This window comes from Erigeron canadensis, chromosome 1, assembly GCF_010389155.1.
Source record: "Erigeron canadensis isolate Cc75 chromosome 1, C_canadensis_v1, whole genome shotgun sequence".
NCBI lineage: Eukaryota > Viridiplantae > Streptophyta > Magnoliopsida > Asterales > Asteraceae > Erigeron > Erigeron canadensis.
Window position 1 is genome coordinate 22,842,815 of NC_057761.1, and position 122,327 is coordinate 22,965,141.

A 122,327-nucleotide genomic window follows, 5' to 3' on the forward strand; every position below is an offset into this window, starting at 1 on the left:
TATAATAGGGATATTAAAAGTGCCAAATTCTGGTCCCGTCTGCGTACCGTCCTGGTCTCCGTATCGAGAACAATCCCATTCGGGATCGGTATCGGTACTCATTTTTTTAAGTTCGTGGGACCGGTACTAATTGGTATTGGGACCGCAAAATACCAAGAATTCCCTTTTGGTCCCGACACATAAGAAATGTTCATTTTATATCTCTATATTTATGTATATAAGAACATCTATAGCAATGTGTATCCATGGTAAGAGTACTAAACGATATACCATAGCCATGTAAAAATTAGTATATAGTTGCATGTAGTAACCCGGCTTTTTATAGCCATGTATAAATTTTATATAGTTGCATGTAGTAACCTATAATATTCTAAGCATGGTGCTGAAAACAGAAGCACACGAACTATGAACAATCAAATCTTAATTGTCTAAATCAAAAAGTTGACATGTAAATTAAATTGATTTTGGACTGATCAAATTCACATTAATTTGTATGTGAAATCTGATATATGAGTGGTTCAGTTCTAATTTTGAATTCAAGGATATCATTTCCAACCAAAAAGATGGAGATATTTGGTTAACCAGAGGCAAATCCAAAACAAAGTTGCAAAAATTCAGTACTAGTTTGAGAGTTGGTAGTCTCCTTACTCGGTACCACTCCCGTATAGATTCTTATCAGATCGGTATCGGTATCCATTTTTGATCAAATTCAGGATCGGTATAAGACGGTACCACTCTCATACCCATCCCTGATACATAACTATATTATGAAAGAAGTAAGAATAAGAACGAGGATTAAGAGATATATGAGTTTTAATAATCATTGATCCAAACACATCAACCTTAAATTTTAAAATACTTGAATTTTTAAATCTAGAATACGACAAAAAACTTGATAATAATATCACATCTTTAGATAATCATAAAGTTAATTGCACATTTAATAGCAAGTTTAAACACATTTTACAAAGAGATTTTATAATATACACTTAAAGGGTTTGATAGATTTAATAAAAATTTTAAGATTTAATTTGAAAAAGAAGCTAATAATACTCATAATATTTTAGACACAATATTTAAAAAGACAAAAACTCAAATTAAATAGTAGAGAATTTAGCATATATTAAAAAACATATAACAAAAGACATTATAAAATATTCGTAACAAACAAGTAATATAACAACTAAGTTATTTTTTTATAAAGTAATAAACCAACAACTATAATAAGTAAAATAGAAAAACATGTTACAAATCAAGTAGAATTATTAGAAACAATAGGTTTTAGTTGAAGGATAAAATTGAAGTTAGTAGTATATAAAGAAGCTTTAGAAGAAGCTAACAAATATATACCAAAAGAATATAAAGATGAAATTACAATTTTTATAAAAATTTGGGAACATATAAAAGTGATAAAATATATCCAAGTTTGTTCACTTTCATAATTAGTTTATTGTTGTATATTATTAAAATGTTAAATAAATTACTTAACAGAGTTTATCAAGTTATTGAAAGTTAGATAATATATTAGAAAAGAAAGTATAATTTAGTATAGAAGAATTATATATGCAAAATCACATCAACATTAAAAAATTAAAAGTTAGCGATCTTAAAATAGAAAAAATTAATCACCTTATAAATACTAGTTAATCAACCCGGGTTCAACCCGAGTATGTTAATTAAAAGTTTAAAATTTTTAAATATGTTAAAAAATATATGTAATGTTTGTTATTGATATATTATAATTATTTGATATAAAACACATAATTCAATTAACACAATAAACGCAATCATAATTTTAAAACAAGAATAACTATTGAGTTAAGTAAATAGATATTTCACTTGTAAAATTATATAAGATATTTTATTTTCTTTTCAATAAATAATTAATATTTTTATTCAACGTACATATAAGGGGCTATCTTTATACTATTCATAATATAACATCATAATTCAATAAAAACTTTTTCAAGATAAAATATGGACATGCCATATCAAAAACTTTCTTAAAATATCTGTAAAAAATAATCTTGTTTTATTAATAATAGAGATTAGATAACACGAAAAAGAATGATATAAATAAACCATTTTTAAGAAGAAGTTGTACACTACAAGAAGCAAGAACATCTACTGGTAGTTTACATAACATTATTTCATTAGATTCATTTTCTTATATAGATTAACTAGTTAATCAACCCGGGTTTAGTCGGGGCATATTAATTAAAATTGTAAGACTATAAAATAAATGAAAAGAAATTATGTAATATTTGTTTTTAAAACATTATAACTTGATATAAATCTAATAATTCAACTAAAACAATAATTATATAGTTAATAAATCAACTAAATAAAAAAAACATTTTATTTGTGATATTATATAAGAGAGATTTTTTATTCTTTAAACAAATGATTGATATTTTTATGCTATTTCTATATTATTTATATATACGAGAACAAGTACCCGCGCGTTGCGGTGGTGAGATGGTGGGGTGATACCTAGGTCATAAAGTATGATAGGTTATAGGAGTTGATATGTCATAAAGTATGATAGTCAAATGCCTTAGCCGTACGGGCTCCGCCCTCGGATTTAAAAATTTGTCGAAAGTATATCGAATGACATCTTTAATCAAAGAGCATGAAATTTTAAGAACACCCATACAATTTTTATAATTTATCGATGTACGGTTTTTGAGATAAAAGATTTTGAGTGAATTGGAGGAATAAATGATTTATGGAGGAGAAAGAAAAAAGATGATTGGTTGAGATTTGAGGAGAGAGAAAGGGTATTATAGTTATTTTAGATAAATATAAAATAGATAGGAGGGGCATTTTGGGGAATTACTTAAAATCAATATTGAAAATTTCAAGTTCAATATTAAAAATCTAGGGAGATACTGCTTTATAATATAGTATAAATATATGACATCATAATCTATACTCTATATAAAAGAAAATACCCCCCATGTTGAAAGTTACATGGGGAAAATGTCTAAAATGTCCTCCTATGTAATATTTTCACCTACAAGGCTACAACATCTCCATTAACCTTTTAAATCAATTACTTTTATATGAATTATCTACGGCACTCGACGTCGCATCCACCACTAACACTCGCATCCACCACCACACTGTCGCCGTCACGACTACCGCCGTATCGCGCGGGTACAATGCTAGTTAAATAAAAAGAATTTTTAAGTGAAATATGGATTTACCACGTCAACTAATAATAACTATAAAAAACAATCTTCTTTTATTATATATAGAGATTAGAAAAAGATCTAATTCCAATAGTATACCACAGACTACACAGTTAGAAGAATATATAGATTAAAACCGGAACATCAATTTATATAATCAACACTAGTTAGATATTTTAAATCCCACAATACTTTATCAAATATGAAGACTAAATAAAAAGAAACTGCTTAGTGCTGCCTTCCGTGAGTTTTGAGCATCAATACCTCAACGGTGTACGAGGGTGGGTAAAAACGTAAGCAGACCTTACCCCTACCTAAGTAGAGAGACTACTTCGAGTTTGTTTTTTTTTTTTTACCTAAATGATGATTTAAGAAAAGATGATTTAAAGTACCTAAATTACCTTTCTTCTTTATTCACTAATTTAAACATCTCTACCTAATATACCCTTAAATTTAAACCACTCATTTTTTTTTCTCTCTCCTCAAATCGCAACCACTCATTTTTTTCTCTCTTTTTTATAAATCATTTTATTCCTCTAATCCATTCAAAATCTTTTATCTCAAAAAACGCATATTGATAAAATATAAAAATTGTATGGGTGTTCTTAAAATTTCATGGTCTTTTATTAAAGATGTAATTCGATATACTTTCGACGAATTTTTAAATTTGAGGGCGTACGGCTAAGGCATTTGGCTTCGAGTTTTCAACCTTTGCATGAGATGTGGATCTGTTTACCATTAATCCAACCATGTTGCTCAAACAAGAAGACTAAATTTTAATACAATATTGATTAGAAGTAGTAAAGAAGAAAGTCTGGAAGTAGTTGACAAATTAATATAGACTTATTTTCTCTAGATATTATATAAAGAATAAAACAGTTAAATAAAATTTTTTTTTCACAAATAGGTTTTGTAGTTATAATGATCAAAGTCTTAGGTAAAAAAAAATTTAAGAATACAATTACTAGCATCGTTAATAGAAAAAAGTTGCAAAACAGGATTAACATAACAATCATCTTAGCAATGACTTGTAACAATTTATTAAACAGACTTTAAGGGTCAGGATAAAAAGTGTTGACAGACCAACGAAAATATTTTATATCTTATATAAACAAAATAAAATTATTATAACATCATTAATTTCTAAATAATACTTACTTGTTATTATTAGACTTCTTTACATTATTCATTTATTTTTTTTATTGTCTTGATTTATGACATCATCTTATTAAAGTTTAAATCATACTCGAATTAATTTATGATTTATTTCTTTTCTAACTTAAGTTTCATGTAAAGTAAAATGTAATTATCTAATTTACCTTTTTCTTGAAATGATTATTTGCCAATTTTGGGTTAATAAGGTAATTATATTTATTCGAAATAAAAGGTATACTATTTTGAGGTTATGAAACTATACCATAATTCTTAAACATCAACATAACTTAATCTATACTATATTATAAAGCAAAAAGTCTCTGTGTAAATTTTAAGTTTCAATATTTACTTCCCCAAAATGCCCCCTTATTTATTCTATATTTACCAAACACTCTTTCTCTCTCCTCAAATTTCAACCAATCATCTTTTTTCTTTCTCCCCCGTACATCGATAAATTATAAAAATTATATGGGTGTTTCTAAAATTTCATGCTCTTTCATTAGAGATGTCATTCGATATACTTTCGATGAATTTTTCAATCCGATGACGGAACCCGTACGGTTAAGGCATTTGGCTATCACACTCTATGACATATTACACTTTATGACCTATCACCTCCACCATCTCACCGCCGCAACGCGCGGGCACTTACTCTCGTATTATAAAAATCTAATATTAAGCCCGGGGTGAATCCGGGTTTATTAGCTAGTTGTAAGTAAAAATGATTAATTTTTCTAGCCAAATATAAAAATATTATAAATAAAAATAATAAGTGGATTGTTTATGATATTAGAAGAACGTTTAGGTTATTTTTTTTAAAAAAGATTGATTATTTTCCAAATTATATTATATATATATATATAAATGGCGTCACTTGATTTTCGTGCTACACAACTTTTTAACAATATTAGTCTCTATCGTTAAATACTTTACACTCATAGTCCTTATTGTTAAAGAAGCCTCAAAGTTCTTAAGCAGTGTCGTTAAGTAGTTTAAAATAATAGTCCTTATCATTAAATAGTCCATGTCGTCAAATATTTTCCAATAATGGTCCTCATCAGCTAACGGTCGCTTATGTTTCATTAAGGTGTTTAACGAAAGTTATAAAAGATGCTCACATTTTAAACTTTAATATTTCTAACTTTTGCCACCAAAGTTTCATTATCTTAACTTTCTACCACAAAACTTTTGTGTTTTTTTTGCTTCTCCTCTTCTAAACTTTCGACACGCAAATTTCATTTTCTTTACTCTTCACCACATAACTTTTCAATTTTTGTCAACAAAGACTCACATTCATACTTTTTGTCACATAGTTCAATTTTTTTAACTTTTGACACGAAAGTTCTATTTTGTTTATTTTTTCTAACTTTTGTCACGAAACATTTTATTTACTTTTTATCACATAAATTTACTAAAGTTTTCACCCTTTTACTTTTTGCACATCACTTTTATTTCTTTTACTTTTCTCACGATAGACTTCTTTTATTTATTTTTATACTTTTATTTTTTCCACTCTTTGCATGAAAGTTTTGTTTTTGTTACTTTTTATACTTTTTTATTTCTAAATTTTGACACGAAAGTTTCATCTTTTTTACTTTTTACCACATAACTTTTGGATTTCTAACTTTTGTCAACAAAGTTTCATTTTCTTAACTTTTTAGTACATAGCTTTATGTTTTTCAAGTTCAGCCACCAAAGTTTTGTTTTCTTTACTTTTTACCATATAATCTTGAGTTTTTGCCACATAACTTTCGATTTTATATCTTTTGGCATGGAACTTTTCTTTTCGTTGGTTTTTATGATTTTCTTTTTTCAACTTTCGACACGAAAGTTTCACTTTTCTTATTTTTCACCAGGATTTTTAATTTTTGTCAACAAAGTTTTATATTTTTAACTTTTTATCACATAACTTTAACTTTTCCAACTTCAGCCACTAAAGTTTTATTTTATTTTCTTATATGTTTTACGTAGATCCCGCCCGGGTTAAAATACTGGTTGTCATTCTAATTGTAATAAACCCTGAATAAGATAAAGTATAAAAATACGAGTTATAAAGATTTGTGACAGAAATTGACGAAAGCTTGTAGTGAAGTCGAAGCAAAATCACCAACTAACCAACCGAAATTTTATATTTTGAATGGGTTTCCACTATGTAATTACAAATACCTTCTTTTTCACAAATCTCTAACCAAAATCCTACTCTCATTTGCTTCTCCACTCCATCAGGTACGTATCTAACTCTCATTTTATACTCAATTCACTTACATATATACATATAACATATACATACATATAATGTATCTATATATCGTTTTTTAACAGATTCGTCGGTAGAGATTTCCAATGGCTGTTCCGGTTGAAGAAGCAATTGCTGCTCTTTCTACTTTTTCATTAGAAGTTTGTTATTTTTTTTTCCGACTATTTCGTTTTGAATTTTTTGAGTTCCGATTGATATAGATCTTGTTGCTTATTGATCAATAATATGTATGGATTCATATGCCTGGTTTGACCTAGATAGTCAACATTCATCCCTGTTAGGTTTTTTACGCCTTTGGTTATATGTGTATTATGAGTAATAATCATTACTAGCTTGGTACCGCACAATGCATAGCTTTATCGACTAGTTTTTGGCGGTTTCTTAGGCTTTTATAAGGTTTCCGATGGTTTTTGATAAATTTCAAGTGCTGATTGGATTCCAGTGGTTTTAAGCAGTATCCAGTAGCGTCGGGTTGTGTGTTGTTGGTTGGGAAGATATGCTGATGTGAGCAGTATATTGGAGCTACTTGACATTAATATGATTTTGGAGTTAGTGCTTTATATAATAGTATCGTTAGTAATGTAAACAAATGGTTTCTATCGATAACAATATGTTTGATATGGCATCTTAGAAACTAGACAAGATGATCTAATATATCCTTTATCTAACAAATGAGCCATGCTTATTAGTTATTACAGCAAAAATGACGATACTTGTTTGTTGTTTACTGTAAGTTATAACACATACTTTTACTGTGTATGGTTTAGTGATAATTTTGCATTTGGAATGAGATTTTAAAATTAAGACTAGGATGTGCTTTTTTTGTGAGCCATGTAGCATGCAATATGTTTGTTGTCTATATTGGATATTCAGCACACATGTCCATTTCTCAAACTTCTCGACTATTGTAGGATGATCAACCAGAGGTGCAAGGCCCAGCATTGTGGGTTTCATCAGAAAGAGGTGCCACGAGTAGTCCAATTGGTATGTACTTACTAATATATTTTCATAAGTTGCTACTATTAAATATTCTAGATTACTGTATGCCACATTCATGATTATTTTAGAAAAAAAAAAAAAAACTATATCTATAAGTGTACTTCTACCTGAGGTAGGGGGTCTATTTCATTCTGTAATGTAAATGCATAGGTTTGTGGTTTATCAGTTTATGTATGTCATGGAGACGTGAAACTACTAGCCTTGTTTCGGAAGAGGAGAGCTTGACCTGCCATGATTCATTCATTTATTTATTTTTATTAAGGGGAGTAATCAGCTTTAATACGTGTATCATATCGCCTGAATCTGATCGCTATGTATCAGCATTGGAAGCAGGAGTATTCTCCACCAAAGTCAAACTATGTTAATCAGTCTTGAGATGATTTTGCATATTCCACAAAAGTTTCCAAACAAGTTGGATCAATGATTCAAAGGATTTATACCGATAGTAATTAAAGTTTAGAGGATGGATCACAGTTGAGATGAGATTTATACTTCAATTGTAAGCTTTAGGTGGGCTGTCGCCATTATGTGTCTATCAATATGCCAGTCCTTATATGTCTACCGTTTAAAGTGCCAGTCCATATGCTGGTTCTTTGCCACTTTCTTGTAGCTGCCCATTCTAACACAAGCATTAAGTAAAAGGATTGTGTGGGTTTCCAGTTCGGCTGATTTTGAGCTGTTATGGATATCTTGGTGATGAGAAATATTGCAGTAATTCAGTTTCCATTGTTTTGGTGGGTTTGTAAATTGTAAATCAGACTATTTACACTCTCTTTATGCTTAGTTAAGGAAACTTCTAGGATCCTGGGGAATCAGTTGAGCAGTATTAGTTTCAGAGGGTTGATACCGAGATCAGCATTAGATTGTATTTTTCTGGAAATTCAATAGTCAATTTCCAACTTTTTGAAAGATTTAGGATGTCTTTGTAATCCTCAAACTTTCGGAGAGAATTTATATGCCATAAGTAGATTTCAGCTTTGGTTCTTCTCTGTGTTTCATTCAATTGCTGAGATAACAACAAAAGCATCATGGTATTCCCTGTTTTTTGTAATCAATTCAGGTACTGATAATTCCTTTTTGCAGAGTATAGTGATGTCCATGCATATCGACTATCTTTATCGGAGGACACAAAAGCATTAAATCAACTTGTACGTTGCACTTTTATCATATTATTTTGTCTCTTTAGATGTGAGCATATATTCATGAAAACTTATAATGTGGCCAGCAGATTTTCCATTTTTCTGTAGTCAAATCTATTCAATTCGGATAGGGATCCTCTCAAGTTCCTCCAACTTGAGAGTCAAGTTGGGGGGATCTCAACCTTTGGATTAAAATCAAGGGTCAAGATTTGAATCTTGACCCTTAAATCAAAATCCAAGGGTTGAGATCTTGGGGGAACTTGAGAGGATCTTAATCTATTCAACTCCCTTCAGAACTTTTTACGTATTTTCTTCTCAATACCTCTAAAAGTGTTCTCTATAAATATTTTGTAGAATACACTAATACAAGAAGGCAAGGAAATGGTATCAGTACTTTATGCATACAGAAGTTGTGTCAAAGCACTTCCTCAGGTTTGATAGGAAGCTTTGGGATAGTCCTTTTTTTGAATATATATAATTACATTAGGTAATTTGTATATATAAGCTAAAGTTGAAATAATTACCAGCTTCCAGATTCTATGAAGCAAAGTCAGGCTGATTTGTATCTAGAAACTTATCAAGTGCTGGATTTGGAAATGAGTCGGCTTCGTGAGATACAAAGATGGCAAGCATCAGCTGCATCTAAAGTATGTATGATACTTTAATCATTTACCACTTTTTCTGCGATATTCAACTTTGATTCAAGTTTGCATCTAACCTCTTTCTTCGATTATCTAGCTGGCAGCGGATATGCAGCGGTTTTCTAGACCTGAGAGACGCATCAATGGTCCCACTGTAACTCATCTCTGGTCCATGTTGAAGTTACTTGATGTTTTGGTTCAACTTGATCATTTGAAAAATGCAAAAGCCAGTATACCTAATGATTTCTCTTGGTATAAGAGGTATGCTTGGGCTTTATTCTGTGGAACTACCAAATTTACATTATTACAGGGTCATAACTAAATCTTTGGGTGCATGACATGATAATTTTCTTTTATGTCATGATGGGCTAAACTTCAATTTTATGTCATGATGGGCTAAACTTTATTATGTATATGTAACATGGAAGTTGGATTGCACTGTTTTAATCAGGACATTTACTCAAGTTAGTATTCAATGGCAAGACACAGACTCAATGAGAGAAGAGCTAGATGATCTTCAGGTATTTCATGATTCTATTTATCTTCATTTAACTACAAGGAAATCATGTCAGTCAGTTCATGAAGTAATTCTTGTGTTTTGCAGATCTTTTTGAGCACAAGATGGGCCATTTTGTTGAACTTACAAGTTGAGATGTTTCGTGTAAACAAGTATCCTACAAACCTGTACCAATAAGATGTTAAATTTGGTTTAGTAAATAGTAAATTATAGCCTCTTAAAATTAGTATATGTAGTGCTACCTTTGAAAAAAATAATGATTATTTATAGAGGTAGTTGGTTTCAAATTATAGATGACTTCTATATATTTCTTTCTGAGTTCCTTCACCTATTATAGTGTGGAAGACATTCTTCAAGTTCTTATTGTGTATGCCGCTGAGTGCCTAGAATTGGATTTTGCACTTCTTTTCCCTGAGAGACATGTCCTTCTCCGTATTCTGCCTGTTCTTGTTGTTTTGGCAACATCCTCAGAAAAAGACAGCGAGTCCCTTTACAAGAGGGTGAAGATGAACAGACTCATTACTATTTTTAAGGTATCCTAGATTCATTTTTCTTTGAAACTCTAGTATATGTAATGCAGGCATACATGCACACACACACACATGTATATATGCAGATTGCAGAGTGTGCACATACATACAAAGAGCATATCCACAAATAATGCCAGAGGGCACCGACATGTCCCTTGCTAATCTTACTTTTTAGATGTGGCAGTATCTACCATGTAGGTAGAAGTTAGCCCACCCTCATCAGCTACCAGCTGAATGGGCAAAACAAATAAACTAGTAGTTTATTAGGAAGCAGTTCATACGGGTTGAAGTTTACCCTAAATGTATTTTTATTGCATAAAACCTCGGATGTTGTCTTATGAAAATAAATTCAATTATTGCTGGAATGATATAATTTTGTAATCATACTTGCAGTGCCAAGTCTCTCTATAAAAAACTTTTTGGCCTCCGTTCAGTTATGCCCCTCTTTTATTCCTAATTTAATGGCTCACTCACAGGAACAATGAATAACAATAAATATGCAGTCTTGACCTGCGCAATGATAGGAATACCGCCATACTATTGATTTCCAAAAATATGTTCTTTGTTTTTTTTGTAGTATATGTTAAATTGTTAATATCATACTAGCAAATTTGTAGAGTTAATATAAGTTATACATGCAGGGTCAATTCCATCATTTGATGTGTAGTATAATTTTGTCCCTTTGAAAGCTACTAGGCATTGATATTTTTCAGTATGTAGCTGATGCTTATTCTTGTATACTTAGTTGCAATCTGATTGATTAGTTTGTTGATCCAAGTGCCACCACATCTGTGAAAGCCGACATTAGAAATAACATTTATTTCTTGTAGAACGATCCAGTCATACCTGCATTCCCGGATCTTCATCTTTCACCAGCTGCAATTCTAAAGGAGCTGTCTATGTACTTCCCGAAATTTTCTGCACAAACCCGCTTGTTAAGCCTTCCGGCTCCTCATGAACTTCCACCTCGTGAAGTTCAAGAATATCCTTCATCACTTCTTTTTTATTTCATCTTATAGATGTATAGTCAGACCTACAATTAGGAAAAACTGTAATCTTACATTTTCTACTCGCATAACACCTAAAATTTGGCCTATCATCTTTGTCTCAATTGCCTTGACAGTACCCACTTATCAGCGGCATTATTTGGTCATTAATCACATTGGAGCTATTCGTGCTGAGCATGATGACTTTACTATCCGTTTTGCTTCTGCTATGAACCAGGTGCCATTTATTTAATTCCCTTTTGTATCTATATTCTTTAAGTTTTTATGTTTGGTCACTATTATCATACAAGTTTCTTTATTTTTAAAATCTTCTGGTCTTTTTCATGAAGTTGTCATTGATTATATTTCTCCTTTTGGCAGCTAGCTTTATTGAAATCAATAGAAAGTGCAGATATTGAATGGTCAAAGGAAGTCAAAGGATGTATGTATGATATGGTTGTTGAAGGTTTTCAGCTTTTAAGCCGATGGAGTGCTCGTATCTGGGAGCAATGTGCATGGAAATTCTCAAGGCCCTGCAAGGACTTTGCTCCTTCAGAGTCAGTTGAAATGACTACAGTTTCTGATTATGAAAAGGTTTCCATTTAGTTTTTTCTTTTTCTTTTTTTGTTTATGAAGAATTTGAAGAAACTAGAACGGAAACTGTAGACTCTGAAGGAACTAAGTTTCAGATTTTGACTCCTAAACTTAACAATTTCACTAGTCAAAACTTTGTACTTTGTGTTGTAGGTGGTGCGCTTTAATTATAGTGCTGATGAAAGGAAGGCTTTAGTTGAACTTGTTAGCTACATCAAAAGCATTGGATCAATGATGCAGAGGTGTGATACATTGGTAGCGGATGCCTTGTGGGAAACTGTGCATGCCGAGGTTCAGGATTTTGTGCAGAACACATTGGCAGCAATGCTGCGCACCACATTCCGAAAGAAAAAGGACCTTTGTAGGTTAGAATCAACTATTTATCTTCATTTTTTGTATAAATTATGGAACTTATTTCTTATATCCTGTTTTTTTTTTTAATGTTTTTGTGATACTCTACATGGTTCTTTGATGCCTTTCAGGATACTCTCTGATATGCGGACCCTTTCAGCAGATTGGATGGCTAACACTAGCAAGCCTGAATCTGATATGCAAACATCACAACATGGGAGCGAAGAAAACAAAGGAAACTTCTTTTTCCCAAGGGCAGTCGCACCTACTGCTGCACAGGTGATAACATTGGATCTTCTTTTCACCAACTTCATTTATTTGCTTCTTAGTCAGACATGCAGTTCTAATTCCCTATTTATGAACGGGTCTGTTCAGGTTATATTGTTATAATGTAGATCTAACAGGTTAAAATGGTGAAATGGAAAGCAGTTAGCTTAAGGAAACATGTAAAATGCACAAAAGTAGTCAAAACTCAAAAGTATAATTTTAATGTATAAAACTTCCTAATTTGTTTTATTCAGAAGTTAGATTATTATTGAAGTAGCCACAGTTTGTAATCATATATGCAACCTTATATTAAGATTAAAGTTGATGTATGTTTTGGGTCAAGCCAACCTGGCCTTACCCATACCATTGGTTTGGTTATCCATCCCATTTGATCCATTCATCTTTCACACTTATAATCTACTCTTTTCCTTTCTTTTAGGTGCATTGCTTGCAGTTCTTGATATATGAGGTGGTGTCTGGTGGTAACATGAGAAAGCCTGGTGGTCTCTTTGGGAATAGTAGCTCTGACATTCCTGTGAATGATTTGAAACAACTGGAAACATTTTTTTACAAGCTTAGTTTTTTCCTACACATACTAGACTATTCAGGTTCTTCCCGAACTCGTAATCTTGTTGTTGACTATATGCTACTTTGTAATAGTATGATATGATGTTTCCTACGGAAAAAAGATATCCACTTCGCGGTTGAATTCTATATTTGTTTTTTGGAAAATGGGCACACTTTTTAATTGTACTGAAAAGATTACCCAAGACTTAGTTTTCAATATGCTATGTTTCAATAATTCATGATATAGCTAAACTTATTTCGTTTTAACATTTCAGTTACTGTCGCAACATTGACGGATCTTGGTTTCTTATGGTTTAGAGAATTTTATTTAGAATCTTCTCGTGTTATTCAGGTATGCCTGAAAATTCAGTAGTATATCATTATGACTATAGAGCCGTTTATATGGTTTTCTTATTTCATACATTATGAATTTTCTAAGAGATTTTTAGAGGTGCAGCTTTGACAAAACAATCTAGAAACTACATTTTCCAAAATGGGCTTGGTAGTGGGTAATAGCGGTAGTTTTGGGTACAAGTTGAGGGCCTGACCTGAGTATTTTTTGGATTTTTTGTTTTCTACTTATTGCAGTTTCCTATTGATTGCTCTCTTCCTTGGATGTTGGTGGATCATGTGCTGGAGTCACAAAATGGTGGTCTTCTTGAAAGTGTTCTGATGCCATTTGACATATACAATGATTCTGCTCAGCATGCCCTCGTTGTTTTGAAGCAACGTTTTCTCTATGATGAAATTGAAGCTGAGGTAATTTACATCAAATGATTGTTGACCAGAATTGTCATTTGATTTTCTAAATACTTTCTAAATGGTGGTATGGTCGACTCTTTGTAGGTGGATAATTGCTTTGATATATTTGTCTCAAGGTTATGTGAGGCTATATTCACACATTATAAAAGCTGGGCTGCCAGGTATTCTTTTTTGTTTTTTTTTGTTTACTTTATCTTTTGTCCTATTGGAATTGACTGATGAAATCCCGTTAATAAGAAGTTACCATATTTTCCAGTGAGCTGCTTGATCCCTCTTTCCTTTTTACATTGGATAATGGAGAAAAGTTTACAGTCCGCCCAATGAGATTCACTGCCCTACTCAATATGAAAAGAGTGAAGGTAAGCATTTGGGCCTAAGTGATGTTAAATGTCTTTTAAATAAAAATTTAGTCTTTATTCCATATATCATGTTCATTTTCCATTTCTACTCTTTTTCATTAAAGTGTAAGTCGTAAGGCCGCTTTTATTCATTGAAAAGGTTCAGCTGCTGAACAACACAGGTGCCAAATACAAGTTAGATGTCTACATATTGTCTTTAATATGGAAGTCACAATTTTGTCGCTTTTACTTAGGACTGAGTTGATTATTTTTCTTATTAATCTCTGACGGGTCAAATGGTTAAAAAGGAAGATCTTAAAAAGAAACAGGTAACTTGGGTCAAACAGGATGGTAGTTGCCCAGTGTATGAAATCTGTTTCTATCATTATTGGATTTTGGCGGAAATACTCTAGTTTCATAAACCATATCTACATACAAAGTGTTGTGGATCAACCTGACCTGCTCATTTTACCATAACACGTATCAAAATCCACAGTTACTTGGACGAACGATCAATTTGAGGAGTTTGATTGCTGAGAGGATGAACAAGTTATTTAGAGACAACCTTGAATTTTTGTTCGATCGTTTTGAATCCCAGGACTTGTGTGCTATTGTAGTAAGTAATATATACTCTAAGCTTTCTTGCACTTGATTATTTCTACTTAGCCATGTCTTCTTCCAAATCTATGCAATTGATGTATATTCAAAACATTTTAATGCAGGAATTGGAAAAGCTACTGGAAATCTTACAAATGACTCATGAATTCTTGTCAAGAGATCTCACTATAGATTCTTTCAGTATCATGCTAAGTGAGATGATGGAAAATGTCTCTCTTGTCTCTTACTCAAGCCGACTTGCTTCTCAGGTATAAGCATTTTTTTCTTCTCCATTTCCATTCCTTTATTTAGTTATTCTGGTTTTTCTGGGAATTTACAATTAATTGGCAATGCTTCGTTTTCGTTTAGGATGTTGTATTAAAGAAAGTATTAAATCAGTGTGTCCCATTGGAATACAGTCGCTTCTTATGTGTCACTGTTGTGCTTTTTTAAGTATATATTATTCTTTTTATGCGTTGACATATTTTTATAATACACTTAATTTGCCAGCTATTTGATGCATCTTTTGTGCAGTCAGATCTTTTGGTTCATTGATACTTACACTACTGATCTAACCTTAATTTTATAATTTCAAAAGCAACACAATGCTTTATAGATGCATTAAGTAATGTACTTATATATCTAAAACTCTTATTATGGTACCCTCTAAGTCGATAGTATGCCTTACATTAATGTGACAAATTATACAAACATTGCTGGTTTTGTTCTGTGTTCCCTCCGATGCATTATGTAATGACTTAATTATGCATCCGAGTTTGTATCATACCATCCACACTCCCAACCTACATCAACCCAACCTTTAATAAAAAATTAATTTCTCTCTTCCACCAAAACAACCCAACCTAACTCAACCTTTTACCCACATTCACAACTCAACTAAAAGACAAACCAATGAGGTTTATAAATAAATCTTAACTAATCGCATAATGACAAGTGGCAAAAGTTGGGTGACTCCTTTGCTTTAAGTCAAGCCACCAACCAAGTTGTTATTTTAAGTGACTTTTTCATTTTTTTAAAAATATTTTCAGTGACCCACCTTCCAAAAAGGTTGGGGATGTGGGTAAAAGTAAGTTTTAAAAAGTTTTGGTGGTTGCTCGTATCACTATCAAACAGTAGTATGCTTTATTGTGAATTAAAGTGCTACATTTATTGTTTCATTTACTTTTGTATCAAGTAAATATAGCTAAATAATTGCATGCTTGAATCTGATTATAGTCTAGTTTCTGTGTTTCACAACAAATGAATGATATGAATGTATACAGAAGAGACACATATGAGCAGGATTATAATTGGAGTGATTAAAATGCCTCTTGCTGTTGTATATTTTTCTTATCTTTGTTCTTGTTGAACATGCAATTGTTAATAAGTTCTTGTAATCCTTTCGTAGAGCTCATTACCTTATGAAGGGTTGTTTCTTTATCACCTTCTTGCATAACATAATGCTTTTCTCTATCCTAGATATGGACCGAGATGCAAAATGATTTTTTGCCTAACTTCATTCTATGTAATACAACTCAACGCTTTGTTCGATCATCAAAAGTACCATCTGCTCCTGTCCAGAAACCATCACTACCATATGCCAAACCAAACTTCTATTGTGGAACTCAAGTAAGAAATTATTGCATATAATCAACACTATATTGATTTATTATTCAATTTACTTGTATTGATCTTGTAATGTTGTGGGATTTTAGGAGTTGAACTCTGCTCACCAAAGCTTTGCGCGATTGCATAGTGGGTTTTTTGGATTACCTCATATGTTCTCCATTGTACGTCTTCTGGTTTCTAGATCATTGCCTTGGCTTATCAGAGCACTATTGGATCATATATCAACTAAGGTATGCACGTAATAGTAATGGTTCATGTTCTTCCTTTTATCAGGGTATAAAAGATTATAATTTGGGGCTAAAAACAAAAAAATAAAAGAAAAAAAGGAACTTCTTTTGTTGTTTTGATTTACACTTGTGTGTTTCATGGTCATGACCTGATAGTTTGCTGCAATTTATTCAGATAACAACACTAGAACCAATGATAACAGGATTGCAAGAAGCATTACCTAAATCCATTGGTTTGCTCCCTTTTGATGGTGGCGTAACAGGTATGTGATTGAAACAGGAGGTTGCATTTTTTTTTTAATGGCAGGCTAGGCTGCATATTGGGCAATTTTCATGATTTAGGTGGCGGAAAACAGGTCAAAATGGGTAGTTTTTTGCGTAGGATGAATAGCTGACGGACATTTTTTTTTTCCACTTTTTAAATTTATTTAGTATAATTAAGTCCTGATTACCGAAGCTAGGTTGTGGTACCAACTGAAATTTTCTGTGTGTAGGATGTATGAGGATTGTCAAAGAACTTCTTAAGTGGCAATCGAAAACAGAACTTAAAACAGAGATTCTACATGGAATTAAGGAGGTTGGAAGTGCATTATATTGGATGGGACTGCTTGATATCGTTTTGGTGAGTTCTCAGTTTGCTGATGGTATATTCGTTTGTTGGTAATATTTGCTACCAGATATAGATTAATAATTCATGTTACTAGCAACGAAAACTCTAAAACAGCACTGTTTTTTTTTTCATTTTATATTAAGCATGGCATAATTTTAGCTGCTTCTTATGCTGATGTTGAACAGAGAGAAGTTGACACAACACAGTTCATGCAAGTTGCCTCATGGTTAGGTCTGATACCCGGGGCAGATGGCCAAATACTACAATCGCAAGAAGATGGAAATGCCCCTGTTGTCACTCTTTTCAAGTCAGCTACTGCTGCTGCTGTTTCCAGCAACCCTTTAAACCCCTCACCCTTCTACACAATGTCAAAACAGGCCGAAGCTGCTGGTATGTGTAAAATAGCTTAAAATGAGTTGGGTCAAAATTGGTATGGGTTGGAATACCTTTTAAGCAGATAGGATTACAATCAATATATTATTACATCTACACTTTAAATTTAAATTTCTATAAAATGACTTGAGACGTTTTATGGAAGTAAACTTTGTGAAATTTTTTACCCATTTGATTGTTAGAGACAAAATATAACATGAATTGGCCTAATTATATACAATGAATCCAAATTGCCATCTAGTTGGCCACATGGCATAGTGAATTGCACATAACTTATTAACATTCTTATAAGAGTTAGAAAATTGCAAAATGGATTATGGTTGAATGAGGTAATTTATACTATGGGTTTAAACATGTCGGGTCGGTTGGGTTGACCTGCAAAGACCTATCTTTTCATCTTTTATGTGCAATTTGTAGATGTATAAAGCTCTAGTTACTACTCAAATTACAAGTACAATTTTTTAATTACAATAACAATCTAAATTTTTGACGCGTTCTTTTTTTTTAACTAATTGACCCCTTTAAGATGAAGCAAACCCAAGTCCCCTCATTCATAGATAAATGAGTTAAAATTACCTTTGTAATGGATTTTTTCAATTTGTTTTGTTATTATTTTGAATTGGTTGATTTTTCCACTATGTTCCTTTCTTGACTTATTGTCAATTCACTCAATTGTCATACATTGCTCTGAACTTTTTGCCATTCTAATACCAACAGAATGATACTCTTTTGTTGGTTTGTGTATAAGACTATAAGTTGCATTCGGATTCATTAATTTTTGAATTTTTGACATTGTAATGGGTAAACCACGTCGGTTGTTGCAGATTTGTTGTACAAGGCTAACTTGAATACTGGAAGTGTGCTGGAGTATGCCCTTGCTTTCACGAGTGCTGCACTCGACAAATATTGCACCAAATGGAGTGCGGCACCAAAGACTGGATTCATAGACATTACGACATCAAAAGATTTCTATCGTATATTTAGTGGTCTCCAAATAGTAAGCAAAACCTGTTTTACTACATCCGTTTTGTCTCTATGCTAATAGATGCGGCCTGGGGGTCAGGTGGATTGGGTAATGGGTAACTTTAGTACTGGTGAATAGGTCGGGTTGGCATGACCGGCTACATTCTTTTTAGAATCTGACAAAGTTTTACTGTGTAAAATATGATTACAACAGTTGTAACAAACTAAATGCTCGAATATAATGAGATTTAGGAGCTTTGTATTTCTAAATGTGAACTTAGGGTGATTTGTGACCTGTCGACCCTTTAGGATGTTTCTTTTTAGCTATTGTTTCATACCCATTTTTTTACTCGTTAGAGATGACATTTAATCCTATCAAGCCATTCATAACTTTGTCTTTGAGAGTCAAAATTGGTACTCCTCTACTAGCTTATAATATACAATGATCCTGTGGCTTAGTTTGGTTACCATACCTTGTTGAAGTAGGTTTTATAATATAACGTTTCTCCATTATCCTGCAATCTTGGGGCTTATGCTTCTATATGTTTTATTTGCAGGAATACCTGGAAGATTGTATGCAGGTACCCCCAAACAACCACGAAATGTTGGGAGATTCAGTTGCATGGGGTGGTTGCACCATAATATACTTGCTTGGTCAGCAATTACATTTTGAGCTCTTTGACTTTTCCTATCAAGTCCTGAATATTGCAGAAGTTGATAGTGCAGCTACTGGGTCGTCAAATAAGAGTCCTCACTCTGCTCAGGTTCGATTATCTTGTGTGTTTGTTCTGTTGCAATGGGAATGGAAGAATGAGTTTCAAACTCGTTGAGATTGTTTGATTCATTATATTGGGCATCAAAGATGGGCATACTCAAAAACCACCTTGGGGTTGGGTTTAGGAATTGATTTTGATATGAATCTGCTGGAATAATATCTAATAAAAGTATAAGGGTGTTAAGTGTCTTTTTAATAGTAGTTTCTTATTTTTGGTAAATACTTGTTCACCAAGTTAGGTTATGTCTGATGTCTTTAAATAAGGCCTAGGAGCCAATTGTTTAGGGGAGTCAACTTAGGTTCTATGAACTAGGAGCTGCTGGACTAAAAGCAGTTGTGGAGCTTGCTGAGGCTCCAACTCAGTATTTATCTATCCATCTTTCTAATATAACAGCCGACTTTTGCCGGCTATTATTCTTCTATTGTTGTGTAAATCTGGTCTGTACCACATCAGATTTCCATTCGCCTGTAAACCTATAGTGATTCCCTTTTTTCCATATTTAGGCTCCTTGTTCCTTTGAATACCTTTCTTTGTATGCTATATATTCAAAAAGGGATGATGGATTACCCGGAAGGGTTTGGTCTACCCTGACAACTAGCCCATTTTGAACAATGCTATAAAAAAACTCATTTCAACCCAAAACAGTGTTACCCCGGGGCACCTAAACCGTTTTAGTCTTCAGATTACTCAACAGTAAACATAATATGCCCATTTTTATGTGCAGTTAACTTTGAAATAATAGATAAATATAAACACAATGTGGTTATTCTTTATTGTCTGTTTTTGGCATCTGGACTAAATTTATGACTCTTCAGGGATGGGAAGTGCTCTTAGAAGCTATGAAGAAAGCAAGACGTTTGAACAATCACGTGTTTTCAATGTTGAAGGCTCGGTGCCCTCTAGAAGACAAGCAAGCATGTGCCATCAAGCAAAGTGGAGCGCCTCTACACCGCATCAAATTTGAAAACACAGTATCTGCCTTTGAAACACTGCCACAGAAATGTTCTTAAAGTTACTGTGTAGTGGCAGTGCTACTTGCATAAATTGAAATGGTCCCGGATAACTTCACAGGCTCTTGGATTTGTATATAGGATTGCATCTATGTATATGTGGTTGATATTTTGCGCTGTAGTTAGTAATTGGGGAGGAGGATGCTGATCTGAAATGAGTACCACTAATGTGCTTTCAGTTGTGTTATTGTTTGAACATAAAATTCTTCTAGTGACTTAAGTGACCCAAAACTAAAGACTTTGAGTTTGCTCAAATGTGAACATTTGTATTGTGTATTGAGAATGGTTGTTTTCGGACTGATGTTTGCAATTGCGATCCATCGATTTATGGCATGGTTAGTGTGCGTTATGATCTATCTTTAATGACTTTGAGATACCTAACCAAAATAACTTAGCTAGGAGCCTTTGAGATGGGCTGAATATGTCAAATAAAATGAAAGTCATCCTCATGGCAAGTAATTTTCAGGTTTCCTTATTTTACTTCAAGTAACTCGTTAAAAAAAACTTTACTATGAAGATCCAAATGACAATGCAACATATTCAAAAAGTAGTTGTCTTCAGGGCTCCATTAAATAATTTCATTTAGGCTTATTAAAATGGAGTTTGCTAATCGGAAATAAAATCTTGTGCTGACAATTATTAATAAGGGAAATTATTATTTTTTGTGTAATATGTTTTAGAGTTAATTGCATTTTTGGTCCTTGTGGTTTGTATGTTTTGGCGGGTTCAGGATCTTTTTAGGTTCCATTGCATTTTTTGTCCCTATTTCAGAAACCTTTTTGCAAATTTGGTACAAATTAACGGTGGTTGTTAAATGAAACCGTTAAGTGTTGTTAAAATTGAAAATGGTGTTTATTTATATATTTATAAAAGTGTAAGGAGTATTTGTGTTAATAGTGATGGTCAAAAAGTTTGTCACGTTGTCATTAAGATATACAAGTGCTTGTTTTGTAAAAATTTATAAAAATTTACGAGCTCTATAAATGAAAGTTTTGTAATTTAGCTCGCTAAATGTAAGAGACAATGGTGGCCGGAATGTTGAACAGTTCGTCAGAAAATTCATAACGCGTCGGGAAAAACGAAATTCACCGCGCACAAACCCTGACCAAAATAAACTCCAGAAACCGTAGCTGGAAAATATGGCAATTTGCCAAAAAACTTAAATTTGCGATTTCAACTTTGATTATACGAAATAAAACACGCCCGGTACCAAAATGCTCAGGCTTGCATTCCGTACAAACCCTAGCCTATTATTTAGTCAAAAAACTTTGCCAGAAAATTCGTCTGGAAAGTAACTTTCAACGAATCTCGATGAATTGGAAAACTTAAAACATGAATATGACCGGAATCGGATCACAAACAAAATCTGATGTTTTTCAGATCAGTTTGACAAATTGCGAAAATGGAATCGAAGAGTGAAGTTTGCAGGGAAAAAAAATCTTTTCTTTTTAAATAAAAGAAATGGATATAAAAACAATAAAAGGAATAAACTGTGACAAAATGACAAACTTTTTGATTAACACTTTTGACACAAATACCCTTTAGATTTTTAGAAATTTACAATTAAACACCATTTTTAATTTTAACGGCACTTAACGGCTTCATTTAACAACCACCGTTATTTTGTACCAAATTTGCAAAATGTTTCCGAAATAGGGACCAAAAGTGCAATGAAACCTGAAAATGTCCTGAACCTACCAAAACATACAAACCACAGGGACCAAAAATGCAATTAGCTCTATGTTTTATTTAGAACATGTTGCGTGTAAGGCCGTTAGGGCTATAAGGCCTATATTTAGCGAACCCCGTTAAAAATTAATATTTATATCATCAAACATTGTTATATGCAGATGTTAATAACTTATCACCATCAATATTGTCTATATTACTGTTTCTGAAATCATAAGTTTGCACCAATATTAACTAGAAGAATACCCGTGCGTAGCTTGAGTTCCACTTGAATATCAGTATCTTATATTTTTATTTTTAATTTGGTCTTTTTTATTTTTTTGGTCGATCCTCTTTCATTTTTTGTTTTTTTCAAAGATGGTTTCCTTTATACCTAATGCCTTTTTTTTATTGATTTTGTTCATAATTTTATTCATATGATCGTATCTTTACCTATGACTCAAGTCACAATTTAACTTACATTTTTACATGTATATGTAGGTTTTCATAGGCCCCTTGTTAACTTGCTCCATATATTAAAAAAAGCGAACTTGCGAATTATATATGTAAAAGTAATCAAAGTTGGACTAACGACAAGAGAATGAGTTTGACACAATTCATATGTAAACAAAATACTATATTACATAAAATAACATTTGTTTGGCAAACCAATTAACCCAACACTTCCTCAAGAAAAACGAAAAAATTAATGGGACCCACTCAAACCCACTATTCTCTTCTTGATCTTGTCTACACCAGGATTGAAGTCATGACGAGGTGGTAGCACCACCATTATCACAGGCCAACCAACTTTAGGTTTCACCACACCCTCTACTGATCGGATATCGGTCAAACTCAACCCGAACAACTTGTGTGTCTATAGCCCACTTCGGTTTTCATCATACCCTTTACGGTTTACCCACCGGAAAGCTAGCTCTACACCCTACAAACACCCGAAACCGAATTGGTGACCCGATGGAAAATTTGGATCTGGATCATGGGTCATCCCTCCTCTTAGATGATGATGATGATGGTTATGGTTCGTATGTAAAGATATAAGGAAAATAATGATGATGGTGGTGGTGGTGGGGCGGTGGTGGGAAGACGATGTCGCAAAGATGACAATGGTAGTGGTTATATATACTTTTCACAATCAATATCAGAGCTAAATATTTTTCATTTCACTCTAAAGTTTTCTTGAATTATTTTGATTTCTAATTTAAACTGAAAAGATGTATAGATATAGGGAAATGGTTTTCATACGAGAGGAATGACTTTCTTCGATCTATTTATTAAAGCTTTTACCGCATAATAGGAGAGTTAGTTATTTTTTTAGAATTGCAGGGGAGTTAGTTATAAACAATTTAGTGTTAAGTAATCCCACGTTTATATTATCTAGTTAACCAACATTCCATGTTAAAAGGAGCAGTTTATACGGTTCAGATTAAATAACAACTTCATTGGATGATCAAGATTAACTTAAAAAAAACCACTCACCGGCAACAATAATTATATATAATTCTAAGAATAATATACACGAAACCACAAATAATATTAATCATAAGTTTTTAAATATTTAGGCGAGTTAGGTTTATTATCTAGATAGAGTTGGAAATGGTTTGTCATCCGAGTTGGAAATGGTTTGTCATCCGCCTATGGATAGATATGCACAAAAAAATCGGTTAACTTAACCGAACCGGCTAGAAACCGGTTAACCTAACCGGTTAGTAACCGAGAGAGTACAAACCGATCATAGATTAATAAAAACCGACGATTCTTGATCGATTACCAATTCCATGATGAGAACCGATTATTAATCGGTTAACCTATAATCGGTTATTATAGGTCAGTTAATAATAATAACCAACTATTATCAAAATACCACATGCTCTTTTGTATTCCACATGCTCTGTTCTAATACTCACATGCTCTGTTGCTGCATTTCTTCATCCGTCGTCCATCAATATAATCAAAATCAAATCTAACTTCAATTACGATTAGTATTTACATCTGAAATTATTATTTAGAAATGGGCGTGCTTCATCTGCAACAAATGGCTCTGGTTTCTTTTTTTCTTTTTTTTTTTGTGAACTGTGAAATATGTGTCTTCTGTAATCGTTTGTATATGTGGATATATATGAGTGTGTATATATAATATAGATAGATATAGATATTATCATTATCATAAGATATACATAACGTGTCATTTTATTATTTACACAAGATAAGAAGACACTAGCCTATTGTATTAACGTGTCATCATAACATCAACCGATTATATTAACGGTTAAAAAAACCCGAAATAGGTTAGCCGGTATCGGTTAACCGGTTATTATTAACCGAAATCGATTACACCGGTTAAGGTTTTTCCAAACACAAACCGGTTATTAACCGGTATAGGTTAACCGAAACCGGTTATTTTTATTAAAAAAGTAACCGGTTTCGGTTACTAAAAAAAATAAACGAAACCGGTTAACTGATATTTGCGCCTCTGCTTATGGATGTGTTCGGTGCTATATGCTTGTACATTATTTAGTCCATATGGTACTCAACCATATTTTTTGATCTAATATATATATACTCATCGGGGTAATACAACCTTCTACCAAAAAAACCCACAAATAAAAAGTTTGTACCAACACTAAGTCACTAATTTAGTAAAAGCAAGCTGAAGAGAAACTACAATTAAAAAGAGTGCATTAAAAGTTTAAAAGTACAAATAATCATTATCGCTCGACATGAAGATTTGATGCTTATGTTTTTGTTAATTTGTGGTTCCGAATTCCAGAATAATTCTTAAAGAGAGTGTATAATAAGTTTTAATTATAGTAATGACCCAATGATAGTCTAAGGACTTCATTGTTGTAGTAAAAATTAAGATTAAGATGCTCATGTAAATTCATTCATAAGTTTTAATTATAGTAATGACCCAATGATATATCAAAGTAAATTTTGTTATAAATTTTGCTAAACCGATTCTTTTTTATCGATAAGACAGGTTAATTTTATAAACAAATCCAAGAGCTAATCGTTATTAATTTGCTAAAACGATTTTTTTCCCCACTGTTGCCATTTGCTAATCGTTAAATTTTTCGCTTCTTAATCCCCAAGTTGTTGTGGGGACCTGCGTGACAACGAGATCTGGTTTTGAGAGTCTAATATTTGTTGACGATCGGTAAAATGTTATCGTCAAAACATGAGAGCTTAAATCAGAAAGAATAAATGCGAGAACTCTAATGCATATCTTACCATTTCTTTGGAATTGTCCGCTCATATTACTATGGGATTGTCCAATTCTATGTCGATGAAAGGTATCTTTCTATTCGAAAATTCTCCTTGTACAAAAATTTATGAATTTAGTTTTAAAATTACAGCATTAAATGATGGTAAAGGTGATACTATATCAAGCTTTCAATATTAGTTATGACATGGTTGGCAAGGAGCTGACTTTTGAAACCTTAATATTACATTAATTAATGATAGAAATTTTCATCTAATTGACATCAACCTTGTCTTTTGAGTCTATATATAGATAAGAAAATTTGACAATTCATGTGTAATTTCACCATATAGTAAGTAACGATACACTTCATATTACTTTTCTTTAATTTTCTCTCACTTTCTCATTTTGTTTTTCATTTCTTTTTAAACGACAGTGGTGATTTCGTATTACTTTCTCATTTTCCTCAGGAATCTTATTGTTTGGGTATCTTTTAAACAAAAATGTGTATCTTATTGTTGTATTTTGTATCGCTTTTGGCAATGGGGGTTCGTGGCGATCTAAAAGTAAATCAACCTCGGCCATTTTTCGTGTTCGGAGACTCTTTAGTTGACAACGGCAATAACAACTTCTTGATTACCATGGCACGTGCCGATGCCCCACCATATGGCATCGACACGCCTTCACATCGTCCTAATGGACGTTTCTCCAATGGCCTTAACATCCCCGACATTATCAGTTTAGTGTTATTATCCATTTTGCTTCTTATTATGTTATGTTTTGGACATTCGTGTTTTAGTTTCCTAATATAATTTCGGTTTATATGTACATTGATTTATACATATCGTAGTTTGATTCGTTGTGCGTTACGAATAGGTGAGCATATGGGAACCGAACCCGTATTACCTTATTTGAGTCCGGAATTGACACCTCAAAAACTTCCTAATGGTGCAAACTTTGCTTCTGCCGGAATAGGAATACTCAATGATACGGGATTTCAGTTTGTAAGTTACATTTGTTTCGATTTATTTATTAAAAAATGTTATATATTTACAAATAATTATGTTAGTTATATTTTTTTATCACTAAATTCAAGTGTAAGTTTTTGATATGAAAAATATAAATTTTTAATGTAGATGAACAACAACCTTTAAAAATGTACTTTATATAACTTATAAACAAAATGTCCATAAACACAAATGACACATTTTCGTATGGTAAATCAACAAGGATTGACAAAGTAGAGATAAAAACAAATCTGATTTGATTGAGTACACATGTGTCAATTTTTTTTAAAGATTACTAGCACGGTATCCGCGCTATGCGACGGTATTCGTGGCGGCGACGGTGTTAGTGGGTGCGACTATTGGTGGTAGAGGCGGCGAGTGATATAGATAATTAATGTAAAAGTTTTTAATATAAAGAGTTAATTGAGATATTTTAAAAAATTACGGACTAATAGTGTAATATATCATTAAAGGTATTTTAGACATTTTCTCCCCTGTAACTTTCAACATGGGGCTATTCTTTTTATAATATAGTATACATTTGTAAATGTAAGATTTTTTTAATAGTTATTTGCTACATATGTACATTTTGTCAATTTTAAAAGTCAACAAACAGTAAAAAAAGGCAATAATTATTAATTGCACGTTACAAAAGGCTTTTCTGAATATTAGGATAAACAATCATTTACTATATTTAGTTATTTTTATTTATATCAATCAATTACTTGTTAAACATTTAATGTAAAGAAAATGAAGTAATACTCTATGTATTATCTTAAAATTAAAACTTGTTCCCACAAGTCTCTACAAATTACACAAGGTAAAAAAGAAAATTAAAGAATACACTACATGTCAAGTTTATATAAAATCATTTTCTCACCTTTAGAAAAAAGTAAGACTGTCTACAACTTATTTTTACTATATACCTTGCTTCTACAGTTTAACTATTCTATACTCTGCTTAAAGATTGAGTCTTATTGTTGCTGTATTACATCTCAAGTTCATATAAAATTAGCTAGCTAGTAGGCAATTCTAAAATTATCTTTTTGCTAATAGTTTATTACAATTTCAATTCGTAATTTAGAGAAAATTATTTAAACCAAGTACAACACCGAGTTAAGAAATATGGATGCGATTATTCCTATAAGATATATTACTTATTTGTCCTAAAATAATTAATTACTCATCTATACTACCTAATAAAACAAATCACCTTTTTTTCCACTTAAACTTTCAGCCTTTAAAAAACAAAAAATATCCGTCTCCATTATTCACTAATTTAAACATCTTCATCTAATATACCTGTAATACCATTAATGAAATAATTAATTTACAATATAAATTTCTCAACACTTAAAATAACTACACCATCACCTTTAACATCAATTACTTTTATAATCACCACCATCGTCACCCCATCGTCGTTCTCACTATTGTCTCTACATTACACGGGCATAAGTCCAGTAATAAAAATAGATATTTACTTAGAAAAGTTATAACTCATACAACTTCCTTTTTACCGAAATATCTGTATTATCCTTTATCATCTAATTGAGTGTTCTTTTTGTTTTCTCCAATATCAATTTAAACTTGCGGTAGCCGGTGGGTAGTATGAAAATTTTATTTTAGCCAGGCATTTATATTCAAATTTGAGTATTGAATAAATATATTGGCACAATATAAAGTATTACGTTGGAGTATAAATTAAAAACAAACTGATCGAGTACTATATTTGTAATACTAACTAAATTATTTGATGTTATTCGATCGATTCATATATATTGAAAACAAAATATAGTTTTAGATATCATCCGACTTATATAAAATGTAAAATAATAAGACAACATGATCTTGCTAGCTAGCTACTTGCTAGTGTTGGTTTAGTAATAATATTTCACAATTGCTGTTAGAAAATAATAATAATAAGCTGGACAACATAATCATTGATGGCACATGTTGACTATATATTGGCACAGGCAAACGTACTTCGAATGTCTATGCAAATAGAAAACTTCATGGAGTACCAAGGGAGACTAAGTTCTTTAGTAGGTGAAAATCAAGCCAAAGAGCTCGTTAACAAAGCTCTAGTACTTGTTTCATTGGGTGGCAATGATTTCGTCAACAACTATTTCTTGCTCAGGCCTTCTGCTAGGTCTGTCGAGTTTTCTCTTCCCGATTATGTCGACTACCTCATTTCCGAGTATCGCAAGATTTTGATGGTAATAACTACTCTTTAATTTCTTCATGAATTACATTGAGTTGTGATTTAACAAAAATAATGGGTACAACATAAAATGTACATCATATATTGTGAATTTGTCAAACTAGCAAGGTTGAATAAGTGGTTAACACCCTTGACTTCTGTCAAGGGTTCTATCCTCATGTCTTGCAAGGCTGTAGGTCTTTTTTCTAATATTTAGATAGAACCTGGAAGCAGTCTCACTACACCGTCGTGATAGGGGTAAAATTGTCTACATCTCAACCTCCCCCATATACCGACGAGGTATTGAGATTTAAATCCTTAGAAGACGGCATTGGGTTACTTTAGTTTTACTTACTCTATATTGTGAGTTTGTCAACTTTTTTGGTGAGTTAATTAAAAATGCTATTGATGCTGCAGACTTTATATGGATTGGGAGTTAGAAGGGCCATATTGATGAGTCCTGGACCACTGGGTTGTGCACCTGCAGAGATAGCGCTACGCAGTTCAAATGGTGAATGTGCGGCTGAACTTCAAGCTGCAGCTGAGTTGTTTATACCGCAACTAGCCCAAATGGTTGAAGAGATTAATGGTGAACTCGGTTCTCATGTTTTCGTTGCAGCCAATACTAGACTTATGCATAAAGATATCATCACGGATCCTCAAGCCTTCGGTAAGAACCATTTCCATCTAAGCTAACTTTGATGCAGGGCGGTACCAGAAAATAATCCAAGAAAGGACAAAATTGAAAAATCCATGAATTTTTTTTCTTCAAAAAATGGGCAAAGTTGAAAATTCCATTATTTTGTGTTGTTATTCTTTCAGTTATTGCTGATTTTCAGAAAGTCTAACTAAAAATTGTTGTGCAGGCTTTGAAAACTCAAATGAGGCGTGTTGTGGACAAGGACCATACAACGGGTTGGGTTTATGTACACCATGGTCATCGTTGTGCGACAACAGAGAAAAATACGTCTTTTGGGACGCCTTCCATCCAACGGAAAGAGCCTGCAGATTTATCGTGAAACAGATGATAAGTGGCACAGAAGACTACATGAAACCCATGAACTTAAGTACCATAATGTACATGGACTCCAACATGTAATTTGTTGATTTGAAATATCATATGTATTTCTAGGAACCCTGAGAATTTTAAAAAATTCTAATATAGTATTCAACATGTCTAGCTAGTAAATTACATAAAAAGTACTCAGCTAAACGACTATGCATTTAGATTGAATTCATCTAAAGATTTCAATTTTCATCAACCCAAATCGAGGAGGGCTGTGGGATTTTCCCTTCGAAGCCTTCTTAGCGTTGGATGTAGCAGACCTGGTTAAGAAAACCGACTACCTTGGTTTGAGTAGGCGTATTCTATACTTCTAAAATAAAATTGGAAAGGTCAAAACGCTCCAACATGAGTATACTATATGGGCGAGCGAACATTGGTAAGAACAAAGAAAATTGACTAGATTCATCAAGCGTGTTTGACATATTATCTGTCACCTCCATTTTGAGAAGAGATATATTCTCTAGAAATATCATAATGTTATGAAGGTCTTATATAGATTTTGAGCTAAAATATCAAACCATAAGTTCATTTTGCTCTTACAAAAACTTTACTCTCGGCTTAATCCTGAAATATTCACTCTAATACGATGAGCTTTTGGTGTATTTCGTTAAAGAAGTCAGCATATTGGTCGGTGTATTGCATCGGTGCCGTGGCTACTACTTTGTAAATCTCAACGACTGGTTTTTAATATTATTTAATTGTGTTTGTTGTGAGTTGTAAATAAATTGAGATTTCGGAGAATGAATGATAAAATTGGTTCAAAATGACGAGTAGTATATTGCTGATGTGATACCAATAGCCAAAAATAACTTTAGCCCTTAGGTTGTTGGCCTACACAATTTTGGTGAAAGGGTAATTTCTAGCTATTTTGTTCTGAGCATTAGATAACTTACGACAAACCATGTTATCATCGTAGCGTTTCACAATGCAACCAATGGCGACTGTGGTTCTCTCTAATTATTTTTCATATAGGGGATTAAAAGTTGTTGACCATATTCCTCTATGTTAGTATGATTACGGTATTAAGTTTCATTGTTAAAGGGGTTAGTTGTCGATTATCGTTGTGCTTGTGCAAGAGTACACAAATGGTTTCAATTTAATTTGTCATTACATTATTACGAGAATATTATTTTTGTAGGGCTGTTGACCTCTAATGGCTGTACTTATATTTATTTATTTATTAATTTTGCCACTAACAGTTATAAATTTAAGAGTGTTTGAGTTTATCTCTTTATTCAATTCATTGGGATAAAAAAAAGTCTCTTCATGAGGCGAAGAGGCTCAATTTAGTGTTGCAGAAATTCACCAATTAAAAATAAATGTAAAATATAGTGTTTGTGTGGGTTTGTTGTTTTGCATAATTATAGAGATCTAGTTTTGTTTGGTGTCGTTGTTTTCAAGTAAATTATGATTTGCTAACTTGCTATGGTAAATCTTATTTTCTCATATCGCTGGACTACTAAGTTTGGGCTATTGGGTCACATGGGTTAAGATATGAATTGAATGATAGTATAAGTCTGCAATTTTTTAAGAGGATTGTAATTGGATTTACTTTTTATTGGATGCTCATCACTAGATTTTAGAAAGGGTCTTTGTAGCACAAAATTGATTCTTTTAATATTATTTTGAGGTTGGATGTTTCAAGTTTTAATTATCACTGATTGTTTAACATATATATATAGCTAATATGGTGTATATATTACCCTCTTTTAAGCAATATGTACTCGATCAACTTAGCCTATTGAAGTTGAAAAAATATATATATATATATATATATTATAAGGTTTTTTATCCGCACGATGTGCGGCTGTTTAATTGATTTGTCAAGCTTTTCAATATTAATATTAATAATCAATAAAATTCAGTTAAAGTGTTTTTTTATATTTATGAAGACAAAATTAGAAATAAAATTTATTAGTTGTTTATGTTTATGATACGGAAAAACTAATGTTCAACTAAATATGTTAAAAAGAAAAATGATATATTTATTCTTTATTTCATGAGTTCTTTGATGTTTATGTAATATAATTATTATGAAAAATCCATTCATTCTTGAATTAATTTACTAAATTTTTATGAATTATATAAAACTCAAGATATGCAATTATAATTAGTAAATAGGTTTGAATATCTTATCAAATTTTAGAATTTTTTCAAATATATTGTCAAAATAAATATAGAAATTAAACATATGATAAAATCATATGTTGTAATATGTGGGGAATTATAATAATAGATAGTTCAAAATAAACGTAAAAATGAATGATAGAACAAAACTATCTACTCTATAGAAAACAAATCATGTTATAAAAATCTTTAAAACCCAAGATTACCTCTAAAAACACATTATAACTATGATTTATATAAAAAAAAAATCATAACATTTAAGATTAATTATATAAAATATAAAAAAAATCATATCATTAAAAAAATATTATTTTGAATTCATAAATGAAAGAAACTTATCATCACGACAATCCTCTTGACTTTGCTTTTGCGGTTGGAATAACAAACCAATTTATTTGGTTTCTTTGCCTTGGTTTCGAATAGAAAAAGGCCTAAGAATTTATACATTTAGGTTTAGGTTATATCAATAAATATATTTGAATATATATTGTCTAGATTTGTAAGATACGATAATATCTGTCTATTTTTTTTTTATTTTTTTTGATATATCTATATTATATTTTTATTTATTATATATTTAATAAATATATATTGTTGAAAAAATATGAAGGTGACACGTAAGAAAAATCTTACGTGGCAAAGTCTAAAGATATTTTGAATTAATATAGATAGTTTTAAAAAGCTAAGATTCCTACTGTTTTATTAGATAGATATATATATTTTGAAAAGTGAATTTTACGTCAGACGCGTATGATGTGTGCTAATCGTACAACGAAAGGGTCCCGCACTAAGTGGATCTTAAATAGCCTTTTTCACCATACCACCTCCTTTATTGGAAAATACCGTTGAGGAGAACCTACCAAGGCTCGAACTCGAGACCTTGGAGTAAACTCCCCCGGGGCCCCGCATAGCAGGTTTAGTGAAACACCCCTGACCACTAGGATTTAACCCAATTGTTGAAATTGAAATATAAAATATAACAATTAAACATATTCATTATACTGTACATTAAAAATAGAGTATATATATCAAGTTTTATAACGATGCCAGCATAGTTACTCAAACATGTAAAAAAATTTGTTTGTGTTTTCAGCAACATGATCGAGTTACTCAAACAACCAAGCATGTGTAGATTGTTAAAAAAGAAATTCATTGTTGACATAAACACCAAATGAACACGCACTATAAAATGCCAGTTAAGATAGGGGGTTTTCGGGGCACACCCTCTTCTCATAAACCTATAGCGTTGGGACCATTCTGTATTTAAACAAAAGGGGTGTGCATAGAGTTTAAGCCGAGTTGGAAGCTACATATAAGTGACAAATAATAATAAGTCAAAAGTTACCATCACTTAAACTGACCCGGACTCAAAAACAACAAACTCATGACTTTCGATCCGAGATATGTCTAAAGAAGCTTAGATAATGATAAAAGATTGAAGACTGTGTTGCCATAAATATATGTCACCCGAGCTATGCATTTACTTGATTTTAATCTACTAGCATATGGTTTGTTGGTTTACAAAAGAAACCTCGTATTGGTTAATGAAAATTAAACTTTGATGGTGGATAGGGGTGATCAAAATGCGGGCCGACCCGTAAAACCCGTTGAACCGGCCCAGGGAAAAACTGAAACCGACGTAACCCGGTATAATGCGGTCCGGTCCACGGGCTTAATTTTCATGAAAATGCGGTCCACGGGTCGGGCCGGGCTAACCCGTGGAAAACCCAAAAACCCGTTGAACCCGAACTTCTTAATAATTAGAGATTCATTAGGACTCTTTCTTAATAACATATATACTTATTTGATTCTTGATTCTTGAATATTGTATTGTATTTAAGCTCGTTAGTTTAAGGACCACATCTACCGTCTATCAGTCTATGTATATATAATGATGCGTAAGCTTGTTATTGCATCTTGATTTTTAAATATTACTCGTATATTGTACTTTAAAACATAACGTGGCTAGTTACTACTGTAAACTGTTTGCTTGCTTTGTCGATAACTCAAGTTTAAAAAAGAGGTTCTGAAAATTAATAGTTCAAACTATATCGAGCGGTTGTTTTAGAAAATGGCATCAGATTGAATTTAAATGGATATAGGAAGATACCACCAATGAGGGTATTTGATATGTTGTAGCAAGTTACAACTATTACTGTATTACAGAACCCTGAGCATCTCCAATACATGACATGACTTGTTCATGAGGTTGAAGTGTGTTTATGCACTAATTGTACGGGCTCGGGATAGCCCGTTATAAAACCCAACCCGCACGATAACCCGGCCCGGACCAACCCAATGAAACATGGGCCGGTCCTCGGTCCACATATTTTGCAATTCTCGGGGCACGATATGGGCCGGGTTGAGTTCGGGTTGGGCCGGGTTCAGCCCATGATCACCCCTAATGATGGATACATGGGCTTCAAAATTGCAGTACATAAATTAATAACAAAATAGTAAGTAAAAGGCATATGGACTGCACATGACAAATAGTATAAATGGGAGACCATTTTATGTTTAAGGGTGCGGAGAGATTATAAATCGACTTAAAAGCTATAGAGAATAGACGAATAATAAATTTTTTTTTTAAAGTGAGTTTCAATTCAAACGTGTTAGAGGTAATTTTAAGATTGAACTAGGCCTTCTGAAGCATACCTTGCATCGTCTAACTACCATAATGAAACTGCCTTTTATTTTTTTTATTCGGATCGGATTTCTGGAACCGCGCCGACTCTTTATTCCGCCAACGACTGGCTGGAAATTATCTACCAGGGATTTTCTGGACCTCCAACCCCCTTTTTATGAAAAATTCCTTTGAGATAAGAACCCCAAGACTCAAACCTGATACCTTGGGTAAACTCACCCCCGGGGTCCACATAGTGGATTTAGAATATACCTCTGGCCACTAGGGTTTTATCCAGTGGTTAGTAGACCAATAATAATAAGTGAAAAGTTACGATCTTTAAGTTATATAGATAGAGATAGATTAATAGATTAAGATTATGATAAATAAATTAAGAAAGTAAATTGGGTGATGAAAATTAATACTTTCGATCAGTTTACATGCGGTTGATAGTGTAAACTGAAAAATTACCCTCTTTTAGTCAAATGGAAGGAAGGTACCCGTACGTTGCGGGCGTGGCGTGTGGTGGTGAAGATGGCGGCGATGGTGGCGAGGTAATATGTAACATCCTAAATTTTTTTGAAGGCAATTAAAATTAAACTTTATTATAGTTTTAACATTAAAATAGTTTTATAGTATTTTCTTTTTAGATACGGGATTAATTTAGTTGGAACTTTAGCGGATAGCGGATAAAGTACCTACTTAAAAATTAGGGAGGCGTGGCATAAGGAGAACATGCCAGCCATTTTACTCCTTTGTGAAATCATATTTCACTTCGCCAACCTTCTTCTTCTTTTTCTTTCAAATCATTATCTTCTAAATTCTTCCTTTAACAATTGATATCATTCTTCTCCACCTAACTTAAAGAAATTCATAATAATAATAATAATAATAATAATAATAATAATAATAATAATAATAATAATAATAATAATAATAATAATAATAATAATAATAATAATCTTTCTACATATCTTTTTATCAATTAAATTTGGGGTTTAATATTGAATGAATATCATAATAATAACATCCAAGGATTCTATCAAGTTAAAATTGGGAGACGGTGTCATGCATAAGTGTGTATATGTTGAAAATTACAAGAAAGGGGAAGAAGGAGATTTGTAATTCTTACATTCTAGTTGTTATTGTTCAAAGGTATAACTTTTATTCTATTATAATTAAATTAGGGTTCTTAGAAGTAATTAATTTGTGGTTTTGATGAAATGGGTCATTTAGATTAATTTCAATTTAGGGTTTTTGAATTGATAAGAATCGGGGGGTTTTTCTTAAAATGAGTTATTTACTTAAAATTAAGCTAGGGTTCATGAAAATTGTTAAATTAGGGATTTTTAAATGAGATGGTTATGTTGTAATGCTTTTCTAAATTCTTGCTTTTAATGGAGCATATTGATATGTGGTTGCATGAATATTTTGATAAAAGTGTTTTTAGTGATTTTATGGCCAAAGTAAGAAAATGAAAATTTTGAGTAATAATGTAATATGACTATATAGAAGTGATTATGAGAAGATGGAAATAATGATTTTTGAGTAAAATGTGTATGGTCATATTGATGAGATAATGAAATGGTGATTTTTGTATTAAAATGAGTTATGGCCATGGTGTTGTGAAGTAAAATGAGATTTTGAAAGAAGCAACTTTAGAGAATGTGAATTATGTAAAAATAGGGTTGGGCATTGAGATGCTAGAAAAGATTGTAATGTATGACTTGTTAGCCTTGTGTATCCATAGTTGTCGATTCGTTGTTTTCGACTCGACTCGAAATCCTAATTTTTGACGTGACTTGGATCGTAAAAGTCAGGATATTTGATAATCTATATTTTATTGTAGAAAAATAGTATTATATTTATATATTAAGTTAAAAATAAGTTTATAAAAATAAAAAATTTCAAAAAATAATAAATTATTTTGTGACTCGTAACTCGACTCGTGACTCGGAACACAACTAGGACTGACTCGCACCACAAAAAACGAGTCATGTTACGAGTCTGGAGCAAATACGAGTCATCCACCGAGTCGCCTCGTTTTTACTTCATTTTGACTCGACTCGTTCGAGTCGACTCGTGACTCGTACGAGTTTAACAACTATGTGTGTATGAGCTAATTGAGTTTGATGACCTTATATATGTAAATTGTGAATTATTGCTAGGTGGAAAACAATATGATTGTTAGATGGTCATCATGGATTTGGTTGTCGTGAAGGAGGTGAGTACTCCTGCATACGGTTATATGGACGTTGGGTTGATTACCATATGATGGTGGATTCCGTGTGTGGTAATCGATTTGGCGTTAGGGCCTAATTTGAGGCCGGGGCCTAAGAACCCCATAGTTGAATTGAGATGAGGCCTAAGAACCTCTTGTTCTATTGAAATAAAGCCTAAGAACCTTTGAGGCCTAAGAACCTCTTGAGATTATTGTTTAGCGTATATGGATCCATGTATATGTTGTTAGCGCAAAGGTGAGTATGCAAGTGATGGTATGACGATGCCATTGGCTACATGTGATAGTCCTTTGTGTGTTTTGCCCTCCTTCGTGTGTATAAGCGTATGCAATAGTATTCACTAAGCTTTGCTTACTTTTCAGTTGTTTACCCTTTTTATAGGTTGTCCCGGAAGTGGAAACAACATTTAATGCTTTGAAGATTATTGATGAATTGAATTGAATGTTGACTTTTGCGGTAAAATGGTATTGGTAATAGAACCCTTAGTGACCCCTTGTAACTTTTGGCTCTTGATATGATTTTGGTCATTTTGGATAAATTGTTGTATTGTCAAGTTGGAATCTTTGAGTCATGAAATTATAAGGATCTATAACTTGATATGGAGATTTAAGATAGTTTTGGTAATTTTGGGCAAACGCTAGGAATTGACCCGTTTGGTCATTGGTTTGTAAATTAAAATGTTTGATGAAAAGAAAGTCTCCTTATTTTGAGATATGTGTTTTCTTTCAAACTTTGGTGTTTTGGTTCCAGTGTTTGAGGTTAAATGTTTAAGATTTGGTGAAACTTTTGTGCGCAGAAAAATACGGATGCTTGCACAGCTTCTGCCAAAGCATCCGCAGGTTAAAACTCTAGCTTTCGCAGTTTAGGGCGGACATCCGCCTTAGCATCCGCCGTTCGCTGTCTTCGACACACCTTTTTCTCGAGTCATTGTTTGGTTTCTCCGAGTCCCAAAACTTGTTTACTAGTCTTATTACATCATTTAAAGAATATCTAATTTGTCATTTCTGGATTTGGAGTAATTTGGTTTTTGGCGAAAATGTTTAATATTTTTTTAAGTATAATTTAACTAAACTGTTTTCTTTTCTTTTCATTTTCATACTTTTGGGTCTAAAATGAGTTGAGTCGTTTCATAATAGCGGCGGCGGTAGTGGCGGTGACGGGTGGTGGTGGTGATGGCGGTAATTGGTGCTGATGTCGGTGGCGATAGTGGTGAGTAGTGTAGGTTATTGATGTAATGTGGATTAGATGTATTGTATATTATGCATTAACATGTGTATATTTTTGAAAGTTGAAAGTTGAAACTTAAAACCATATTTGCTTTATAATATAGTATTCGTATAAATAAAGTTAGGATTGATGGTTTAGAAATATAAGTTAGAAATTAAAAATTCGGCGTAAAGAATATGTGACATATGGACTTTCTAGCTAGATTTCATGAATATTGCTACATATATGATATACTTGTTTGTTTCGATTTACAAGGCAAATAAGAACTTATAAACCATACTAGTACGAGTCACTGCATTCCATAATTTAACATAAATAATGTATTGACTATGCTTTCATGAAATCTATAGCCATGATGGTACTTAGGTTCATGGGCTTCATATACTTGGTGCCATTGAATATTTCTTGCACGATGAGCCGGTTCGCCCTCTCAGTCGGATGGTAGCCATCCCAGTACACGTAGTTATCCCTATTCGGGCACAAATTTGATAACATTGTACAAAGCCCAAGCCCGTTATATAGTCCTTGTCCGCAACAAGCTTTACCACCCACCTCAAACCCTGCAAATGTATTCATATATAGATATTGGAATGTGAATGACATAACCAGCAAAATCAAATGGATAAATATAGAAAAATAACTCCATGTCTCCATGTATGATGAAATATTATTGCTAACATTACTCAATATTCAATAGCAAAGACTTAGCCCATCAGATATTATCCCTTATTCAGTAACAAAGACCTAGGCCCAAACCCAAAGAGTTAAACTATTTTGCCCATTACAATAAGAAAGACTTAACCCCAAATTAAAAGAGTTTTTTTGGCCAATTAATATTCATTAGAAGATAATGGGAAGCGATGTACTTAAAAATCTTTTTAATAAACCTTTGAATATCATGATTATTTGATAAATGTATTTCACTAATTTTCTCTCATAATTTCATCTTTTGATTTCTTCAAATAACACAATCTTATTGTTAGGAAATTTTTTAAAAGAATCAATCATTTTCCTAATAGAATATCATTTTATTTTAGTGGACAACAGATATTGACTGGCTTCTAGCAAAAGGACCATACCCATACCCATACTCATCTGTACTAGTTAAGTTGGACAACCCAAACCCTCATGAGAAGACCTACCACCCGAAGACTTATTACAGTAAAACTCGGTTTTGCTCGAACTATACCGGTTGACCATTGGTCAATGTCAGCCTTCATTGTACGGTAGCATTAACCATTGGTGAAGTAGGAATCGAACCTTGATGAACTTAATGACAAGGAACAATATTTACCATTTCATCAGTTAGTGGTGATATAATTTCAATCACTATTCTATAAACATGATATTATGATATTAATTGTATTATATTTTATATTTAAAATTTAAAATTGTAATCGTTTCAATGTTTCAAGAAGAAATAGAGACTAATTTAAGCATGTATAAGAAATTACCAAAGGCTTTAGGATTTTTGATGAAATCATGGTATAAATGATGTGCTTCTACGGAAATAAAGACATCACTCCCCAACTTCTTGTTCAAAAGACCAATCATCGACACAACTTGAGGGTTAAACAAGCTCGCAGCCTCCTGTAGCTCAACCGCACATTCCCCTTTCTGACTACGCAATGCCATTACGGACGGTGCACAACCTAGTGGCCCAGTAGCGGTCACTAGTACTTTACGAGCTCCCAGATCATAAAGCCTCTGCATAAAAATTATATGTATATATATTTCTTAAATTTTATTGTTTTGTTTTATTATTTTATCAATTAATTAATCAGAAGACAATGATAGAAGGGGTTATACTATACCTTTAGAATCTTTTCGTACTCGGTGACAAGTAATTTAACATAGTCGGGGAGTTGATATTGAAAGGATCGTAAAGACCTTCGCACCAAATAATAGTTGTTCACAAAATCGTTGCCTCCACAAGTGATCAAAACCAGGGCCTCGTTAACGAGTTTTTTTGTCTTCTCGGGTCCTATTAAATTAGCCACTCGTTTTTGGTATTGTTCAAAGAATGCTAGTTGGTATGGCATCCGAATGACGTTGACCTAATCACATATGAACTATTCAAAACGATGCACTCATATTATCACACAAAATTGTAAGACACTTTTCACTAGTTTATAGTATATTGTTTACATTAGTGCCAAACTAATGCTAGGAGAAAAATTATTTTGATCGAAATCGCAAATATTTTTAATGTACGTTTTATAAATTAGAAATAAGAGTAAAAAAAATAAAATCACACATTGATAGAATTAAAAGCTAAAAAATAAAGAAAGAAAGCTTACAAATTGAAATCCAGTATCATTAAGAATGCCGATACCCGCAGAAGCAAAGTTGGCACCATTTAGAAGCTTTTTACCATCTAGTTGTCGATCCAAGTACGGTAATAGTGGCTCCACCCCGATTTCCTCCGCTGAAGAATTTTAATTGGCGTTAAAAAACAATAATTACGTACAATAGTGTTTTGAACAATAAAATTTAAGAGTGTGTTTGGTTATATTTTTTACTTTTTCATTTTTAATTTTTTTAAAAATGAAAATGGTTTTCTATTTTGAATAACAAATGAAAATTTTATAAATATGTTCGAATTAGAAAATGTTATATTTATTTTCAATTTTAGAATAACTAAAAAACATGTTAGTAATATGATAAGAAAGGGAGGGAAGGATGAAAAAAGAAATATATTTAATAAAAACAAATAATTCAAAAGTTACTAATTGAGCAACCAAATCTAGTGCTTAATAAAGAAAATATATAAGTTACTAATTATATACATATGTAACCATGGTTTTTTATTTTATTGTATTTTTTTTTTTTTTTTTAAATTTTAGAGAAAACTCATTTTGAAAAAAACTCATCTACACTCTTTGAGCATTGAGATCCAAATTTACATCTAAAACATCTAAGATCTCAACTCTCAAGTTATTCGAAAAACCAATCCAAATATTTTATTATGTTTTTTTTTTTTAAAAAAGAAAATTTATGTAAAAGTTTTACCTATTTTTAGAATTTCCCCTTCATTCAAGTGAATTTATATCGTATATTTATTGTTATGTTTATACTGTTTCCTGTAGTGCACGAAGTATTAAAGTGAAAGAATGTGATAGAATAAAAATCATAATCCGTATTACACTATCTACTTATGAAATTAAATACACGAAACCTGTGCCATGAATGATCAATTTTGAATCTAGTTTGTAACTTCAAAATCATCAGTAAGACTAATACTTTATATTAATCTTTGGCCGAATTAGTATTGTTTATATCACCTAAAATTTAGGTCCTAAATTAGCTAGGAAAAAAAAATGTTGCGATGGATGAATATTCGACCTATGAGATCCGGGATATTTTTGCCATTACAAAAACGACCACTAGGACGATGCGTTGGATAATCAATCCCGTACGGAGGTAAATCAGCACGCGCAGTTGTCATCAAAAAATTGTTGTTTCCATTGTCTACCAATGAGTCGCCGAACACAAAAAATGCTCGAGGTTCATTCTTAGATACAGGACTGTTAGCGGGGATAGTGTCGACCCCAAACACGAGGTGATCATGAGATAAAATGAATAAAAGAAAGCAAGCTACTAGTATTAGGTGAGACATTGGGGTTTAAGGATATACTTGTTATGTATACGTTGATAGCTATAAGAAGAGTGGTGGAAAACAAAATGTATGAAGGGCTATTTATATAAGATTGAAAACGTGTTTACTTAATATACTTTTGATCGAGTTGACTTTTGACATGTATGTAACTCTGATAGTTACTCTTTCCAAATTAATAAAGAAAATTAGTGGATTTCATATGTCACCATCTTATAATTTTATGAGGATTTTTACCAGTCTTTAAGATGATTTATCATTTTCCTTTTGCTTATTGAACAAAAATTAATTTAACGATACTTTGTTGATCGCCAATGATCCATGGTGAACATATCCGGGTTTTACTCATAAGATGAAGGCTTAAATCTTCGATACGTCTTCGTAGAGTTTTTCTGAAATTGGTACAACTACATCTGTTCTTTGAATGGCTATATTAGATCCGCTAGCTATAATCTTCCGTAATTGGTTCACTCCGAATATAACAATGAATTTTAGTATTTAGTGGTCGTTAAAAAAAAAATTAAAATGCAGCCCTAATGGTTGTATATAATGTGCATAAAAATATTATACTTTTTATGGTAAGTAATTACGTATATAACTATTTAATACATCGTTACTATAGTTCTTAGGGCTTTATTTAGCAACGTTTAAAAAGAAGAATGCACATTATTAATTGAAACTAAAGATGTTGATAGAAGACTTTTTGTTTCGGTATCAAGATTATATGAAACACATACTCTATTTCATACATATATTTATCTTATTTTGCTTTTATCACTTCAAATTCCAATTTATGTTTGACGGTAAAAAGTCAATACTTCCTCCAAACTTGTTTTCGACCTTATGGTTGAAAAAATATATGACTTTTGGTGGTTGAAGAAAATTTTAAAAAAATTTCATCACAGAACATTAATGCTATTCTTTTATTAGCAAGAACTTTAATTGCTAGTGGTTGCAAGGTTTAAAATTTTCATCGTTCGTCACCAACATCATATGAATAGTTTTACTTTCATGGGTTGAAAGAGTATAATGTTTAAAAAGTCAAAACATATATTAATATTACTAGCATAGTAACATAGATGCCGCACAATGTGACAAGAGTAAGCTTTTTCATAAATGGCATACATTTTTTGATAGCAAATCAAATTAGTTTCATAGTGTAAAAACTAAAAAATAAGGCAAATTCTCTCTAGCTTCTTCATCTTTTTTTTTTTCTTTTCTTTTTTTTTTTCTGTCTTGGGGTGTTACATTAATCTTTTTATAGGAATGCAACTACACAAGTTCACATATACTTATATTGTATTATTGTGTCGACATGGAAATAGAACCCACTAGCAATAAAAATAGGTAATTACACATACTAAGAAGTAACAAGTCAGGGCCCAAGGTTTTTTAGTTTATTTTAAATTAAGAATTTTTTTAATTACTGTATTAAGTTAATAACATGCATAAAAAGAAAATTGTAACTTTCATATAAAAAGTTTATTGTTTGAATCGCATTAAAAAAATATATATACATTTTTATACACACTAATGACAATCTATAGAATTTTCATTAACAAAACTGTTATTATAATTATTCTATTAGGGATTTAGGGTATAATCTTTTCATGATTTAATCATCCAAGTTTCAAAACTTTGGTAGATTTAGTCATTTAGCTCGATATTGGATCTCACATGTCACATGTTAAGCCAAAAACCCATGGGCCTTGTACCCAAAACATAGCCGTATGCCCGAGCACGTATTTTGGGCTCTGCGTTGCGTAGAATTAAAAGTTGAAACCAATACCTTGTAGCTTGTCAGCTTGTGCTATAATTGCTATCTGCCTTACTGCCTATCTATATGACAAATAAATATGTCACATTACCTATATACTAAACACTTATAAGGATTTACAAGCCTTTTAAGCATGTAATGTACAAGTGCTAATAGCACATGATAATTTTTACTAATTTTCATTTGAACCCCCTATAGTTTGTATTTTTTAACTTTTTCACATGATAATTTTTACTAATCTTCATTTGAACCCCCTATAGTTTGTATTTTTTTAACTTTTATCCGACATCAAAGTTTTTGTTTTCATTTTTTTTGACACAAAACTTTTAAGTTCGCATGTTTTTATCAAACAACTTTCACATAGTTACATTTTACTTTTAAACATTTGCTTTCTGATTATTTTCATCCGTATTGTTATATATATAACGTTTTCAATATATAATAACTTTTTATCATCATTACCTCTTATATTCAATTAACATTTAAAAACTTAATATAAGTATTATTCTATGTTTTTATTTATCTTATTATTCCTTTACATTTTTTAATTGTTACATGTTTAGTTGTTTTTTTCTTGGAAAGTTTCTATCTTTTAGTCTTTATCCCACATAAAAGTTTTTGTTTTTATATTGTTAACACTAAACTTTTAGGATCTTATATTTTCATCAAACTACTTTCACACAACTATGGTTTTATTTTTAAAAATTTTGTTCTTTATTATTTTATTCCGTCTTTTTATATATTTAACGTTTTTAATATATAATAACTTTCATTATCGAAGTCTTACGTTCATGTAACATTTAAAGCATTATCATTGTTTATGTTTTTATACATCTTATTATTCTTTTTAAATTTTTCTTATTGTTATTGTTATATATTTAGTTGTCTTTTTTAAAGTTTGGATTCGAATATTTGACATAAATTTGAGCTTAAACTTTATCGTATAAAAAAAGTATTCCGCGGCAACGCGCGGGTACAATAACTAGTTTATTCATATATATATATATACATATATATATACATATATATATATATATATATTAAATCCTGTGCGTAAGTATGCGTGCTCACTCACAAGCCTCCGTTTTTATTAGTATATTTTTTTACTGACAGCCCTTTGTCTTTCTATAACTTTCTTAGTTTTACCGTCATTATTTTAATAATAAGGGAATGAGTATTCACATCGATTTTTTTCACTATAGACACCAATATTTTAATATAAATCTTAATAATAAGGTAATCATGATGTTTATTTCCTTCTTATATTATTTATCTTTTGACTTTTGCTATTAAAAATATAATAATCATGATATACTAATCATGATGTCTTGTTATTTTTTTATTTTTAGTTTATTTTTTCATTTGATTTTTTATATGATAATCATGTTGTTTTGTTACTTTTTTTTTTACATTCTATATGATTATTTACAATATCATACATTTTACTTTTTATTGCAATTAAAAGACTACAAATATAATAAAATCATTAACATGCACCTTATATAATTATACATAATAGTAGAAGATATAAATAATACTCATAAATAATAAAATATTTTAATCATTTTCTTAATTAATATTAATACAAGTTCTTACACCTACTGAATTACGTCTAGGAAATTTAATCTGGTTGTACACATTTTGTCTATGCAAAAAAGGATTTTTCCCATGCCCGATCAAATGCGTGACTAGACCATTGTGGATGCGTAGGAGGTACCGGAAAATCTCCTTGTAACACCAGTCTCACGAAATGATTACCATTGAAGCGTCCAATTACACAAATATCAAGTGGTTGTGAACTTGGTGGGCTAGTAAAAAGCGGTAAGCACGTTGTATCTCCTTCTTTGCTGAAAAAAACAACCACCACATTCTACCTTGAAGCAATGAGTAGCCCAGTGTCTGGCATAATCATCCAATATGATGGATCTGCAAATTCTCCTTCAAAGTGATTCAACATGTACTGAAGTGATTGTACGCCTTCTTTGTTAAAAATTGCAGTGTATCTTGCATTATGTAAAGATAACTCATCCAATAAATCCGTACGAATTTGACGCCAAATCATTTTGATGACGACCAATGCAAACAACAGTCGCTTTAAATCCATAGTTTCCATCTCCTAGTATGTTGAGACTGAACCAGACGATTAATACAGCCCACAAGTTCATGCAAAGTGCATTTTTTAGATTTCAAATATTTCTTTAGGACCGCATGTTGACTTTCTACTCTATTGGTGTTGTTGTTTCCAAAATTGAGATGTGGATCAGTCCACATAGACACAAACATTTCTTTGTATTTTTCGAACCAAGTTTCATTCAAATACTTAAGAACACCAAAATGGTAACGTAAAGTTGTATGAGAAATATAAAAAGAAAAAAAATATACGTTGGGAGATTAAAAAAAAAATGTTAAATGTGAATATAGAAAACATACGTGGATATTTTGTCAACAATGACTGAAGTTGATTGTAATTTTCCGTGTAAGAATCCATGGTTGTAGACTTCTCTAGTTTACTCCATAATTCATTAAAGTTGCTCCAATCACGTGTTGACTTGATAGTTTGCCTACAATGGTCGAAAATATTCTGACTGATGTGAATTCTACAAAGTAGTTGAGCTGCATCTGGGAAAATCTCTTTGCATGCATTTGCTAGAGCCAACTCCCTATCTGTAACTATAACACGTGGGTGCATGCAACACTTTAAAGTCAACTTAAGACAATTTAAGACCCATGTATAGTTAGCTGTCCTTTCATTTTGTATAAATGCAAAAGCTATCGAAAATGTCTTGTTGGTCGACGTTACACCAACAATCTCAACAAAAGGCAAATTGTAATAGTTGGTCTTGTACGTGGCATCGATGATCAACACATGTGGAAATGCACGCCAAATACTGAATGATGTTTGATGCACAAAGAATAGATTTTTTAGCAAGGTTACTTAAAAATAACAACGCAATATAGAAAACATATAAATATAAAGATAACAAATGCACTTAATAAAAAATACTCAATAATTATGTATATATATACCTCGTTAGTGAAAAATTCTGGCGTAGTCATACAAATTTTATTGTCTTCCATTGGATGATTTTCGGTCACCTATTTATATAGATAAAAAAAATATTAAAAAGTCAAAATGTTGTGTTAATTTTTAAGAAAAAACAAAAAAAATCAAAAATTTCCAAAAACATTACTCTTACAACTATTAATTGTTAAGAAAAATAAAAAATATTAGATTGTTAAAAAAAGACTTATATCCCTGAAAATTATTAATGTTTTCCATATATAAAGACTTATAACAAAAAAAAAACAAACCCATTCCCTAAAAAAAACACAAAGTGCGTCTCTTTTTATCCTCTCTCTCCCCCCAAAAATCCCTCCGGCCTTCTCCTCCAATCACCGTTGCCGCCCTTTCTCCCCCCAACAGAAAGTCTCACACTATATCTAACTACTACCGCCCCGTTTTTTCTCCCCCTTCTCAGATCTGGCGGTTTATGGTGGTTTCGGATTAGATCCGCTCCTCTTTTTCAGATATGAAACAAGGGTTGATAGTGGTGGTTGTTGCGGTTTAGATTCGTAAAGTGGCGGTTGGTGGCAGTTGCAGTTTAGATTTCTGAAAGTGGCGGCGGTTGGTGTTGGTTTTTGAAAGTGGCGGCGGTCGGTGGTGGTTTCTGAAAGTGACGACGGTTGGTGGTGGTTTCTGAAAGTGGCGGCGGTTGGTGGTACTTTTTGAAAGTGACTGCGGTTTTGATCTGAAAGAGGCGTTCTTTGGTGGTGGTTGCTGGTCGTTTGGTGGTGGTTTAGATCTACAAGGTGGCGGCGGCCGAAGGTGGTCGAGGTCGAGACCGGAGGTGGTGGATAACGGTGGCCGTTTTCAATAAGTATAGATACATATATGAAAATATGTATATATATATATATATATATATAAATCAAGTACGTCGGAGAATGAATGCTTGTCAGAATTTTCGTCTGAAGGATTTAAGTTTCTTTATCAAATCGCCGGAAAAAGATTCTTGTCGGAATTTTAGCCGTAAAATGGATGCTTGCCGGAATTGTTATAATTGTTAATTTGTTATGTGGAAATGATGGTCTTAATTCACCATTTATAATGTATTTAATTTGTTGATTAATCCATGAATTTAATTTCTTACACTAAGTGTATTGTATTGTTCCAACTAAATCAACTCTCTTTTTAAGCAAAATTATGCTTTCAATAATTTGATTGTGTTAAAACTCTCCAACTATATTTTTTATTTCTAAAATTGAAATTACTTTAATTGATAAAAAGTGATGATTGATCATAAAAAATAAAATAAGTTACAATTAAAAAGTGATGATTGATCATTAAAAAAAAATAAGTTTGATTGTGAAAAAATTATGGTTATTAGTAAGTATAAATAATAAAAAAATTAAATGTTATGGTACCTAAATAACAATCTCCAGTGATCTTTAAAGTAAAACCAATAGATAACTTTTGATATATTCAACCCAAAAAATAAACCATGATTTTTTGATATAATTTTTGATATAACTTTTGATATTTACTAATATTTGGAGAAGTGGACAAAAATTGAGATTGTTTGACTTTTGGGGAAGTGGACAAACTTTAATGTGCAGCTTTTAAAATTAAGAAATTAAAAAAAAAAAAGAAAGAAATTGGTAGCAACAATAATGTCCTTTTTTTGGAGCCTCTGAAAATCGAGGAATGATACGGTGCATAATATGATATTTTCTACAGCTCATATGATCTTTGAAGAGATTAGATCCATGACGTTTTTATGGATTCCGAATAGAGCTAAAAAAGTGGAGTTAGATTGGGATAGTTGGTGTAGTAAGCCATGTATTTCTTGATTGGTTTTACGTTTATCCTCTTGTTTGTTTATGTACCTATCTTTATGCTAGCTTCTTACTAGTTTGAGTTATTAATAATACTTCACTTTTGCCGTTAAAAAAAAAATAATGTCCTTTTAATAATTTTTTCTTCATTTTTCCCATATCTCAATTTGTGCGCTCTCTCTCACTCTCTTGAACAAAAATAATGTGCTAAAAAGTATTCTGCCCCAACTTTCTCCTGAAAGTTTAATTCCCCCATCACCGCCCATTTCTACTCCTTACATCAACAACATCCCATGGGGAAAAAAACATTTTGCTAGCTCCACTCCAACAATATCAAAAACAAAATTAAAAAAGTATCGACATAAAAAAATCATAAACAAAAAAAATTATATATATATCACAAAATTCCATTGATTTTGGGTCTCCAGGTGGTTATGCCGTCGGTAACTTTTCTTGCCAAAGAGTTTGCAATATGTAAATTGTAAAGCACTTATGCTCATTTTGTACAATTTCTTAAACAACAGGTACAATTTCCACAGCAGTAACATATACATACAAAATACATAGACCGATGGAAAATGACTGCCGAAACTGTCAACCAAAGACAACCGACCAGCAGCCACCAACAATACCTTTTTAGACACACGTTAATTAAGAAACAAACGAATGTGTTACCAGCCTGTATAATGATTATGAAAATAACTTTATGTCTTTCGGGGCAATACCCGGGATGACCCAACAATTAAGTTAAGTATCATTGGTTATCAAGAATTATAAATGGAGCGGAACTTTTCAAATTTGTAAAATTCTCGCACATTGTTCATCAAATTTAGGTGAAATAAATACAAAAAGATAGTTGTACATTTCTATAAAGTTTTTAGATAAAATGTTTGTTCATGAATAAATAAAAGTTTGTATGTTATGTCGTTCATTTTTATTTTTTGAAAGCTTACATGATCTTTAAGTGAAAATACAAACCTAGAACGCTAACATGACCTTTAAGTGGAAATACAAACCTAGACGTATATTGGGCTAGCTCTTCCTTGGTTGATCATCATATCATCATTTTCACATTAAGTTTTAAATACAATAAATTACGATAAATTATAAGGCTGATCATCGGCAGTTGGTAACAGTAAATCACACACAGAATTGGATTTTGAAAAATGTGCCAACGCAATTTTAAGTTTTTTTTATAGGCATAACTTTTGAATAGATATTGTCTTACAATTTAAAGGTAAACGTATTCTCAAACCAAAATAGTCAGTTATTTTAACCAGATTTCATTACATCCAACATTAAATAAAGAAAAAAACCATTAAAATAGTTGCCTTACCTGGTAATCAAACTTCTATCTTCGATTTTTAACGGGGTTTTGAGCCCCAATACCTCGACGATGTATGTGGAAGGTTAAGTTGTAGGCAAACCTTACCTCTACATAAGTAGAGAGGCTGCTTCCATGTTCTACCTAAATGGTAGAAAAGACCTAACAACCTTTGCATGGGATGAGGATTGAACCCATGACCTCTGTCTCTAGAAGCCAGGGTGTTCACCACTGATCCAACTATGCTGCTTTGAATAACCAAAATATGTTTTGAGGTTTAGTTTTAGAGTTAATTACTGAAATGGTATCTAATGTTTGCGTCATATTACTGGTTTCATACCTTTCCTTTCGAAATTACGCTGATCATACCCAACGTATGCAAATTTCCACTCGGACCATACTGAAGGCTATCGTCGTAACGTGTCCGTTAAAAACTCCCCCACGTGACTTGCACGTGAGGGGTAAAGATGTAATTTCACGTTTCTTAATTACTTAAATGGTACCTAATGTTTAGTTATTAAGTTTTTTTATTTTTTGTTTTTTTTTCTTTTGAAAGGTGAATTCCGTTTTAAGTCAATGTCTTAAAAACTGGTATTTTAGTCATCCTGGTGTGGAAAATTTTTTGGTATTATCGGTATTACTGAAAATACTGGCCGGTACGACTATTTTTAATTTGTTTTATTATTCTTTTATGAAAATTTTCCAAAACTTGTTACAATTTAACGAAAATAGTCAAAATACACTTATAATCCAGTAAAACATAATACCAAATAATTTTTTCATAACAAATTATAAGTTTAAAGTTCACAAATAACCAAAAATAGCATTAAAGTATCATAAAAATAATTTTATAAAAAATTCAAGTTTTCTTTTTCAAAAATATTGGGGATACCGTAATGGTAATACCAGAAATACCCAGGAATACCAGAAATATCGGCCGGTATTTACTGGTATTTAAAACATTGCTTTAAGCTTCGTGTCGCAGTAAATATCAACCGGTATTTCTGGTATTACTGGAATATTCCGGTATTACCATTGCGGAATTTCCAGTATTTTCAAAAAAGAAAATTTGAATTTTTTTAAAAATTGTTTTTATGATACTTTATTGCTATTTTTGGTTATTTGCGAGCTTTAAACTTATATTTTGTTATGAAAAATCTATTTTGTATTATTTTTTCATGGATTATAAGTGCATTTTGACTATTTTTGTTAAATATAAACAAGTTTTGGAAAATTTTCATAAAAGAAAAATAAAACTAATTAAAAATAGTCGTACCGGCCAGTATTTTCGGTAATACTGATAATACCAAAATAATTTTCACACCAGTATGACTAAAATACCAGTTTTTAAGACATTGGCTTAAAACGGAATTCACCCTTCAAAAGAAAAAAAAAATTAATAACTAAACATTAGGTACCATTTAAATAATTAAGAAAAATATTAGGTATGAAATCAACAATATCGTGCAAATGTTGGGTACCTTTTAAGTAATTAATAAATGCGATATTACATCTTTACCCCTCACGTGCAAGTCACGTGAGAGGGTTTTTAACGGCCACGTGACGGCGTTAGCCTCCAGTGTGGTCCGAGTGGAAATTTGCATACGTTGGGTATGATTAGCGTAATTTCGAAAGGAAATGTATGAAACCAGTAATATGGTGCAAACGTTAGGTACCATTCAGTAATTAACTCTTAGTTTTACGATAATCTTTCCTAATATAATTCTAATATAATAGTTTAAAATTTTACTTATATGAAATATGAGTTCTTATCGAACTATGTTTCTAATTATCATTTTTATTTAAAATACTTAATACTAATTATTATTTATGTAAAAGTAACCAACAAAAATTCTATAATAATGTAATCACATATATAAAAATACGAAAGAATTCTCTTTTCATGATTTATATCCCACGATATATACGCTCAATCCGTATATCATATGGGCATTGGTACTAGTATTAATATATTCTAAAAAAGGGTGTTATAACTAGTTATTAATCAAGTAAAATGTTCATTTGAAAACTAAAATTTGTAAAACTGATCAAACACTGTGATTTAAAATCTCAACATAATGACCACCACACTATCTCTTGGATCGTCTCCCATCAAACCAATGCCATTCTCATATGCGTCGGGTTTTCAGCCCCTTTATAAATGCCTTGGGGTCGGTGACCGAGAAGGGCGAGGCTCCCTTGAACGGCGTTATCATTCAATAAAGGGTTTCGCCATACGTACGGTATCACAAATTCTGGAAATGGTGTTGGTTGTGGTGGTGGTCAGCATTTATGAACAAATTGTGATAAGTATTCAAATTACAGTGTGTTTGGCCAATTCTTTGATTTTTCACATAAATTTTACTTTTTAAATCATCACAACACTATTAATCAATTACAATTTTATTGAAAAGATATTGTTTATGTCATAATTCTTATTTCCTTATTACCACAAACCAAATATGGAATAAGTTATTGTTCATGTTTTTGATCATGTAGATAGTCTAGATTGTACTTTGGTTTCGTTGTATCTTAGACCTCTAGTAACTTGCTAGATTGGTCTTTCTATAATAAAATTCCTTTTTTTGCCGTCCAAAAAAAATAATATCCCCATTGAGTGCTAGGTTCAACCGCAATTTCTTTTCTTTGCTGCAGGTCTTGAAAAAAAAAAGAGAATGGATTTTTAGCTAGCTTAGCAAGGTTGGATAATTGATTAACACTTTTGTCTTTGGATTACTCAAAATCAAAATATACTTCATTTATTTTTACTTTAGTGCAAAATGGGTTGAAAAATCAAGGTTCAAAAGTATATTAGTTATAAATAAATTGTAAAAATATTGAGAGAAATTATTGGCATAACACTTATGGATTCGATCGTGACAATTTATATTTCTGTTTAAAAATGAGATGTCGTTAATCCTTAACGGTTAACACTTAACAATAGACACCAAAAAGATGGTAAATTTTTTAAAAAAGTTTCAAAATCAAAACATGGGTTTCTTTTAATTTTCATTATAACATACATACAAACACATACAAATGTATACATATATACATATGTACGTAACTATAAGATGAATATGATTATGTGAATCATGGGTTGTTTCTTTTGTTCTAGGAGAGACTCAAAATCACCTAAAAATAAGAAAAGTCAATCACATCCTTCTTTTGGTATGTATACATGTATAATGCAATTGATGATTTTTTTTATTAATTTTTTTTTTCAAAGTTGTATATATATTTTTGTAAGATCAAGTATGAGATTTTTGTTTTGGAAATTTTTGTTATGAATTTTGCATGCCCTTATTGTAAATTTAAAATATTGAAGATAACTTAGATTGAAAATGTAAAATCTTCATTAACATTGTTATGCGACTTAATAATATCTCCTTTTTTTTAATCTTAATATATAGGTAATTCAGTTGTTGGTCCTATTAATAAATAAATATTTGGTTATGGTTCAAAATAAAAAAGTAAAACTGTTTTTTTTAGTAAAAATCATTGTGCGTCAAGTTTCAAATTGTCAAATTTGGTCCCTTAGACCCTGCTAGTCTGCTACCTCGGTGCTACCCCCGATCCCTTACATAGGGGCGACCATAATAAGCTCAAATATGCTTGTCCTTCGAACCTCCAAATTTCAAGTTTCGGATTGTCATATTTGGTCCCTTGTACCTGACCGGGGTACCACTTTTGGAGCCGTTACTTAGGGCGAACATAATAAACTCAAGTATACGTGCACTCCACACCTCTAAATATATGTAATGTTTTATTATGACAATATTAGTAAAACAAATAGTTCAATTACATTAATGTATCCAATAGGTGGGTAAGTAGAGATGTGTTGTAGACTGTCTTATTAATATTAGTTCATTAGTTGGAAAAAGTACAAAAATTCTTGTTTATCGTTTTATTATGTTGATAAACAAAATTTATTTATAATCATTGTTTTGTTCTCATTGATTTTGAAGTTCTGCTGTTTTCTAATAAAAAACATAGTTTTATGGTGTTTAATGTAATACTATTAGTGATTGAAGTTGGTTAAATGTATTATCAAGATAATTTCAAATTGGCTACATTTACTGAAGTGAAGGACAATGCTCGAGAATGTGATTGGGCATTGGAAGCCAATGAGTGTGACGATAAATCTACTCCCAACAAGAAAGAAAGCAAGAAAACTAAAGCACAGGCGTTTACATTTGCGCAGTTAGTTGCTGCCACAGATAATTTCAAGGCTAAGTTTTTTTTGGGTGAGAGTGGATTTGGAAAAGTATTTAAAGGAGTATTAGAGGACAGTAATCAAGTTAGGGATTATTGATCATTCTAGTATTCCAACAAGATATAATATACGGTTTTTATAAGTGCATGTATGTTTGATCGGCGAGGAACCATTATTTGTGATTTTGTTGCAGATTGTTGTGTAACACCCCAACAAGGCAGAAACTTAGAGCATTAGTAGAAAAGCTCAGCGTGACATGGAAATTAAGTAGAGGTGCTAAATGCATTCAAGGATTGAGTAATCCATACATAATTCAAGTACAAATACAAGTTACGGATCAAATAATGCACAAGGAGCACAACACCATCAATAGTTTACAAAAGAGATAGTCCAAATGATGGCTAACGATCCTAAGCATAACCCATAAACGGGTGCAATGAATCACGGATCCACAAAGTCCAAACTCAATCCTATCACATGCAATGCAATCATCCATCACGTTTTTGATTCACTTGATTACCTGAAAAGCGTACTAAAAAGCGTCAACATAAAGTTGGTGAGCTCGTAGGTTTTGACTATAAGAAACAAGTGTCGGGCTAACAACCGTTTAACCTTGATACGAACATAATTGGATCATTAAATGATCATATAACCTTGAAACCTTGATTTGGATCGATAAACGATCACACAACCTTGAAACCTTGATTGGGTCATTGAATGATCTCATAAATTGGGATCGTTAAACAATCACCAAGCCTTAAAACCTTGATTGGATCATTTAATGAACCTCATAACCTTGATTCACAATTCAAACAAACATATAACCTTGATGAACTAGCCAAACAATCATATAACCTTGATTTACAATTGAAACGAATGTATAACATTGATAAACTAGCCAAACAATCATATAACCTTGATTCACAACTCAAACGAACATATAACCTTGATAAACTAGCCAAACAATCATATAACCTTGATTCACAGTTCAAACGAACATATAACCTTGATAAACTAGCCAAACAGTCATATAGCCTTGATTACTTACATAAACGAACACATAACGATCAAACTAAACCATGAAACACGATGTACACTTTTCACCCCAAAATCATGTAAAGAAAAGGGGCTACGAACTAACCTTGAGCAGCTACAACAAGTTTAGATTAATCTACCAGCGAGCAATATTCGTCACACGATCACAACCTATAGTTACACATGCATACACATCAATATACGCCCATACATTCCAAATTTCGGGACATGATTGATCATAAGAGTCAAAATAATGTTGTTGGATTGATTAGTGTTTAGGAGGATGTTAGGAAATGATTCGATAAGGTTTAAACGAGTCAAAAACGAAAAAAAATGAAACTGATAGTGTTGCCCCACAACTAGAAGTTCTGAAACTTTTGTTGCCCCTCAACTACTTGTTGCCCCGCAATGAGTCCCAGATCAACACAAACCAGCAGCAACTCAAGAGTGAAGAACACGACCCATTTCACCTTAAATCATCATTTTTGACTCAAGAATCGACCAAGGAAGTTTCAAGACTCATTTTGAAGCTTAAACAAACATATTTCAACATGAATAAACATAACCCATATCATTGATTCGATTCAAACATCAAAATTATAACTCAAAACCCATGAAATCAACCAAAAACCTAATTTGAAACCCTAGCTAGACCCCAAATCCGGTTTTGACTCGAAATTAGACCCAAGAACACTTGAATATGACTAGAAACATGATTATAAACATGAAATGATGAATATGAAATAGTTTTAACTTACCAAATCTTCCACCGAAGCTCAAACCTGAATTTTTGACCCGATTTGAATGGATTCTTGCACTTTAAAGCCCCAAATTTTGATATGTTGATAAAATGATGATGATGATGAAAAACCCTAACCAAATCTTGCTTGAAACATTTAATTTGATGTATTAAATTTAGAGAGGGCAAAAGAGAAGTAAGAAAACTCTTGCATTTAAGAGTGAGAGAAAAAGAGTTAAGGGAAATGAGTGAATGGGAGGATGGGTAGGGTGTAAGGGGATAAGGTTGGGTTTGGGTCATGGGTTTAGGATATGGGTTGACCCATGGATAATCTTTACACCATACTAACTAATTCCACCATAAAATAAATCTTGAACCTTTCATTAAATTACTAACTAAACGACTTATCAACCTTGACTAGTCCTTGAACATAATTTACTCGTGAGATTATTAATCCACATAAACACCTTGAACACGATTATAACGCAAGCAATTCGATCATTCAACACTTAATTAATACCAATTACGTCACAAGTACATATATTTAACGGGTCAACTAAAGTCAAATTTTTACAAATGTTACATGTTGCTATTAATTAACTGGATCCTGATGGACGTCAGGGGATGATTGAGTTTTTGTTGAAGTGGTTACTTTGGGCTTAGCTGATCACCCAAATCTGGTGCGACTGATTGGTTATTGTGCTAACCCCAGCAAAGGTTATTAATGTACGAGTTCATGCCATTAGGTTCCTTGGAGGACCAATGCATGGTATGTTTTGTGTCTATGCTTAACATAATGTATGTCAAGAATTCGATTGTAAATTTATTCAGTGTTTGATCAAAGAACCGCATGGTCCTCTGATCGAAACAAGGAGGGGGTTTTAACCGATTCGTTGACGATTTCCTATTGGTGTAAAGCTTTGTGAAGCTTAACGCCACAAGATCGGGTGTGTTTGTGTTGGCGATGGACGACTCCGTAGAGAAGACGACCAACTTTGGTGTTCGGGTGAATGGCTTAGTATCTCGTAGAAAGAACTTATGCCTATTCGTGAGGGGATACCTCTATTTATAGGGAAAACTTATCTTAGGGGATAAGTTAGGGTTTTAGAGGGATACCCTAATTATTATTGGTAGACATGTTTATGGGATTTACATGCCATATAATAAATATATTATAATAATAAAAGATAAGGAAACTTACCTTTGCTTTAGGAGGAAGATAATAAGAGATTTCCTCCATATTTGGCGGAGCTCCGTTCTGACGGATGAACTCCGTTCCTGATGAAGGTGAGCTCCGTTTTCCTGAGGTGACCTCCGTTCTGACGGAGGTGAGCTCCGTGAGCTTCGTTCTAACGGAGGTGAGCTCCGTAATTCTGGCAGATTTACCTTCGGAGATAGAGCTCCGGAGGGGTATATTATCATTTAGGAATCATTTTTCTGTCATGATATGATGATCAATTTGTGTGACATTAGTCTTAGTGACAAGTTGTACATTTGTGTCAGATCTACGTCCCAATAAGTTTCCGCATGATTGGAATACGAGAATGAAGATAGAAGCCTGTGTAGCGCGGGGATTAGCCTATTCGCATGATCAGATGAACCCAGGGGTTATAGATAGGAACTTGAAATGTTCCAGCATACTTCTAGGTGTGGCCAAAAACGGGCTATCATGCTAAGCTATCAGATTTTTGGTGGCCAAAAACGGGCCCACGTGGTGATATTACACATGTATCGACCCAAGTGATGGGCACATACGACTACTGTGACTCTGATTATGCAATGACTGGACAACTTACCTTTAAGTTGGATATTTATAGCTTCGGGGTAGTACTCCTGGAACTCATTACTGGGAGAAAAGCAATCGATAATACCAAACCTGCAGCAGAGCAAATTCTTGTAAATTGGGTATGAAATCTTTCTCTTTAAGTTTGAATATTTCTCTTTAACATATCAACATATGATTACAGTCGGATGAGCGTAATGATATATTATCATGTAGCAATATACTTCAGGCCCGACCTTTGTTCAAAGACCGAAAGAAATTCTCTCAAATGGCAGACCCAGTTCTTGAGGGGGATTATCCTGTGAGGGGACTCTATCAAGCTCTAGCCATAGCAGCAATGTGTCTTCAAGAGCAACGCAACTTGAGATCACTCGCGTCTCATGTTGTCACGGCTCTTAACTATCTTGCTTCTCATGGTTCTCCTAAACCATAATTCAGATATAATGATGAGAGGAATGTTAACCAGAATGAAGTCTAGTTATGTCTCAACAGGTTATATGTTTTGTTTTTAAATGCTTAACTTGTAAGGTACACAATACATTAATACACATGGAGGAAGCTCTCCGATTTTTAATTTGCCAGTCTTCATTTAGGTGTAAATAAGAATCATAGCTGCTGCTTAGAATTCTGAAGATGAATTTTATAAAATGAGCATCCGATCTCTGCTATCAGGTATATCTCTTTATCCGGTATCTTTTCAAATTGCGAATAACTAGCAGATTTGGCATTCTAGTTATCTGTCCATAGTTTCCAATCATGCATCACTCTATAGGAAATAACTAGCATCTCATGTTATTGTGTGCATCAATCAAACACTTCTTCTTTTTGAATGTTCAAAACAACTTATCAAATACTACCTTTATTGCTCGGTTTGACCTCGGGACAAGGTTGGCATTACATCAAAAATACCACGAAGTGAAAACCGGTGCCTTGGCCTTCGCTGGTTGGGATTTATCGTGTCTTGGGTTAACGTAATTGGCAAGAGTTTATTTCACTCCTTTTGTAATTCTTGCCGTTATTGTTTCAGGATGAATCTAGATTAATTGTACTGGTTTCTTTCTAGATTTACACTGTAACTGTACTTTTGCACCTAGCACCTAGCTAGTTGCTTTCATTATATAAATACTACCTTTATTGCAAGAAAAATTAAGTATTGGTTTAACCCGGTTGAGCATGGGTCAGGGACATGGCATAAAACCGCCCCCATAACCAAATTGTTTGTTTAATCCAAAACCTTAACCATTAGACTATAAGGAGTAGCCCCTCAAGAGAATGCCCCTCCTCCATTTATATGTTGACATGTGACACTCATCAATCATGAGGGGCATTCCCTATTTTTTTAAAATTATATATAAATAATTTATTTTATTTAGATTATTTATAATAAAACTTAATACATTTTTGTAAATAAATATGATAAACAGAAGAAAAGACTTATGGATAGGGGTTTCGAAAGGCGTGCTCCCTCATCCTATGGGTGCGGAATAACTCTTATATTCTTTTAATCCCTCTCTCTCCTTTCCCTCGCTTGATTCAATCCTGCTAGACCCTAAAAGAGGGAAAACAATGAATCTAAACTTGACTTGTTATTGATCGAATGAATAAACCCATAATACATAGCCTTGTATTTATAGGCAACAAGTTACCTTATTAGACTCAAATTAGGACTAGGAAACTAATCTCAAAACCTAACCCTTGGGCCCCAAGTTTTGGTCCTTTAAAACTTAGGAAACAAGATTACCTAACATTCACCCCCCTAATCTTGTGACACCGATAAGTTCTCGCCTCTCGATGAACTTCACCCGCGCCAACGCTTTAGTTAGAATGTCAGCCCTTTGTAATTCGCCACTCACATGCTCCACTTAAACTTGTTCTCTTTCAACACACTCACGTATAAAGTGGTAGCGAGTGTGTATATGTTTGCTTCTCCCGTGAAAGACCAGATTCTTCATAAGTGCAATAGCCGACTGATTGTCCACCCGTAGGATGATTGTTTCCTCTTTTTCACCTGTTATCTCAGCAACTAGTCCCCTTAGCCATAATGCTTGACAAGCTGCTGAGGTAGTGACCATAAACTCTGCTTGACATGATGATAGAGCCACCGTATTTTGTTTTTGTGAGTTCCAAGTTATGGGGGCATTTCCAAAGTAGAAAACTACTCCGGTTGTACTCTTTCCATCATCAATGTCGACAGAATGACTACTATCACTAAACCCACATAATTTGTTCATACCTCCTTTTGGATAAAACACTCCAAAATTGCTAGTCCCTTTTATGTACCTCATTATTTTCTTCAAAACTTGATAATGAGTTTGAGTTGGTTCTTGTATAAACCGACTAACATATCCCACAGAAAAACAGATATCTGGCCTAGTATGTGTAAGATACCTTAAGCATCCGACCATCCTACGAAAAACAGTTGGGTCTATTTTCTCGTCTTTCTCTTGTTTCTAGAGTCTTAAGCTTGGATCCAATGGAACGTATGTTGGATTGCCATTCTCGAGTCTAAACTATTTTACAATCTTTTCAACATATCCAGATTGCTTGATTCCTATTCCTTTCTCGTCTTGAGTTACTTCAATCCCGAGATAGTAATAAAGTAGCCCGAGATCACTCATCTCAAATCGGGTTTCCATCTCTTTTTTGAACTTCTGGATATCTTGGGTTGTTTCTCCCATCACAATCAAATCGTCCACATAAATGGCAACAATCGTCAAACGTTCATTCATTTTCCTTCGATAAACCGTTGACTCTTGTCTACATCTTTCAAACTTGAGTTCCTTTAACGCCATGTCGAGTCTAGTGTTCCATGCTCGTGGAGCTTGCTTGAGCCCGTAAAGCGCTTTAACAAGTTTATAAACGTGGTTTTCGCATCCTTTTCTCACATACCCTTTAGGCTGGTATACGTAAACATCCTCCTTGTGTTCTCCATGTAAGAAAGCAGATTTTACGTCTAGATGATGCACTTCCCAACCCTTGCTCGCAGCTAGAGCTAATAGTAAACGAACAGTCTTTATGCGGGCAACTAGTGGACTCGCTTGAAACTCCAGTTTTCACCATTTCGTTGTTGCCACTAATTTGATCTATAGGTGCCAAGTCTTCATCCTCTTGATTTACCAAGAATTCGTTCCATCCTTTATTTGACACATTAGTCTTTGTCAAATCTTTATCGCACTTATAACTTTGTGTTTCATCAAAAATCACATCCCTAGTCGTGTAAATGGTATCAGTTTATGGTTCGTACATACGATACACCTTTGTGCCCGGTTTGCATCCTAAGTGAACCATTACTTTACTCCGATCATCCAATTTCTTTGGCCCAGTTGCTAACACCTTATACCCTACACAACCAAATACTTTTATGTGTGATATATCTGGTTTCCTTCCTTTGATTGCTTCATATGGGGTTATGTTGTCTTGTAGCGCCTTTGTTGGTGATCGGTTCAAGAGATAAACGACATGATGAACAGCTTCACCCCATAGGTTTTGTGGTAAGTTTAGCGCTTTTAACATGCTCCGGGTTGTTCCTAGGATTGTTCGATTCCTTCTCTCTACCACCCCGTTTTGTTGTGGAGTGTAGGGAGCTGTAAGTTGCCTATTTATTGCATGATCTTTGCAAAAATTGTTCAACAAACTATACGTGAACTCTCCCCCATTGTCAGTCCGTAAGCTTTTCACCTTTTTATCAAATTCGGCTTCTATCTTTTTCATGAGATCGATAAGGGTGCTCGGTGCTTGGTCCTTGGACTTGATCAACTTAACCCACATGTACCGGCTGTAGTCGTCTACCACTAACAGAAAATAACGATTTCCTCCGCTTGTCATTGGTGTTATTGGTCCACAAAGATCTGCATAAATAAGTTGTAGAGGATTTTCAGCCCTATATGTGGAGGACTTCGGGAATACATTCCTTGCTTGCTTTCCATACGAACAAATATCACAAATTTTGCTAGAGCGTGTGGTTGTAGGAAGTCCAATAACTTTCTTAGATAGGCTCTTCATAGCGTCAAACTTTAGATGTCCAAGTCGGGCATGCCAAATCCATGCTTCATCTTCCATTCTTGTATGTAAACACATAGGCGACACAACTTTTAAAGAAATTTTATAAGTACAATTTTGGGAGCGAGGTACCTTCATTAAAAGTGCGCCATCTGTCTCGTACATCCTCAACACACCATGATGGATAATTATCTTGTATCCAATCTCATCGAGTTGGCCGATACTTATCAAGTTACTTTTAAGTGCCGGTATGAAATACACGTCTCGTAATACTCGTTGTGCATTAGATTTTCCTTGTAAAGTCACTGTTCCTTTACCCTCGATTCGAACACATGAGCCATCTCCGAACTTTACTTTCCCAATAATCCTTCGGTCGAGTTTAGTAAACCATTCAAGGTTTCCGGACATGTGATTACTAGCCCCGTTATCAAGAAACCAAGTCTCTCCAGTGTTTTCGTCTCCATACTTCCTAGGGTCAACCTTTTCCTCATTCAAGAACACCACATCTTTTTCGTCATGAACTGCCATGTAGAGTGCGGCCTCCTCTTCTTGAACTAAGTTAGTCTCGTCTGTTGTGACTTTCCGTGCGGGGCAATTTGATGAGAAGTGTCCCAACGCGTCACAACGAAAACACTTCAACTTGGATCGATCTTTCTTGGGTTTGCTACCGGTCTCCTTTTCTTTTTCCCGATATTTGCTTTTCCCACGTCCTTGATCTGGCTTTGAGTGTGTATTCCGAGCTTTGTTCCTTACTGTTTGTTTTTCTTTCTTCTTCCATTCGCCATATGTCAGCAACAGTTGGTCTGACTTGGATGAGGATTCCCTGTCTTCTTGGTGATTGATTCTTTCTTCAAACGCTAGCATCCGTCCTACTACTTCGTCATACTTGACCGTGTTTAGATCTATCGATTGCTTGATGGATGCAACTATTTGTATATACTTTTTATCCATGCCGAGTAGAAACTTCTTTACCAAGCGTTGTTCATTAATTACCTCACCAAGGGTTGCAACCCGTGATGCAATACCGGATATCTTTCCTGCGAAATCTGATATTGAACTGGATTCCTTCATTCTTAGCCCTTCAAACTCTGACAATAACATTTGGAGTCTTGCCTCCTTAACCCGATCGGCTCCTTGACTTCGGGATTGAATTGTATCCCAAATCTCTTTAGCCGTCTCGCTGTTACCTACTTGTGATACGAGTTCTTTAGGTATGGCTTCAAACAGTAGGGTAATGGCAATCACGTCCTTGTGATCATCAATTTTTGTTCCGGGTTCAATGTTCTCCCATACTTTATGCATCTTGAAGATTGCCTTCATCTTCATCGACCAAACGGTATAGTTTGTTTTTGTAAGCATAGGACATTGAACGTTTGGGATGGTAGTCTTGCTAGTGTCCGGAGGTGCTGATGTTGACATGTTTGTAGCTTCTTAGTTCTTACGATACTTTTGATTCGAACAGCAACTTAGAACTTTGATGCTCTTTTTTCGCTCGACGAATGAAACAAAACAACTACAAAAACTACACCACCGTCCAACCTCCAACTTTCCAGCCGCAAGAATCAATGTCGAAAAACGAATTAATTGCAATGTGTAATCACTGTCCAATTCTAACAATTAATAGTTGAATACTATTAATTGTAATGGAACGTAAAGTCACCGACCCACGAATTCGTATGAACACAAATAGAATTAATTAATTCGACCATTTTGAATTTGAAGAAACCTTTTGTAAATCACTCTTCGATCGTCAGCTCCCAGCCTCCCACCTGCAACTCCAAAAAATAAAATTTGAAGAAACCTTTTGTAAATCACTCTCATATTCATATATGGGGAAAAGTTGCAGTAACTATCCTATGTAAAATAGGAGGATTATGTAAAATTCAGTGGGCTATATATGTTTATCAAATTCAAAGGTTTAATTTGTAACATTTTTTAAAGTAGTAGTACCTAAGCTTAGGTAAAGTCTGCAGTACGAATCATTTTCCCTTTATATATATATATATATATATATATATATATAAGATAGAGATCAAATAAGAAGGTACCTTAAGGAGATAATGGTGAGAAGGTTCGTTTTTGATTTTTTTAAACTTGTTTTTTAAACTTTTTTCCTTTTTTCCACTTTTTTCATTCTCTCTTCAATTAACTTATTCCATATAAAAATTTTAAAAAACTTTTAAAAAAATCTTTTTTTCAAAGGGCGTAGCCCGTAAGCTATAGGCGAAGCCTTTCGGCTTATGGCGGAGCCATAATAGCTAAGGGCGAAGCCCGTTAGGTAGATCACCCCATCACCGATCACGCCCTATGACCTATCACCCTCTATTACCTATCACTCCTACCAGCTACCCCTTATTAATATCCTTAAGGGCGAAGCCCGTACTGTACCCTTACTTGTATAACTCACTAACTCGGGTTAGAAATTTTTTATGTTTATTTATTTTTTAAAATTTTTTTATGGATTGAATTAATTAAAAAAAGAATTAGAAAAGTCAAAAAAAGAATAAAAGTAAAAAAAAATAAGCTAAAAAAAACGAACCTTCTCTCCCTTCTTTCCTTAAGAACCTTCTCTCTGGGTCTCTACCCTATATATATATATATATATATATATATATATATATATATATATATAATAAAATATATATATATATACCAAACCCATCACTACCAAAACAGTGAAAATCTCGCAAACAACCAAAAGGCAGACGTGTTCGAAATCGGACAGGGCACGCGAATTAAGGGAGCGGAACACCCCCGGGGCCAAGGTGGGGCGTTCCAAAGGCATTCCGTGGCGTTCCGAACGAAACCCAAGGCATAGAACGGGCTACTCCTCATAGTTTTATATTTTGGTTACTTATAACTGGGTATTTCCGGCTTCGGTTATAAGTTAACCAATTGTTACTAATTCCAAAAGTTAAATGACAAAAGACCAAAAAAGAAAAAAAAAAAACAGTTACGAAATGAAGACTTCTCTTGGTAACACGAAGGTGTGTTCGTTCCAACTATGCTACTTTCAACCTTGTTATAGTAGACATTGAACACATACTGAATCTTTCTTGGTAAAACCTCTTTCTATTTGGTTCAACCTGGTTTTTTAGGGTCAATGATATTTGTAATGTATGTATAATATTTTTGTTTGTTTTGCGAATGAGTGATGCTCGGATGTTGATAAAAATCAAGAGCTAGTCGAGTTCCAAAATATATACACCTTCACAATATGTCAATAAAGTCTAGTACTAGAAATATGCATTATTCATATTCTTGGTGGTTTACTTGTTTCTTTCGTCAATTCTACTAATGTTTTATTTTCACTCTTAAGTTTGCCTTCTTGAGTACTTAACAGACATGCAAAGCGAAGATGTTAGTCGCTGACTCATTAATCAATAGATTGTCGCTAAGAACAAACATATCAAATGAAATATTTGCCCTTGTAGAAAAATATAAACATCTGCAGTCCATCTCATACAAATGAACTCCTAAAACCATCTGTGTTTTTGATATGATAACTGAGCTGCCATCTATGTAGATATCTGGTACGTGTATAATATTGACAAAAAATTAGTAGAGTTATTCCTCAACTGCAGCCTTTGGGTGCAATTCTTTCAGGTACCGAACTATGTGTTTAGTATGCATACTCTGTTTGATCAAAATTGTTGAATAGTTTTTCTCATGATTGGCTTAAGATAAAATGCCGTCTGATAACCTCTCCAACTTAAATGAAGGAACCCTGTAAAAACATATCATAATAAACTGGGTCACATTCAAAAGACTAGCATCTCAAATATTAAAAAAACATTAAGATGGAGGTTGCATGTCAAGACCACGAATTTGCACCAGGTGTACCTTTGTTGAATTCCAATTATTCCCGTTCCTGTCTGCATTGGTATGCCCATGATAATACATTCACTAACGCCTTGTATCTCGTCCACTCGCCCATTTACAGAAGCATTAAAAAGATGATCTGATGCCCTCTCAAACGAAGCCAACTTCAGCACACTTTCTTTCATTTTCTGAATACCAAATGCGGTGATCCCCAAAACTTCCCCCTAATAATGTTTACACCATTTGAACAAGTTAGCTAATTGCGGTCTTTAGCATCTAAATGCAGCAAATGCTATTTAATATTATTATACCTATGTATTTTATATTTTATGTTTCTTTTGGGTGGCTGGGGGTTGTTAACAGGTCAAAAAGTGTTGATTTTTCAACCCATCAAAATAATACTTCGTGTCAAATATCTGACATTACTTCGATAGATAACTTGAATTTGGGTGACTTTAACTTGTTTGACCTGTTTGTCCATATCCTTTAAAGCAATTATTAATTAATTGTAAAGCCAATTATAGATACTGAGATACAATACATAACCCATATCCACCCACTTATAAGTTATAAGTAAATGTATCGAATAGAACATGTCTAATAACTGCATTACTAGCTACCTCTATATTAACAACACGGCCCACTCTCTTATTATTCTTTACCAGATCATTTTCCAGTTTTCATAAACCGTGACTTACCGCTAACAGATATAATATATACGAGGAAGGTACCTTATATGTCATGAGATCGGCTAAAAGCATCATATGTCGAATATCTATACTCATTCCATGACTTTCCATGGTATATTGAATCTCTTTAATAATGGACCTTCTTGCAGCTTCAATGCCAAGTGTGCTCTGTACTTCAAGAATATGATTACTAGTGGTTTCATGTCCATTAATTCCTTCCACGCCCATGACTGATTGAAGACCCGTTCTAAAATTTCCACAAGATTGCATTTATTAGCATATAACAAAAGGTAATTTGACAGTCCATGGACTTCAATGATCAATATAGTAATTTCAGGTTGACAAAGTAACTATAACATAAGATTATGTCACCTGCTGATATAGTATTGATCATAATTTACAACACTTGTGGTTGCACACAGGTCACGCTTATTACTATGAGTTAAATACCTAAATATCCCTAAAAAAGGTGATGATATAGAACTGTTCTGACTTCTGTGGACCAATATATCAGTAAACTGTAATAATACTAATGAGGAAAAAAATAACTCTGCTTTGTAAGTTGTAAAAATGAGTATGTTGCATTGCATCTATTCTGCAGCATCCTACAAACATATTGTTCCATTCATTTTGGCAAAAGTATGATACAGTAAACTTACCCTTCAACGAGCAAGTTAAACTTGTCCTGCTCCTTCTTTTTGTTTATTACAGCTCGTTCAGTAGTACCTATGCCCTGGAACATATGACGTGTATTTCATTTTAGCAGGTCCACATTAGCATAACATTAAAAGTTAATTTGTTTTATTCAAACAGTAATAAGGGCTGAAAACCACCTTCACAACGACTGTCGAAAGTCTATTTCTGAGCCAATGGAGATCAAAATAAAGTTTGTCTCTGTCATATAAAGGCTTAATTTGAAGTTTTCTAGCATCCAAAACAATGATATTCTGCATACAGAGCAAATATTTCAGAAATAATTTAACCTGGACGTCTCCCAAATAAATATGAAGAGATCTTACAGCTTCCTTTAGTTTGATTTTAGGAGTCTTTAGTATTGATTCTTTTACGGTATATGCATCTATAGAGAGTTGTAGGGCTTCTATTGTTTTCTTGTCAAGACTAATAACAATAGAAGCGGCTCGCAATCCCATCACTAACTTTATACTCTTTGCAACCTACATACGCAGATGAAAATTAAAGGTTAATATTCCAAGAGATACTTAATACAGCACTTGTACTATTTGAAGTGGTAATTTTTCACAACTATATTTGAGAATGGGCTGTCCGGGATACATTTTCTCTCTAACTGGGGAAAACAGGCTAAATATAACAACAGCTTAGACGTGAAGTTAAAGGAGAGAGGTCAGTGCGTCGAAAGTCACCAAAGTATATTTTAATTTATTATACATCCTAAATAACTCTACTAAAAGAACCAGATTATTATAACAATCATACAACCTTTGGCAATGATATTTAACACACTAGACATCTATCTCCAATCCATTTGCCAAGCTCTAGATGGTACACATGTCAGATTTTCAAGTTACATGAATACAAGACCAAGCACTAAAAACACTTCAATTCGTAATTTAACCTTAGATACATACGAGTAATAACTTGTAAGAAATTATCAAACCTGGCCCAGAAGAGTTCTTTCCATTTGGCTTTTTACCAACTTGACAAATGATATGTTATCATTAGATTTGAGCTTTGCGGTAATGACTGGTGTGCTGATTTTCTTGGCTGCATTTAAAATTTCCCTGATACGGGGAACCCCAAGAGTGACATCTATTACAGAGTTAAGTAGCATAGCACTCTATATGTACGGGAACTCTAGAAGCATGAGCGATATATATACTGCAATTAGATGAAATTTATAGAATAGGATACTCATGCTCGCAACACCAGCAAAATGAAAGGTTTTCAATGTCATCTGTGTTCCGGGTTCTCCAATACTATGAGCACCTATTGAACCGACGTTTGTTCCAGCATCAATCCTCTTTTGATGGTAACGAGAGATGCAAGTATTTAAGAACACCTGTACAGTTAATGCAGATTTTTACAGCACATACAATATTCATATGAATTACTCTGGAGCTAAAATGATATCAAGGTCCACCAATATAATAGATCAAAGTCCAAAATCCACGATACACTACACACCAAGATATAAAACATATCAAATACCTGCAGCTGCTGACAAGTAATGCCAGATATGCTTTGAGCTACACTTTCTATAATTCCAGATTCTTCGCCATTAGTTTGTCCACCATGCATTTGAAGTGCTCTCGTTGTGACTTCTAGTGTCATGGCATACTTTTCAAGAAATTGTTTTAGTTTCTTCCTAAAGTCCTCAGAGCAGCCCCCTTCTGGAGTCATATCATGCATTGAAAGACGCTCCTCAACCACTTCACGGATCTCTGAGGAAGACATGCCTTTATGTTGTCCAGCAGGACATGTAGCCTTTCACAAAAATGTTATTAAATATGAGCCAGATATGGCAAGATGTATGGATATTAAAGAAGTGAAGTCAGGGTCAAACCTTGGCCTTCATCAATAACCTGTCAAAATTTAGAGGAAATCCTGCCTTTCCTTCCATTTGAGACGGGTCCATTCCATCACCACCATATGTGAACTGTACAATACATGCACTCGCATCCCTTACTGTGTTATCATAGTAAACAGACAAGTCTTCTAATCCCTTCATTAGTTTTCGGGATAGATAACCCGTGTCAGCCGTCTTAACCTGCCATTATAGGATCAATCCAGCCATTAGAAAAGTGCTGCAAGAGCATACCCTTACTAAAGGTGTCAATTTGGACCATACACTAATGACATGGGTCAACTTAAGTGAAATTTTAATACTAATAGGGAAGATGTCAAAAGAATAAAATAGAAGGTTACAGGGAAACAGGTGACGTCACGCAGGTCAAACGTTTCCTAAGTATTAACTTTAATGAGTAAAGCCCATACGTTGTTTAATTTTAACGATTACATTAAATGAGATAGTATAAACTTTGTATGTTTTTAGAAAGAATAATTTGTAATAACAGAATATATGACCCGAGAGTTTCAGGTCTACCCAGCCTGGTTTGCACCAAAATATACCGATTTTTGACCTTTTAGCCAACCCACTCAGCCCATCCATTTTTTCCTCTAACTTTCAAACCCCACGATAACTTGCACTAACATTAATGAACATGTGATTAGTTTAAGGTTGAGCATTAAGAGTGGGCATGCTCTAAGGATGTCATGAATATTAGCAGTATATTATTTATATTTATTATATTGTTTTATTAGCATAGTTCAAGGTATCTAAATGTAAATTGTATCTCTATATATTGTGATCGATGAGAAGGGGAAAACCCTAACAATTAATACTCCTATATGGTATCACGAGTCCAGGCTTCTTAGTCGATCACAACTTCTTTCTTTTCCCTCCTTTTCTTTCTTTTGCAGTCAACAACATCAAACTCTAGAACCCTACCTCTAATTTTTATTTTTTATTTTTTTTTCATTAAAAAAAAAAAAAAAAGTCAGCTTTCTTGTAATCTCCTTCTCTTGATAGCAGCTTCATCATCTCCACTTATTCTTCTTCTTCAATGGCTGGCGATAATGGAAAAGAAGCCACCAAACAAACTGCCATCCCACTACACCCTGCAACAACGGTTACAAATATTCGTAACCAGATTCCACTAACCCTAAGTACCGAAGAGTGCAACTACAACTCATGGGTTGCACTATTCAAGGTTCAATGCACTGCCTGCCGAGTGCTTGATCACATCGTTCCCCCAGAAGCAGAATCATCCTCTGACTCATCCTCTTCAGCACATGATGAAGAATGGAAACGCATTGATGCCATCGTTCTCCAATGGATCTACAGCACCATTACCACTGATCTTCTTACCACCATTCTCCATGTTGATGACACTGCTGCAACCGCTTGGAAGGCTCTTGAAAGTTTGTTCATTGATAACAAACCTGCTAGGGCAATTGCACTACAACACAAGCTCTCCAACATGAAGCTCTCTGCTTATCCTAATGCTGCTGCTTACTGTCGTGAGTTAAAGCTGATTTCAGATAAATTAGCCAATGTTGAAGCCCCAGTTTCTGATCAGAATTTAGTTCTCCAGTTGATAGCCGGCTTGAACAAGGAATATGACAATCTTGCTACCAACTTGTAACAACTTGATAAACTTCCCAATTTTAAAGGTGCAAGCTCTCGTTTAATCATGAAAGAAAGTAGGAAGGCTAGACAAGAGGAAGAAACCCCTACTGGTCTCCATGCAGCTTCTATGCAGCTTCTGGTCAACAAGATCACCCGACACCTCCTACCACAGTACCGTCACCTCAGCCTTCTCTTGGTTTTGACACTCAAGGTCGCAGCTCAGATTCTAGCCGTGGTCGGGGTCGCGGTGGCCGTGGTCGGGGTCGTGGCCGATCACGGGGTCGTGGCTCCTATGGTCCTTCTCCTTCTTATGGCGTACCCGGTGCTCAGTATAGAAACTATCAGCCTTCTCCGTGGTATCCTGCACCTTGGCAACAACAAGCTTGGGCCTCTCCACCATGCCCATACCCTAGTGTGCCCTTTCAGACACCTTCTCACAGTCGAGGTATTTTGGGTCCGGCTCCTAATTCCCCATATGCGGCCCCCTCTGCTAACTATGTTGCATCGCAACAATACTACACTCCTACCAACATTGATCATGCACTCCACACCATGACTTTGAACCCCGATCAGAATTGGTACATGGACTCAGCTGCTACCAACCACATGTCGCACTCCTCAGGTACACTCTCTTCTTTTAATAAAATTGGCAGTTCAAAACCTATAGTTGTTGGCAATGGTTCCCAAATCCGGACATTGGGTATTGGTCACACCCCCCTACCACCTCCTTATCCTCCACTTTGCCTACCTGATATCCTAGTTTCACCTAGTTTAATTAAAAACCTTTGTTCTGTTAGACGTTTAACTACTGATAACAATATATCTATCGAATTTGATCGTTTCGGTTTTCTTGTGAAGGATTTCCAGACCAAGCTTCCTATTTTTAGATGTGACAGTTCCGGGGACCTGTACCCGCTCACTCCTCCTTCCAAGGTCGTTTCTCCAATTGCTCTTGTTGCGCTTACACAAGTTCGTTGGCATCAGCGTTTAGGTCACCCAGGCATAGATTTGTTACGTGTTTTAAATAAAAATAAGTGTGTTTCTGTTTCTGTTCCATTGAATAAAGAACTGTCAACCGTGTGTTTTTAGAAAGTCTGTTAAATTACCCTTTCATGATTCCTTGTCATTTACTCCAATGCCTTTTGATATAATTCATAGTGATTTATGGACATCTCCCGTTCCTTCATCCGGTGGACATCGGTATTATATGTTATTGTTGGATGATTATACTAATTTTTTGTGGACTTTCCCTTTAGTTTATAAATCGGATGTGTTCCCTATTTTCACACAATTTTCCACTTTTATTAAAACTCAGTTTGATCGTCAAATTAAACAGTTTCAATGTGATAATGGTCGAGAATATAATAACAAATCTTTTCATGACTTTTGTAAACAACACGGCATGCACTTTCGTTTTTCTTGTCCTCACACGTCTTCCCAAAATGGTAAAGCTGAACGCAAAATTCGTTCCATCAACAACATTGTTCGCACCTTTCTAACACACTCTTCTCTCCCACCCTCTTTCTGGCATCATGCATTGTCTTTGGCCACTTACCTTCTTAACATCTTACCTTCCAAAACAAAGTCACATCTCACCCCCACACAACTTCTCTATAACAAACGTCCGCTGTACTCGCATCTTCGAGTTTTCGGGTGCCTATGTTATCCCCTTCTTCCTTCTACTTCTATTCACAAACTTCAAAATCGTTCTACTCCTTGCATTTTTCTTGGTTATCCACCTAATCATCGTGGATATAAATGCTACGATCTTTCCACCAAAAAGATCATCGTATCTCGTCATGTCTTGTTTGATGAAACTATTTTTCCGTTTCGTACCTCTACTCCGTCTTCTTCCTATGATTTCCTTCACAAGAAACTTGACAATGACCTTCACCCTTCCTTCCTCACCCAACCATTTCCACCACCTGCATCCAACTCCCTACCCGATCCACCACCAGTCCCACCTCTTCTCGATATGGTACCACATATTCTCGTACTCCTCATACCAAGACCAATCCTCCAACTCAAACCGATCTGTTAACCCCACCCGATGTTTCCCCACCAACCGCTCCTAACGCTTCGTCACCTAGTTCATCTAGTCAGTCATCTCCGTCACCACTCCCTCCACCACCTCCTCCACCACCACCCCCTCCACTACCACCCTCTCAAACTACTCGTGTGACTTGCAGCATGACGGGCTCCCTAAAACCAAGAACTCTGTTCAACCTACATGCCGATACCGCTCTCACTTCCGTTCCCAAAACCATTACCGAAGCCATTAATAGTCCGGTTTGGAATCATGCCATGACTAAAGAGTTTTCTGCTCTTATTGATAATGAGACTTAGGAGCTTGTGCCTAGACACCCTGACATGAATATTATTCGGTGCATGTGGATTTTCAAACATAAATTTAAATCTGATGGCACTTTGGAACGGTATAAGGCTCGTTTGGTTGGAGATGGCCGTTCTCAACAGGTCGGGGTAGATTGTGAAGATACTTTTAGCCCGGTTGTGAAACCGGCCACATCAGGACAGTTCTTTCTATTGCTCTTTATCATCAGTGGGATATCTCTCAATTAGATGTCAGGAATGCCTTTCTTCACGGGAATTTACTTGAGACAGTTTTCATGCATCAGCCCCATGGTTTTAAGGATCCGCGGTTTCCTCATCATATTTGTCGTATTAAGAAATCTTTGTATGGTCTCAAGCAGGCTCCTCGAGCCTGGTACCAGCGCTTTACCGATTATGTTCTTCGACTAGGTTTTCGTTTAAGCTCATCAGACAACTCTTTGTTTGTTTATCGTCGGGGTATCCACATGGCTTACATTCTTTTATATGTGGATGATATCATTATGGTTTCTTCCTCACTTGCCTTAAAGAAGCATTTTCTAGGTCACTTGTCTTGTGAGTTTTCTATGAAGGATCTAGGTGCTCTTAATTACTTTATGGGGATCTCAGTTACTCGCTCAAAAGACGGTTTGTTTCTCTCTCAGTCTCAATATGCCGAGGACATTCTGGCTCGCACAAAGATGTCTGATTGCAATCCTGTTGCCACTCCGGTTGATACTGCAGGTAAGCTTAGCCGCAATGACGGCGTTCCGGTTGACGATCCCACTTTCTTTCGGAGTTTAGCAGGTGCATTACAGTACCTTACCTTCACTCGTCCGGACATCTCTTATGCCGTTCAGCAGGTTTGTATGCATATGCATGACCCGCGGGTTTCTCACTTTCTAGCCTTGAAACAGATCCTTCGCTACGTTCAAGGTACTTTACATATAGGGCTTTTCATGCGTCCTTCTATCCCTTCCACGTTGGTTGCTTATACCGATGCCGATTGGGCAGGCTGTCCGGACACCCGTCGATCCACTTCCGGGTATTGTGTGTTTATTGGGGATAACTTAATCTCTTGGTCCTCCAAACGTCAATCTGTGGTCTCTCGTTCCAGTGCAGAAGCTGAATACAGGGGAGTTGCTAATGTTGTTGCTGAGATATGTTGGCTTCGCAATTTGCTTTTAGAACTGGGTCATCATCCTCGGCATACTTCTCTGGTTTATACTGACAATATCTCTGCTATTTATCTTGCCGGGAACCCAGTTCAACATCAACGGACGAAACACATTGAGATTGACATTCATTTTGTTCGCGAGAAAGTTCACCGAGGGCAAGTTCGAGTTCTTCATATTCCTTCCCGTCATAACTTCTCAGATATATTCACCAAAGGGTTACCTCGGGCATTATTTATGGACTTCCGTTCCAGCCTAAGTCTTCGAGACCCTCCGCCTTAGACTGCGGGGGTGTATTAGCAGTATATTATTTATATTTATTATATTGTTTTATTAGTATAGTTCAAGGTATCTAAATGTAAATTGTATCTCTATATATTGTGATCAATGAGAAGGGGAAAACCCTAACAATTAATACTCCTATAATGAACAACCAACTAAATCAAACTACAAGGACAATCTTACAGCTGTATCCACAAGCCCTTCTCGCCCTCCCATCGTGTGGAAGAAAAACTCAGTAGCAGTTAAACCACTATAGAAAGAATTTGCTACAAACCCCTTTGCCTGCAATGAAGAAAAGAAAAAGGGAAAGCAGAAGTTAAACCTTAAAAACTAGCATCTAGTAGAACTGTTGCTTTTTCCAGTTAACATAAGTAAAACTTATTACAGTTAAGAACGTGACCCCTGTGGCTAATGAAAGTTTAAAAGAACCGTAAAGACTAAATGAGCGGAAAACATACAGCAGGGGTCTTTGACTTCCTGGGAAAATGGGGAAGACTTCGATCAATAAATCCATTTGGAGCACGTTGGCCTCCAACTGATTGCTGACCAACACATGCAATCATCTGACTGATATTGATAGGAGATCCTTTTGATCCACACTGAGACATAATTAAGGGGCTGTTCCTCCATTTTAGTTTCTCCATGCAAACCTATTAAGAAAATCATCATCAGCTCAAGGATGAGGTGGTAATTTTGACCCATTTACTTATGTATGGGTTGATTCAATTATTTATTATACGATTCAAAGGGGTAAAATACTGAATAGTAGCTCAAAAGGAAACGTGTAACTGGTCTTTTACAATCAAGTAATAGCTGTTCAAATATTTCAAAGACAAAAAAACTATTGAAAGGCAAATTTGCAGACTACATGGACATTAAAAACTAGAAAACTTTAATGGTACAGACATAGACATTTGAAGTTTTTTTGTTTGGTTATGAATATGTAACACTTCATTACATAAAACATTTAATATAAAAGTATAAACACATCGAAAATGAAATCTATAAATGTAAAAACTTGACTAGGGACCAAGAGTTGGATTAAATAGAAACAGATATAAATGAAGTATAAGCCCATTGCTGTTCACTAAATAACAAGATTAACAGAAACAGAAAGAGAAAAACGTGAAGAAACAAAATGTTTGTCATACTAATAATAACAAAATATAGATATAATAATAATAATAAATAATAACAATAACAATAATAATAATAATAATAACAATAATAACAACAACAATATAATAATAATTACAATACTAACAATAATGATAATAATAACAGTGATGATGATAATAATAATAATAGTGAAGTTATTACTATTAGAAACAGTAAGAATGAAATAGTTCAGCAGATATCAATAAATATTGACATAAAACTTCTGCAAGAGTATCTTGTTAATATTGTATGTTCCCCTTATCAATTGGAAAATGAAAGACTAGATGCATCTTTTTTGCAAAAATATTGCATTTAATATTCAAATGTTAATATATTTAACTTAATACTTGTGTGCATCATCTTCTTCATGTTTGTACATCACACCTGATATTGTTAAGGTTTTTATCAGAAAAGATCTCGTGCGTAATTAGTAATTTCCACTTCTACAAATATGTTTTCCATCATTTGGTAATATCCATGATTGTTGAGCCTTAACTTTAGAGATTGACTTCTCCCAAAAACATATATGACTAAGAGAACAGTAGAGGGCACAGGAAATAAAATAAAAAAAGGGTAAATCGATAGGAACCCCTTGATCCCATGCACTGCATTGGTACCTACTAAACCCCCATACTGAGTTTTTTTTGCTTTGATGGTTAACTACTATCCTCACACTTGACTTTGGCAAGAATCAAACCTGCGTCCCTTAAGACACAGGCCCCCAATGTCGTCATAATGGTTGTAAAGACTTGGAAGTTTGAAAAAGATGATGAACAGATACAATCCTTAAACATTAGCAGTTGACAGAAAAAACATAACCCATTACCTTTCCAGTTTCATCTCTGATCTTATTCAAGACACCGGTGATCTCAGCTTCAAGTGTCTGGGCAGCATTACAACCAGGCTGCAACTTGAGCTTTCCTTTATTGAAATTGAGAATGAAATTATCACATTTTTTGTTCCCTTCAGAAATGATTCTATGAGTGTAGTCATTCAAATTATCCCCAGGTTGGACATCATCAATTCCAATTGAGAATCCATGATTTCCTATCCAGCGAGCACTGCATTAAGATAATCTCAACAGGCATTCAATTAGAGAGACAGAATACACATCTTTTTATCAAAGAGGGTAAATGATAAAAGTTGTGGAGAAATTTGAGTTGAAAAATCACAATAAAAAACCAGCATACAATATGCATACACAAATTGAATGAACATTTATTCAGCCATATTAGATTCACAAAACGAAGCCAGGTGGTAATAACAGCATACCTTAATTTTGCCAAGCGGTTCATACAAGCAGCAGCAGCGTGTGAATTGTAATCCCTGAGAAGCACCGAGTAGAGTCCATCCTTGTTGCCATTCCCTGTGTAGATATAGAAGATAGATGCAGAAATACACTAAAGTCATGCTTGCAACGAAGTGATCCAAAGCATCATCAATAAAAATAACATGTAAAATCAGAAAGTAAACAATATGGTCATATCTTTTAAGCTGTTTAACTCCAACAAATAAATATGAACATTACAAAATACATGTCAAGGGAAGATCAGCGATACTGGCATATTGTTAACTCGAGCTTCAGTGTACAAAAGTACATTCGGGAAACAAACATACACATAATGCGTAAGAGGGGCATTCGGGGTAGTCCTCAACCTACTAACTAATAGAGCATCAAACAGTTTTGTGAATCCAACACTTGTTATGTGGTTGTGGTGATGGCAGACTTATCCATTTTCATGCAGTTATCAAGTAGCATATAAATTTAAGATAAATTGATACTACACATATATAACAAGCTGTAAGGTTAAAAGCTCAAACAGTATTCAGAAACTCCTTTCTTGCATAAGTAGCAGAAGCAGCATGTGTGTGCAGGTGTGATTGGCAGAGATAGAAAAAACCAACCTAAAGTAGCCTTCCCAAGTTGTCCACTAAGAAGTTCACTATTGTGGATGTGGATATAACCATCATTTGGGCACATTGTCTCGTAAGACTTGTCCCTTTTTCCACTTGACTTTGTGTAACTTTTTTCAGTAACAGTGAGATTCAGATAAACTTTCATATCTGCATGTGGGCGCAACAGTACACTAAACAACTGTTTACCTGTCCAAAGCTCTATTGGCTGCAGGCAAAAAAAGGATCGATGTCAAACAACAGAACTGAATATATGCAAATAAAGGTATACAGAATCCAAGATCATTATTCCACAACTAACAGCAATGAAAACAATATATGGTATAAATTCTCTCTTCTTGCCTTGACTATAGCAGGAGTCGGTAAATCGATAAGATCCATCCCATCACCCATATAAGAACACATAAGGGAAAATGAAGCACGGTCGTAGAATGTGTCCTTCCTTGTTATGAGGAAGGAAGACGTCAAAAAATCTTGTGTGGATGCAACTAAAATCTCCCCATTCTTTGGCGTGCATAAATTGTTTTGCACCTGCATTGCATTATTAAAATCTAGATTTAAGCTGCAATATGAATCCTTAATATAATAAATTATCTTAAAACATAATCTAGTGAAATAAACTGCATTCAATATTAGATAAGGAATCTGGTACCTTCACTCAAAGTTGAGCACGGACATCTCTAATATATGATAAAAGAGAAACCTTAATTCATAGATGGAGAAGTTTGGACCCTTCGATTACGTTTAGAATATATAGAGTTATTTTTATGCATAGTGGTAATTTAGACATGCAGATGCCAACTTTAATTTTGCAATGACATATGGTGTGTTACTTGAATGACATATGTCATCTTTAGTCTATTCAATTTAGTTTCCTAATTTGCAGTTAACTGAATTTAGTTTATCCTTATTTATAACTACCTCGTGATTATTAAATAATATACTACACCAAAAGGGTATTAACACTATATTGTTATTCTAAACCTGGATAGCAACTAGCAAGAGAAGTAGTAAGTAGAGATAATTACCCCCATTAGCATAAGAGCTTCTGTTCTAGCTTCTTCTGTTTGGGGAACATGAATATTCATCTCATCACCATCAAAATCGGCATTGTAGGGATTACAAACAGATTCATTGAATCTCAAAGTGCGCCACGGCATAATCCTTGCCTAAATATACCAAATGATAAAATACTTAGCCAATGAGACAGTTGAGTTGAAATGTATATTGCATAAAAATTTCATCACTCACCCTGTGACTCATGATCGACATGCGATGCAAACTGGGTTGCCTATTGAAGAGGACAACATCGCCATCTATTAAATGGCGATCAACTATGTCACCAAATTTCAATTCATCAGCCAAACGCTTTCTGGCTTTGATACTCAATGACCTGGCAGAAGTACACTTTATCAAATTATGTTCAATTATCATAACTCAAAAGATTTCAGCACCAATAATTCTTACATTATGGTACCATCTGGCCTTCTGATATGCTTTGCACCAGGGTATTTTAAAGTTCCATTACACACAGCATGTCTCAATCTCTCTATATTGTGATGTGAAACACGCTCAGGGTAAGTCACAATCTGTGCCATTAGGATAGGAATCGCAACCTGGACCAAGCATTTCATTCTGTTAGTAACATGGAATTCGGGTTCGGGACAGGTTTGAATGTGTTCCACTTAGAGCGGCTATTTTGAATAGTGACCCAAGTACAACTAGAATCTACATTTTGTCCCTTAATTCTTGAATACAATAATGTGAAATGTAATCTATATGATCAAAGAGAACTGTGTTTCTAAAATACTAATATTTTTAGATTGAATGATTTACGAGGTCTTTCAACGCGTTTCCATTTGCTATGTTCCATTTTTAAGCAAGTTTCCAATGAGGTAATATATTAACCGAATCAACCTACTTCCAGGTAGATGGGTTGAAATTGGCAAAACTTCAAAAGAAATCAATAATTTAATAAAAGTGTTTGAGATCAGAAACATAAGAGGCATTTATCCACACAGACGATGAAATACAGGAGAGAAATGTAGAAGCATGTGACAGAGGCCGGACCTCTGTAATATTTAGATTAGGGTCAGGAGAGATAACTGTCCTGCCAGTATACTGAACACGCTTCCCAGACAGATTCCCTCGAAAACGTCCTTGTTTCCCTTTGATGCGTTGAACAAGACCACTAATTAGTTTCTTTCGCTGCTTCTGTTGCTGCTTCAGTTTAATATATGAAATTGGTACACGAACATCACTGTTTATATATTTTGCAACCGTAAGCTGCAGAATTTCCCAGGGATCCTACAAGAAAATCATCATAAGATACAGCTTAGTTAAAAGTCTAGTTCATTTACTTTTGACTCTTCGTAACAGGGTATAAACAAGTAAAACATATGTATGTGAAGGTACAAGATTAAGAATGTGTAATCTTAGGTAAATTAGTATCTATTATCCACTTTTGCTCTAGAAATGCAGCAAGTAGTATCTTGTTCGCATTGGAGTTCCACTTCAAGCAAAATTCGGCATCAACAAATATATTTTGATTAACAAGCTTAAGAAGAATTAAAACAAAAGCATACCTGGCCTTTGTTAGCAGAAGTTGAATCTGTTAAAAACTGGCGAACAGAAGCATTATCCTCTATAATATCTTCCAATCCCACGGTAACATCATTCTCGTTGCTGCAAGATACAAGAGAGACTCATTAGTGGAGGTACAACTCCAAATGATGTAAACCCCATACACTGAATCACAGCACTTGGTAATATTTCTTCTCAATGTTCATACATATTATCTGTCATTTTAAAAACAAAATGTGAATTACCATAACATAAATACCACATCTTTAGTTTACAGGGCCGCCTTTTTAGTTTTTTAGTTCTTTAGTGCGGAACTAAACCTAGATAAGGGAGCTTATAGAGTTTCAAGCAGATACAATATACAAGGTGAGCAAACAAAAGGAAAACTGAATAATTATAACTCAACTTAAGGTGCAGTTTTGACATCAAATATCAAATGCTGAAATGTGAAATCTTAGACTTAGTTTAGAAAATTTATCAACTAATTTTATGGATTTCGATTGCTTTGTATGGAGAGACAACATGATGTTATTGTGGAGCCCCATACTTTATGCGAGGGAATACGAAAAAGAGACTAAGAATATAGGAACGAAATGAGGACAAAGATCAAATAAACTGAGCCTACACACCTGATTCACTACAAAATTGGACCAATTAACAGGTGAAACCAGGAATAAGAACATTGGAACAAAACAGATAAGAAAAGAACTACATATCAAATATACAAAGTAAAAAAATAAAGAAGTGTACACTCCCTCCAGAATTCCAATTAACCATGTCATTGCTTTAGTTGAAAGATTCCCCAACTTCTAACATATAAGACCATTTGTTGTTTTTTTTCAGGTCCATTCCAAATTTGCTTAAGAGATTGAACTTAAGAAGTGGAAGAGCTGACTTTTCATTAAAAGATTATAGTGAAAAATACCATACCACCAGAAATCCTTCATTTACACTAAATTTTTTTTCCAAATAACTCGAGCAGCGACAAGTTATACAAGCACATCTTCTCGATATAACATAAGAAAAGATGCCAAATAGCTAGACCAGATGAAACTTGGCTTTGTAAGATCACAGCCCTATAACCAGGGTAAACTTAGTTTCATTTATATGATAGGCAATTAAACCATAGGAAGCGACAGAGCTACATTCATCACCACAGGTAGAACAAAATAAAATAAAGATGTTGTAACCTTGACATAAAAACACAATATAACATAAAAAATATATATATATATATCTCAGATAGAGTAAGAAAGTATTGATTAGAGTTCACCTTATTGTCGCTCCGGCAACTTTGGTAGAAGGACGGATAGGTAGCGGAGGAACAGGTACGGTTGATATAATGAGTTTCTCGGGTCTATCAGCAAGATAAAGCAGATCACAATCCTGTAACAGAAAAATATATATGCAATGAACTAGAAGTAACCTTCCATATATATATAAACAGTGGAGTACATCAACAAATAGTTAACATATGGTAAATAACAGTGGATATACTTGCCAGTGACATTTTGGTGACTCAAACCCTACTCAACCAAGAACTGAGGGAACCAAACTCAAGCAAGTGCCGAACCGTCATATAAAACAATAATATGAACTCGGTTCAGAACTGGACTTACTGTAGTGACACCAACCAACAAATAAAAATGTGAGTACTTAACAAACTCTACCTGAAAATTGAATAGAGTTCATAGTGGATAAAATATCTTTAATATACACCCTCATGCACACGCATCTAATATTTGATAAAATATACATATCTATAATATAATGTTTTTAAAGAAAATGCAGATAATAATGTTTCTCTGTGTGCTTATGTCATGTTATGTTAAAGTATATACTATCACATAGATGTAAAAATACTCGAACACGTGTATCCTTTCAAACGGGGAAACCAACTATGAGATGAAACACTGATTCAAGTTGAGTTCAGTAGCTCAAGGCGGTAACCCAGGTGTCAAGGATGGTGTCAGTTTATAAATGAATGACGGCACTACACATGCAATTTTCTGAAACAAAGAAAATGAAGGTTTTCACATTTTCAAATATTACTTGAAAATGAAGGTTTTCACATTCAATGGCATTACTTCAACTTAGAGCGGCAAACTCTATACAGACATTCGCCACTTGTAGCCAAAAATAACAATACAACTAAGACTTAATACTTTTACTTGCAAGAAGAAAAGCCTGCATTTAATTCCTACATTTTTCAGTTTTCTTCCTACTAGTTTCCTCTGCTTTCTATGTTCATGGCTCTTTTGGTTTTCCTTTTCCTTGATTTTATATTTCTTCTATTTGATATCATTTATTTTCTACCACATACACCCTTTTTAAAGTTTATCTTTTACATGTAGACTCTATATATTAGTTTCATTTATATTTGGGAAGGACAAAGTGGAGGTCAGCTAGTGCCATTGAACATAAAGACTATACCATATCCAGCATCTTCTTGAAAAGTTTAAGAACTTTGTCGGGGTCTAACATAGAAGACACAATAACAGGTTTTTTGGTCTCCTTCATGTTAGAAATAGCATCATTGAACTTCTTTGAAGTATCATCTTGAACTTTGCTACGATCATGTATGACTCCCACTGTTCCAACAGCTCTTTTAACTATACCTGAAATGGGTTATCAATATTAATATATTGGTAAAAGAATATTTATTTAAAAAGTTTGAGCATCTGCAACCTAACCTCCATTAGGGAGTCAAGTTCATATTTTCTTACGACCTTTGTAAATCATCAACTATTAAATACGGCCACTTATGAAGACTAAACATATACACAGATGGCACTTATTTATGTCATGTATTTAGAAAGTAATTACACTAGTGTGTAGAAAGAATTGGAGACTCAGGACAAATACTAAAAACATGCCCAGCTACGTATATGCTTACCCTACAAGATATTATACCTAAACCAGATAGAACCATGTGCCTATTCTAACTTACGAGCTTATATTTAACTCAGGAAAGATTCCTGCATTAAACCAAAATGATGCCTTGAGTACAATACACATACATTATCGTGCCTAGGGAGGTCACACATTATCGTGCCTAGGGAGGTCACGGCTACCTGAAATTAGTAAGATGACTATATTTGCAATGAGCTAACTAACATCCCAAAAGAACCAAAAATGTGTAAAAGAGGTCTAAACCACCATCAAACTCATATTCTTTCTCTTAAAAGCAAAATGTGTAATTATCAAGAAAGAGATTGCCTATTAGCTTACTTAAATTACTAAATTAAAGAATTACGGTATAGTTATGTTGATGTTTGCCATGAACTTTACATTACTTGTATGGATAGAAAGAAAAAAGCAATACACTGTACTGCACTGAAAAACACTAGGGAAATAAATCAATCTTTTGTTATTATATGTGAACATAAATCAAAAACTTAGAAAAGATTAGAGATAGGGTAGGGTTGAACCATTGATATAACCACATCTGGAGCATGTCACGGCCTTCTTACTACTTGCCATAGCTGTGCACCTTTTAACAACCTTTTTAAAGATGTCATTCTTCCTCAGATGATCTTTTTGATTTCTCATCCTCTTTAAGTAGTCGAGACGTTCATCCTCCACCAATAATATACGGGAACAAAACTAAGAAAGGAAAAAATCAAATGGGAAGACGAAGGGTAAAGAGTAAAGAAAAATTACAAAATTAATGTCATATATACGAACAGTAGTGTAATCAAGCCCAGCCAACTTGAAAGGCTTCTCAAAGCTGACTTAAAAAAAATTTATAATCGAATTGATTCTAATCAAGCCCCGCAACTCGAGTAGACTTTTGAGTTAGTCTCCAGTAGTAATATACCCAAACCATAAAGCTCACATGACTTATCACTCATAGATTCCCTGAACTTTCTTTTAAAAAATGCATAGCCCACAACTAAAAGAAAATATAAAGCAAAGCCACAATACCTTGCATATGCACTTCAAAATGTCCACAATGTGAGATAAATATCCAACATTAAAAACCGGCAATGCAAGTGCTAAGTAACCAAAATGACCAGGGCAAGTTTCAATAGACCCATGACAAGTCTCACATGTGCCATGCTTGTGTGGAGGACCCTGAAATACCAGAAGACATATTTTCATAACTTCAAAGACAAGTATGAATTTAAAATACAAAATAATACACTAGATACCATAGTAACGCAAGCATGCGCCAAGCACGCAAAAAATGTAGCAAAAGCTGGGACGTAAAGATATACCAATACAACTTCAGATCCAATTAATATTTCACCAAAAAAGCACTCATATGATTCAGAAGAATAAGATATGTAGACGAGCCACTCTGTTGGCCCTTGTACAAAAAAAAAATACTTTCTCATGTGTCAGGCAAACAGATGTTACGATAGTAATGTATGTAATAGCGATCTTATGAACACGAAAGGGTAAATCATATGATAGTCAAGCACTTCTCCATGTAACTAGTTTCACCGGAAATACTATCGAATATATCTTACTTTAAAACTTGCCATAAAATTTTTCTATCTTTCAGTTACTGCTATTGTATGATTATAGTGATTTTTTCATTAATACTTTTAATAGCATAAAAGTCACATAAGTTTTCACATCATTAAAACCAACCGGTTTTAGTACAATACCATATCTCTCCTACTTTAAAACATTACTATAACGCAAACCCTCATACTAAAAAGTAGTAATACAGAATCACAATTCAATATAAACACCATAACATCTTCAAAAATAACTACTTTCCGTTTACCATGCGTGGATCCAACAAGCCATTAGGAAGAGGACTTTCATCTTCACTCACGTAACAAATTGAACGATTCACTTGAACTTCTCCCATTTTAAGTATATCCTCGCCAGATAACATCGAAAAATTAACACTCTTACTGCATTGATTTTCATATCCAAGAAACAAATACAAGTAAGTTAGCAGAACTAAACATAAATTCTTACTAAGCATAACATTAAATATGGTCACACACGCATAAACATATCGTACATCAAAAATAACTGTTTCCTAAAAGTGAGGATATGCATTACTTTTATGGTGTCTAAACATATAATAATACATTATGTTTAAAATTTTGCTAAGCATATGTATAATAAGATCAGAGACAAGTAAATATATCATACATTAAAAAATTGGTTACTCCTAAAAATAAAGATATCGCAGTGTCTAAACATATTATTCTACATCACGATTAAAGTTTTGCTAAACATATGTTCGATACGTTCAAACATGCATTATCATGCATAAAAAAAAATAACCGCTTCCTAACGATAAGGATATAAAGTACTGTTAATGCAGCGGTGTCTTAACATATTATACATTATGTTTAGGCTTTGCCAAAAATATGTTTAATACATTCAGATTTGCATAAACATATAATGTACATTTAAGAATAACCGCTCCCTAAGAATAACGATATACATTCAGTTACAATACTTTTAGGCATGCAATGTGTGTGTGTGTGTGTGTGTGTGTTTTTAGCAAAATCATTGATATGAAATAATTGATTAAATGAAAAGACTTACATTCTTCGGGGACGGACATCTTCGATATAAGGCTGTTTAGTAAATGAAAGTTTTAAAGTTGTGTCCTGGTCTGGTGCTCCTCGGTAATTTCTGTTCATTGTTAATATTGGAAAATTAGGGAGTAACTAGGTAAGTTCAGTCGAGCAATATTGCGATTGTATGCAGTAATGGTTAGGTTCTGAATGATTGTTTGCAAATCTTGGCTGTTGCTGCCTGATCCTTGTGTTTGGGACCTGTTTCAAGATGTCATATTGTTACTGGTCATAATACCAAATTGCTAATTTCACTCGTTCAGCTGTAATAAATTTACACAGAAATGACATAGTTCAGCAAATACAAAAACATATTTACATCAGACTATGTGTTTGTAGTATTTGTATACCAAACTGTCTTTAATACTAATGCACATCCACTGACCGATCTACTGTTTCAAGCATTATAGTTACGTATAAAGGTCGCCAAGTAACTTAAAACAAACTGCAGTCTCTAGTCTAGCACAATTTCTGCCCCTAAATGACAACTAAACCATTCTCGGGGTTGTGTACATCCTATTTTACCCTTCACAGTATAACCCGCTTCAGCTAAAAAGTTGAAGGTTGTGTTAGCTCGAACTGTACAAATAATCAGTAGGAGGATATAAAAAAGTAGAATAACAATGATAATAATTATTATTATTATTATAATAGTAATAAAAAAATTTAAAAATAATAATAATAATATGAATAACACGTAGTAATAATAATAAGTGTGTGTTCTTAACAAAGTATCCATCAATACCCAGATGTCCTTGCAACTAATTTTGATACTAAATCAGCTAAAAATCCAAACTTTAAGTTACATTTAGGGATTTTTTCCGTTACTTCTATTGACCTTAAGCAACCATCTTGACCTGCCTGTTTTGCCATTTCTAATCATAATTAAAGCTAACTATGGCCAATTGCTTTATGTTTTCGTTTATATACTGTTCTTTAACTTGCAGTTCTATAATTAGTACCTAGCAAAGTGTCTACAGAACGCACTGATCAAATTTAACTAATGGGTTCTTTACATTAACTGAAAGCTCACTTCATAATATTTCATGGTTGATCAGATATCAACATACATAGCAACTGGTTCTAAGCTATTATCTACAAAATTGTCGGTCATTTATTTGCTGTAAAGGCATATGTACATCATGAAAGGACAAACTGATTTGCATCAAGCATAAGACATTTCACACTAAAACTTTTTCCAAACTTTTAGCATAACTACCTAAGCAGGCCTCTGTGTCTCACGAATTTTATGTTCTATGATGAGTCTATCTAAGAGTGTCATATTTCGTATAAGTGAACCTATCAAATAATATCCATGACTTAAAGCAACAACCTTACACAACCAAAATCAAATGCACACATTTAACAGAGTTCTTACTTTCAGTGAATCTATATACTGCAGGCAATATAGAGTACCTAAGTTGCCATTCGTATAATTATTACTACAAAAGATAGGCATCTTGCTTCCTTTAATAAGTTGCAAGCAGAAATAAATCAGTCTCCAAAACTCCCCACATTTATGTAGCATTGGTGTTTCTTAAATCTTAATGACCAACAAGCAACTCACTTTCGGCCATTTGGGTTACTGCTATTAACCTATTAATGTCCGTCAAGTTGTCATTTTCTTAAATGGAAGCTTACAAATTGTGTAATTAAAAGCCATAGTTTTCTTGTATCGCCAATTGCAGAGGACGCCTAATTCCTTAATATGTTATATCCTTCGAGTAACTAAAAATGAATGGACGTCTAGTGAAAGACGATAAACCTTTTCTACACACTTATCGTTTCTTCTTTCAATCATAATTCTAAAACTTGTATCCTTTTGTAAACAGCTTTTGCTTCTTCCTTCAATCACACAGACCCATTGAAATTTCACAGATAACGATGACATTTACAATTGACAAAAATACATAAAGTAACAATCAAGTTGTAAAACTAAAATGTGTATATCTCACCTGAATTACGTTTAAAGAATTCAAAAGTTTAAATCTTTTGACAATAATAATATTAAGGGTGTCGGAATTTAATAAACAACGCACGAATGTTTATGTTATGTTAATGAACTGAATGAATTTTCAAAACCCTGTTATTGATCGTATTCGGGTATATGTGACAACTATATAAGCTGACACGTCCATCGCCACGTTATTGATATAACCAGGATTTCAAAGTTCATTAATGAACACACCCGAGTAGTTTATCCCACAAAATAAACATTCGTGTATAATATATTAAATTCTGAGACCATAAACCCTAATAATAATAATATATATTCTTTTTGTACAAAAAGAAACACTCAATTTGTATAAACAAGTTGCAAACTCTAACTACTTGATAATAATTCAAGAAACTTAATATATTGATATATTCAAACGGTTTTCAATGAATAAAACAATTTAATTTAAATTTTTAATTAGTTCCAATTAACAGAATTGAAATTAGGGTTCTTCCATATAATCAGATAAAAAACGAAAACCGCAAAAATAAAAAGATAGATGATCAGTTTTTGACCTATTGTAGCTCCAGTGAACTCTGTTTTCTTGTGAGCAAACGGAGAAGACGAAGTGACGTATGTTCCAAAGAAAAAAATATACCTAAAATAGCAAAGACAGATTCGAACCGCCGACGTCAATCTCAATACCTAATGTCTTAACCACTCTTTATAAGGTCTGTTTTGTTTATTTTGTTCATAGATATTAAATTTATTCAAGCATTGACGAAAGGTTCAATTCGCTTCTTATATTTTTTTTTTCACTTTTGTACTAACAATATAATCATGCTGATACTATAGTTATAAGGCCGGTTTTTTTTTCACATTTGTTGTATAGTTTGTTTATCAGCAATGCGTAAAATTCAAAAGATTTCTGTAGTAATAACTTGACAGAAATTAGAATAAAAAAAGAGTGTTCACAGGGTTGAACACTCGAATAATCTTTTAAATCTTGAAAATTAAAAACATTATTGGGATCCATGATAATAAAAATTTTAAAAAATATATGAATAAAAAATGGGAATTATTTTTACAAAAAGTATAAGTATTGTAATATTTACATAAAGAACGAAAAATTATTTATTTTTGTTTATTTGTATAAAGTTATGAATTTTATTTTATTACATCAAATTTAGTATATAAATTTTAAAAAGTATATAAAAGTGTCCATGCAACAAAAGAATAACTATAACTAAATTATAAATTTGTTGGACAATATGGAATGCGAGAAACAACAAATTCTTTTGTGGGGTATCTCAAATGACACATTAAATTGTTGAAGACATTTAATGTTTGGGCTTCTTATGGATCAAGAACCGGGCTTCGAAATTGAATTTGGTGTGGAATAATTGGAGAAAGTTCCCGTTTATGTAAATATACTAGTGTTCAAGCATGTCCAATAAACGGGTAGTATCAAAATATATCAATCAAAACTAAAAATTTGGAATTCAAGTATATTAAATAGATACTGGAAAAATTAAAATATCTAAAAGTAAAACATAACACGGTTCAACTAAGGCAAAACCTACATATAAAAATTGATTCCAGTTACCCTTTTTTTCCAACTTTAGTTAAATAAAAAATTTACAGTTTGTTATATTTAAACTTACTATAAACACAAACAACAATTTTAGACTAAACAATTTAAAGTTAAGCTCAACAAAAAGAGAAACAAAAAGTTCAATAAAAAGAGAAATAAAAAGTGTATAGTATATAATTTGAAAAATACATATCTATTCTCCTTTATAAAACATATTGAACATCTATTTTAGAAAATTAAGCACTTTTTTCAGCATTCCCATAATACCCCTTATACCCCTACTTAAACATAAAACCCTTATATATATCATCTTTCCCCATTCTTTTTAATTATTACACGCTCTCATCAACCTTCTTTCACTTTCCGCGACACCCTCTTTCTTTATCGTCTCCCTCGATCTCCACCACCGCTACCTTTTATAGTGTCATCGCCTTCTAGCCGCCGCAACGCGCGGGCACTGTGCTCGTTACACATCAATTCATTAACAAAGACCATCTTAAACGTTTTGATTTTCTTCTAGCTGTTCCACTCCGAAATAGTCAACACATGCACAACACATAGTCGTAGATGATGGTTAACATGTGTTGGCTTAAGATCTTCAAGATAAACTAATGTGGTATTTTAATTTGTTGTTGAAGAAAAAGTCATAATGAACATATAATTATCAACAAACTAAATTAAAAGAGATAATAATAACAATAGCATAAGAATTCAATGTTAAATAATAATAATAATAATAATAATAATAATAATAATAATAATGATTAAATGTAAACTGATAGAAGTCGTTGAGCCGATCAAAAATATAAACTAAATACCACTAATTAGCTAGGGTAAGTCGAGTATCGTTTCCACTTAAACAAGTTACAAAAGTTAACTAATCTAGACATAAACTTAAAATTTATTGATTGATTTGTTTTGATTAACAACTAAAATGGATTATAAATTTAACAAAATAATTCAATTAAATAAAGGAGACCGATCTCATGCTTCAAATTATGTTTTCAAAAGTATAACCTAACCTATGTTCGTTGGAAATCACATAGACATGATTCGTTATAACGTTTGGATTGAATGAACTTAAGAACTAAAGTAATCGGTTGTGATGATTCATAATAACGAAAACCGAGGAATTGACACAACTAGATTTTCAATTCATTAAAATAGAATTACAAGTTCATAAAAGATTCTTCCAATAATAATTGATTAACAAGAATTTGAAATCAAAAGATAGATGGATTTCATTCAAAGTTATAAACAAGTAATCATTCATTCAAATCCAAACAACATTAGATGCAAAACACAATTAAGAATTAAACATCTAATCCAACGTGAACATAAGAAAGATTGAATACAATTGTCTTACATAATTGTTCACATGAGAATGATCAAAAGAGAATTAGCCTACAATCTCCATCATTGATTCTTCAATTAGGGCTTTAATCTCCATGGAATTGTGATTTGATGATGAAATTGGGGTGTTGTGTGTGTTGAAAAACTGCCCAGGTATGTGTAAAAATCAATTGGTAACTTCCCAAGTCGTGACTTGAATGGATATAAACTAAAAAATAATAAAATCCCTAAAATTCGAAACTTTAGTGCAGATAGGGTCGTCCCACACTGTCTCCTGGGCGTCCTGCACTGTACCCCGGAAATGGCAGTTTTCCAGATTTGCTTCTTGACTTTTCTTGACTTGATTCTCAACTTTTCTTGACTTGTTTATAATCTATTTAACTTCAAATTGTCACCAAGGACCTGAAACACTTAAACAAACATAAAAACGTCCTAATCGTCTATTAACCTTCACCAAACATGTCTGTTTTTATCTCTTAAAGTATACAAATTAGGCGTTTATCATAAACAAACTATATATATATATATACATGTATATAACTATTTTGGTAATCGATCATAGGGTTTTTTTTTTGCCGTAGGTTTTTTTTTTTTTGTTGAGAATATATGAGGGTTTTTTCTAGGTTGTATATATATATAATAATAATATTTTTTGAGACTTTTAAGGATAAAAATATTTTTTTTATTAATAATAAGGTTAGCCATTTATTTAATTAATATTAAAAAATAGAAAATTAATAAGAAGCGAGGATTAAACTCAAAAAGGAGGACCTCTTTTAGTTATACTAGCTAATCAACCCGAGTTTAACCCGGACTTAGTAATAAAAGTTTTATAATATTAAGTTACGTTGATGTTTAAGAAACATGGATAGTTCCATAATCTCGGAATAATATACCTTGTATTTCGAATAAATATAATTATCTTATTGACGCAAAATTGGCAAAATAGTAGTTCAAGAAGAAAAAAAAAAGTAAATTAGATAATTACATACGAATTTACATGAGATTTAAGCTAGAAAAGAAATAAATCATAAATCAATTAAAAAATATTTAAACTTTAAATAAGATAATGTCATAATTTAAGATATTAAAAAAAATAATTAATATAAAGAAGTTTAATAGTGACTAGTAAGCATTGTATAAGAAATAATGATGTTAAAACAATTTTGTTTTATCTATAATCCTTATTAAAGAATATAATCCCATGTTGAAAATGTCCTCAATCCATCGATCACCCCCTTCTCTTCTCATATGTTCTCTCAAATTACCAAATTCACACATAAGGAATACACTCCCACCGGGGCGCACACTTCAACCCTACACCCCCACCGTCCATCGCCGGCGACGACATCAACCTTCTACACCACCACCGCGACCATCCATAACCACGATCGAAATCGGGATTTAGCATTGCATTTATATTTGTTTTCAGATTTAATTGGGGGTGTAATCAAATCGGTTTGGGTTTTTCTCGAAAGGTATATACATATATCATCACATTGTTATGTATGTATACATATATATTGTATCTATTTATGTTGATGTTTTATTCAATTAATTTTGTTTTGATTTCAGTCTCGGTGCTAAACTTCCAGCATCTGCTTACAAATCTTGATTCACAATCCGTACGTATATCTTTTATACATTTAGTGTTTGTATATAACATTCGAGATATGTAATTGATTTGGATGTATTAGGTTAAAACAGAAGTTGAAAACAGAGTAAAGTAACAGATCACATATACTGGAATTGTTTATTTATATTTCTGTTAGAGAAGGCCAATGTTTAGAATGGAGATTGTGTGGTTAACTGGGTATCAATGCTTCTCTGTTGTTGTACATAAAAGATATGCTTGAGTGCTTTGGATAGTATCATTTGATATGCTCATCGATAAGAAAAAAATGTATTAACTTATTGAAGGTGTGAATTTAGTTTTGTGTGTCCATACTGACTTAATTGATGATGGAGAAGGTGGAGTTTTGGTTCAGTTATATTGTCATTAATGATGGGATTTTGTAATGACTTGTGGATGAGTTGATGGTTCTTAAATCGTTGATGTATTTGGCTCTTGCAGAAGTCTTATGTGGTGGAACCGTGGAAGAGAGTGATGAAGTCATGAAGATGTAGAAGAACCTCAAGTAGTAGAAGAGGAGGAGATAGTGGAATCCGACATTGAATTTGAAGGGGAAACTGTTGAGCCTGATAATGATCCTCCACAAAAGGTATTTATTCCGGTCATCCATCTTTATAGTATGTGGGTAGTTGAAATTTTTTGTTTGTTCTTGTAGTGTCTTTTGGTATTTTTATTTCACTTTTCTGTAATTGTAGATGGGAGATTCATACAAGTTTCTGAAGAAAACCGTGATGCTGCTCAAGAAGGAAAGGTAATGGAAGCAATTTCTAATTGTTTGTATCCCTTATTCTTTTTTAGTAAATCGTTTGATTCAAGAGACAAGAGTGAAACTATCATACACATAAGTACAAAGGTATTTTAATTGATTCAAGAATCCATGTTTTGACTTTAAATGCTCTATAGGCTTCCCTACATAAACTTTTTGAGCAGTTGTGTGCACCCAAAGGTGTAAAACTTGCAAAGGTTAGACTTTGTGATTTTGTATAATTATAGGTTATTGTACTTAAAAGATCTCTTTTTTGTCATTATCTTTTTACTGTCAAGTTCAAACAGGTACGCATCTGGGACTATTTTAATGATCGCAAGCAAGTGGCATTGGCGGAATCGAATCAAACATTGGAGGAGTCCAACCTGTAGATGGATCAATATGTGCGTAGTATTTGATGTACCCCAACTACTCTATGGATCAAGAGTGCTGATATATGACCTAGTGCTACTGCTGGGAATGCTATTGTCTAGGTGCATTGTGCCATTGTCCGTATCTTAAGTTTGAGTTCTGCAGTCTATGGGTGGTTGTTTTGTTATTTTGTTTTACCACTATCAGACAAAGACAAATGGGTGTCAAGATTTTGTTAGAAGGCTTGTTTTGCTGAAAACTTCTTTTTTTTAGACTTGTCTTTTTGATGTTTTTAGCATCCGTTGTAGTCTTTATATCTATTTATCATTGTTGTAAAACTCACCGAGTAGAGCCGAGTACTCTTCGAATACTCACCTCATACACCCGAGTACTCCTAACTCGCCTGTCGACCGACTTGAGAGCGATTAACGACTTCCGCAACCTTGCTATTTACTCTGTCAATGGTATCCACCGCAACGCGCGGGTACCATGCTAGTTTATATAAGAGATTATATAGATAGCCTTATTTTTCTTACAATGTAATATTTGTTTCCTAATTAATGAAATTTCCCTGTTAAAAAAAAATTGAATTATAAATTGATGAAATACTAAAAAAACGATAATTATTGTGCATGTGAATATGTGATTATTTGTAATTTTCTTTCCACGATTATCAGTTGATATAGTCATTTAGGCTCCATTCTTTTTTTACTTCATATACTTAATAACTAAAATCCGTCATACACCGTCATAGCTCAAATCTTATATTACATAATTATCATTTTACTATTATATTTTTCTACGGGAAATGATTAATCCTCCTAACAAATTAGCCTTAAAATCCTCCTAACAAATTAGCCTAAAAATCCTCCTAACTATTGGATAATGACATGTCGAAAATCATGGTGTAAGATTAGGAAAGAGAATTAGTGGATACTACATATCACATTCTTAGAATATTAAGAGGATTTTTAGACTATTTTATTAGGAGAATTACCCATTTTCCTTTTTCTACCTATACCAAGATAGAAAAGCTTACATGTTATACCTAAATAATTATGTAATATAATTTTTTTTTAACACTCAGAAAAGATTATTCTCTCTATAACTAAGAGAGGATAATTTTTTGATTAGTTGATAATTATAAATAAATGTCATGGATTTTTTTCATTATGTGTTACTCATACCTACATTAATTTCCTAATTTTAAGTATTCCTTTTAAAATTATCTTTCATCCTAATCATGATTAATTAATAATAAAAAATAGAAAAGTAAAAAGAATAAACCTTAATAACAAGTCGGCTAAACAAGTTAATATTGTCGGCTAACAATTTTAAAATCTTCCTCTCAAATTTAAAAGTTTTGTCAAATATTGAAATTGGATAAGTCAATCTATTTTTTAGATCAAATTTTTATATTAAAAAAAATTCATACTAATCACGTAAATTATTAATTACATATTATGTTAAAAAATTCATTAAATATAGTCATTCTGTTTAAAATAATAATAATAGGAAAATAACTAATAATAATAACCTTCTTTTCATATAACTAAAAAAAATAATATTTTTTTTATTATATGACAATTATTTAGGGGGCATTTCTTAATTTCTTAGCAATTTGTTCTCGGCATGATTTTCAATTTTAAACTAACAAAATTTTTAGGAATATTCCCATACATCGACTGTACTATAAGATACAACATCAATTATAATCGATATGTTTTCCATATAGGTTTAACCTTTCTATATACCTAAAAAAGAATATATTTTTTTCTAGATGACATTTTTAGTTTTTTTGTCACGTTGGATTTTTAATGAGGTGTCAATTTTCCATTAAAATTGTTATATCTATATTCTCATATATGATCTTAATCATCAATTTTAATCTTAATCATCAATCGTATCCTAATTATTAATATTTATTTTTCTAATTTCTATATAAGTACAAAGATTATATACATTGTATTACGTTTTTTTATTTAATTCAATGATAATTATCTTTTATCAAATAAGATTGTTAGTTATATAATGTTAATTTTTTTGAAAATTATTTATTATATTATACTTAATAGTTATATATCATTAAATTTTGATGATTTAGAAATATTTATGTTTCATTAGTCATGCTTTACATATTTTGACGTATATCATATATTCATAAGCAATAATTTTGTTGTTTGTATGAGTCGTAATCTGACAGTTTTTTATATTATCATGAATTATGAATAATAATGTAACTATCAGTTATTATATTTTTAATTTATGTTTCAGTTATTCCGCACAACAAGCAGATTTAATCTAGTTTATTAATAAAAGGATAGACTAGCGAGAACATGGTGAGGGCTCCTTGTATGATAATGGTCCATTCTAGTCGTTGAGGAAATATTAAAATTTTTTCTCATTTATGGGTTGTTTGTGGCCCCTGGCCGAGAGACACAAAGTGCAGAAAACAGCTCACACACCCAAATATCAGTGACTACATGATATCCTCGGCCATCACACTAAATTGGGAGACAATTGAATTCTATATATATGTGTATTGTCAACTCAGTAGGATGTTATTGAGAACCTAAGGATGTGATTAAAGTTGGGTTTCAGTACTAATGTACTAGATCAGTATTGTGATTATTTGATTAATTCTAATAACAAATGTACATTTTTAGCCAACAGATATTGTAAGATAAGAATTACGAGTAGTATTTAATTAAAGGCAGAACAAAGCACAATCTATATATATATATATATATATGGGTTGGGTACTGTAAAACAAGTATTAAAGTAAAACAAATAAGACAAGATCTTGACTCTTAGATCATGGTTATATTGATGCACAAAGATTCACGAAGTAATTGATGCATGATGATTTTCATGATGCACAGTGATTTTCAATGAATAGAAACCTATTGTTTTATTTGTTTTACTTTAATACTTGTTTTATTTTACCTAAAACTTATATATATATATATATATATATATATATTATTTTTTCTGACAAATATATTGAATTCAAGGCCACTAATTGCCACTTTTCATGCCATCTTGGTCTCCTGGGTTCGTTTGAGATAACTGGGACTTAGCAGATTATTAAGTGGTTGAGATTCATCTACATACGGCTAATCAAAATTTATTTTTTTCTTGACAATCATATAATTGAAAAGCATGAACCTTTATTCATTCCAAATCATATCAAAATGGGATAAAGAATTCAATATGCATGCTACAAATATTCTAACACACAAGACCAATTACCTATCAAACTGAAACATTAAAAATCTCATACAAAACAATACTCAAATTCAATAGATGCACGTTGAAGGAGCTCGATCGGTTGAATTTGTTATGAATTCACCGGTGTCGTCGCGTCAAACATTTTCTACAGCGTCCAAAGCCATGATCGTGCTGAGGTTCATTGGTGATATATAGTTGCTTGCACCATTCATAATTTGATGCACGATAAGTCGGTTTGCCTTCTCAGATGGGTGGAAAGGATCCCAAAATGCGTAGATTTCTCTGTTTGGGCATAAATTCGACATAGGGGTACATAGTCCGATTCCATTATATGGTCCTTGCCCACAACATGCTACCTTAGCCGTAACAAATCCTGCTCAAAATACAAGTAGAATAGAGTACATATTGTTAATAATAAAAATCAAGTTTTATATATATACTTTCCAATTATTTATTTGAGTATATCTCATACTTAGGAAATAAAGTACCTATGTATTTTCGTTATTATAAGTGACGGGTTGCTAGAGTTTGGATACATACCATATCTACCAGGGTCTGAGACGAAATCGATACTTGATTGATGAATATTGACACCAATAAAGATAGTTTGCCCGATTTCCCTGTTGAGACTATCTAGCATGTCTTGGAGTTGGGGGTTAAACAATCCCGATGCTCTTTGTAACTCTGGCGAGCACTCGCCATTTCTACTACGTTGTGCAAGTTCTGCTGGCACACAACCTAACGGGCCTGTGCCCGTTACCAAAACCCTTCGTAACCCCATATCGTAAAGTCTCTGCAATTAAACAAAGATGTTACTTAACAACAAAAATAACTAGGTTCAGTTTGTACATTCTTATACATATTCACAAAAATAAAATAAAAACTTTGATGACTCGAATCGAGATGATATACTTATTTAATTAATACATAGTAAAGGTGGTACAAAATAAAATTTTGATGAAAACAAAAAGGATTATTTGCATCAAATAACAACGAATTTTGCATACATTTTCAGTTTTAGGAATCATAGAATTCAAGATAGCAAACAACTTTCGATTTTTATCAGTCATAAAAGTCAACTAACTTTTGAATTTTCATCAAATTTTAAAGTTAGGTATTAGAATTATCAAAATAGACTCGATCGAATGTTGACATGTGCATGTAATTGGTTTCTACAATTCATATGTACACCATAAAATTAAAACTTGCTTTCTATTTGAAAATTTAATTCTTATGTTTATATTTGAAAATCATGAAAAGTTTGTTACTAAATAACCAAGTAAAAATGTATTTAATCTAGTACAACTAATTTAATGACCACACATGGATCGAACTCGTGAAGATAGTAAACTAATATGTATCATGTATCATGTATCGTCTTTGTCGAGTCATAACTTCATATTAAATGCTTTTGGTCAATAAAAGTAACCTACTTCTATCTTTAGTAATAAGTACGCTGTCAAAATATGCAACCACCTTCACCTTCCCATCTTTAGAAGTTAATAAATTCTTGTACATACCTAAGCTATACATATTTCACTTTTATCTGTCACATGGTCTAACATCCCACATTAGAAATAAAAATATTCTCAAATGTGACATTCAAAATACTATGTACTAGTAAAATACTTATATCTATATATATATACTCTAAAGTCGATCTTCGTATAATGTAGTATAACACCTTAAAACACACATCTATAGTTGAAAAAAAGTTGGTGTACGGATCATCAATATGTTAGAAAAATGAACTTACCATTAAAATTTTTCTGTACTCAGATACGATATAAGGAACGTAATCGGGAAGGGCAAACTGTCGAGATCTTCCGGAGAAAGGCACCAAAAAATAGTTGTTCACAAAGTCATTGCCTCCCAATGTCATAAGGACTAAAGCTTGACGTACAAGTCGTTCTGCCTCTTCATGACCGATTATACCACTTAACCTTTGTTTATATTGTTCGAAGTAGTTCATTTGCATCGGTACCCTTATGATGTTTGCCTGTATATAATTTTATATAAATCACCATTCAGATTTTCAATAAATATGTACGTTTTGTTACTTTTGTATCGCATTTTACATCAGACTATCAGAGGGTTATATATATCAAACAAGCAAAAATTAAAAAATACTATCTCATCATCGTACCTTTTCTTTTACTTTTTCTTAATGTGTTTAAAATACTCGGAAAACATAAAACAAAAACTTGGGCATGTTGTTTTTATAACAAAAAACATAATAATCGTGTTAGATACACATTTTTGATATATTGCATATACATGTTACACATGTAAATGATACTGTTTATTTTTTTTACAATTAAGTGATCACTAAATTGATAAAATGATTGAACGGATAAATAATGTTTATATGAATTAAGTTTGTATAGCTGTTTTTTTTTGCTATTATGTCAAAAAAAAAAAAATATTTATTTTTGATCAAGTCATGACTTTTAAATAATTAAGAGATGCGTAGAAAATTCAAGGTGGACTCTAGACGGTTACATTTTTTTACAGCATCGGTCGAACAGAAGGTATTCCATCTAAAGGTAAGAATAACTAGGCATCCAAAAAAATTTCCACAAAAGCAGTTACTTTTAGATCCTTTAACTTTATAACTTTTTTAAGGCACATGAGTGATTGAGGTTGTCATGTAACCAAAGTTGACATTTGGTCAAAAGACTAGTCAATTTTTGGTATAGCTAATTTACTGAAAAGTAAAAACCATGGTTGACAAAATATATACAAATCGGAACAGAGTTTAATACTTACAAACTGGGCACCGGTATCATTAAGTATTCCAACTCCAGCAGAAGCAAAATTTGCTCCAACAAGTAACTTTTGACCTGTGAGGTTCGGGCTCAAGTATGGCAATGTTGCTTCTGAACCTATGGCCTCACCTGTTTATTATTCAAAATCTCAAATTAGTTTATTAACAACCCGAAAAAAGATAGAAGGCCGAAATACAATTATGTCACATAAACGTTACATAATACAGATTATTATTAGTCTTTTATTTTTTCCCACCGATGAGCTTTTGGTCTAGTGGTCCATGAGTGATGAAAGGCCTTGTTTTTCCAAGAGGTCCAGGTACAAGCATAGGCATTGGTGTTTATTCACCAATTTTGGGTATCACCGTGCAGTTATTGGGTTGACTTAATAAAATTTGTCGTTAAAAAAAAAAACAATTTTTTAGTTTCCATAAGAAATGGGATTATATTCAACATCACTCTTTATTTTCTTCTTTTCAACAACAAAGACGAATTGAAACGATGAAAATTTAAAGAGTAGCGAGAACTAACCACAAGTTTGTGTAGTGTGCATACAAAATGCATAATATTCATGTGCGTAAATTTTGTGTTCTTAATTGAGAAAGAATGTAAAGTATACATGGTCCAAAAAGTGTTGACATATATGGAAATTAAGATCTAATAAATTTTAGAAAACTCCGAGGTTATCTTTAGATCTGATTTTGACATTTGTTTAATTAAGTTGTTGTCCAAGTTATCAATAATATAAAATTTCACTATCACGATATAGGTACCAAAAAAATAAAGAAATATATAAATCTAAATACAATTATACTAGTATAAGTTAAGCAAAACATCTCCTTTAAAGGTTTTAATAAAGCCTAATTACAAGTATGAAAACACAAACTTAACTGATAAGGTCAGGAATATTTAGACCATTAGAGAACCGGCCGGTTGGCCTTCGAGTGGGATAATCGATCCCATATGGTGTATTATCGGCACGAGCAGTTGTAGCCAAGTAATTGTTGTTGCCATTATCGACTAACGAGTCTCCGAACACAAAGAAAGCTCGAGCATCAGCTTGAAGAGCCACATTTGTTAAAATTGCATAAACGAAAAACAAAAACATTGCCATATATGTTAATTATGCAACAAGAATTGTGTAAGTTAGTAAAGTGTAGTATATGCACAAAACATATAAAGACTTTATTGGCTGCTTTATATGTGTGTGATATATATAATGCTGCTGAAAACAAGAAGGCAATAAGGTCTTTAAATATGCAGCGGGAAGTATGGTGATATATTACAGTAAGTTTAATCAATATGTGGCCAATCCCAACTACACATGGTTGTAGTAGTTTTGATGCATTCAATTCAATTACATAATAATTTACTTACACTGTTTTTACTGTAATAAATTTTTGGGTAAATTACAAAAATCATACATGAGGTTTGTTTAAAACTACACTCATCATATCTACAATTCAAAAATTACGCTAGACATACCTATCATTGTCTAAAACCCACACTAACCATACCTAACCTTAATGGAGCATGACGGATCGTCAAAAGAGGGTCACATGCCAGTCACGTGAGGGGGTAAAACGGTCTTTTTCACCACTTCTTCTTCCTCATATGCTCCATCAAACAATCAAACTTTATGTTTATCAAAAAAAAAAAAATAGTCAGCTAGATCTTTTTATTCAAAAAGACATTCGAATGGATATTTTGATCTTCAACTAAAACATCCATACAAAAAAATCACAAAATTCTGAAATAATCAAAACCCAAAATTCTGAAATAATCAAAACCCATACCTGTTTTTTTTTTCTTTGAACAATCAAACAACCATTTTATTTGAAGACTAGCAAGTTGCTAGTGAATAAAGTACAAGCATTACGGAAACAGGAGAACAAGAAAACAACTAAAAATTAAAACCCATACCTGTTAAAAAGAAAATCTATATCTATGTTTATATCAATCTTTATGCCATCCTCTATACCATTGAAAACATAACACTAGATCAAAAAAATACCCAAATCTATACTATCAATAACAGCAGGTCAGCAACAATAACAATTCTAGATAGACTTCCAAATCCAAATCTATACTCAATCAAATCAAACCAAAAATCAAAACCCCGAAACCACCAGTGCGCCGCCGCAAACCATCACACCAGGTGTAGATGGCAGGGAAGGGGGGGGGTATAACGCCACCACCGCCGATGACCCGACCACCTTCATTGGCTGGATCTGCTATTAAACCACCACCACTGGTCGGATCTATTATTAACTCACCATAATCGGAGCTTATTTATTTAATATGTCTTTTAGTGGATTTCATTGGATTTTTCGTGGTTTCATACCATCACACACACATATACAGCCGCATATATATATATAGAAAGAAAGAAAGAGAAATATATATATACATATATATATAGATATAGATATAGATATAGAGAGCGGGAGAGTGTTAGAAGTGCATATATGTGTAACAATGGATTTGGGTGTGATATAAATTTGATATATACATATTGATGTGGTGTATGGATGGATTAATGATTTAGATTATTTGGGTTTGGAGTTGGAGTTGGAGTTGGAAGAAAAACAAAGGGATGATAAAGTAATCTGCCAATGAAGATGATGATATAGGGGCAAAAGAGTCTTTTACCCCCTCATGTGACTGGCATGTGACCCCTTTTAACGATCCATCATGCTTCGTTAAGGTTAGGTATGGTCAGTGTGGGTTTTAGACAAGTGTAGGTATGACTCGTGTAATTTTTGAATTGTAGGTATGATCAGTGTAGTTTTAAATAAACCTTAGGTATGATTTTTGTAATTTACCCTAAATTATTTTAGCATAGAAATATATACGAGTATATAGCAAGTGGATTGGTTGGGTCACTAGGTGGTAAATATTTGGGATTCACGAAAAGTAACATATCGACATTACTTCTTTTATTCCTAAAACTACTAATGAATTGAGTAACTTCTACATAATTTAAAAACAAAAATAAAAAACATTATATCAAGAGCAACTTCCTAAGGTCATCATGTTTCATTAATAATAAGATACACAATTAACGGGCAAGTCAAATTCTTAGTGAGTCTAAAACATATACATATATACATTTTGGTCATTACATCATATGCTATGGGTCCATATCTTCTTACGTTACTCTTTTATAGAATTGAAATACATCATTCATCAATCTCTAGCTTGAAGGCTTGAAATACATCATTCATTCACGAGTATGATACCCGCGCAATGCGACGGCGATGACAGATGGTGACGTCGGTGGCGACCGTTGGTGGCATCAGATGCGTCAAGTGATACAAGTATTTGATATAAATATATATGATTTAAAAATGTAGTAAATATCTTATGAAAAATAATAGAATGATTATTCAAGTTAATTCATTATATGAGTAAATTGGTAATTTCATGTCTCAAAAATCTTAGCTTTTCAACATGGGGTATAATTTTTATATACTAATATAGAAGTATAGATATATCCATCCATAAAAAATACATATACTCCGTAACATTTTTTGTTATCTACCTCGAACATATTCATCTATCTATATTTATATTGTATTAAACTTAAATACTTTTAAGTACTTTCCCAAAATGTCTCTCCTATCTATTCTATGTTTACCTAAAATAATTATAATACCCTTTCTCTCTCATCAAATCTCAACCAATCATTTTTTTTCTCTCTCCTCCATAAATCATTTATTCCTCCAATTTATTCAAAATTTTTTATCTCAAAAATCGTATATCGATAAATCATAAAAATTATATGAGTGTTCTTAAATTTTCATGCTCTTTCATTAGAGATGTCATTCGATATATTTTAAAAAAACTTTTAAATCCGAGGACGGAGCCCGTACGGCTAAGACATTTGACTATCATACTCTATGAGCTATCGCACTTTATGACATATCACACTCTATGACCTAGCTATCACCCTCACATCTCACCGACGCAACGCGCGAGTACATACTCTCGTCATTAATAACATATAACATCTTTCGCTGTTACCTAAATAAAAACATATAACATTCCGTAATCTATCACAAAAAAATTTTCATTTTAAACTATCATACTAAAAATCAAACTCCACGATAATCTATAAAACTCTACAAAACCCCTCAATAGAAACGAATCTAAATGGGAGAGACATTATTTACTGACACCAATTATAGTTTTGTGAAGACTGAAAGAGCCCAATTGGATATTTTATGGAACCACAGCCACCAGTCCACCACTAGTTATAGTTGTTTTTTGGATTGGACTGATAGAGTCAGCATAAAGAGCCCAATTAGATAATCATAGACAACATTTTTACTCCTTTTCTTCATTTCGTCTTTTCAAATTGGAAGCCTAAATGCCTATGACAAAGAAACATTGTAACTTACTCGGTCTTCAATATTATATTAAGTTGTCAACATGTTCAGTTTTATAGTTAAAACCTTCAACTTTTAATTGTAAAAGTAGAGAATTAGATTGTTTGATGATTTTGCAATTATGCTCTCCAATTAAATGTTCGATTTAGCGACTCTTTGATTGGAAAACTACTATATGGTACTCATATGCTAATTATTATTGAAGAGTTTGATGGTTTGAATCCTCACATGGAACAATTAATCATACCAAGCAATATGCATATTACTCGATTGATCGATTAACAACTTCAAATAGCCTATAGGTAAAAAGGTTGTTTCCAAATTTTATCTAAATGATAGAATAAGAACTCCTGTCTTTGAATGGGGTGATGATTTCTAAAGATAAAAGTGTTAACCACTCGATCTAATCATGCTACTTTAAAATAACCAACGGTATTTATGATATATTTGTATGACACTTGATGTTTTTTTTCTCCTTATATAAATTATAAATAAATTCCGATTAATGTGTTTCTTTTCATACACAAACTTGGGCCTCAAATCGGAGTCCTAAATTTGCCATTGCAATGCACAAACTAAAATCATCATTAAACAAAATAGTCCATCATGACCCAACTATTCTAGATCCGTCAGGCTTACCCCAATTGTTCACACTAGTCGGTCCAATGTTTTATAATGAAAAAATGCCGACTGTTGAGGACTTGAGATGCGCTAGATACAAATGGATATATTTGCATGAGATTACAAGGCATATCCTTTTTTTATATAAACAAAAATTTTTTTGACTAATTATAATTTTAAAAATTATCATTATTATATTAAATATTCTACTTTATGTATAAAATTTTGATCTTTTAAATCTTCTAACAATAAAATGTAAATTCTACAACCATCAATATAATGAATCGGCCGATGCCCAATGGTGAGCAGAGGCGGGCTAGCCGATTGATGAGGCGGAGGTGACTATTTTTGCATGTTTATATTACAGTATTTGATTGTATATAAGATGAGATATAGCTAGTTATTAGATTAAAATTGTCCGTTTGACGGTAATATTATAATTATTAAATGAAAATATTATTATTAGTAAATTATATATGTAATGTTTAATACTTGTATACCATTAAAAACTAAAATATAATAAATTAGTGTTATTAAACACTTATACCCGGCCATTGGTCGAGGATAATGATCGAACACAGACTTGAATGCGAGTCATTAATTTCAATAGGTCAATTGTTACCATTAGAAAAAAAAAACATTTTTAAACAATACGTAAATCTTAATATACAAAACTTTAATGGCGAAATAAAAAGTTGTAAACTATCTTGAAAGATAATGATTAAAAGCTTAAAAGTTTCATGGTGCAAATAAAAAAAGACTAAAGCAAAGTAGCATGAATTATTAAACATAAAACTCTAATGGTAAAAATAAAAAGTTTCAAAAGATTTAGTAGTCAAAGTGTGAGACACTAAAATGTTATCCCCCAACAAAAATATAAATCAAAATATAATATATAAAACCTAAGAAGGCAAGTTGATATCTACAAACACGCTAACTAACAAACCGGAAAAAAAAAACCTAAGCAGGCAGGCAAGTTGCTGAGCCAGCTGCCTGCCAGCCAACATGCTTCACTATTCACGCGAAAATATTTTAAATAGTATATACCCAAAACAAAAATATAAATCAAAATCCAAAAAGGCAAGTTGATATCTACACAATACGCTAACTAACAAACGGAAAAAAAAAACAAGCAGACAGGCAGGCTGCTGAGCCAGCTGTGCCAACCAACATGTTTCACTATTCACGCTAAAGTATTTTAAATAGTATATAATATTATTAGAAAATATTATAGTAAAATGATCAACACGTATTTGCCTTAATTATCTGAAAGTCTAAAATCTAATCTAATATATATGGATACTTTGAAAATTTTGAAACAGTTAATTAATATTAGTACTAGTTAATCAACTCGGGTTTAACCCGGACATGTTAATTAAAATTTTAAAATATAAAATAAATTAAAACTTTTTATGCTGTAAATCTAATAATTCAATTAAAACAATAATTATATAGTTAATAAATCAACTAAATAAAAAAAATACATTTTATTTGTAATAATATTACATAAGAGAGATTTTTTATTCTTTAAATAAATGATTGATATTTTAATTAAACATGTAAAGAACTATTTTTATTTTATTTATATATATATGACATCATAATTCAATAAAAAGAATTTTTAAATGAAATATGGATTTGGCACATCAAAATCTTTCTAATAATACCTATAAAAAACAATCTTGTTTTATTATATATAGAGATCTATCTAAGTTTTGAATATTTTATAAACGTATATACTTTAAAAGTTTTGAATTAATTAATAATTAATATCTATAAACTCTTATCTATACTTCTATATCTATATCTAAATCTATACTACTATATAAAAGCAAATTACTCTTCCCCTTAAAGTAATTAAGACTTTGAAATGACCATATTACCCATTTTATTTATTCACTAAAATCTTCACCTATATACATATAACTAGTGCTCAGGCCTGTCCATTGGACGGGTAATCTCAAGACATATAAATCTTATAATAATTATGAAACAAAAAGTGTATGACCAATATCACAGTTTAATGAATACGAAAGCTAAGGAAGAAACATATGAAAATTAAATCTATATAAATATTGATTTCAGTTTACCCGTTTTTTTTTTTTTTTTAACTTTAGTCAAATAAAAAGAGAAACAAAAAGTTTATGATCAATATCACAACTTAATCAATACGAAAACTAAAGAAGAAACATATGAAAATTAACTTAATATAAATATTGATTCCAGTTTACCTTTTTTTTTCCCTTCAGTTTTAGTTAAATAAAAAGAAAAACAAAAAGTGTAGAGTATATAATTTGCAAACTATATTAAAAGAGATATTAATAACAATAATATAAGAATTCAGTGTTAAATAATAATAATAATGATTAAATATGAACAAAGTATATAAATAAAAAAACATTTTTGATAATCGATCGTAGCTTTTTTTTGCCGTAAGTTTTTTCTTAGGGTTGAGAATATGTGAAGGTTTTTTATGTGTTATATATATAGATAACAATAATAAAGATTTTTTTATAAGATTTTTTTTTTTAAAGGTTGGTCATTTTTTATTAAATAAATTTTAAAAAAAGAGAGTAGTAATAAGAAGGAAGTATTATGCTAAAGGAGGGGGATTAAGGGTGCCAAGTGTAACCCAACCCCCTTTATTAGTTATATTATAGATACCCTTAATAAAATAACTTACACCATAAATCTTGCAACCCTTAAATAACCATATTAACCCCTTTTACATCAATTAATTAAGATTTGCCACCACCACCGCCACCGTCGTCGCTACATCGTGCGGACATCCATCCAGTAAAGCAAATGGGTCTTTTCCCCCTTTAAACTTTTAAGCCTTTGAAAAGTCAAAAGTACCGTTTTATTAAAATGCTAAAAGTCAATTACTATTGTTGTAGGCAAGGCTCGAACTATAGACATATTACTTATAAAAAATCCATCTTATCACTCCACTAACTATTGTCGGTTCGTTAAATTTCCTTTAATTAAATATATGATCTTACTTTCTTTTGGATATAAATTAAAAATTATTTATAACATACATCCTTAAACGCTTAAAATAACTGCACTACCTCATTACATCGATAACAACTTTTACATTAATAACCACACCGCTACTAGTCTACCACCATTTGTTTACGCCATCGTCGTTGCATTGTGAGGGTACCATTCTAATTAGTAGCAATAATATTATTAGAATAACTTGCCAATAAAGATGCCAACTAATCTTAAACTAAATGAGGTGTACATATACATGGGAACTTAAAATGGGAACTTATATTTACAAATAGACAAATTTTATTTGATTATGAGATTAAGAGAAAGTAAAGATGGAGAAAAAATGATACTGATGTTATAATATTCTTTTTATATATTATGATTAGACATCGTTATTTACAATATTTTATAAAACTTTTTGTTTTCCTTTTTCTAAGTTATAAAAACTTCAATGTTATGTTCTTAAAGTTTTTTAAGAGAAGGAATACAAAAGATTACAAACTAATTATTTTCTTAAGTTTATTTTACTTATGGAAAAAGAATAAATTTAATGAAAATGATTTTTTTTTTCTTCTGAAAACTCTCTATCATGAGATAATTAAAAAAAAAAATAACATCATTTACAATTATTTAGTTTGTTATATAATAGACTCAACAATATAATACATTATTTATTGTCCATCCATTCAAATATCTACATTACCTTTTCAATGATATACTACCGCCGCCACTTCATCACCACCACCACCCTCAGTCCCTCACTACCGTCATCATGAGTCGTCACTCACTTCTCAAATCTCAATGTCTCCACCATCATTATTAACCCATGTTGCAATTCACTTCTGATATTCCATCAGTGTCATTATCATCACGTCGTAAATAATAGGTGGAAATACGACAGTTAGCATCAATTAAAAACTAAATGGAAAATGATATATTTTACCTGATTAATCTTTTTAAAAATCTATCTAACTATAAAATCATAACACTGTCACAAAATTTAGTTATTGGGTAATAATTATTATAGTGTAGACCCCGTTAAAACGATACCCTTGCACCTTTAAAAATGAGAAGTGATAATCATACCACATATTTTAATGTATTTATCACTGTATATGTTTCAAAGCATACTAAGGTGGTGTTTGTTTTCGACTTAATAAATTAAGTCGTGACTTAATCAAAAATACTTAATCCATTAAGTCATCAAAAGTGTTTATTTTTTTGACTTAATAAACAAAAGATAACTGTATTGACTTAATCCATATATACATTACTTATCCATTCAATCACTTAATTAATTCAGTCAGTTAATGGTTAAAAATAAATAAGCCCTACTGATAAAACTTTATCAAGTTTTTTCACTCCCTTTCAAAAAAAAGACTTTAAGAAAAAGTTGGAAAGTAAAAATAAATAAATCATGAGTGACAATAACTAAAATTTCAACTTTACTCTAACAATCACGTTCTACATGGATTTCCACACCCACATTTTGACTCTCATTCACGTACTTCCTTTCCTCTTCTTGATATGCGCCTTTTTTCAATCAAACCATTTTCTACCCTTCTAATCAACAAACCCAATTTCAAGAATTTAAAACTCCCATCATCAATGTCAACAATTTCTCAAAACCCCATTTTAAAAAAAGAAGAAGAAATTTCAAAACAATTATGGACTAAATTCAATAAATTATCAATTAATTCACTTTATACTCCTTTTCTTGTTTCTTTGGCTTCTGGGTGTTTAAAGATTGATACTTTCCGACATTATATTGCTCAAGATGTTCACTTTCTCACATCTTTTTCTCATGCGTAAGTCATAACTTTTGTTTCTTGTTTTTTGGAATATTTTTTTGGGTTTTTTTAGGTATGAATACACAAGTTTGAATTTTTAATAAATTTTGTGTGATTTAATATAGATATGAATTAGCTGAGGAGTGTGCAGATGATGATGATGATGATGATTCTAAAGCTTGTATAGTTGAGTTGAGACAAAGTGTTCTTAATGAGCTTCAAATGCATAATTCTTTTTGCCAAGTAAGATTTTAATGTGTTTTACTTTTTTTTTTCTTTTTTTTTTTTTTAATTTTCTGTGACACATTACAATATTGATGGTAACTTGGTAAGTGGGGTGATGTGAATTTTGTATGTCTATACATTGCTATTGTATGTATTCAGTTACCTTTTCATTAAATTTTAAGTATTGTTGTTGACTTGACTGACTACCATATAACTTGCCAATAAATAGGAATTGATTGTATGATACATAGAATATAAATTTTTGAGAGCTGGATATACACAATAGCAAAACGAGACAAGGTTAAGACGTTTTTATGCACTGTCCCTGTTTTATAAAATGAAAGTTCAAACATGGGATATAATGGTTGCATTTTATCCAATGCCATAGCTAAGTGGTCACATATTCAAACATTGTTGTTTGCATAGTTAATATGTGACAATATTGGTCTATGATTTTTAAGATGAGATAAGTTATGGCCTTATGGGTACTACAGAATGGAAATCATATGCCATTGTCTTTATATTGGTCATTTAAGTTTGAACTAAGTTTGCTGATCACTTTGACTCATGATTAAGATACAAACTTGAACTACAACGGGAATGATTGGATCCATTTCACATAACATTGTAGGGATAGTCAATAAATTAACACTGCAAACATTATCGATTTATCGGTCTATGATGATTTGGTTGATATAAATCAAGTTATTGGTACTATAAAATGAGTAGTCACTTGCCATTGTGTTTTGAATTATTGCTAATGCTTGGTTATTGGTACCAAAATTTGTAAGGCTCGAATGTGCAAGTTCTCAAAACTTGTTACTTCAGTCATGAGACCATTATCAAACTTGTTTATGACTTTATGTCCTGCACTCCTGCAAATGCTCATAAATACATCTTAGTTCTTATTGTCATTGACTCATAAAATACATTAAAAAAAAAATTTAACTTTAGCATTGGATTATAGTTTTGTTATTTCGTATGACTATATGCACTTAGCATACTATGTGATGAGTTATATTTTACAAAAGAGAATGATCTAATGTTTTATGAAACTATGAATCAAAGGTCTCAATGATCCAAAGGCTCTGTGTGGACATGGTTTTCAATAAGAAATGGCTATTAGATATGTTTTAAGAATTGCCTATGCCTGTATGAATGACAGATTTATCTTATACGAACCCATTCCATACTAGTGTGCATGTGGTTACATATGCAAACATGTGACTTTCTTGTCCCAAGGTTTTTAACATTTTGGATAAACATCAAACACCTTTCCTAAACTTAACTTTAAAGCTTCTTTGCTAAGTTAAGATGCCAAAAACTTGATTTTGACTCAACATAAACGGACTAATATTTGGCTAAAAAAGTTGATCTGCGCCTGCAAGGCTGCATACACGGTCAACTGTGTGCGCAACCGTGCTCCTTCTGAGCAGCACATTTAATCTAGTAAAAAAGGCTTTTACATACCATTTTACTCACCTCTTGCATACTTATTCCTCCACATACTCGGTGGTTTTTAGCAAATATATATCATTTACATTACTTTTACCATAGCAAGAGAGGAAGTGTAGTGAGCTTGTTCTTGTAATCAATATTTCTTACAATTCATTGTGAGCTTCATACATGTGTGTGTGAAGTTCTTGTGTGGAAATCCTAGTGGTTAGGATTTCTTTTGTATTCTTGTAGTGTCAAGGGTGTATAATCTAATCTTGAAGTGGCAAGATTATTGTTATAATCGGATTCTCTACCAGATTTAGAGAAATATAGTACTAAAACTCTCGATTGTGAACCGGGGAGTGGATTAAGGTGGGTTTGTTAACACCCATCCCTCATCCCTGTGACTATACATTGTGGTATTTGCTTGGTGATAACTGATAACTTTCTTGCTCTTAGCTTTTACATCATATTGCATCTTATTAGAGTGTAGTTATCGTTGTTTGTATCTCTAGCATTGCATGAAATGTAACTCTTTGATGCATCTTCTAGGAATGGGGTTTTGACGTGTCCAAAGAAACTATACCAAACTCTGCAACACTCAAGTACACTGACTTTTTGTTGGCAACAGCTTCTGGAAAGATGGAAGGAATTAATAGTCCTGCAAATCTCACAACGCCTTTTGAGAAAACAAAAATTGCAGCATACACTATTGGAGCAATGGTTCCATGCATGAGGCTTTATGCTTTTATTGGTCAAAAACTCCAGTCGTTGATCGATATTAATGGCGATTGTCACCCATACAGGAAGTGGATCGATAATTATTCCTGTGAAGCTTTTCAGGTTTCTTAAAAATTTATGATCTTTGTTCTTTAGCAACCATGCATCCATATTCATCTAGAGGTAGAAATTTCGACCGCTTCACCTAAATTTGGGTCACTTTGGGCTGTATTTTGCTTCCAGTGGGACGAAAGTCTTCCAACGTAATTACAAATGCTTTAAAGTTTATAATGTCATATTTACTTAAGTAATTATATATAAAAGTTCAAGTAAATGTACAAAATAAGTGTAGATGGGTTATCCAAAGCTGACTGATTCGTTTTAGTCCACATGAAAAACTTCTTGTTGCCCAACCCACATGTCCGCTTATATTGGCACAAGCTAATATTCTTTAAATATTTAGGCAGCAGCTCTCCAGACTGAGGACTTGCTGGACAAGTTAAGTGTCACTTTGACGGGTGAAGAACTTGATATCATGCAAAAACTTTACCATCAAGCAATGAAACTTGAGCTGGAGTTCTTTTTAGCTCAACCTGTTGATAAGCTGACAGTTGTACCATTATCAAAGGAACACGATTCCATTACTCTTTTTTCTGATTTTGATTTGACATGCACTGTAGTTGATTCATGTGCAATTTTGGCTGATACTGCTATGGCTACATCACCAAAGTCGGGTCAAAGTCTACCCGAAAGTCAAAGTACTTGGGAAGCATTATCTAAGCAGTATTCAGAAGAATATGAAAATTTAATGGAAAATATGTTGGCATATCAGAAAGGTAAATCATCATATGCTTTTGTTTAACAATAGATGCACAAAACTGGGTTGCATTAAGGGTCAAAACATATAAGCTATGGGTTGGGATTGGGCATTTTAAACCTCTTTGACCCATTTCTTTTTTAGCTAAATTTTAATCTGACCTGTTTGAGATAAAATATAACCTTAATAGACCTCATTCACGAGTTACCGGTCGCAATTGTCAGCTCCATGAAGCATGAAGAACTGAACAATGAACCGGAAAATTCGAATCTTTTGTTTGAAAACCGTCTTTTTTGTCTTTGAAGCGGAGAAATTCGACTATGAGGGACTAAGAAAAGCACTTGAACAGCTATCAGATTTTGAGAGAATGGCAAATACAAGAGTTATTGAATCAGAGATACTCAAGGGTCTGAATCTTGAAGATATTAAATGTGCGGGGGAGCATCTCAAATTCCAAGATGGTTGCATTGATTTCTTTCAGGACATCACGAAGAATGAGAATTCAAAGGTGAATGTTCATGTTCTGTCCTTTTGCTGGTGCGGTGATCTTGTTAGATTTGCCTTTTCGTCAGGTACTACTAATATTGCTAAATCTTATTATTGCATCATACTTTTCTAAATGCAATTTGAAATTGTTTGCTAGTGACAAAAAGATGGTAGAAGGAAAGAGTGCCAAACACTCTGCTAGCTAGCAATCCCTTTACCCGTTGCCTTTGCCTAGCCTGCTTGCATGTAAGCATATAAATGGTCAGTCAACAGACTTGGTGAATAACAGAGCTGAACACTGAAGTACTAAGCCCTGAACCGATTGGCATATAGTACTCTGTAAAATAGGGATGCCTTTTAATCACATCTGACATGTCTATTCCAATAAAATCTATCAAATTAATCAGTACTCCGAACAGCTAATTGTACAGGTACCTATTATAATACATGTAGCTGCAGCGGTCTATAACCATACATGTACTCGCCACTTGTTGAACTAATATCTTACTCACACAATATTCATGTAATAATATATATACAAGTAACTAAGCTAACGCATAATCATATATTCATATGCCCTGACTTATATAACTGAAGCAAGCTGAGCCAACTGGATCAACTGAGTCGACTGTATCAACTAAATCGACTAATTCCACTGAATTAAGCGAATCTACTAAATTAGCAACATTAACTAAATCAAATATTTTAACAAACATCAATTGAATCAATTAATTCCAACATCAAATTAAGTCAATGAAGTCATCTAATTCAACTAAACACGTAATCATGTAACTAAAATAAACTTACTCAACTGAAGTGCTGAAATAAATGCGTATCTGTATACTAATTGTACGACATATTACCGCATTTTAGTTCCTTGTCTAAACGACTCATTATTCACATACCCATATTCATCTTAATATATTAATCTAATTTAAGTAATAATAATAAATAATATGGTTATAAACTTGTAATCATATCTTGACACTTTTACTTACAAACATGATGTTTAACTATAAAAACATCATTCTTGAAAAATTACTGATACCGAAAGACTAATCTCTTGATTTCCTTGAATCAAAGGAAGATTCAACATGCAAAACTAAACATATATTTTCAATTAGGCATTTTAACATACAATGTAAGTGCATAAATTATCTTTGCTATTAAATCCTTTCTTCATCGTTTTATCTCGACCAAGTTTGAGGGTTAACCATATTCAATCATGAATATGGTTACTACCTCTCAAAATCAATAACTATAACACAGATGCTTACTAGCAAACACCATTAACATGAACACTTCCTATTATCACGAGCTATACATAGTGATAATACTAACACTAACAAACTAGAAATTAAAGGTAGGAAGAGGTTTATACGTATTGTACATTGAATTAGATGACTTTCTTAGGCACCTGTTCAAGGTTTTCAAGGTTGAGACCCACTTGCTGTAATTCGGATTTAGTACTTGTGTCCTGATATTCAAGACTTGTGTTGTAATAAAGGTAAAACATTTAACAAAAACTCACTTTCTGTTCAAAAATACACTCACACTGTCTTAGTCTTGGTTTGCTATAAATAAAACACATCAATTCTTGATCCTTGTATGCTTAAGTCTAATTAGTTTGAAAATGGAATGGTCATATGGCTCAAAACTTGGTGTCTCAAAAACACGCCAGTGACTTTAAAAAGTTACAGATGTTATACAACGCTTCTGTTTAGTAGATATCAATTTTCACTGTATACTTTTTTTTTATTGAACAGCGCACACTGTATTCTTTTAATGTCAATGATACGAAATTCATATTAAGATGTGTTGCCATATTGACCAGGAGGTATAGACAACTTGCACATACATGCAAACGAGTTCGTCTATGAAGGCTCTCTATCTACTGGCGAAATTATGAAAACATTGGAGTCCCCTATTGACAAGCTTCAAGCTTTTATAGACATTCTAAAGGAACGTGACGAACATGACAAAAAGCTAACTATCTACATTGGAGACTCAATTGGTGATTTGCTTTGCCTTCTCGAAGCAGACATAGGCATTGTCATTGGCTCAAGCTCGAGTCTGAGAAAAGTTGGTACCCATTTCGGCATTTCCTTCATGCCTTTGTACACCAGTATAGTCATGAAGCAAAGAGAGTTTGTAGAAGGAAGTGATTTTAGTTGGAATAAACTATCTGGAGTTCTATATACAGTTACTAGTTGGGCCGAAATACATTCTTTCATTCTTGGTTGTTGAAAATCATGTTATGTTGATAATGTAAGAAACATCTTTACATGTAACAAAAGAAAGATACAATATCTCTTGTATATTATCACTGCTTTGTATGGATGTTTATTTTGATTTTCGTTACACATATGTTTGTGTAAGAAATGATATTAACTTAAGGTTATAGGTTAGTTAGGAGGTATATATAGATCTTGATAAAGATTTTTCTTGTTCTTTTTCAGTTTTTTGACTCTACGCAGTAAGTATAGTATTTGATTTCTAACCATTCTTTTGAACACAAACATGTTGGCTTATTGTAATCTCTTTGGCCGTGATCTCGTGACTGGTCTGCAAGTGCAAACTCATCGCGTACATCAAGAGGATTTAAATCGACTCTCCTTTGCACGGGGGACCTATCCTTTCTCGTATATGGCCGAAACTAAATAGCCGAGTTCATATATATTGCGTTTGCCATGTCCCCTGTTTGCATATTCCTGGATCCTTCACTCAATGTTGATCATTGCTTATTATGTCAACATTCTAATTAAGAACGGTAGATTGATATGTCAATATTCTACTTATTGTACATATAAATGGATACCTTATCAATCTATATGCAATTTATCAATTTCAATTGGAAATCATATAGGCATACATGCATCAATACTATACGTCCGCAAGTTTTGTATATACCATCATTTACTTAAATCTTTTGTTATCAAAGATGTTTCTATCACACTCATATAGTCATATATAGTTCAAATATTTAATAATTCAAGAGAAAATCATAGTAACTAAATACAACCACTGCTTGAAGTATTGATGTAGACACATTGCTCTTGTAGATATATTTATTTCACATGCATCTTATTAATGAGGCAGCATTTGTGTTGAGGAATAGGAAGGATGAAAAGATCTTTATCCGGATATAGATGGGCTACACAATATTCTGATGGGATACACTTGAAAAGATCTTTAGCCTTTGATTGTTTCCATGTGTTGCATGAGTCCAAAACAGCTGAGGCAGATCAAATTCAATTACTCAAAAAGACCATGAAAGCAATACATACTCTTTCTGTTAACACGTTGTTTCGTAAGGGGCAAGACTATATAGTGTCAAAGAACCAAAGTTTGGTACATTTTAGCTAATTTTTTGGCCAATGGCAAATTGTCATGTGTCATTCATCATTTCTTTCCAAAAAGTGTCAATTCTTGCCAAATATATAAGTGTAGTGTCAAAAATATCAAAGTGCCAAGTACTAGGTAAAAAAGGTGTTTCCACACCTTTTAGTCACTCACCAATGCTCATTTCTATCAGCTTTATAGTGCCGATTGTACTTGCTAAGAGGATTTGCTAATTTTTGTCAAAAGTTCGGGGGCATTGGAACCACAAAACCAAAAAGTGCCTATTCTAACTGATGTAAGGAACGGATAAATTTAGCCAATTACACAATTATCCTTAAGGGATCAACAACAATGTCAATCAAGAAATCTTGTAAAAAGTATAAACATCCACAATGATTAAGTCCTTTTTTTTTTTTTCCATTTTCATCTCACATTTTCTAGTATAAACAAAAAAAAGTTTTTGAGTTGTTTTTTTCTTAAAAGAAAAAAATTAAAAAGTGATTAAATAATGGATTGAGATCCTCTAAATTTAAAGACAATTTTAATAGTAAAGTTAAACGATTTTGACTTTTGAATTAAAATCAAGAGTCAAGATTCAAGTATGATATTTGAATCTTGACCATTAACTTTCAATTCAGGAATCAAATTCTTTTCAACTTTAATAATAAAGTTATTTTTATTTTAATTACAATATCATTATACTTGTACACATGAGTTTAATTAAAAGAGGAAGTACATGTCATGTATCAATCCAGTCATGAATATAATGAAATATTGAAATTTATGTTCATAAGGAAATGTTAGAAGCCTCCACTAAAAGAAACTCAATGAGTGATATGATATAATATATCATCATATATATAGTCTTTTACAATATACAGAACATAGTATATATAATATTTATCATCAATTATAATGGGATCCCTTACCCACCCCACTCCCAACTCATCCCTAACATGGACAGGTTCTTTCTCATGAGCAAGTTGAAACTCAATACAGGACCCTCTGAAACACAACATACATGCGATATATACCTTATCTAATTGGCAATATTAATATTTTATCATGTTCTACAATTACAGTATCACGCATTACCACTTATTGCTTAGTAATTTTTTATAGTTTTTTTTTTTAACATATCTTATTTTTTACTGTTAAGTTACATGAATGTTTGAATAAATTACACGATTCTTAAATTATGAAAAGTTAATTAATATTTTTAAGACGTGGTTGAAGTTTTCATAATTAAATTTTAAAATTATAAGTGATAATATCTATAATATTACTAAAAGAATAGGTTGGAGGGTACACTTGGCATCCTGTTAAGCTTTTTTTATGCCTAAAACTCATGTTCTAATTATTCTAGAGCTCTTTATTAATCTAGATTGTTTTTTATTTTATTTTTTGTTTGCTTATTAAATATATTTATATAATTATATTTATACTCTATCATAAATTTTTTTTCTATTAAAACAAATCTTTTTAATTTAAAGATATATAATATATCCCTAAAACTCTCGCAATAAGTTATTATATATACAATCTAATAATCATTCTCATTCATATTATTCATTTCCTTTTATCCTTAATAAACAAATTAAAAGTTAACTAAATTTCTCAACAAGAAAACATACGGTTTTTTCTATATTACTTTATGTAACACCCCAATAATTTTAAAATAAATAAATTAACCCCTTTTTGTAGTTTTGACATTAAAATAATTTCCCAGTATTTTATTTTTGGATATGGGGTTTATTTAGTTGGAACTTTAACGGATAGCGGGTAAAATACCCACTATTTTTTATTTTGGGTCGTGGCATTACAAGAGGGTGCCAGCCTCCCATCTTTTTTTTCTTAGTCACATTTTCACTTTGCTCCCCACCATTTCTTCATGCATTTTCTTCCTAATTCTTCAAAAATCAAAGCTTAATTCCTTCAAATTCAAGAATAGAAATCATAATAATCATCACCATCAAATAATCTTCATTCAAGAATTGAAAAGTTAGGGTTGGTGGGTTTGGTGTGGTTGCCGAAATTCTAGAGGAAGAAAGGAAGAATAGAAGTGTGATTTTGATTGTTTTCAAGTATGTTTATCCTAATTAATCAAATCCTTCAACAATAATAATAATAATTACTACATTCAGTTAACTAGTGACTTGGAAAATTGGGCGTGTGTGTGTGTGTATGTGTCGAACCACACCAAGAAAGAAAAGAGGAAGGAACTTGATTCTAGTTGTTTAATTTCACTATAGTAGATTACTTCTCCAAGGTAAGAATTTATTTAACCTAGTTTTGATTCTTGAGAAATTAGGGTTCATGTATTCACCAAATTTGGGGGTTTTGGGTTGGATGATAATTTGGTTAGTAAATTCCCCATACTCTAATTACATTTTGATATATAAACTTAGTATTGCATGAACTTATTGGTTTGAGTTGTTAGTGACCATTATGGTCAAAATGAGAATTTGATAATTTTGAGCAATAAGATGAAATGGCCACATGATGGTGGTAAAATGAGATTTTTAGCAAAATGATAGATATTTGAGATTGATGGGTTTGAAAGATTGAACTTTGTTAAGTGAAACTTGAATTTAAGCCAATTCAAAGAAATTGAGTTTGAAAGAATAGGAATGCTAGTTGAATTGATGGTGGCTATGTGAGCTAGCCAAGTTGTGAGTAAAGTCTTATGCATATTGTATTGATTTGCTAGGTTGAAAGCTTTGCACTTGTTGTAGCATTCTTGATTGTTGTTAGTCGCGAAGGAGGTGAGTACTCTTGCATACTCTTATATGTGCGTTGGGTCGATTACCATACGATGGTGGATTCCATGTGTGGTAATCGATTCGGCGTTAGGACCTAATTTGAGGTCGGGGCCTAAGAACCCCATAGTTGAGATGAGATAAAGGCCTAAGAACCTTTGAGGCCTAAGAACCTCTTGAGATTATTGTTTAGCGTATATGGATCCATGTATGTTTTGTTAGCGCAAAAGTGAGTATGCAAGTGATGATATGACGGTATCATTGGCTACATGCGATAGTCTTTTGTGTTTTTGCCCTCCTTCGTATGTACAACTGTATGCAAGTTTACTCACTAAGCATTCGCTTACTTTTTAGTTGTTTACCATTTTTATAGGTAGTTCCGGAAGAAGGAACTAGTTGTTGATTTAAAGCTTGAAGTATTAGAAGTAAAGATTTTGCAAGACTTGGAGGTATTTAGGTCATTCATGGATGAATGACAATCTTATGGTTTAGAGGCTTAGTCATCCCTCTCCTTATGGCTCTTGGTACATTTTGTTTTGATAGTCAGTCTATTGTCAAATTTCTGTAAATGGTCAAGTGTGGTTCCATGAATTTGCAAAACTTGTATTTTAACTTAAAAAGCGTCAAAATGGGTAAGATGACCCATTTACTTGTATAAACTTGGTTTGTATAAATGGATGGTATGGAGACTTTTGGAAATGTTGTGTTAGATGATTTATGTCAAAACTAAGTTGCTAATCAGTCGTCGGAAGCTCGGTTTTGAGAAAAAGGGTCGAAAGTTGTTCAAAGTGTCAAAAGTACGAAACCTGAAGAGGACGACCTTTGTGCAGAGGACGGCTCTTGTGGACGGCCTCTGCAGGACACAAGAGCCGTGCTCCTCTGTAATTTTTACACTTTTTTTTTTACCGAGGCTTCGTTCGACCTTTCCGGGACCTGAAACTCATACAATAGACTTATATTAACATTCTAAGAAGGTTCAATTTGTCATTTTTCAAATTTGAGAACTTTGATTTTTGGCGAAAATTGGCTTAAACTTTCTAAGTATAAAATTGTATAGCTTGTTTAACATGAGTTTTCAAATGATTGTATGTCTTTCGAGTTAATATGGTTTGGGGCGTTTCACTTTAATTTATTTTTGGCATTTTGAATGTGTTTATTTATTATTTGATATTGAATTAGTATGTCATTGTTATTCTTCATCCCTTTTTATTTAGTTTGTTCCCAATTGTACTTTGATTATGACTTTTTCTTTTACTACAAAATGGTTTATTCTTTTAAATTTGTTTTGTTCATGTTTCGTTATTTTTCACTTATTTTATTAACTATTATTTTGATATTTATCAAATAAATATATTTTGAAGCTATCCATCAATCGGATGAACATGAAAACTGATAAATTACTAAATAAGTTAATAACATAGATTAGAAACATTTTTTCACCAAAACCAAAACACGTTTAAAATAAAAAGTATGGTAATAATCAGTAACTATTTAAACTTCAATAAATAAATAAGTGGAATGAACTAGTCTCTATCTAAACTCTAAAGTTAATCTTTTTCCATCTATTTGTAGTATATTGACACTCACTTAGTGTTTTTTGATTTTATTATAAACTTTTTGTTTTATTAGAAGATATATTTAACATAATATAAGAACTTTTTAGTATTTTAATTAACTAGAAATAAAAGGTATAAAACCATGTTAAGAGCCACTTCGAAACAGATTCCTTCAATTCCATGTTTGAATGTCGGAAATCTTCTAAGTAAAATCAAAATCAAATAATTATAAGTTTACAGAGTAACTACGCTGTTGTGATTCCCAAGAGCTCACGACCTCTCCTAATCATTATACTAATCACAACTTTATAATTTTATTACCAACAATACAATTTTGTAATTATTATTGTAATTTTATTATTATACATCATTTCATTAAAATTTTAAAAGATTTATAAGAAACTAGTGGAAACCAAAATATTATGTGGATATCCGTTCTTATAGTTATAGTAAAACTTATAATAATACTAATTACTAAAGATATAAGTAACTACAAGTGTTCCATCGGAGACCTTAAAATCAAGATTGAATCTCTTGAGAAATCCGTTAACCTAACTATAAAGTCATGAAAAACTTTCTATTCTTTAATTATTATTATTCGTTATTATTATTGTTTTTGTTATCATCATCATATTACTAATTAATATATGTTATATGTAATATATTGGGTTTGGCAAATTGAAAATTTAAGAAGTTGATTTTTATATACGATGTAAAAGTTTTCTTATGCATGTTATTACATCAATTACTCACACTCAACGCCATCAACAGTCTGCCATCACCACAGTTGCTGTCACCACTAAACCGTCTCCACATCGTACGGGTACAATGCTAATATATAGTTTAAGTTTATTTGAATATAACCGGATATAGACAAATTAATTGATATTTAAATGGTATATTGGCTAGAAAACGGAAAACATATAATATTGCATAGATTAATTACTAATATAGTACTTCCCATTATAGCTCAGTGGTTGAGCACCAACTTTACATGTTGGAGGTCTCGAGTTCGAGACATGGGAAGGACATTTACACTATGTCCTTGAGTTATATTTTAAAAGAAAGGAATTGAAATGATAAGATGGGAAGAGAAGAGATATAATCCTTTCAAATCATCTCAAAAATGGGAGGAAGCTTTTTAAAACAAAAACAACTAAATAATTCTTTCAAATCATATCACTTCATTTCACAGTGTTAAAGGAATTTCACAATAAATTAAGTCCTTTAATGAAACAGGTTTGAGTCATGCAGAGGGGGCATGGTTTTATTCCAACTAAATGTCGTGTCTTCAGGCGGTTTAGTTGGAAGTTTCTCCTCCACTAGGTATTGAGGGTGAGGGGCTCTCTAGCGCGGACCCGGTTAAGACAACGTAAGCTAGATCCCCTGTTACGAGCAAATGATCTACACCTTTAAAAAAACAAATTACTAATATAAAACGTTATACTCGTATATATTATTATTGCGAGTAAAGAATTTTTTAGGATTAATAAATTTTACTTTAAACAAACATTATTACAATGTATCCTCAAATTATACATTTTAGTTAGATTAAGAAAGCGTTGAATATTAATATACATTAAAAATTAATATGTAAAAGTGAAATGGTAGATATATTATTGTGATGATGATTCATTAATTTGGAGGACGTTAAAAAAGACGAGTTGTAAGTGTAAGAAAACCATAGTCAAATTTTAGTAATTATTATTATTTGTTATTAGTTTTATTAATTATAGTGTGAAGTTAAAAAAAGAAGATGATGTAATCAAAATAATCTAAAGATCCTAATTCAAAATGACTTTTCACCTAAGGGTAATGATTTATTTAAAAAACAATTTAAGAAAGATATAAGTTTATGATGGGTACTTATAAATTTTATTTAACTGCTTTTAAATTTTTTTTGAAACAAATCGGTTTAATGATTTTATGTATTGGTTATGTATAATATATATTTTAACTAAATTGTGGTCGAACACTAGGTTTCGAACTTTCGATCCTTTCTGATCTCACTCAAGTACTTCATTATTCCAATAAAAAATAATGAACGAATTGCATTTTTGGTTCCTGTGTTATCACACATTTTGCAAGTTTGATACAAATATGTGCAAAGTCGCGAAACCCATCCCTGTCATATCACACTTGTTGCAATTATGGTCCAAACAGATGGATCCGTTTATTTTCTACCGTTAAGGACATCATGTGCCTCTCACGTGAGGGGCAATATTGTCTTTTCATATAAACGAGGACTGTTCTTTCAAATGCATATATTATCATCATAATCAAATCACTTACATTTGTCATCAAATTACATAAATATATAAGTTTTCTTCTTCAATAAAGCATCATCAACATCCAAAACAACATTTTTATCTCAATGATCAGCCATATTTTCAATGGTGGCCAATTTTGAGGATCTAGGAGTAACAATATTCTCACAAGAATTAACGGTTTCGGTTCCATTACATTGCAACCCTTCCAAATTTGTTTTCTGAGAATCCAACGATCGAACACCCAAACCCAGCCCTAAAAACGCACCATCAGGTCCCACATGGTGGTCGGCCACCAGCCCAAAGGTGGGTGATGGTGGTTGAAAAGCGGCGGTTGCTGAATTATGGTTTTTACCTAAATTTTCAACCAAAAAACTATCCAAAGCTTCCACCTGAGATTTTTTCCGC

At 32.7% G+C, this 122,327-nt stretch overlaps 7 protein-coding genes, 1 long non-coding RNA gene and 1 pseudogene across 10 annotated transcripts; 5 read left to right on the plus strand and 4 right to left on the minus strand.

Moving 5' to 3' along the window:
* Positions 1–6,389: 6,389 nt before the first annotated feature.
* LOC122602035 (protein PIR) lies at positions 6,390–20,803 on the plus strand. The gene is made up of 30 exons (XM_043774771.1): positions 6,390–6,575; positions 6,672–6,746; positions 7,518–7,590; positions 8,689–8,753; positions 9,099–9,176; positions 9,272–9,391; positions 9,483–9,646; positions 9,837–9,906; positions 9,990–10,054; positions 10,240–10,435; positions 11,263–11,414; positions 11,563–11,656; positions 11,800–12,012; positions 12,166–12,377; positions 12,495–12,642; positions 13,070–13,238; positions 13,473–13,549; positions 13,786–13,956; positions 14,044–14,120; positions 14,216–14,318; positions 14,794–14,913; positions 15,020–15,163; positions 16,374–16,523; positions 16,610–16,753; positions 16,926–17,013; positions 17,245–17,372; positions 17,546–17,750; positions 18,578–18,750; positions 19,274–19,480; positions 20,308–20,803. Exons 2-30 carry the CDS (start codon positions 6,693–6,695, stop codon positions 20,500–20,502), a joined length of 3,855 nt encoding a protein of 1,284 aa, XP_043630706.1. The 5' UTR covers positions 6,390–6,575; positions 6,672–6,692; the 3' UTR covers positions 20,503–20,803.
* A 5,086-nt stretch (positions 20,804–25,889) lies between these two features.
* Positions 25,890–29,734, plus strand: LOC122585265 (GDSL esterase/lipase At5g33370-like). Its single transcript, XM_043757383.1, has 5 exons — positions 25,890–26,128; positions 26,267–26,394; positions 28,374–28,616; positions 29,018–29,270; positions 29,467–29,734. Exons 1-5 carry the CDS (start codon positions 25,894–25,896, stop codon positions 29,697–29,699), a joined length of 1,092 nt encoding a protein of 363 aa, XP_043613318.1. The 5' UTR covers positions 25,890–25,893; the 3' UTR covers positions 29,700–29,734.
* An 8,396-nt stretch (positions 29,735–38,130) lies between these two features.
* Positions 38,131–41,502, minus strand: LOC122587265 (GDSL esterase/lipase At5g18430-like). The gene is made up of 5 exons (XM_043759384.1): positions 41,229–41,502; positions 40,184–40,311; positions 39,698–39,940; positions 39,338–39,590; positions 38,131–38,443 (listed from the first exon to the last, which is right to left on the minus strand). Exons 1-5 carry the CDS (start codon positions 41,500–41,502, stop codon positions 38,211–38,213), a joined length of 1,131 nt encoding a protein of 376 aa, XP_043615319.1. The 3' UTR covers positions 38,131–38,210.
* An 11,976-nt stretch (positions 41,503–53,478) lies between these two features.
* Positions 53,479–57,642, plus strand: LOC122587272 (annotated as a pseudogene).
* Positions 57,643–59,071: 1,429 nt separating this feature from the next.
* On the minus strand, positions 59,072–59,614 carry LOC122587281 (secreted RxLR effector protein 161-like). Its single transcript, XM_043759407.1, has one exon. It carries the CDS (start codon positions 59,612–59,614, stop codon positions 59,072–59,074), a length of 543 nt encoding a protein of 180 aa, XP_043615342.1.
* Positions 59,615–64,561: 4,947 nt separating this feature from the next.
* Positions 64,562–87,484, minus strand: LOC122584901 (DNA-directed RNA polymerase III subunit 1-like). The gene is made up of 28 exons (XM_043756976.1): positions 87,391–87,484; positions 84,848–85,080; positions 84,066–84,198; positions 83,255–83,404; positions 82,759–82,933; positions 81,761–81,945; positions 80,601–80,713; positions 79,330–79,429; positions 78,815–79,051; positions 78,212–78,360; positions 77,996–78,137; positions 77,773–77,913; positions 77,087–77,275; positions 76,736–76,952; positions 76,103–76,196; positions 75,657–75,891; positions 74,131–74,322; positions 73,856–73,954; positions 68,262–68,465; positions 67,907–68,182; positions 67,610–67,757; positions 67,356–67,507; positions 66,739–66,894; positions 66,553–66,666; positions 66,379–66,452; positions 65,762–65,966; positions 65,052–65,254; positions 64,562–64,935 (listed from the first exon to the last, which is right to left on the minus strand). The coding sequence occupies exons 2-28, from the start codon at positions 84,943–84,945 to the stop codon at positions 64,887–64,889; spliced, it is 4,230 nt and encodes a 1,409-aa protein (XP_043612911.1). The 5' UTR covers positions 84,946–85,080; positions 87,391–87,484; the 3' UTR covers positions 64,562–64,886.
* A 3,496-nt stretch (positions 87,485–90,980) lies between these two features.
* Positions 90,981–92,784, plus strand: LOC122580110. 3 transcript variants are annotated; one of them, XR_006320743.1, is made up of 6 exons: positions 90,981–91,240; positions 91,338–91,387; positions 91,837–91,984; positions 92,091–92,146; positions 92,299–92,358; positions 92,449–92,784. It is a non-coding gene; the product is annotated as an uncharacterized LOC122580110 (long non-coding RNA). The 3 variants fall into 3 exon arrangements; XR_006320741.1 differs by having other exon boundaries at positions 92,299–92,784; XR_006320745.1 differs by lacking the exon at positions 92,299–92,358.
* A 2,878-nt stretch (positions 92,785–95,662) lies between these two features.
* Positions 95,663–99,717, minus strand: LOC122583251 (GDSL esterase/lipase LTL1-like). Its single transcript, XM_043755676.1, has 5 exons — positions 99,403–99,717; positions 98,513–98,640; positions 97,500–97,742; positions 96,284–96,536; positions 95,663–96,116 (listed from the first exon to the last, which is right to left on the minus strand). The coding sequence occupies exons 1-5, from the start codon at positions 99,623–99,625 to the stop codon at positions 95,878–95,880; spliced, it is 1,086 nt and encodes a 361-aa protein (XP_043611611.1). The 5' UTR covers positions 99,626–99,717; the 3' UTR covers positions 95,663–95,877.
* An 8,290-nt stretch (positions 99,718–108,007) lies between these two features.
* LOC122582608 (bifunctional TH2 protein, mitochondrial-like) lies at positions 108,008–114,360 on the plus strand. Its single transcript, XM_043755025.1, has 6 exons — positions 108,008–108,328; positions 108,436–108,553; positions 110,525–110,815; positions 111,156–111,528; positions 111,815–112,081; positions 113,830–114,360. The coding sequence occupies exons 1-6, from the start codon at positions 108,048–108,050 to the stop codon at positions 114,240–114,242; spliced, it is 1,743 nt and encodes a 580-aa protein (XP_043610960.1). The 5' UTR covers positions 108,008–108,047; the 3' UTR covers positions 114,243–114,360.
* Positions 114,361–122,327: the final 7,967 nt, after the last annotated feature.

What these genes read in the sequence shown, in the direction of transcription:
- LOC122602035 (XM_043774771.1), top strand. Translation starts at nt 6,693, where the DNA reads ATGGCTGTTCCGGTTGAAGAAGCAATTGCTGCTCTTTCTACTTTTTCA. An exon ending in CAAAAGCATTAAATCAACTT is followed by an intron (nt 8,754 to 9,098) that starts GTACGTTGCACT and finishes AATATTTTGTAG; the next exon opens with AATACACTAATACAAGAAGG. An exon ending in AAGAAAAAGGACCTTTGTAG is followed by an intron (nt 12,378 to 12,494) that starts GTTAGAATCAAC and finishes GATGCCTTTCAG; the next exon opens with GATACTCTCTGATATGCGGA.
- LOC122585265 (XM_043757383.1), top strand. Translation starts at nt 25,894, where the DNA reads ATGTGTATCTTATTGTTGTATTTTGTATCGCTTTTGGCAATGGGGGTT. An exon ending in TAACATCCCCGACATTATCA is followed by an intron (nt 26,129 to 26,266) that starts GTTTAGTGTTAT and finishes CGTTACGAATAG; the next exon opens with GTGAGCATATGGGAACCGAA. An exon ending in CACGGATCCTCAAGCCTTCG is followed by an intron (nt 29,271 to 29,466) that starts GTAAGAACCATT and finishes ATTGTTGTGCAG; the next exon opens with GCTTTGAAAACTCAAATGAG.
- LOC122587265 (XM_043759384.1), bottom strand. Translation starts at nt 41,502, where the DNA reads ATGTCTCACCTAATACTAGTAGCTTGCTTTCTTTTATTCATTTTATCT. An exon ending in ATGATACTGGATTTCAATTT is followed by an intron (nt 39,941 to 40,183) that starts GTAAGCTTTCTT and finishes ATATGTGATTAG; the next exon opens with GTCAACGTCATTCGGATGCC. An exon ending in AGTACGAAAAGATTCTAAAG is followed by an intron (nt 39,591 to 39,697) that starts GTATAGTATAAC and finishes ATTTTTATGCAG; the next exon opens with AGGCTTTATGATCTGGGAGC.
- LOC122587281 (XM_043759407.1), bottom strand. Translation starts at nt 59,614, where the DNA reads ATGGTCGGATGCTTAAGGTATCTTACACATACTAGGCCAGATATCTGT.
- LOC122584901 (XM_043756976.1), bottom strand. Translation starts at nt 84,945, where the DNA reads ATGAACAGAAATTACCGAGGAGCACCAGACCAGGACACAACTTTAAAA. An exon ending in TGTCGATCATGAGTCACAGG is followed by an intron (nt 77,914 to 77,995) that starts GTGAGTGATGAA and finishes TGGTATATTTAG; the next exon opens with GCAAGGATTATGCCGTGGCG. An exon ending in GGAAGTCAAAGACCCCTGCT is followed by an intron (nt 73,955 to 74,130) that starts GTATGTTTTCCG and finishes TCTTCATTGCAG; the next exon opens with GCAAAGGGGTTTGTAGCAAA.
- LOC122583251 (XM_043755676.1), bottom strand. Translation starts at nt 99,625, where the DNA reads ATGGCAATGTTTTTGTTTTTCGTTTATGCAATTTTAACAAATGTGGCT. An exon ending in AAATATTCCTGACCTTATCA is followed by an intron (nt 98,641 to 99,402) that starts GTTAAGTTTGTG and finishes AATAATAAACAG; the next exon opens with GTGAGGCCATAGGTTCAGAA. An exon ending in AGTACAGAAAAATTTTAATG is followed by an intron (nt 96,537 to 97,499) that starts GTAAGTTCATTT and finishes GTTTAATTGCAG; the next exon opens with AGACTTTACGATATGGGGTT.
- LOC122582608 (XM_043755025.1), top strand. Translation starts at nt 108,048, where the DNA reads ATGCGCCTTTTTTCAATCAAACCATTTTCTACCCTTCTAATCAACAAA. An exon ending in CTCACATCTTTTTCTCATGC is followed by an intron (nt 108,329 to 108,435) that starts GTAAGTCATAAC and finishes GATTTAATATAG; the next exon opens with ATATGAATTAGCTGAGGAGT. An exon ending in ATTCCTGTGAAGCTTTTCAG is followed by an intron (nt 110,816 to 111,155) that starts GTTTCTTAAAAA and finishes TTAAATATTTAG; the next exon opens with GCAGCAGCTCTCCAGACTGA.